The sequence below is a fragment of the Procambarus clarkii genome, chromosome 37 (assembly GCF_040958095.1).
Source record: "Procambarus clarkii isolate CNS0578487 chromosome 37, FALCON_Pclarkii_2.0, whole genome shotgun sequence".
Lineage (NCBI taxonomy): Eukaryota > Metazoa > Arthropoda > Malacostraca > Decapoda > Cambaridae > Procambarus > Procambarus clarkii.
In genome coordinates this window covers 39040111-39182812 of record NC_091186.1, presented here as the reverse complement: position 1 = coordinate 39182812, position 142702 = coordinate 39040111, and the positions used below count along the sequence as shown (strand labels likewise).

The following is a 142702-nucleotide window of genomic DNA, read 5'->3' as shown; positions in this document are numbered from 1 at the left end:
CCTGCACTCTGTCATGTCGTCTTGGAGTGGGTTCGCTTGGCCGTGGTCGAAAGACCTCATCCCTCAGGTGGGTTTCCCGCCTGTTTCCGGTCCCAAAACGGGACTGCGCAGACCTCTGGTTCATTCTGGACTTGTCCCATCTGAACCCGTGGGTTTATTGCCCCTTCTTCTGGATGACTACTCTGTTCCAGGTCCGTCTTCTGTTGGAGCAGAGCACTTGGATGGTGTCCCTGGACCTCAAGGACACATATTGGCACGTCCCGGTTCATCCAAGGTTCAGGGATTGGCTCTGTTTTGCTGTGGGGTGTCAAGGTTACTGCTTTCGTTGCCTTCCGTTCAGCTTGAATCTGGTGCCTTGCGTATTCACTCGCCTTACTCGGGTCGTGGTGGCTCGGCTGCATCTGTTAGGTGTTGGGGTTCTGGCCTACCTCGACGACTGGCTGGCTTGGGCTCTGAGTCAGTCACCAGGGATTTGGTTCTTTCCAAGCTCGCTGGGTTCGGGTTCTTGGTGAACTCAAGGAAGTCCTATCTGGTTCCCTCTCAGGTTCGGTCTTGACTGGGTCTTGTGTGGGACGCTTGTTATGCTTCCTTGTCTCTTCCTCTGGTGACTCTGCTTCACTTGTGTTCCCGCCTTCATCTGTTCCTGAGGGACTTCCGGATCATGCAGCAGTTGCTCAAGAGTTTGTGCAGGAGCCTGAACTTTGCCATGATGGTCTACCCGCCAAGTCAGGTGTGGCTTTGTAGGCTGTTCTGGTTTCTTCGTGGACGTCTCTTTTTGCCTCTCTCGTGACCGCTGGGTTCGGCCTCTGGGGACTTTGTATCAGTTGTTGCGACGCCGGCTTCCTCTTCGGGGTTTTCGGGGCTCAGTGCCTTGGCGCCTACCAGAGCCCTCGCTAAATGTGTTCATGAACGCGTCTCTTGGCTGGGGCTTTGTGACCAGTGCTCACCAGGTTGGCCAGGGGCGGTGGAGTCTGTTCTTCTGTTGAGCCCACAGCACAGTGCGGAAGTTCACGGCGGTGTGGATGTCGCTCCGGAGGGTTTGGGTCGCTCGCGGATCAATGACCAGGCTCCATTCGGACTGTTCCCCAGTTGTTCATTGTCTGAACTGTGGGGGTTCCTTGCAGTCCTTGGCTCTTTGGTGCTGGTCACTTCGGGTGACTCGTCTGCTGAGTTCTTGGGGTTTGGCTCTCCTGGCAGTTTACGTTTGGGGGGGTGTCTAATGTCTTGGCGAACGGCCTGTCGTGGTTCATTTCCCTGTCCATAGAATGGACAGTCGACGCCAGCTCGTTCAGTTGGCTCTGCCAGACGTTTGGGCCTCCGGAAGTGGATCTCTTTGCGTCAGCGTGGTCGAGGCATCTCCCAGTATCCATGGTGCCCTTCCCTGACTGCGAGGCCGTCAGGGTCAATGCCTTCCGGCTGGAATGGGCATGGTGGGGTTACATGTACTTCTTTTCCCCGATTCAGCTGTTGCTCCAGGTCCTGGCTCGCTTGGAGACTTACTAGGGGAGAGTTGTCCTTCTGGCTTCTTGGTGGCCGGCCCAGCCTTGGTTCAGGCACTGCTTGCTCGGTGTCCAAACCCGAGGGTCTTCCCATGGCTCTGCCTCTTTCAGCAGATCAGTCCATCCGCGTTTGGTGTTTTTGACTCAAGTCTATCATCACTTGTATGGTGCGCAGGTGGCTTTGTTGTTGGTTTACCACCTGCGTGCTTTGTCTCGGAGACAGTATGAAGTTTCCTGGCAGTCCTTCCATTTTTTCCTATCATTGCATAGGTGTTTTTCGATCTCTAATAGGGTTGTCTTGTCCTTCCATTCGTGGTTGTTATAAGGACTGTCATCTTATGCCAAATTTTCTTTTTATGGACCGTCATTTTATGCCGAATACTGTCAGCTCGTACCGAGCAGCACTGGCGGAGCTGTTTCAGCTTGCTTTCGATGTTGATGTTACTTCTGCCCCGTTCCGCAAGCTGTCTTGTGCATTGTTTCTCCTCCGGCCTGCTCATGCGTCTCCTGAGCCCGTCTGGTCTTTGGACCGGGTGCTCTCGTTTCTCTCTTCTCCTTGGCTTGTTGTGGCCCCTTCCATTTAGGATTGTTTTTCCAAGGCACTTTTCCTGTTGGCATTGGCCTCGGGGGGGTTGGGTCGGGGAGCTTCATGCTCTTCTCTGGTACAGGGGTTTCTACTCTTTTGGTGCTGGTGGTCGTTTTGTTCGGTTGCAACATCTCCTTTTCTGGGGAAGAATTAGACAGCTGCATTCCGGAGGAGGCCTTGGGTCGTTGGTGCTTGGCACCACGGCTTCGGTGACCAGGGATGCGCTTTGGGTTGATCCGGTTTTTCTTCTTCCCTGTTGCCGAGCTCAGGTCTCTCAGGTCGTTCGTAGGGTTATTAAATCTAGCCAGCCTGCAGTCTATTCCTGTGTCCACAACGTTCGTAAGTTTGCTGCTTTGGCTGCCATCATTGGCAACATGTCTTTGGTTGACATTCTGGCCAGGGGTTTTTGGAGGTCGAACAGGGTCCTGGCAGCTCGCTACCTGATGAATGTCCCAGGGCTTGGTCGGGCCTGCGTTGCATTGGGTCGGCGGTTGCAGCCAGTTGTCTCGACTTCGCATTGAGGAGTGAGAACGGACCACCTCTCGCGTAAGTCCCTGTTTTTTCCATATCTTTGGGTAGTTAGCTCTGGGGAGTGGACGGGGCACCCCCCCCCCAGAAAACCAGCATTGCATGTAATGAAACGCATTTTTCTGGGTGAGTCCCGGAGGCTCCCCGGCATTTCTCCCACCCTCGGTCGGCGGTGTTTTTTGCGTTTTTTGACATCCAGTGTAAGAACTGAATGTTGGATTGCCGGCGCAAGGGTCTGGGGCTTCCCCTTTCCCCTCCCGGGGGGGGGGGGGGGGGAGTTGCGCAGACAGCAGGGCGGCAACATGATGACGTCAAGCCCGTTTGTAATTTTCGTTTCTGGAGTTCTGTCCATTCATTTGACTTTTGGTAGCAATAGTTTCACCAGAATAGGGGTTTGTTTTGGAGCACCTACCTTTCTAGGTGCCTGTCCCGGTCGATGACAGATATAGAATCCTCCCAACTGCATGGGGGTTTCTATAGGCCATTGCTCCTCATGCCTCTCTGAGGAGGCCAGGTTCTGGCTCGTGGTCCCCAGTAGGCAAGAACTCCAAGCACATTGACTGATGCCATAAAGTTATACACATCCATTCAGCCTAGACAGCTCTGGGGAGCCTCTGGGACTCAACCAGAAAATGGCGTTTCATTACATACAACGCTGGTGTTTTGTTGTAAATACATCTTACCTTGAGGTTACCTTGAGGTGCTTCCGGGGCTTAGCGTCCCCGTGGCCCGGTCGTCGACCAGGCCTCCTGGTTGCTGGACTGATCAACCAGGCTGTTGGACGCAGCTGCTCGCAGCCTGATGTATGAGTCACAGCCTGATTGATCAGGTATCCTTTGGAGGTGCTTATCCAGTTCTCTCTTGAACACTGTGAGGGGTCAGCCAGTTATGTCCCTTATGTATAGTGGAAGCGTGTTGAACAGTCTTGGGCCTCTGATGTTGATAGAGTTCTCTCTCAGAGTACCTGTTGCACCTCTGCTTTTCAACGGGGGTATTCTGCACATCCTGCCATGTCTTCTGGTCTCATGTGGTGTTATTTCTGTGTGCAGGTTTGGGACCAGCCCCTCAATTATTTTCCACGTGTAAATTATTATGTATCTCTCCCGCCTGCGCTCAAGTGAGTACAGATTTAGGCTCTTTAGTCGGTCCCAGTAATTTAGATGTTTTACTGAGTGGATTCTAGCAGTAAAGGATCTCTGCACGCTCTCCAGGTCAGCAATTTCTCCAGCTTTGAAAGGGGCTGTCATTGTGCAGCAGTACTCCGCTCTAGAGAGCACAAGTGTTTTTAAAAGTATCATCATCGGTATAGCATCTCTAGTGTGAAAAGTTCTTGTTATCCAACCTGTCATCTAGCTAAATCCTGTTATCCAACCTGTCATCTAGCTAAATCAAATATTCTTTTCCACAGGATAACAAGCCAGAGGAATGTTCAGTGTGTTATAATGATTATGATGACAATCAGTTACGGCCTCGCAATCTGCCATGTGGCCACACATTCTGCTCCCAGTGTATTGACAATGCTATTAAGAATAGTCAGCTGTCCTGCCCCAGCTGCCGTGCCGAGCACGCTGCCACAGCTGCTACTCAGTTCCCAATTTGCTATGCTGTGGAGGCTTTTGTTAGGAAACTCAAAAATATCCAGCTAACAACTGAGGAAGCAGTGCTAGCAAAACCTTATGAAGGTCCCTCCAGAGGCATCAGTAAGAAGTTACGTTCCCTGGTGCAGGAGCAGAAGAGCATCATCAGCAGCCTCATTACTAGCTGTGAAGAGGTACTGTCCCAGCTGGGGGAGTATCGGGGGCAGCTGGGGGACTGGAAGACTCAGCACCTCCAGCTCCAGGACAGACTCTATGCTCTGGTAGAGCAGAACAAGTCAGCAATGAAGCTCTTGGAACTGGAGGATACCAGTGTGGTGGATATGACAACACAAGGAGAGGAAGGGAAAACTCAGCTGCAGGCCATGTTGGGGAGCCTCGACACAGTCAACACCCCACAGGAGGTTGACACAACCATAGGCACAGCTGATGAGTGCAGCATGAAGATAGAAGATTGGCTCAAGAAGTGCCAGGAACTCTTCCCAAATGTCAAAACTGTCCACACCTCAGTGAAGGTACGCTGCTGAAGGTCACATTGTTCTCACCCAACTGAGTGTAGTATTGCCTTTATATAAAATCTTGATATGGAGACACATCAAGATGAGAGTTGACTTTATATATAGGAAACTTTCTGGGGGGAGCCCCATTGGTTCTCTGGAGCTATCCAGGCTGATATGGCTATATTAGCTTTCTGGAATTAGTCATGGTGCATGGAGTTCTTGCCTACCAGGGACCACGAGCCAGAACCTGGCCCCCTTAGAGAGGCACGAGGAGCAATGGCCTATAGAAATCCCCATGTGGTTGGGAGCATTCTATGTCTGCCATCGACCTGGTCTGGCACCCAGAAAGGTAAGCATCCCAAAACAAACCCCTATTCTGGTGAAAATATTGCTACCGAAAGCTGAACTCCCCAAACAAAAATTAGCAAACGAGCATGACGTCATCACATTGCCACTCCGCTGTCTGCGCAACCCCTCCCCTTTCCCGGTAGGAGGAGGGGGAGGGGAGAAGCCCCAGACCCCTCACGCTGGTGATCCACCCTTTAGTTCTTGGCTGAAGTGATAATGGTGAGGTCTTGTGCCTCTGACTCCTGAATTTGTCTCAGTTTCTGTGCCTTGAGGCATGGTCTGTCTTTACGGGTGGTGTGTGAGCCAGGAGTAATATTCTTCGGTGCTCGGGCTGCATGCTCCTAGGGTCACCTTCCTTAGGTGCTCTGTAAGTACTGCCCTTGGGGCTTGGGGCCACCTTCCACAAGTCTCTTTAGGATCTTCCTCTGCTGAGTCTTTTACTGCTCGGTACTTGGTCACCCTTGGAGTCAACTGGGGTTTTTGTTGCCCTTGTTTGTCTCTGGGTAGGAGGTAGTTTTCATCACTGGTAGCACGGGGGTACTGCACTGATAGTTATCACCTATTATAACGGCTGGCTCTGTTCCGCCTGGGTATGTTGTCCTCTTGCAGGTTTTTTCTTTTGTTTTTGTTTTCCTGCCTGGTGGGTTGGTGGGTCTGCCTTTGGTTGGTTGCCCCTATCTATATTTAGGGTATATATACATATCTGTGTTCTTTGTGGTATCCCCTTGCTAGGCCCCCTGTGAGTGGACATGTCCTGAGGGTTCAGCTTTTAGAAGTTTGCTTGGTAGTTTTGGGCATCGGTTTACAGTACACTGTCTGGGCTTCCCTTAGCTGGTTACCAAGGTAACAAGGCCCTGGGAAACCCCACGCGGGCTCCGAGGTCCGATGGATGCAACCCTTGAGTCCCCTCTCCGTTTGTGTGAGGTTGATAGTTGCTCTGTCCCCTTGTTTCAGGGTGACAAGCTCCAGTTGTGCCTCCACCATGTTGCCTGTTGGGTCGGTGATACTTTTGACCCGGAGTCATGTGACGTTTGTTGTTGGTACATTTTCCAGTTCACCCATGCCACTGATCATGATATGAGGGTGCAGGCAGCAGCTGTTTTGCATGCTAGGTTTAGGCTGCTGCAATGCAATAGGTTAGTTGCTTCCCCGGATGCCCCGAGACTGGTCTGTTTTGGTTTTAGTGACCCGGACTTGGGGGTGGGAGTCACTTCGACTTTGGTTCCGTCCCCCCTCCTTGTCCTTCCCCCCTTCTGTGGAGTGTCCGGTCCCTTGCTTCCAGCTCCAAAACGTCTCAGGGTTTCGGAGTCAGGGCAGGGTCTAATTGGTGTTGAGACTCGGGCCGTTTTGGGGAAGTCCCCTTCCGGGGTGGCGGCGGATCCATTTGAGCCTGGTCTTCTGGCCTAAGCTTGTGGGTCTGACCAGTGGGCCCCTTTCGATCCTGTTCTTTCGGTAGCTCCTGCCGAAAGAACAAACTCCCTCTTAGAAGCGGGGAGTTTGCAGAACGGCTCGGCTCCAGGTCCTCGGAGTGAGGTTCCTGAGTGGGGTGGGGGTTGACTTGGGAGCCTTGGGCCCCTTTGGACTCCGCCTGAGTTTTTGTACCCTCGGAGCAGGGCTTGGTGTTGCAAGGAGTGGGGTTCTCCTTCTCTCCTTCCTCGTACGAATTGGATTTGGTGTCTACCCCCTCCCCGGATTACGTTGTGTGTTCCTGTGGGTTTTCTGGGGAGGGAAGGGGGGAGCCCCTTCGGCTCCCCGGAGCTATCCAGGCTGATATGGATATTCCTTCCTAACTTTGGCATCAATCAATGTGGGTGGAGTTCTAGGCCTACCAGGGACCATGAGCCAGAACCTGGCCCTCCCAGGGAGGCACGAAGAGCAATGGCCTATATAAATGCACATGTGATTTGGAGCATTTTATATTTGCCATCGACCGGGACAGGCACCCAGAAAGGTAAGCGCCCCAAAACAAACCCCTGTTCTGGTTAAAAACAAAAAAAATAGACAAACGAGTGGACAGAACTCCCAAAATGAAAACGAGCTAACAAGCATGACGTCACACGAGCCGCCCCGCATGTCTGCGCAGCTCTCTCCTCCTCGGGAGGGGGAATGGTGAGCCCCAGACCCCTATGCCCGCGATCCACTCCTTCAGTTCTTTGGCTGATGGGATACAGCATGGTCGTGTGGCTACAGCTCTGGCCTGTTGTTGTGCTGTCCTCTGTTTCAGTAATGCTCTTATGGTGGGGTGCAAGCTGGGAGTAATATTCACAGGTACTCGGGCTGCATGTGCTTAGGGTCACCTTCTGAGTGCCCTGTAAGTACTGCCCTTGGGGCTTGGGGTTCTCTTCCACAAGTCACCTTTGTCCTACCTCTGTTGGTGTTTTGCTGCTTGGCAATTAACCTCCCCGAGTGTTTGGGGGGTTTCCACCCTTGTTTGTTTTGAGGTAAGGGGTAGTTTTTGCGCTGGTAGGGGTGAGGGGTACTGCACAGCTAGTTTTCACCTATAACAGCGGCCGGCTCTGTTTCCTCTGGGTACGATGTCCTCTTGCGAGTTTTTCTTTTCTTTTTGCCTGGTGGGTGGGGGGGGAGTGTGCCTTGGTGTGCCCCCTCCTTTATATTAGGGTTGTTTTTGTTTTGTGTTACTCCCCCTGCTTTGCCCTCGTGAGTGGACATGTCCCGGGGGTTCATCATTTAGCAGTGTTGATCGGTAGCTTAGATGCCGGTTAGTAGTACCCTGCCTGGGGATTACCCTTAGCAGACCTAGTCTAGGGGGCCCCTAGGAAACCCCCGCTGGGGCACTCGGGGTCCAATGGATGAGACTCCTGAGTCCCCTCTCGCTTTGTGTGAGTTTGAGGTTTGCTCTGTCCACTTCTCTCAGGGCAACACCCATTTTTTTTCCTCCGTCATGTTGCCTGTTGGGTCGGTGAGACATTTGGCCCTGAGTCCTACAAGCTTTGTTGCTTGTTTGTGACTCAATTCATCCCATCTGCTGATGACATTATTCAAGTGCAGGTGGCTCACGCGTTGCAGGATAGGTTAGGTTGTTGCAACGCGCTAGGTTGGTTGCTTCCCCGGATACTCCGAGGCTGCCCCATTTTGCTTATAGGGACCCGGACTTTGGGGGTGTTGGTCGCGTTGGCCTTGGTTCAGTCCGTGCCCCCTCGTTCTTCCCCTGCTGTAGTTCATTCGCCCCCCCCCCTCATCCGTTTACGGCTCCTAAGTGTCTGGAGTCTTCGGGGTCAGGACAGGATTTAGAGGTTTCTGAGACTCTGGTGGTTTCGGGGGGTTGCCTCTTCTTGGGTTGCTATTTAGGCATTCGAGTTTGTTTCTCCAGCCGTAGCTCCGGGGTCTGACCAGTGGGCTCGCTCTCTTCCAGCTATTTCAGCCTCACCAAGTTTTTCTTGTGAGGCCGGGGGTTTGGAGGACAACTCGCCCCCTCAGGGCCTGATGTGGAGGAGATTCAAGGGGTTGGGGAAGAGCTGATTTGAGGGCCTTGGGCCTCGTTGGACCCCGCCTGGGTTTTCCGACCCACTGGGCTGGGCTTACTGTTACAGGTATTTGTGGTTTTCCTTTCTCCCCCTCTGCTTACGAGTTGGATTTGGGTTCGGCTCCTCCCCGGGGTTCGGTTCCGTGTCCCTGTGAATCCTTCGGTTCCATCCTTCCGGAGGTTTTCGGCTTCCCACGCCTCGCCTACTGAGGTGTGGGGGGGCATTTCAGCTTACCTCCTGCGTGACCCGGAAAATGACTATATAATGGATCCGTCTTCCTTCAGGTCTGGTTCTTCGTCTCCATACAGGGTTCGATGTGAGGTTCCGGATTCGTCCTGGCTTGCGGACTGCCCTTTGTTCTCGCTGGATGCTTGGGACTCCTTCTGTCATACCCACAGGCTTGGGTGGCACAAGGCATTGACTGTGGTCCTGGTTTACTTGAGGGCGATTTTGAGCACCTTAATGAGTGCCTTTTCGCTCCTGCTCTTCCATGGGATGTCCTGGTCTTTGGACAGAGTGCTCTCCTATCTATCATCTCGGTTTCTTGTGGCCCCTTCGGTTCAGGATTGTTTTTCTAAGGCTCTTTTTCCTTTTGGCATTGGCATCTGGGGGTCGGGCTATGGAGCTCAATGCTCTTCTCCAGCACAGGGGTTTCTGCTCTTATGTTCGTGGTGATAAGTTTGTTCGTATTCAACCGTCTCCTTTTTTTCTGGCGAAGAATGAGACTGCTGGTTTCCGAAAGGGGTCCTTGGGTTGTTGATGCTTGGTTGATCAGGCCAGGGGGTGCATCATCTGTTGTGTCCAGTTGCGGCCCTCTGCCGTTATTTGCATGCCACAGCTTCTGTGTCCGGGGATGCGTTTTGGGTTCATCCGGTTTCCCCTCTTCCCTGTTTTCGGGTACAGGTCTCACAGGTCATCCACAGGGTTATTAAGTCTAGCTAGTCTGCAGTTTATTCCTGTGTCCATGACATTCGTAAATTTGCTGCTCTTGGTGCCGTCTTTGGTAACATGTCCTGGACTGACATTAGGACACTGGGTTATTGGCGGTTGAACAGGGTCCTGGCTGCATGCTACCTCGTTAACGTTCCTGGGCCTAGTTGGGCCTGTGTCGCTTTGGGTCGGTGGCTGCAGCCTGTCTCAACTTCGAGTTGAGATGTGGAACACTGACCGCCTCCAAGCAACAGCCTAGTGGACCATGCTCTTACAAGTCAAATAGTTCTCCTCTCCAAGCACGCCGGGCTCCTCCCCAAGCACGCCGGGCTCCTCCCCAAGCACGCCGGGCTCCTCCCCAAGCACGCCGGGCTCCTCCCCAAGCACGCCGGGCTTGGGGAGTAGAACTATTCCCAGAACCCAATCAAGCAGGTATCCCGGGTAAGTCCCCTTCTTTCTTTTTAGTCTCTGGTGAAGTAGCTCCGGGGAGCCGTAGGGGCTACCCCTCAGAACACCAGCGTTGAATGTAATGAAACACCATTTTCTGGGTAAGTCCCGGAGGCTCCCCGGCAACCCTCCCTTTCTCCGGTCGGCAGTTTTTGCGTATTTTAACATCCAGCCTCAGAACTTTAGGGTGGATCGCCGATGTGGGTGTCTGGGGCTTCCCCTTCCCCCCTCTTGGGGAGGGGGGATCTGTGCAGACATGCAATGTGGCTCGTGTGACGTCATGCTTGTTTGTTCGTTTTCATTTGGGGGGAAGGGGTTCTGTCCACTCGCTTGTCTAATTTCGTTGTTTTTAACCAGAATAGGGGTTTGTTTTGAGGTGCTTGCCTCTCTGGGTGCCTGTCCCAGTCGATGGCAGATATAGATTGCTCCAAATCACATGTGCATTTCTATACGCCATTGGTCTTTGTGCCTCTCTGAGGAGGGCCATGTTCTGGCTCGTGGATCCTGGTAGGCAAGAACTCCATGCACATTGATGCCAGAAAGCTAATATATCCATATCAGCTTGGATATCTGTGGGGAGCCTCCGGGACTCGCCCAGAAAATGGTGTTTCATTACATTCAACGCTGTTTTTTTGCTCTAGTACCTGAAACATTGTTATTAATAAAGTCAACTGTCATCTTGGTGTTTCTCTACACTGTGGTCAGTGTAGAGAAACACCATTACTTATATTTTCCAGTTACTTTACTCAGAGCCAGATATTTCATTATAGTCCAGTTACTTTACTCAGAGCCTGATGCTTCATTATAGTCCAGTTACTTTACTCAGAGCCTGATGCTTAATTATAGTCCAGTTACTTTACTCAGAGCCTGATGCTTCATTATAGTTCAGTTACTTTACTCAGAGCCTGATGCTTCATTATAGTCCAGTTACTTTACTCAGAGCCTGATGCTTCATTATAGTCCAGTTACTTTACTCAGAGCCTGATGCTTCATTATAGTCCAGTTACTTTACTCAGAGCCTGATGTTTCATTATAGTCCAGTTACTTTACTCAGAGCCTGATGCTTCATTATAGTCCAGGTTCCACATTAATGTTTGTGTTGGTAATGACAGGTGCAGGAGACCATCAGGGAGGCCCTGGAGATGATGACCACAGAGACAGGTGCCACAGCTGACCCCGTACACCTGGGAGACTCAGACTCCAGCATCATGAATAAAGTTCAGGAAATCACTGGAGAGATCCCCCAAAAGCAATTAACAGTAAGTGTTTTATTTTCTCTCATAGGACATATCACAAGATATTGAGTTGCGTTTTGAGGAGAAGAAGCCTGTTCTTAGGTTTATGAAGGTTCCCCAAGGTCAACTACTGACTTTCTTTAACATACAATACACAATAGTTGCCTAACTCCTGGTAAACATTTACTGGTAGGTGAACAGAGGAAACAGGTGAAAAGAAACATGTGAACCATTTCTGGCTTGCATGGTGACTGAACCCGTGATCCTCTATTGAACCCGGGATCCTGGCCCCCTCACAGAGGCACAGAGAGCGGGTGACACTCCACCAACCTAACGGGAAAGCATCCAGGAAGACAGTGAACCAAAACAGACCACTGCTGGGTTCGAAGAGACTGAAGCCTTGAAACTGCCAACAAACTCCCAAACAATGCCAGCACCAACCTCCAGCCAGTAGAGGGGGGCTGGAGGAACAGGTCCAGCACCAACCCCACTGCCAATAGAGGGGGGCTGGAGCTACAGGTCCAGCACCAGCCCCTTTGCCAGTAGAGGGGGGGCTGGAGCTACAGGTCCAGCACCAAACCCCCTGCCAGTAGAGGGGGGCTAGAGCTACAGGTCCAGCATCAACGCCCCTGCCAGAAGAGGGGGGCTGGAGGTACAGGTCCAGCACCAACCCCCCCTGCCAATAGAGGGGGGCTGGAGCTACAGGTCCAGCACCAACCCCCTGCCAGTAGAGGAGGGAGCTGAAGGTTCAGGTCTGTCACCAACCCCCCTGCCAGTAGAGGGGGGCTGGAGCTACAGGTCCAGCATCAACCCCCTGCCGGTAGAGGGGAGCTGGAGCTACAGGTCCAGCACCATCCCCCTGCCAGTAGAGGGGGGCTGGAGCTACAGGTCGAGCACCAACACCCTGCCAGTAGAGGGGGAGCTAGAGCTACAGGTCCAGCATCAACCCCCCTGCCAGTAGAGGGGGGGGGGTTGAACCACAGGTCCAGCACGAACCCCCTGCCAGTAGAGGGGGGCTGGATTTACAGGTCCAGCACCAACACCCTGCCAGTAGAAGACGGCTGGAGCTACAGGTCAGGCACCAACCCCGTGCCAGTAGAGGGGAGTGGAGCTACAGGTCCAGCACCAACCCCTTGCCAGTAGAGGGGGGCTGGAGCTACAAGTCCAGCACCAAACCACTGCCAGTAGAGGGAGGCTGGAGTTACAGGTCCACCACGATCCCCCTGCCAGTACATGGGAGCTGGAGCTACATGTCCAGCACCAACCTCCCTGCCAGTAGAAGGGGGCTGAATCTACTGGTCCAGCATCAACCCCCTGCCAGAAGGGAGCTGGAGCTACAGGTCTATCACCAACCCCCTGCCAGTAGAGGGGGGGGGGGTTGGAGTTACAAGTCCAGCACCAACCCCCTGCTAGCAAAGGGGGGGAGGCTGAAACTACAGCTCCAGCACCAACCCCCTGCCAGTAGAGGGGGGGGGGGGCTGGAGCTACAGGTCCAGCAGCAACCCCCCCCCCCTTCCATTAGGAGGGGGCGGGGGGTTGGAGCTACAGGTCCAGCAACAACCCACTGCCAGTAGAGGGGGGCCTTGAGCTACAGGTCCAGCACCAACCCCCTGCCAGTAGAGAGGAGGCTGGAGCTACAGGTCCAGCACCAACCCCATGCCAGTAGAGGTGTGCTGGAGCTACAGGCCCAGAACCACACCCCTGCCAGTAGAGCTGGGCTGGAGCTACAGGTCCAGCACCAACCCGCTGCCTGTAAAGGTGGGCTGGAGCTACAGGTCCAGCACCAACACCCTGCCAGTAGAGGGGGGCTGGAGCTACAGGTCCAGCACCAACACCCCTGCCAGTAGAGGGGGGGGGCTGGAGCTACAGGTCCAGATTCAACCCCCTGCCAGTAGAGGTGGGCTGGAACTACAGGTCCAGATTCAACCCCCTGCCAGTAGAGGTGGGCTGGAGCTACAGGTCCAGCACCAACCCCCTGCCAGTAGAGGTGGGCTGGAGCTACAGGTCCAGCACCAACCCCCCTGCCAATAGAGGTGGGCTGGAGCTACAGGTCCAGCACCAATCCCCTGCCAATAGAGGTGGGCTGGAGCTACAGGTCCAGCACCAATCCCCTGCCAGTAGACGGGGGGCTGGAGCTACAGGTCCAGCACCAATCCCCTGCCAATAGAGGTGGGCTGGAGCTACAGGTCCAGCACCAATCCCCTGCCAGTAGACGGGGGGTTGGAGCTACAGGTCCAGCACCAACCCCCCTGCCAGTAGAAGGGAGATGGAGCTACAGGTCCAGCACCAACCCCTGCTAGTAGAGGGGGGCTGGAGCTACAGGTCCAGCACCAATCCCCTGCCAGTAGACGGGGGGCTGGAGCTACAGGTCCAGCACCAACCCCCTGCCAATAGAGGTGGGCTGGAGCTACAGGTCCAGCACCAATCCCCTGCCAGTAGAGGGGGGGGCTGGAGCTACAGGTCCAGCACCAACCCCCCTGCCAGTAGAAGGGAGATGGAGCTACAGGTCCAGCACCAACCCCTGCTAGTAGAGGGGGGCTGGAGCTACAGGTCCAGCACCAACCCCCTGCCAGTAGAGGTGGGCTGGAGCTACAGGTCCAGCACCAACCCCCTGCCAATAGAGGTGGGCTGGAGCTACAGGTCCAGCACCAATCCCCTGCCAGTAGACAGGGGGCTGGAGCTACAGGTCCAGCACCAATCCCCTGCCAGTAGAGGTGGGCTGGAGCTACAGGTCCAGCACCAACCCCCTGCCAGTAGAGGTGGGCTGGAGCTACAGGTCCAGCACCAACCCCCTGCCAATAGAGGTCGGCTGGAGCTACAGGTCCAGCACCAATCCCCTGCCAGTAGACGGGGGGCTGGAGCTACAGGTCCAGCACCAATCCCCTGCCAGTAGAGGTGGGCTGGAGCTACAGGTCCAGCACCAATCCCCTGCCAGTAGACGGGGGGCTGGAGCTACAGGTCCAGCACCAATCCCCTGCCAGTAGAGGGGGGGGCTGGAGCTACAGGTCCAGCACCAACCCCCCTGCCAGTAGAAGGGAGATAGAGCTACAGGTCCAGCACCAACCCCTGCTAGTAGAGGGGGGCTGGAGCTACAGGTCCAGCACCAGGGGGGTGGAGCTACCGGTCCAGCATCAACCACCCTGCCAGTAGAAGGGGGGGCTGAAGCTACAGGTCCAGCACCAACTCCCTGCCAGTAGAGGTGGGCTGGAGCTACAGGTCCAGCACCAACCCCCTGCCAGTAGAGGGGGGCTGGAGCTACAATTCCATCACCAACCCTCTGCCAGTAGAGGGGGGCTGGAGCTACAATTCCATCACCAAACCTCTGCCAGTAGAGGGGAGCTGGAGCTACAGGTCCAGCACCAACTCCCTGCCAGTAGAGGGGGGTTGGAACTACAGGTCCAGCACCAACCCCCTGCCAGTAGAGTGGGGCTGAAGCTACTGGTCCAGCACCAACGCCCCCTGCCAGTAGAGGGGGGCCAGGAGCTACAGGTCCAGCACCAACCCCCCTGCCAGAAGATGGGGGCTGGAGCTACAGGTCCAGCACCAACCTTCTGCCAGTAGAGGGGGGGGCTGGAGCTACAGGTCCAGCACCAACCCCCTGCCAGTAGAGTGGGGCTGAAGCTACTGGTCCAGCACCAACCCCCTGCCAGTAGAGGGGGGCCAGGAGCTACAGGTCCAGCACCAACCCCCCTGCCAGTATAGGGGGGGCCAGGAGCTACAGGTCCAGCACCAACCCCCTGCCAGTAGAGGGGAGCTGGCGCTAATGGTCCAGCACCTACCCACTGCCAGTAGAGGGGGGCTGGAGCTACAGGTCCAACATCAACCCGCCTGCAAGTACAGGGGGGCTGAGCTACAGATCCAGCGCCAACCTCCTGCCTGTAGAGGGGGGGGGGGTTGGCTGGAGCTACAGGTCCAGCACCAACCCCCTGCCAGTAGAGGAAGGGCTGGAGCTACAGGTCCAGCACCAACCCCCCTGCTCGTAGAGGTTGGCTGGAGCTACAGGTCCAGCACGAACCTGCTGTCAGTAGAGGGAGGGCTGTAGCTACAGGTCCAGCACCAACCCCCTGCCAGTAGAGGGGGACTGTAACTACAGATCGAGCACCAACCCCCTGCCAGTAGAGAGGGGCTGTAGCTACAGGTCCAGCACCAACTCAATGCTAGTAGAGGGAGGTTGGAGCTACAGGTCCAGCACCAACCCCTGGCCAGTAGAGGTGGGCTGGAACTACAGGTCCAGCCCCAACCCCCTGTCAGTAGAGGGGGGCTGGAGCTACAGGTCCAGCACGAACCCCCTGCCAGTAGAGGAAGGGGTGGATCTACAGGTCCGGCACCATTCCCCCCCCCCCTCCCGTCTGTTGAGGTGGGAAAGGCTGGAGCTACAGGTCCAGCACCAACCACCAGCCAGTAGAGGCGGCTTGAGCTACAGGTCCAGCACCAAGCGCCAGCCAGTAGAGGGGGCTGGAGCTACAGGTCCAGCAGCAACCCCCTGCCAGTAAAGGGGGGGCTGGAGTTACAGGTGAAGCACCAACCCCCTGCCAGTAATGGGGGGCTGGAGCTACAGGTCCAGCACCAACTCCCTGCCAGTAGAGGGGGGCTGGAACTACAGGTCCAACACCAACCCCCGCTAGTAGAGGGGGGCTGGAGCTATAGGTCCAGCACCAACCCACTGTGAGTAGAGGGGAGGCTGGAGCTACAGGCTCCGCACTAACCCCCAACCCCTGCCAGTAGAGGCGGGGTGGGTTGGAGCTAAAGACCCAGGACTAACCCCTTGCCAGTAGAGGGGGGCTGGGGCTACAGGTCTAGCACCAACACCCTGCCATTAGAAGGGGGCTGGAGCTCCAGGTTCAGCATAATGGGACTGACACTGACCACAGGTGATAATGGGGCTGAAACTGTCCCCGTGTAATAATGGGGCTGACACTGTCCACAGGTGATAATGGGGCTGACACTGTCCACAGGTGATAATGGGGCTGACACTGACCACAGGTGATAATGGAGCTGACACTGTCCACAGGTGATAATGGGGCTGACACTGTCCACAGGTGATAATGGGGCTGACACTGTCCACATGTGATAATGGGGCTGACACTGACCACAGGTGATAATGGGGCTGACACTGTCCACAGGTGATAATGGGGCTGACACTGTCCACAGGTGATAATGGGGCTGACACTGTCCACAGGTGATAATGGGGTTGACACTGTCCACAGGTGATAATGGGGCTGACACTGTCCACAGGTGGTAATGGGGCTGACAGTGTCCACAGGTGGTAATGGGGCTGACAATGTCCACAGGTGATAATGGGGCTGACACTGACCACAGGTGATAATGGGGCTGATACTGACCACTGGTGATAATGGGGCTGACAATGATCACAGGTGATAATGGGGCTGACAGTGATCACAGGTGATAATGGGGCTGACACTGTCCACAGGTGATAATGGGGCTGATACTGACCACTGGTGATAATGGGGCTGACAATGATCACAGGTGATAATGGGGCTGACAATGATCACAGGTGATAATGGGGCTGACACTGATCACAGGTGATAATGGGGCTGATACTGACCACAGGTGATAATGGGGCTGACACTGTCCACAGGTGATAATGGGGCTGACACTGACCACAGGTGATAATGGGGCTGACACTGTCCAAAGGTGATAATGGGGCTGACACTGACCACAGGTGATAATGGGGCTGACACTGTCCACAGGTTGAGGACCTCCGCAGGATGAGGGAGCCCGTCAAGAGGCTGGTGGAGGCTGGCCGGGTGTTGGCCGTCCAGGAAGACCAAGATGGCCGCCGCTCCGCCAGGATAACTCTACAAGACGGACAGCTGTACCTCCACCCACTCCTGCATCAGCCCACGCCCGCCCACGCCCACACCCTCCAGGTGACTTTATTACACACACTAGTCTTACTGAGTTATGACTAATATGATAACATTATGTTATAGAGTTATCAGCTTGATTTATTTCATTTCCTGCAGGAGAGTGAGGTTGTGGGCGTGCTGGAGCCCTCCTGCACCCTGGTGTTCCTTGACCTCGGGTGGGCGGGGTCAACAAGAGGGCGGGTCACCATCCGGCTGGCCCCTGACACTCCGCTGGCCAGACAGTTTTTGTTGTTGTGTACGGGCCAGCGGGGCCCCAGCTACCTCAACACAAAACTGTTGCAGGTGTGCAACAAGGGTGGGCCGGAGGAGTGGGTGGAGGGCGGAGACTACGAGAGTAATGATGGTGAGGGAGGAGCCCGACTGCTGCCTCACCTCCGGGGGCAGTACCGGTGGTCAGGCCAGGCAGGAGCTGTGTGGGCCAGGTGGGGGTCGTGGGATCCCAGGAGTGCCCAGTTCGCCATCATCACCAGGGACGAGCCGGATGGTGGCCAGTTGCCACATGTCTTCGGTAATGTGGTGAGCGGCCTGGATGTGGTGAGGGCAGCAGTCAACCACAGTGACATTACGGAGGTGACTGTGGTGGACTGTGGTGTTGTGCTGCCACTCTAGTTCACTGTACCACCACCATCACTACTGTGGTGTTGTGCTGCCACTCTACTTCACTGTACCACCACCATCACTACTGTGGTGTTGTGCTACCACTCTAGTTCACTGTACCACCACCATCACTACTGTGGTGTTGTGCTGCCACTCTACTTCACTGTACCACCACCATCACTACTGTGGTGTTGTGCTGCCACTCTAGTTCACTGTACCACCACCATCACTACTGTGGTGTTGTGCTGCCACTCTACTTCACTGTACCACCACCATCACTACTGTGGTGTTGTGCTGCCACTCTAGTTCACTGTACCACCACCATCACTACTGTGGTGTTGGGCTGCCACTCTACTTCACTGTACCACCACCATCACTACTGTGGTGTTGTGCTGCCACTCTAGTTCACTGTACCACCACCATCACTACTGTGGTGTTATGCTGCCACTCTAGTTCACTGTACCACCGTAATCACTTCTGTGGTGTTGTGCTGCCACTCTAGTTCACTGTACCACCACCATCACTACTGTGGTGTTGTGCTGCCACTCTAGTTCACTGTACCAACACCATCACTACTGTGGTGTTGTGCTGCCACTCTAGTTCACTGTACCAACACCATCACTCCTGTGGTGTTGTGCTTCCACTCTAGTTCACTGTACTACCACCATCACTACTGTGGTGTTGTGCTGCCACTCGAGTCCACTGTACCACCACCATCACTACTGTGGTGTTGTGCTGCCACTCTAGTTCACTGTACCACCACCATCACTACTGTGGTGTTGTGCTGCCACTCTAGTTCACTGTACCACCACCATCACTACTGTGGTGTTATGCTGCCACTCTAGTTCACTGTACCACCACCATCACTACTGTGGTGTTATGCTGCCACTCTAGTTCACTGTACCACCGTAATCACTTCTGTGGTGTTGTGCTGCCACTCTAGTTCACTGTACCACCACCATCACTACTGTGGTGTTGTGCTGCCACTCTAGTTCACTGTACCAACACCATCACTACTGTGGTGTTGTGCTGCCACTCTAGTTCACTGTACCATCACCATCACTACTGTGGTGTTGTGCTGCCACTCTAGTTCACTGTACCACCACCATCACTACTGTGGTGTTGTGCTGTCACTCTACTTCACTGTACCACCACCATCACTACTGTGGTGTTGTGCTGCCACTCTAGTTCACTGTACCACCACCATCACTACTGTGGTGTTGTGCTGCCACTCTACTTCACTGTACCACCACCATCACTACTGTGGTGTTGTGCTGCCACTCTAGTTCACTGTACCACCACCATCACTACTGTGGTATTGTGCTGCCACTCTACTTCACTGTACCACCACCATCACTACTGTGGTGTTGTGCTGCCACTCTAGTTCACTGTACCACCACCATCACTACTGTGGTGTTGTGCTGCCACTCTACTTCACTGTACCACCACCATCACTACTGTGGTGTTGAGCTGCCACTCTAGTTCACTGTACCAACACCATCACTACTGTGGTGTTGTGCTGCCACTCTAGTTCACTGTACCATCACCATCACTACTGTGGTGTTGTGCTGCCACTCTAGTTCACTGTACCACCACCATCACTACTGTGGTGTTGTGCTGCCACTCTAGTTCACTGTACCAACACCATCACTACTGTGGTGTTGTGCTGCCACTCGAGTCCACTGTACCACCACCATCACTACTGTGGTGTTGTGCTGCCACTCTAGTCCACTGTACCACCACCATCACTACTGTGGTGTTGTGCTGCCACTCTAATTCACTGTACCATCACCATCACTACTGTGGTGTTGTGCTGCCACTCTAGTTCACTGTACCACCACCATCACTACTGTGGTGTTGTGCTGCCACTCTAGTTCACTGTACCAACACCATCACTACTGTGGTGTTGTGCTGCCACTCGAGTCCACTGTACCACCACCATCACTACTGTGGTGTTGTGCTGCCACTCTAGTTCACTGTACCACCACTATCACTACTGTGGTGTTGTGCTGCCACTCTAGTTCACTGTACCATCACCATCACTACTGTGGTGTTGTGCTGCCACTCTAGTTCACTGTACCACCACCATCACTACTGTGGTGTTGTGCTGCCACTCTAGTTCACTGTACCATCAAAATCACTACTGTGGTGTTGTGCTGCCACTATTTCACTGTACCACCACTATCACTACTGTGGTGTTGTGCTGCCACTCTAGTTCACTGTACCACCACCATCACTACTGTGGTGTTGTGCTGCCACTCTAGTTCACTGTACCACCACCATCACTACTGTGGTGTTGTGCTATCACTCTAGTTCTCTGTGTACCATCACTGTCACCATCACTACTGTGGTGGTGTGCTGCCACTCGAGTTCACTGTATTATCACCATCACTCCTCTGGTGTTGTGCTGCCACTCGATAATTCACTGTACCATCACTACTGTGGTCTTGTGCTGCCACTCTAGTTCACTATACCATCACTACTGTGGTGTTGTGCTGCCACTCTAGTTCACTGTACCATCACTACTGTGGTGTTATGCTGACACTTTCATTCACTGTACCACCACCATCACTACTGTGGTGTTGTGCTGCCACTCTAGTTCACTGTACCACCACTACTGTGGTGTTGTGCTGCCACTCTAGTTCACTGTACCACCATCATCACTACTGTGGTGTTGTGCTGCCACTATTTCACTGTACCACCACCATCACTACTGTGGTGTTGTGCTGCCACTCTAGTTCACTGTACCATCACCATCACTACTGTGGTGTTGTGCTGCCACTCTAGTTCACTGTACCACCACCATCACTACTGTGGTGTTGTGCTGCCACTCTAGTTCACTGTACCATCACCATCACTACTGTGGTGTTGTGCTGTCACTCTAGTTCACTGTACCACCACCATCACTACTGTGGTGTTGTGCTGCCACTCTAGTTCACTGTACCATCACCATCACTACTGTGGTGTTGTGCTGCCACTCTAGTTCACTGTACCATCACTATCACTACTGTGGTGGTGTGCTGCCACTCTAGTTCACTGTACCATCACTACTGTGGTGTTGTGCTGCCACTCTAGTTCACTGTATTATCACCATCACTACTGTGGTGTTGTGCTGCCACTCTAGTTCACTGTACCACCACTGTCACTACTGTGATGTTGTGCTGCCACTCTAGTTCACTGTACCATCACTACTGTGGTCTTGTGCTGCCACTCTAGTTCACTGTACCATCACTACTGTGGTGTTGTGCTGCCACTCTAGTTCACTGTACCATCACTACTGTGGTGTTGTGCTGCCACTCTAGTTCACTGTACCATCACTACTGTGGTATTATGCTGACACTCTCATTCACTGTACCACCACCATCACTACTGTGGTGTTGTGCTGCCACTCTAGTTCACTGTACCACTACTCTGGTGTTGTGGTGCCACTCTAGTTCACTGTACCACCACCATCACTACTGTGGTGTTGTGCTGCCACTCTAGTTCACTGTACCACTACTCTGGTGTTGTGGTGCCACTCTAGTTCACTGTACCATCACCATCACTACTGTGGTGTTGTGCTGACACTCTAGTTCACTGTACCACCACCATCACTACTGTGGTGTTGTGCTGCCACTCTAGTTCACTGTACCATCACCATCACTACTGTGGTGCTGTGCTGCCACTCTAGTTCACTGTACCACCACCATCACTACTGTGGTGTTGTGCTGCCACTCTAGTTCTCTGTACCATCACCATCACCACTGTGGTGTTGTGCTGCCACTCTAGTTCACTGTACCACCACCATCACTACTGTGGTGTTGTGCTGCCACTCTAGTTCACTGTACCATCACCATCACTACTGTGGTGTTGTGCTGCCACTCTAGTTCACTGTACCATCACCATCACTACTGTGGTGGTGTGCTGCCACTCTAGTTCACTGTACCATCACTACTGTGGTGTTGTGCTGCCACTCTAGTTCACTGTATTATCACCATCACTACTGTGGTGGTGTGCTGCCACTCTAGTTCACTGTACCACCACTGTCACTACTGTGATGTTGTGCTGCCACTCTAGTTCACTGTACCATCACTACTGTGGTGTTGTGCTGCCACTCTAGTTCACTGTACCATCACTACTGTGGTGTTGTGCTGCCACTCTAGTTCACTGTACCATCACTACTGTGGTGTTATGCTGACACTCATTCACTGTACCATCACTACTGTGGTGTTGTGCTGCCACTCTAGTTCACTGTACCATCACTACTGTGGTGTTGTGCTGCCACTCTAGTTCACTGTACCACCACCATCACTACTGTGGTGTTGTGCTGCCACTCTAATTCACTGTACCATCACTACTGTGGTGTTGTGCTGCCACTCTAATTCACTGTACCATCACTACTGTGGTGTTATGCTGACACTCTCATTCACTGTACCACCACAATCACTACTGTGGTGTTGTGCTGCCACTCTAGTTCACTGTACCACTACTCTGGTGTTGTGCTGCCACTCAAGTTCACTGTACCACCACCATCACTACTGTGGTGTTGTGCTGCCACTCTAATTCACTGTACCATCACTACTGTAGTTTTGTGCTGCCACTCTAGTTCACTGTACCACCACCATCACCATCACTCCTGCATCACCATGGACTGCGCGCTTTGATGCCAATGCAATTTAAGGACAGACTTTTATCACTATATCATCATAACTTCACTATCTTTGGTACTTAACACCTTGATATCATATACCTGATAAACACGGCTGTATCACCATCAATGCTATATCTTCCCAGCACTGTAACCTATCATTGCTGTATCACTATAGCTTCACTATCACCACTATATATCACCATCACCTCAGGTCCCACACTTGGGGTCATATACTGACCATTTTGAGTAACAAATTGTTGGTGTCACCATATGACAGCTGTTGTCACTGTTATATCACCAACAGCTCACTATCACATAACACTATCATTGCTACACTAACATCATTTCACTTTCACTGCATTATCACCTCACTGATATTTTTCCTCCTTACATTTACTGATATATCACTATCATTGCTACAGCACCACTACCTCGCCATCACTGTTATATCACCATCACCTCACCATCACTTTCATATCACTATCACCTCAGTATCACTGCTATATCACCACTATACTATCACTGCTATATTGCCTCACTATCACAGCTATATTACCATCATCTCACTATCACTGTCATATCATCACCTCAGTATCACTATCACACTATCTTTATTATATTATCATTGCTATATCACCATCACCTCACAATCACTCAGGTGTGTTGTGGTATTACCATACTGGACCATGGTGTGTTGTGATATTACCATACTGGTCCATGGTGTGTTGTGATATTACCATACTGGACCATGGTGTGTTGTGATATTACCATACTGGACCATGGTGTGTTGTGATATCACCATACTGGTCCATGGTGTGTTGTGATATTACCATACTGGACCATGGTGTGTTGTAATATTACCATACTGGACCATGGTGTGTTGTGATATTACCATACTGGTCCATGGCATGTTGTGATATTACCATACTAGACCATGGTGTGTTGTGATATTACCATACTGGTCCATGGTGTGTTGTGATATTACCATACTGGTCCATGGTGTGTTGTGATATTACCATACTGGTCCATGGTGTGTTGTGATATTACCATACTCGTCCATGGTGTGTTGTGATATTACCATACTAGTCCATGTTGTGTTGTGATATTACCATACTGGTCCGTGGTGTGTTGTGATATTACCATACTGGTCCATGGCATGTCAAACGCCTCGTCAGCTTGGTCGACGTCATACCTATATTTATATATATATATATATATATATATATATATATATATATATATATATATATATATATATATATATATATATATATATATATATATATATATATATTTATATATATATATATATTTATATATATATATATATATATATATTTATATATATATATATATATATTTATATATATATATATATTTTTATATATATATATTTATATATATATATATATATATATATATATGTCGTACCTAGTAGCCAGAACGCACTTCTCAGCCTACTATTCAAGGCCCAATTTGCCTAATAAGCCAAGTTTTCCTGAATTAATATATTTTCTCTAATTTTTTTCTTATCAAATGATAAAGCAACCCATTTCATTGCGTATGAGGTCAATTTTTTTTTATTTGAGTTAAAATTAACGTAGATATATGACCGAACCTAACCAACCCTACCTAACCTAACCTAACCTATCTTTATAGGTTAGGTTAGGTTAGGTAGCCGAAAAAGTTAGGTTAGGTTAGGTTAGGTAGGTTAGGTAGTCGAAAAACAACTAATTCATGAAAACTTGGCTTATTAGGCAAATTGGGCCTTGCATAGTAGGCATAGAAGTGCGTTCTGGCTACTAGGTACGACATATATATATATATTTATATATATATATATATATATATTTATATATATATATATATATATATATATATATATATAAATATATATATATATATTTATATATATATATATATATATATATATATTTATATATATATATATATATATATTTATATATATATATATATATATATATATATATATATATATATATATATATATATATATATATATATATATTTATATATATATATTTATATATATATATTTATATATATATATTTATATATATATATTTTTATATATATATATATATATATATATATATATATATATATATAATATTTATTTATTTGGAGTTCATAACCTCATATCATAACAGGTTGGGATTATTTCTTAGTTCTTACTCACTCAACTTGGGAGTGTCAACAAGAATCACTGCTGTCGTTGCTGAGCAGCAATATGAGCCCAGAGGTCCACTTTGGATAGTCGTTGTCCCTGTGAGGCTTTGGGCACCCCCAGCTCCACTGGTTCCTCCCCTCAACTGTGAAGGAAAGAAAGCTCTGCTTCTGGCACTTCACTGATGCCAGTAACACCCAGAGAGTCACCTGGTGAGGCCTCACATCAACCATACGTGCACCAACCATACCAGATTGAAGAAATGCAATTTATTTATATACAAGTAGGTACATTTGGTTTATAAGAATACATAGCAATGATGTTTTTACATTCTTGTAAATCCTTGTAAATTAGAACAGAAAGCCACTTAAGAGATAAAGAAGACTTCAAAATATTAATTCATGTGAAATCGTAATAAAAATCTCCTCCAGTATTGGACCTATTATTATAAATGAAGGTTCATGCACAGTGGACGACAAAAAAATTAGTGTAATCCTAAAAAATCAGTACGAGGGCATGTTTAGCAATCCTCACCAATACTAATTTGATTCACAGCGAGTAATCACATTAACAACCTGTGTGTTTGGTAGTCCACCACACACACCCCAGACAATCAGGCCGCAACATGGAAAAGGATTGCAACCTGGAGTTCTGCTGGACACACGAGGGTTTCCTGAGGCTTCTACTGAAACCTGACCAGGATTTTCACACAATCCCAACATACACTCTGGGGGGATTTTCACACAGTCCCACATGCTCTCTGGGGGATTTTCACACAATCCTCCCATGCACTCTGGCTGTCATCTAGGAATGTTCTACCTCTGATGCTCCTCTTATAATACACAGAGAGTAATGACACTAACATACTAACATTAACATTAAACATCGAAAAGACTTACTACATCTTATTTGGAAGCAAATCATCAAATGCAATTCAGCTACAGATAGACAACATTAACATCAGTAATAAAAATGATGGCAAGTTTCTTGGCCTATTCCTAGACAAGAGACTCAACTTCAGCACCCACATTCAACACATAACTAAGAAAGTCTCTAAGACAGTTGGTATACTCTCCAAAATCAGATATTATGTTCCTAACTCTGCTCTCCTCTCACTATATTATGCACTAATCTACCCCTATCTTAATTATGGTATCTGTGCATGGGGGTCTACCACTGCAAACCACCTTAAGCCCATCATCACACAGCAAAAATCTGCTATCAGAATAATAACTAACTCTGCTTTCAGACAACACTCAGCTCCCTTGTTTAAATCCCTAAACTTGCTAAATATTAACTCCCTCCACACATTCTCTTGTGTCAACTACATTTACAAAACCCTGTTCTTAAATGCAAACCATGCTCTGAAACTCTCCCTGGACAGATGTAATAGGACCCATTATCACCACACCAGAAATAAATATCTCTTTGATATCCCCAGGGTCAAACTTAATCTGTGTAAACACTCTATGCAAATTAAGGGACCTAGTCTATGGAACTCACTCCCTAGTGAATTGAAAAACTGTAAAACTGTAAAACTTTTGCCTTATTTAAAAGCAAAACCAAAAAGTACCTAACTTCATCTTCTTAGTTTCCTACACTGAGCTTTAAATTTGCTCTGTACCTAGTGTTACCTAATCTCCTAATTTTTATGTAATATCAAACAACCTTATCATTGTGTTCATTGCTGTCTTCTTTTATGTGCTAGCCATATGCTGTATTGTGACTACCAATTTTTGTCAACTACCATTCAAGCTGTCATTGCAATCAATCTTATATTGTTTCTGCTGTATTGTGCCTACCAATTTGTTGTCAACTACCATTCAAGCTGTCATTGCAATCAATCTTAGCTACCTATGTGCTTTAATATACTGTACCTACAATTTTCTCTCATCTTCTTTTTTTTCATTTCATGTAATCTGTTATCATTTTTTTGTCTATAAATTTTGCAAGTATTTACCTCCTTAAAATTTTCTTAGATTAAGGACCTGCCCGAAACGCTGCGCGTGCTAGTGGCTTTACAAGACTGTAATTACCATATTTGTATCCTCACATTCCTTATGTACATTCTTGTATATGCATAAATAAATAAAATAAATAAATAAATAAATAAGCGTAATTACCCCCCCACCCCATGCACTTTGCCAGAGTGCATGGGGGGGGGGGAGGATTGTGTGAAAATCCTGGTCCGGCTTCAGTGGAAGCCTCAGGAAACCTTCGTGTGTTCAGCAGAACTCCAGATTGCAGTTCTTTTCCATGTAGTGTCCTGATTGTCTGGGGTGTGTGCGTGGGAATACCCACCACATAGGTTCGAATCCTCATCATGGCTCCTAAGGATTTTCTCATTAATTTCATTATTCCCATCCTGACTTGTATCTATATGTATTCGAGATAGAGTGACGGGCTTTATAATAATAATAATAATAATTTTTATTTAGGTAAGGTACATACATAAAGAGATTTTACAAAGTTTGTTGGCTTTATAGATAGAGCTAGTACATACAATGCCTAAAGCCACTATTACGCAAAGCGTTTCGGGCAGGAAAAACATTAATGACTAAAGCTTAAAACTAATGGGTGAAAAGAATAAAATGTGTTGAACACAAATAAAAATAGAGGTAAAAGAGGGGGAACATTATTGAAAAAGCAGCACAAATACAATTACAAATTATTACAGAAAATTACATTCAAACAGCGTTGATTTGAAAAAAAAAAAAAAAAAAAATACATGGGTTGACAACAGAGGGGTAAGGTAGGTTACAGGGAATTTATTAGGTATAGCTTCGTTTTTAACTTATACTGGTTGAGAGAGGTACAGTCTTTAACATGGTTGGGAAGGTCATTCCACATTCTGGGCCCCTTGATATGTAGAGCATTTCTGGTTTGATTAAGTCGTACTCTAGGAATATCAAAACTGTATTTATTTCTGGTGTGGTGCTCATGGGTTCTGTTACAACCTTCTATGAAGCTTTTGAGATCAGGATTGGCATTATAGTTTAGCGTTTTATATATGTATAATACACATGAGAGAATGTGCAGTGACTTAATGTCTAACATATTCAGAGATTTGAGTAGGGGTACCGAGTGATGTCTGGGGCCAGAATTGGATATTGTCCTAATAGCAGCTTTGTGTTGAGTAATTAGAGGACGTAAGTGATTTTGGGTAGTAGAGCCCCAAGCACAAATACCATAGTTGAAATATGGATAGATAAGGGAGTAATAGAGAGTCACCAGGGGTACATAATATCTGATCTTAGAAAGAATGCCCACAGTTTTTGAAACTTTTTTTGATATGTTTAGAATGTGTCCCTGGAAATTCAGCTTGTGGTCAATGAGAATGCCAAGGAATTTGCCATCTAATTTGTTACAAATTTGGGTATTGTTTATTTTGAGATTTATTTGATTAGAGGATTTATTGCCAAACAGAATATAGAAAGTTTTGTCAATGTTAAGGGTGAGTTTGTTGGCAGTTAGCCACAGATGGACTTTATTTAGCTCAGTATTTACTGTGGCATTTAGAGCAAGGGGATCAGGACTGGAGTAAATGAAGGTTGTGTCGTCAGCAAATAGAATTGGTTTGAGGTGTTGGGAGGCATTTGGAAGGTCATTAATGTAGATGAGAAAGAGGAGAGGGCCAAGTATGCTGCCCTGGGGAACACCAATGTTGATGGGTAGGGTGGGAGAAATTGTGCTATTCACAGAAACACATTGGAGCCTGTCAGTAAGGTAGGATTTGAGGTATTGTAGGGAGTGTCCTCTGACTCCATAATGATGTAATTTAAGAAGAAGGTTTTGGTGGTTGACAGTATCGAAAGCTTTACGCAGGTCCACAAATAACCCAACAGGGAACTCATTTTTATCAAGAGCTGTATGAATCGAGTTAAGCATACTAATAAGTGCATCGTTAGTGCTTTTTTTGGGTCTGAAGCCATATTGGCAAGGGCTAAGTATATTGAGTTTGGCTAGATATGAGTAAAGCTGCTTATAGATTAGTTTTTCAAAAATTTTTGACAAGTTTGGCAGGATTGATATAGGTCTGTAGTCAAACACTTTAATTACTCTTGGTTCACTTTCACACCTGCAGAGGTAGGAAATAAACTCCTAAGTCAAAAACTAGAACATTCAATACAAATAAATGACGATGGCAAATATTGATATTAACTGAGTCTGGACCCACAACCCCTCAGTGTACTCTTCTTGAACTCTCCTCAACACTCCCGTTACACCATGTTACAAACATGTTGTTAATTGTCTTATATCACATGTGACTGTCTCCTCTGTAACTGAGGTGAACCTTTGGTCAAAACTGTACATATATCTAATGTGCTCATGTGTTCAATATCTTCACCATATGACATTCACCTCCTGGCCAAAACTGTACATACAACTAATGTCCCCATGGGCTCAATATCTTCACTACATAACCTTCACTTCCTGGGCAAAAATAGTTACCAATAAATCAATATATGGTCAAACACTCCACATAATGGACAACAATAAATGGGTACACTAACTTGCACATATATGTCTAATATTGGAAAGTCCCTTGATGATTGTTCATCAATAACATTCCCTGAGGTAATTAAGATCAGCCATTCTCGACACCAAGACAAAAGAATATTACATGCATGGAAAGGTAAGAGCAGTTGGTCATAGGAGACACTGCTAACGACCCGTTGTTGAGTGCCTTAAACACTCCACTGGGATGTTGGGACAATGTTTACACTGATGCATCTGGCAGCGTGGCGCCTCCCTTGCTGGCTGAGACCCAGTAACAGTCTGGGCTTCACACTCTCCTCCAAATATATCAACCCAGCCTCTTGTTTATACACTGCTTTTGTAACTGTGTGCACCTGTGTACTGCTGTGTAACTATGTGCACCTGTGTACTGCTGTGTAACTATGTGCACCTGTGTACTGCTGTGTAACTATGTGCACCTGTGTACTGCTGTGTAACTATGTGCACCTGTGTACTGCTGTGTAACTATGTGCACCTGTGTACTGCTGTGTAACTATGTGCACCTGTGTACTATTTATTTATTTATTTATTATTTATTTATGCATATACAAGAATGTACATAAGGAATGTGAGGATACAAATATGGTAATTACAGTCTTGTAAAGCCACTAGCACGCGCAGCGTTTTGGGCAGGTCCTTAATCTAAGAAAATTTTAAGGAGGTAAATACTTGCAAAATTTATAGACAAAAAAATGATAACAGATTACATGAAATGAAAAAAAAAAGATGAGAGAAAATTGTAGGTACAGTATATTAAAGCACATAGGTAGCTAAGATTGATTGCAATGACAGCTTGAATGGTAGTTGACAACAAATTGGTAGGCACAATACAGCAGAAACAATATAAGATTGATTGCAATGACAGCTTGAATGGTAGTTGACAAAAATTGGTAGTCACAATACAGCATATGGCTAGCACATAAAAGAAGACAGCAATGAACACAATGATAAGGCTGTTTGATATTACATAAAAATTAGGAGATTGGGTAACACTAGGTACAGAGCAAATTTAAAGCTCAGTGTAGGAAACTAAGAAGATGAAGTTAGGTACTTTTTGGTTTTGCTTTTAAATAAGGCAAAAGTTTTACAGTTTTTCAATTCACTAGGGAGTGAGTTCCATAGACTAGGTCCCTTAATTTGCATAGAGTGTTTACACAGATTAAGTTTGACCCTGGGGATATCAAAGAGATATTTATTTCTGGTGTGGTGATAATGGGTCCTATTACATCTGTCCAGGGAGAGTTTCAGAGCATGGTTTGCATTTAAGAACAGGATTTTGTAAATGTAGTTGACACAAGAGAATGTGTGGAGGGAGTTAATATTTAGCAAGTTTAGGGATTTAAACAAGGAAGCTGAGTGTTGTCTGAAAGCAGAGTTAGTTATTATTCTGATAGCAGATTTTTGCTGTGTGATGATGGGCTTAAAGTGGTTTGCAGTGGTAGACCCCCATGCACAGATACCATAATTAAGATAGGGGTAGATTAGTGCATAATATAGTGAGAGGAGAGCAGAGTTAGGAACATAATATCTGATTTTGGAGAGTATACCAACAGTCTTAGAGACTTTCTCAGTTATGTGTTGAATGTGGGTGCTGAAGTTGAGTCTCTTGTCTAGGAATAGGCCAAGAAACTTGCCATCATTTTTATTACTGATGTTAATGTTGTCTATCTGTAGCTGAATTGCATTTGATGATTTGCTTCCAAATAAGATGTAGTAAGTCTTTTCGATGTTTAATGTTAGTTTGTTCGTTGACATCCATAAGTGGACTGTTTTTAATTCATTATTCACAACATTATTTAGTGTATGTGGGTTGAGGGTTACTGCTGTGTAACTATGTGCACCTGTGTACTGCTGTGTAACTATGTGCACCTGTGTACTGCTGTGTAACTATATGCACCTGTGTACTGCTGTGTAACTATGTGCACCTGTGTACTGCTGTGTAACTATGTGCACCTGTGTACTGCTGTGTAACTATGTGCACCTGTGTACTGCTGTGGGAGTGGACGGGGTTAGAGGGAAAGACCCGGCTTAAAAAAGGTGAAACGTATAAGAGTCAATATCTTCACTAGTTTATAATCACATCTCCACCGTTCTAGTTCTCTTCACACAATGGGACTTTCCACCTGCAGAGTTCAGTATGGTCATCCCGTGCAATTGGTGTTTGCTGGAGATGAATTTATAATAATCTGACCCAATTAACACTCCTATATCTTTGATACGGTCAGATTTGTTTTATGAGTAAGCTAATTTGACTCGCTGCTGTTTTAAATGTTTAATTGTGATCCCTAGACCTGGTACATGTAGGTCCAATGGGATTGTGTCCACGACTATAGAGAATACAGGTCTGAGGTAACCACCCAAGGGAATGTAGGGTTTGACTACGTTATAGGGTTTAGGTCCACTGTTGGATAATAACCCAAGTATATTCAGGGTGACCTGCATCACTATTTTGAATTCCATTTGTTCTGCCGCCCTCTGTGTAACAAAGGTTTTCTTGGAACCCTCATCAAACACCCCCCTGACTAGTACTTTTCTTTTCCCCTGAGGCAGAGTTAACATGGCTGTTGGTAGGGTTGCAGCTGTGTTGGTTTGGGTCAGCATAGCCCCTGTACTGCCTTCCACTTGACAGTCATTGTCTGCTGCAGTAGTTTTGGGTTTAACTCCGGGTGACAGTGGAATTGGTCTCCTACCGTCCCCCCCCCCTCCCCCACCCTCACTTTCTAGCCTGCTCTTGACATGAGAGAGGCTTCGTGGGCTGTTGTTAGAGTGTGATGCTCCATGGGACAGCATTTCCTCTGTTCTTTTGAAGCCTTATGCCCCCCCCCCAACCCTTTTCAGCTCGTTGTCGTCATGAGAGGGGCTTGTTGGGCAGCTGCCGGGGTGTAATGCTCCATGGGACAGTCCTCTGCCGTCTTCACTAATTGTGCTGGATGCTATTTCCTCTTCCTTATGTTTCGTTTGCCTTTCCCTTCTTCTCCTTTCTAATTGTCTTTTCCTGTCGACTTTTTGCAATTCTTGATTATTCTTTCGAACATCTTTTGTTTTGACGCCCGGATGTTTGGGGAGGCGCACTCTCACCTGAAGAACTGTGGTACCCGACCTTGCGAGGGAGGGGACACTTTTATTGTCAATCCTCGCCTTTGTTGCTGAACCTGATCTCATTGTACTGACAGTTTTTAAGGTGATGATTGTGGGGCGTATACTCATGATGCACCTCTGGGGGGCCCCATCTTGTCAGGTGTCCTATCCTCTAATTGTGGCTTCATGGTGCAAATGGGGACTTATTCATGAAGGAAATTATTACCTGTTCATTGCAATGCCGCTGAATGATCTTCTAATAATTTCCCAATCTCGTGGGGTGGGCGACTATGCCCCTGAGTCAGACTGTGTTGGAAGATTGGGCTCTGTAGCCCGAGTTACATTTGGCCCAGACCAAGACACTCCTTTCACCTTCCCGACTACCCCCTTCTGGTCCTCTCCCACCTCTGTAGTAGAGTTGAGCCCCAAGACCCCAGTGATGACCGCCTTTTCCTCTGGAGTGGTTCCTTCTCTTTGTGACAACTGGGCCTTCACCCCCCCCCCCCTTACTGGCGGCGCTTGGTGCTAAACCCACAGCCGCACTCGCATGATTCCTTCCTGTGTTAATATGTTCCACACCTTGTCTGGTCCTGCTTCGTTGACAAAATACTTTGATCTGAACCATCTGGAATCTTCACGGCCTGATGATTTCTTCCACCATAAACATCTCGTTGATTCAGTGGATATTGGTGTACTGGTACACCAGTTCACCAGCAGCGACACATGTACTGGTACACGTGCCATTGCTGCTCCTTCTCAGGAAGCAGCTGCCCGCTTAGCCGCATTGTCCAGCATTGGGGAGACAGTGCTAGTATTGGCATTGCTATCTGCCTGCACCATGTTGTGACTGGTGTTAGGGCGGATACTGCCATGAGGATATTAATCATATCTTTGAAGCCCAAGGCCTTTCTGAACTCTAGGTTGATATACAATACAATACAATACAATACAATATGATATTTATACAATATGATAATACAATATGTTCACTCGACCCCCTCAACCCCCTCGTAGCCATCAGCCTCTTCGCGCCATGAAGATCACTTTTGATAGAAGGACCCCTTCCACCTTTTATAATTCTTACTGGTGCCAGATGCTCCGTTCAGGAGTACATTCATTCTCCTAGACTTTACAACAGGGGCTGGAACTTTGGGCACGGTGCCCTCAAATGCACAAGTGCAGTGTTACAAGGCTCAGATGACAATTCATTTTGAGATGCTGCATCATCTTTCAGCCACTGACACTGCTATTGAATTCTATAGATTCTTCTCAACCATTGGCACATTCCTTGTTAATGATATTCCATCCTCCCAAACTAATGTTAAGGACTACCTTACAGGTAACTATCCAGAATCTTTGTACCTAACTCCTGCTAATTACACTGATGTTAATGAGATAATCCTTTCTCTTAAAACAAAGTCAAGTGCCCTTACTTATATACCAACTTTAATTTACAAAAAAGCCTCCAGATTTCTAGCTCCTGCCATTGCATTGCTTTACAACAAATCACTTGAACTCCAAACCTTTCTGGATATTCTACAAGAAGCAAGAGTTATCCCCAGTCCGTAAATGTGGGGATCTCACTGATTTCAACAATTTCAGACCTATATCAATTCTGCCAACCCTGCCAAAAATATTTGAGAAGCTAATCTACAAGCAGTTTTACTCTTATCTAGCCAAACACAATATACTTAGCTCGTGCCAATATGGCTTCAGATCCAAGAAAAGCACTAACGATACACTTATTAGTATGATTAACTTGGTACATGCAGCTCTTGATAGAAATGAGTTCCCTGTTGGGTTATTTGTTGACCTACGTAAGGTTTTTGACACTGTCAACCACCAAAACCTTCTTCTTAACTTACATCATTATGGAGTCTGAGGTCACTCCCTCCAATACCTTCTGTCTTACCTTACTGACAGGCTCCAGTATGTTTCTATGAATAATTCAATTTCTCCCACCGTACCCATCAACATTGGTGTTCCACAAGGCAGCATACTTGGCCCTCTTCTCTTTCTCATCTACATTAATGACCTTCCAAATACCTCTCAACACCTCAAACCAATTTTATTTGCTGATGACACAACCTTCATTTTCTCCAGTCCTGACCTTCTTGCTCTGAATGGTACAGTGAATACTGAACTAAATAAAGTCCATCTTTGGCTAACTGCTAAAAAACTCACCCTTAATATTGAAAAACCTTCTATATTTTGTTTGGTAATAAATCATCAGATCAAATTAATCTTAGAATAAACAATATCCAAATTAGTAACAAAGTAGATGGTATATTCCTTGGTATTTTCATCGATAACAGCCTGAATTTCCAGGGATACATATTAAATATTGCAAAAAAAAAAGTTTCCAAAACTGTTGGCATTCTTTCTAAGATCAGATATATAGAACCTCGCCCTGCCCTGGTGACGCTCTATTACTTTCATCTATCCTTATCTCAACTATGGTATTTGTGCCTGGGGTTCTACTACCCAAAATCATCTACGTCCTATAATTACTCAACACAAAGCTGCTATTAGAACAATATCTAACTCTGGCCCCAGACAGCACTCAGTACCCTTACTTAAATCATTGATATCTTGGATATTAAGTCACTGCATATCCTCTCATGTGTTCTCTATGTATTTAAAACTCTGAACTGTAGTGTCAATCCTGACCTTAAAAGCTTCTTGAAGGTTGTAACAGAACCCATGGGCACCACACCAGAAACAAATACCTATTTGATATCCCAAGAGTACGACTTTTTTTTTTTTTTTTTTTTTGAGATATATACAAGAGTTGATACATTCTTGTACAGCCACTAGTACGAGTAGCGTTTCGGGCAGGTCCCTGGAATACGATCCCCTGCCGCGAAGAATCGTTTTTTCATCCAAGTACACATTTTACTGTTGCGTTAAACAGAGGCTACAGTTAAGGAATTGTGCCCAGTAAATACTCCCCGGCCAGGATACGAACCCATGACAGCGCTCGCGGAACGCCAGGCGAGTGTCTTACCACTACACCACGGAGACTGTCACTTAGTCAAACTAGAAATGCTCTGCAAATCAAGGGACCCAGAATGTGGAATGACCTTCCCAATCATGTCAAAGGCTGTAGCTCTCTCAACTAGTTTAAGATGAAAACTAAGTACTACCTAATTAACTCCATGTAACCTACCTTACCCCTAAATGTCAACACATGTCTTACTATTTTTAAACAATGCTGTTTGTTGACCAACTTGTACAGTATATTGCCTATTTTCTACCATGTTCCCCCATTTTTAATTTTTATTTTTTTTAACACAATTTATACTTTAAGCTCAGTTACTATTAAGTTTTAATCTAGGTGTTCCCCCCCCCCCCCCAACCTCACCTTGCCCGAAACGCTGTGCGTACTAGTGGCTTTAGGTATTGTATGTACTACCTCTATCTATAAATCCAACATTATGTTTGTAAGTCAACTATGAATGTACTTTTTCCTGAATAAAAATTTGATTTTGAATTTTGATCTTCCTCCATGCGCGTTTCAGTATTTACTGACTCAGAATAAATGTATCTGGGAGTCATCGACAGTCCCTGTGGACTGGCTCGAGGCAGTAGTTCTTCCTATTCGGAAAAAGGGGTCTTAAAGGACATCCCCTAAAGACTTCCGTCCCATTGCCCCTGACAAGTTGCATCTGTAACGGTTCTATTGTTACGTAAAGTATGGTGACAAATAAACACAGACACTAAGATACTATATATATATTTGGTCGAATCTACAGAAGTACACAGGTGATACTTTGGTGTGAGTTGAGCGCACTGAGCGTCGGTTCAGTATCTCGCAAGTGTCTGCTCTAGACCACACTTGAAAGTAGATTCTGGTTAATGTTTGCTATTCTGCTGCTTATATGCTCGGGCAACACCTCACCGTGTTGCCCGGGCAACGCCTCACCTCATTCATCTCCAAAGGTTGACAGGAATATTAACAATGCATTTGGAGCGAGTATATTATTGGGATAATCTACTCGCTACAGAACTCCCCCTCCCAGGGGATGAAAGGAAGAATACTTGATCAAGGAACTTAGCTGGTCGGTGAATTGTACGCCCTGCTCGCGTTACATAACCATCAAAGTTAACTTCCTCCTCTTCGCTGATGTCATCTAACTGGGGTCGTAGGGTGGGAGGTCGCACAGGATCGTCCGTCGTCGTAGGATCAGGTTGTGGTGCGGCTGGTAACTGGGGTTGTAGGGTGGGAGGTCGTACAGGATCGTCCGTTGTCGTAGGTGGCGGTGCTGCTGGTAACTGTGGTCGAAAAAGTGAACTGCGTAGTCGGCGGATGTGTCTCTGGATTTAGCAGTGTCGCAGACGTTGAGACGAAGCCTGGAGCAGAGCAGAGAGCTGAGTGAGGCCGGAGTCGTGGAGCTCTATGTGGGAGAGCGTGGCGGCTCGATTGAGAATTGTGAGTGTCTGAACTCAGGGAGCGAGAGCGTGGCGGCTCGATGCGGTCGTAGTCTGCTGTCTGCTCTGTGTCGAAGCTGTAGCGTCTTGGGTTGTTGGTGGAGCATTTAGATCCGGGGCGGATGGGCTCGGGCACCAGGACAATAGGAGGTAATGTAGGCACGTAGTTAGGACGAGGGAATCACTGCTAGAGCTGAATTGTCCTGGAGGCGACGAAGAGTCGGAAACGCAAGCTGTAAGTTCTGTACTGCGCAAAGTGCTTGAGTCGGCAGAGTATCAGAATGCAGTGAACGTGTAGATGAATCTGACGAAAGAGCAGCTTTCGTGGGCGCCCCTGTAGAACAAGCAGTGCCCTGGCAGCGACGTAGAGTCGGCAGGACAGGCTGTAGATCCCACATTATGTAGTTACTGATGAAGCTGCCAGATGAGTGAGTAGTGATCGTGGAGCAGCAAGCCGTAGTAGATGAAAATGCAGAGATGATCGCGATGCAAATCATAGCTGTGGCAAGGGTGTTGGCAACGTTCCACGACAGGTGGCTGCGGTCCACAGCAAGCAGCAGCAGTGGAGGTCCAGTGAGAGTTCATGTTGTAGTCCATCGTGGCTGGGTATCGTCGAAACTCTCTGGGGTCACCAATGTAACGGTTCTATTGTTACGTAAAGTATGGTGACAAATAAACACAGACACTAAGATACTATATATATATTTGGTCGAATCTACAGAAGTACACAGGTGATACTTTGGTGTGAGTTGAGCGCACTGAGCGTTGGTACAGTATCTCGCAAGTGTCTGCTCTAGACCACACTTGAAAGTAGACTCTGGTTAATGTTTGCTATTCTGCTGCTTATATGCTCGGGCAACACCTCACCGTGTTGCCCGGGCAACGCCTCACCTCATTCATCTCCAAAGGTTGACAGGAATATTAACAATGCATTTGGAGTGAGTATATTATTGGGATAATCTACTCGCTACACATCTGCAAACTCTTTGAACGTGTGGTCAATGTCCGTCTGATGTGGTTCTTAGAACACCATCACCACCTCTCCCATTCTCAGTTTGGCTTTCGCAAGTGTTGCAGCACGACTGATGTCTTGGTGAACTTGGAGGTTTATATTCGTACTTCTTTTGCTGCGAAGACCTCCATTGTTGAAGTCTTTTTTTTTACCTGGAGAAGGATATGACATCACCTGGAGATACCATATTCTGTCTCAACTCCTTTCTTTTTGGCTACTACAACAACAAAGGAAGATTGACAGCGAGAAAGCAGTTGAACAAAAAACATGAAGTTCTTCCGTGAAGATGCTGATCTCTGGACGCAGGCAACACATATAGGCGGTCAGGAAAACAATAGAGTAGCCTACATTGTCGGCAGACTTAGACCCATCTATGAAGACGGAAATGGAGCAGGGGTGTGAAGAAAACTGTGCAAGGAAAAGACGTTTCAGAGCTATATAAATATTGGCAACAAAAACCGAGAGAGAACCTTGCAAGTGAGACAACCGTACAGAAAGAGGGAAGGTAGTGAATGGGAACAGGGATCACAGAAGAGGTAAAAGTCAAAGTACGACATAAGCGAGAGTGAGGGAGTTGTAAGGACCACGCAACGTAACGAAGACAGTAGCAATCACGGCGATCCTGTAGAGACAGGACGCCAGTTTCAACATAAAGGCTGAGGGTAGGAGTCTAATGATAGGCACCAGAGCTGAGGCATAACCTAGTATAGTGCAGAGTATCAAGATGGCGAAGAGTTGAGGGAGGGGCAGACGAGTAAGCAGGACAACCATAATCGAGTTCAGATAGCACGAGAGAGGAATGTAGAAAGAGGAGCATGCGCCTATCCGCTCCCCAAGATGTATGAGACAAGACCTTAAGTAAGGTAGGGGCCTTAGAGCATTCAACTCGGAGGTAAGAGAAAATAATACCATAAAGCGACAAAGGGGGACGAAGAATGACATTCTTCTGAGTAAAAGTCATAGCAAATGTTTTAGTTGTAGAGAACTTGAAGCCATGATTGGTGGTCCAAGACGACACAGTATCAATTGAAAGTTGAAGCCGTCATTGAATGAAAGGCGAGTCATTACCTCGACAGCAGAGGGTAAGATCTCCGACATAGAGTGCTGAGATGATCCCAGAGGGATGGGAGGAAAGAAGACCATTGAGGGCAACCAGAAAAATAGTAGTGCTCAGAGCACTACCTCGGGGCACCTCTTCGTATTGCCGAAAAGAGGCAGAGAGAAGGGTACCAAGCCTCACTCTAAAGGATCGACTAGAGAGAAAGCTTCAGAGGAAGAGAGGGAGATTACCACGAAGGCCAAAGGAACGGAGTTGGGACAGAATATGGTATCTCCAGGTGGTGTCATATGCCTTCTCCAGGTAAAAAAAGACAGCAACAATGGAGGTCTTTGCAGCAAAAGCAGTACGAATATAGACCTCAGAGTTCACCAAGATATCAGTCGTGCTGCGGCACTTGTAAAAGCCAAATTGAGAACAGGAGAGGTGGTGATGGTTTTCTTAGAACCACATTAGACGGACATTGACCATACGTTCAAGGAATTTGCAAATGCAACTTGTGAGGGGCAATGGGGCGGAAATCTTTAGGGGGGATGTCATTTGAGACCCCTGTTTCCGAATAGGAAGAACTACTGCCTCGAACCAGTCCTCAGGAACAGACGACGACTCCCAGATACGGTTATTCAGATTCAGTAAATACTGAAACGTGCATGGAGGGAGATGATGCAGCATCTCATAATGAATGTCATCTGAGCCTTGTGACACTGCACATGTGCATTTGAGGGCACCTTGCCCAAAGTTCCAGCCCCTGTTGTAAAGTCCAGGAGAGGGAATGTACTTCAGAATCGAGCATCTGGCACCAGCAGGAATTATAGAAGGCAGAAGGGTCCTACTATTAAAAGTGATATTCACAACTCGAAGAGGCTGATGACGACGACCACGAGGGGGTCAAGTGAACGTATTAACCTGGAGGACAGGATGGCCTTGGGCTTCAAGTATATGTTTAATATCCTCGTGGCAGTCTTTCAAGTCCCAAACACCAGTTGCAACATGGCACGGGCTGCAGGCGAAGAGTCACAATAACGTGGCTGAAAAATGTTGATCAAACCACACACTAGAAAGTGAAGGGACGGCGACGTTTCGGTCCGTCCTGGACCATTCTCAGGTCGACAGTCGGGCTGATGTTAGGTGCCAATACTGACATTTAACTGGGCATTTTTGGAGAGCCTAACAGGGGCCTCCCCAGTGCTGGACAATGCGGCTAAGCGGGCAGCTGCTTCCTGAGAAGGAACAACAACGACTCGTGTACCAGTACAGTTGGGGTTAAAAGTAACATCCACTGAATCAACGAGGTGTTTATGGTGGAAGAAATCATCAGGCCTTGAAGGTTCCAGATGGTTGAGATCAAAGTATTTAGTCCACGTAGCAGGACCAGACAAGGTGTGAAACATATTAGCACTGGCAGGAATCATGTGAGTGCAGCTGTAGGTAGGGGAAGGGGGGGGGGGGTTGGAACCAACTGCCCCTAGTAAGAACTGGGGATAGTAAGAGGCCCAGTTGTCACAATGAGAAAAGGAGCCACTCCAGGTGATGAGGTGGTCATCTCTGGGGTCTTGGGGCTCAACCCTTGGGTGGCAGCTAGGGGACTGGAGGGGGGTAGTCAGGAGGGTCAAAGGAGTAACTTGGTCTGGGCCCAATGTAGCGGGGGCTACAGAGTCCAGTCTTCCAACACAGTCCGTCTTGTCTCGGGGGGCTTGGACGCCCACCTTACGAGCCTGAGAAGTTATAAGAGGAGCGTTCAGTGGCATAAAAAAGAGCAGATAATAATTTCCTTCACGAATAAGCCCTATGCCCAACACGGAGCCACAATTAGAGGATAGAGCACCCCGACAAAATGGGACTCCCCCCAGGGGTGCATCATGAGTACATGCTTTGCAGTCGTCACCTAAGAATCATCAGTCCGTTGAGATCGGGTTCAGCAATGAAGGAGAGGATTGACAATAAAAGCGTCCCCTCCCTCGCAAGGTCGGGTACCACAGTTCTTCATGTGAGAGTGTGCCTCCCCAAACATCCGGGCATCAAAACAAAAGATGTTCAAAAGAATGATCAAGACTGGCAAAAAGTCGGCGAGAAATGAAAATCAGAAAATAGAAGAGGGGGAAGGCAAAACGAAAAATAAGGAAGAGGAAATAGCATCCAGCATAATTAGTGAAGATAGCAGAGGACTGTCCCATGGAGCATCACACCCTGGCTGCTGCCCACCAAGCTCCCCTCACGACAACAAAAGTCTGGAAAGTGAGGAGGGGGGGGGGGGGTGGAGATAACCAATTCCACCGTCACCCGGAGTTAAACCCAAAACTACTGCAGCAGACAACTACTGTCAAGTGGAAGGCAGTACAGGGGCTATGCTGACCCAAACCAACACTGCTGCAACCCTACCAACAGCCATGTTAACTCTGCCTCAGGGGAAAAGGAAACTACTAGTCAGGGGCTGTTTCATAAGGGTTCCAAGAAAACCTTAGTCACACAAAGGGCGGCAGAACAAATGGAATTCAAACCAGTGATGCAGGTCACCCTGAATATACTTGGGTTTTTATCCAACTTTGGACCTAAACCCTACAACGTAGTCAAACCCTACATTCCCTTGGGTGGTTACCTCAGACCTGTATTCTCTATAGTCGTGGACACAATCCCATCTGACCTACATGTACCAGGTCTAGGGATCACAATTAAACATTTAAAACAGCAGTGAGTCAAATTAGCTGACCCATAAAACAAATCTGACCGTATCAAAGATATAGGAGTGTTAATTGGGTCAGATTATTATAAATTCATCTCTAGCAAACACCAATTGCATGGGATGACCATACTGAACTCTGCAGGTGGAAAGTCTCATTGTGTGAAGAGAACTAGAATGGTGGCGATGTGATTATAGACTAGTGAAGATATTGACTCTTATACGTTTCACCTTTTTTAAGCCGGGTCTTTCCCTCTAACCCCGTCCACTCCCACAGCAGTACACAGGTGTACACAGTTACAAAAGCAGTGTGTAAACAAGAGGCTGGGTCGATATATTTGGAGGACAGTGTGAAGCCCAGACTGTTACTGGGTCTCAGCCAGCAAGGGAGGCGCCACGCTGCCAGATGCATCAGTGTAAACATTGCCCCAACATCCCATTGGAGTGTTTAAGGCACTCAACAACGGGTCGTTAGCAGTGTCTCCTATGACCAACTGCTCATACCTTTCCATGCATGTAATATTCTTTTGTCTTGGTGTCGAGAATGGCTGATCTTAATTACCTCAGGGAATGTTATTGATGAACAATCATCAACGGACTTACCAATATTAGACATATATGTGCAAGTTAGTGTACCCATTTATTGTTGAACATTATGTGAAGTGTTTGACCATATGTTGATTTATTGGTAACTATTTTTGGCCAGGAAGTGAAGGTTATGTGGTGAAGATATTGAGCACATAAGCACATTAGTTGTATGTACAGTTTTGACCAAAGGTTCACCTCAGTTACAGAGGAGACAGTCACGTGTGATAAGATAATTAACAACATGTTTGTGATATGGTGTAACAGGAGTGTTGAGGAGAGTTCAAGAAGAGTACACTGAGGGGTTGTGGGTCCAGCCTCAGTTAATATCAATATTGGTCATCATCATTTATTTGTATTAAATGTTCTTAAAGAAATATTTTGGAGTGTTCTTTTTCTCTTGAGTGGCTTTCTGTTCTAATTTACAAGGATTTACAAGAATGTAAAAACATCATTGCTATGTATTCTTATAACCCAAATGTACCTACTTGTATATAAATAAATTGCATTTCTTCAATCTGGTATGGTTGGTGCACGTATGGTTGATGTGAGGCCTCACCAGGTGACTCTCTGGGTGTTACTGGCATCAGTGAAGTGCCAGAAGCAGAGCTTTCTTTCCTTCACAGTTGAGGGGAGGAACCAGTGGAGCTGGGGGTGCCCAAAGCCTCACAGGGACAACGACTATCCAAAGTGGACCTCTGGGCTCATATTGCTGCTCAGCAACGACACCAGTGATTCTTGTTGACACTCCCAAGTTGGGTGAGAAAGAACTAAGAAATTATCCCCACCTGTTATGATATGAGGTTATGAACTCCCAATATATATTATATATTATATATTATATATTATATATATATATATATATATATATATATATATATATATACATATATATATATATATATATATATATATATATATATATATATATATATATATATATACATACATACATATATATATATATACATACATATACATATACATATACACACACACACAGCATCAATGGAAAACATAGCCTGGCAAAATATCAATAAGTGTCTAGGGGAGTGAAAGGCTAACAAAAAATATTCCAGTTTACTGGGTATTAACATAAATGAACATAACAAAAATAATACAATCTATAAACTCACACTCAATGATTTATCCAGCTTCTCAAAGCTGGGCATGATCATCAACAGGTCTCAAAACTGCATACAATCAGCACTAGCTGACGCCAGGCTCTATCGTGGCGCAGTGGGACACTAGCGCCTATTAAGCTGCTAATGCCAATACAGGGTGGTGGTGGTGTCAGAACCATTAACAAATGAGGCATGAGGAATCAATATCATATACAGCACAATGGCATCACTTAAGATCCTCAGGTACCCACCTCACTAAGATATATAACAGCACCTATCACCTGGTATAAAGGATACACAATGGTAGAATTGATCCATGGTATACATTACTACAACATGACAAATATCCTAACAGTCAAATGACACAAATAAGGTCACAAGACCCGGGCCGTAGCGACAACACATGCGCTCGACTGAGAACTCTTGTTGGCAAAGGATTTTTCAGTAACATAAAATATACTCGTAGTTTTTATATTGCCTTTACACGATCTGTTCTTGATTATTATGCCTTGCATCTTCTTAATTTTTCTCCTAAACAATTACAAGGCCTAGATGTAGTACAGAATGATGCCATGCGCATCATCCTGGGTTGTCCTAGAACTGTCAGAATTGTTAACATGAGAAAGGAACTAAACTTCCCTTCAATTTACGAAAGAATAGTTCTACTTAATACTATGTTTTGCGCCAAAACTTTGAAAAATAATGGTCCCCCAGCTCTATTCAAATTAAATTGAGATCCATTCTAAACAATTCTGACTGTTCCCTCAATCCGCCGCAAAAAGCTCCCTACAGTGTGTGGCTCAGTTGTTGTGCCTATAATCTTCAGAAACTGAATGTGTCTCTTAACCCTGATAAAACTGTTCACAATATTCCCCCTTGGAAAGATGTGGAGGTCTCTCGGCATTATACCCCCCATCAGTATAAAACAAATGTATAACACTGACATTTTGAGATGTATAACATTAGAAGCTATTGACAGTCATCTTCAAATTCTCAAACCCACTGAATCCTATGCCTTTACTGATGGCTCTGCGCAGTTAGGCACTGGTAGAACAGGTTGTGCATGTGCAGTATATAAATGGAATGAAATGATCATGTCTAGTACATAGAGATTGAACAACTGGGCAAGCACGACACAGACCGAGCTACTGGGCATTTATCTAGCCACTGAATACCTTAAGCTCAATGGTGGTGGAGTTATTTTCTGTGACTCTAAAAGTGCTCTGCAGTCCTTAAATAACCCATCACAATGTATGTTGGAAGTAGCTTGTAATATTAAACGGAATGTAATTTTTGCCAATGATAATAACTCTTGTATAAAATTTGTGTGGATCCCATCCCATGTTGGAGTTGGAAAACATGACTTTGTAGATCGATTGGCCAATGAGGCTTGCAGGAAAGAAAACATTGATTATGACTTTGGACTAACTAATACAATTATTAGAAACATACAAATTAAAGAAATTAATTCAGATTTAGAAGAACTAAGAAATGCCCAGAGACCTGAAAGCTGCAGTATTAAAAGTTATGACAAGTTTTGTAATAATAGGTATTTGTATGGTCAGCACAGTAACCGAACCAGGCAGTGTGATGTAGTCATTGCGCGAATTCGCCTTAGCTATAGACACATCTGGCAGGTTAGTGATGCTGAGCCACTACCAGAATGCTCAGATTGTAAATTCTGTGATAAACCTTTAATGCATTCACTAGAACACTATATTGTTGAATGTGAAACCGTAAAGGACTTCAGGCCTCCTGGCCTCTTGTACCACCAACTGTGTAACTATTTTATTGACTCAGGTGTTCTGGACGACATCCTAACAATTTATCCAAAATTTGCTTGTCCATTTTAAAGAATGAAGAACAATTTTATTTATATTACTTCTAAGCTGCATCACTTATGAACCATCCCTGCTCTTGTGTGGCAGTGCACAATAGAAAGTTGTTTTCACATATCCATACATTAAAACATTGATTGTAACCATGATATATATGTGCTTCAGCCTACAGTTTAGACCTATTGTGTTGTGTATGACCCTCTGTCCTGCGTGACAGTGAATACCAGCATTATCCTCACTTTAATAAGACTTTATCAAAATCCTCAGATTAGGCAAAATTGTAATTATTTTTGTCAATAAAGATGTTAATAATAATAATCGACTGAGAAAATCAAAGAGTGACCGCCCAGAGCCATGCTGGCCGGGAGCGACACTGTGTCCACCTCTATGAGTCAGCTGACTCCTCTCTTTCAAATATCTCAAGCTCATATACAGACATATCTCGATCAAGAACTTCTAATTCATATATCAACAAAATAAAGACCATAATACACAACCTTACATAATAATGCATATCAATAATAATTCAGTGCATTAAAGATTATATAATGATATAAAAATATGTGAACAAAGAATTCATATTGGCAAGACATGGTAACACTGGCGGGAGAGGGGAGGAGGGGTTAAGGGAGGATTTCAAGAAGTCTGTCCGCCAGCCATTATGCATAAGTATACATGAATACAATATAAAGTGTATATATATAAAACATGTGTATCAAAACCATGTTTATGTGGTATACATCTCCCAGTGCTAAAATATAATTTAATGTTAGAGGACAATATAATGAACAATAATGAAAGGGAAATTACACAGTATACATGACAGTAATACATCCGAGACCTAAATTTATACATTCTCCATCACAGTTCACATAATATTTCCTATACAGCATTATGTAGCATTCCATAATATAAGCATATACAGATGTTTTTCAAGCTACATCACATTAGGCTACTGCTATTCACTACACTTCTAATATATATCCACAAATACATGGCAAGGACTTATGGTACAGATATATAATATACATAGATATATGTGGCATACATTGGCAATACACATTTAATACTAGTGTGTTGTCGAAAAAAGAATAACTACATAAATTAATATTCGTGATACTAGGCTAATCAGCCAAGACATCACTATACAGTTTGAGAACATCATACACCAGCTACAGTATGATCATACTGGTGTATGTGTGGTCATAACACCACGTCACACCCATATGGTAATATCACAACACACCATGGACCAGTATGGTAATATCACAACAGACCATGGACCAGTATGGTAATATCAGGCGAGGATGGATATATAGCAGTGATGGCGAGGTAGTGGTGCTGTAGCAGTGATAGTGATATATCAGTGAATGTAAGGAGGAAAAATATCAGTGTGAGGTGATAATGCGGTGAAAGAGAAATGATGTTGGTGTAACAGTGACAGTGTTATGTGATAGTGAGCTGTTGGTGATATAACAGTGACAACAGCTGTCATATGGTGACACCGACAATTTGTTACTCAACATGGTCAGTATATGACCCCAAGTGTGGGGCCTGAAGTGATGGTGATATATAGAGGTGATAGTGAAGCTATAGTGATACAGCAATGATAGGTTACAGTACTGAGAAGATATAGCATTGATGGTGATACAGCCGTGATTGTCAGGTACAGGTATATGATACCAAAGTATAAATACCAAAGTGTTAAATACCAACGATAGTGAAGTTATGATGATACAGTGATAAAGGCGTGTCCTTAAATTACATTGGCATCAAAACACGCAGTCCATGGTGATGCAGGAGTGATGGTGGTACAGTGAACTAGAGTGGCAGCACAACACCACAGAAGTGATGGTACAGTGAAGTAGAGTGGCAGCACAACACCACAGTAGTGATGGTGGTGGTACAGTGAACTAGAGTGCCAGCACAACACCACAGTAGTGATGGTGGTGGTACAGTGAACTAGAGTGGCAGCACAACACCACAGTAGTGATGGTGGTGGTACAGTGAACTAGAGTGCCAGCACCACACCACAGTAGTGATGGTGGTGGTACAGTGAACTAGAGTGCCAGCACCACACCACAATAGTGATGGTGGTGGTACAGTGAACTAGAGTGGCAGTACAACACCACAGTAGTGATAGTCGTGGTAGAGTGAACTAGAGTGGCAGCACAACACCACAGAAGTGATGGTACAGTGAACTAGAGTGGCAGCACAACACCACAGAAGTGATGGTACAGTGAACTAGAGTGGCAGCACAACACCACAGAAGTGATGGTACAGTGAACTAGAGTGGCAGCACAACACCACAGTAGTGATGGTACAGTGAACTAGAGTGGCAGCACAACACCACAGTAGTGATGGTGATGGTACAGTGAACTAGTGGCAGCACAACACAGTAGTGATGGTGGTGGCACAGTGAACTAGAGTGGCAGCACAACACCACAGTAGTGATAGTGATGGTATAGTGAACTAGAGAGGCAGCACAACACACAGTAGTGATGGTGGCGGTACAGTGAACTAGAGTAGCAGCACAACACCACAGTAGTGATGGTGATGGTACAGTGAACTAGAGTAGCAGCACAACACCACAGTAGTGATGGTGATGGTACAGTGAACTAGAGTGGCAGCACAACACCACAGTAGTGATGGTACAGTGAACTAGAGTGGCAGCACAACACCACAGTAGTGATGGTACAGTGAACTAGAGTGGCAGCACAACACCACAGTAGTGATGGTGATGGTACAGTGAACTAGAGTGGCAGCACAACACCACAGTAGTGATAGTGGTGGTACAGTGAACTAGAGTGGCAGCACAACACCACAGTAGTGATGGTGATGGTACAGTGAACTATAGTGGCAACACAACACCACAGTAGTGATGGTGATGGTACAGTGAACTATAGTGCCAACACAACACCACAGTTGTGGTGGTACAGTGAACTAGAGTGGCAGCACAACACCACAGTGATGATGGTGGTGGTACAGTGAACTAGAGCGGCAGCACAACACCACAGTCCACCACAGTCACCTCCCTAATATCACTGTGGTTGACTGCTGCCCTCACCACATCCAGGCCGCTCACCACATCACCGAAGACATATGACCACTGGACACCATCCTGGCGGTCCCTGGTGGTGATGACGAACTGGGCACACCTGGGAGCCCTCGGCCCACCCAAGGCCCCCACGGCTCCTGCCCGGGCTGACTCCCGGTACTGCCCCTGGAGGTCAGGCAGCAGTGGGGCTCCTCCCTCACCATCATTACTCTTGTAGTCTCCACCCACCACACACTCCCCCAGCTGACCCTTGTTCCACACCTGCAACAGTTTAGTGTTGCGGTAGGTGTGGCCCCGCTGGCCCGTACACAACAACACAAACTGTCTGGCCAGCGGAGTGTCAGGGGTCAGCCGGATGGTGACCCGCCCTCTTGTTGACCCCGCCCACCCGAGGTCAAGGAACGCCAGGGTGCAGGAGGGCTCCAGCACGCCCACAACCTCACTCTCCTGCAGAAAATGAAATAAATCATGCTGATAACTGTATAACAAAATGTTATCATATTCGTTATCATAACTCAGTAAGTCAGTAATGTCAGTAAGACTAGTGGGTGTAATAAAGTAACCTGGAGGGTGTGGGCGTGGGCGGGCGTGGGCTGACGCAGGAGTGGGTGGAGGTACAGCTGTCCGTCTTGTAGAGTTATCCTGGCGGAGCGGCGGCCATCTTGGTCTTCCTGGACGGCCAACACCCGGCCAGCCTCCACCAGCCTCTTGACGGCCAACACCCGGCCAGCCTCCACCAGCCTCTTGACGGGCTCACTCATCCTGCGGAGGTCCTCAACCTGTGGACAGTGTCAGCCCCATTATCACCTGTGGTCAGTGTCAGCCCCATTATTACCTGTGGACAGTGTCAGCCCCATTATCACCTGTGGTCAGTTTCAGCCCCATTATCACCTGTGGTCAGTGTCAGCCCCATTATCATCTGTGGTCAGTGTCAGCCCCATTATCACCTGTGGTCAGTGTCAGCCCCATTATCACCTGTGGTCAGTGTCAGCTCCATTATCACCTGTAATCAGTGTCAGCCCCATTATCACCTGTAATCAGTGTCAGCCCCATTATCACCTGTGGTTAGTATCAGCCCCATTATCACCTGTGGACAGTGTCAGCCCCATTATCACCTGTGGTCAGTGTCAGCCCCATTATCACCTGTGGTCAGTGTCAGCCCCATTATCACCTGTGGTCAGTGTCAGCCCCATTATCACCAGTGGTTAGTGTCAGCCCCATTATCACCTGTGGACAGTCAACCCCATTATCACCTGTGGACAGTGTCAGCCCCATTATCACCTGTGGTCAGTGTCAACCCCATTATAGACTGTGGTCAGTGTCAGCCACATTATCACCTGTGGTCAGTGTCAGCTCCATTATCACCTGTGGTCAGTGTCAGCCCCATTATCACCTGTGGTCAGTGTCAGCCCCATTATCCCCTGTGGTCAGTGTCAGCCCCATTATCACCTGTGGTCAGTGTCAGCTCCATTATCACCTGTGGTCAGTGTCAGCCCCATTATCACCTGTGGTCAGTGTCAGCCCCATTATCACCTGTGGCCAGTGTCAGCCCCATTATCACCTGTGGTCAGTGTAAGCCCCATTATCACCAGTGGTTAGTGTCAGCCCCATTATCACCTGTGGACAGTCAGCCCCATTATCACCTGTGGTCAAAGTCAGCCCCATTATCCCCTGTGGTCAGTGTCAGCCCCCTTATCACCTGTGGTCAGTGTCAGCCCCATTATCATCTGTGGTCAGTGTCAGCCCCTTTATCACATGTGGTCAGTGTCAGCCCCTTTATCACCTGTGGTTAGTATCAGCCCCATTATCATCTGTGGACAGTGTCAGAACCATTATCACCTGTGGTCAGTGTCAGCCCCTTTATCACCTGTGGTCAGTGACAGCCCCATTATCACATGTGGACAGTGTCAGCCCCATTATCACCTGTGATCAGTGCCAGCTCCATTATCACCTGTGGTCAGTGACAGCCCCATTATCATCTGTGGTCAGTGTCAGAACCATTATCGCCTGTGGTCAGTGTCAGCCCCATTATCACCTGTGGTCAGTGTCAGCCCCATTATCACCTGTGGTCAGTGACAGCCCCATTATCACATGTGGACAGTGTCAGCCCCATTATCACCTGTGATCAGTGCCAGCTCCATTATCACCTGTGGTCAGTGACAGCCCCATTATCACCTGTGGACAGTGTCAGCCATTATCACCTGTGGTCAGTGACAGCCCCATTATCACTTGTGGACAGTGTCAGCCCCATTATCACCTGTGGTCAGTGTCAGCCCCATTATCATGGACCTGTACCTCCAGCCCCTTCTACTGGCAGGGGGCTGGTGCTGGACCTGTAGCTCCAGCCCCCTCTACTGGCAGGGGGTTGGTGCCAGACCTGTAGCTCCAGCCCCCTCTACTGACAGGGGGTTGGTGCTGGACCTGTAGCTCCAGCCCACCTCTTCTGGCAGGGGGTTGGTGCTGGACCTGTAGTTCCAGCCCCCCCCTCTACTGGCAGGGGGGTTGGTGATGGACCTGTAGCTCCAACCCCCCCCCCCCTCTACTGGCAGGGGGTTGGTGCTGGACCTATAGCTTCTGCCCCCCCCCCTCTACTGGCAGGGGGTTGGTGCTGGACCTATAGCTTCAGCCCCCCCTCTACTGGCAGGGGGTTGGTGCTGGACCTATAGCTTCAGCCTCCCCCCCCCCTCTACTGGCAGGGGGTTGGTGCTGGACCTATAGCTTCAGCCCCCCCCCCTCTACTGGCAGGGGGTCGGTGCTGGACCTATAGCTTCAGCCCCCCCCCTCTACTGGCAGGGGGTTGGTGCTGGACCTATAGCTTCAGCCCCCCCCCCTCTACTGGCAGGGGGTCGGTGCTGGACTTCTAGCACCAGACCCTCCTCTATTGGCAGGGGGTTGGTGCTGGACCTATAGCTTGGTGCTGGACCTGTAGCTCCAGCCCCCCTCTACTGGCAGGGGGTTGGTGCTGGACCTGTAGCTCCAGCCCCTTCTACGGGCAGGGGGTTGGTGCTGGATCTGTAGCTCCAGCCCCCTCTACTGGCAGGGGGATGATGCCAGACCTTTAGCTCCAGCCCCCTCTACTGACAGGGGGTTGGTGCTGGACCTGTAGCTCCAGCCACCCTCTTCTGGCAGGGGGTTGGTGCTGGACCTGTAGCTCCAGTCCCCCCTCAACTGGCAGGGGGTTGGTGCTGGACCTGTAGCTCCAGCCCCCCTCTACTGGTAGGGGGATGGTGCTGGACCTGTAACTCCAGCCCCCCCTCAACTGGCAGAGGGTTGGTGCTGAGCCTCTAGCTCCAGCACCCCCCCCCTATGCTGCAGGGGGTTTGTGCTGCACCTGTAGCTCCAGCCCCCATCTACTGGCAGGGGGGTTGGTGCTGGACCTGTAGCTCCAACCCCCCCTCTATTGGCAGGGGGTTGGTGCGGGACCTATAGCTCCAGCCCCCCTCTACTGGCAGGGGGATGGTGCTGGACCTGTAGCTCCAGCCCCCCTCTACTGGCAGGGGGTTGGTGTTGGACCTGTAGCTCCAGTCCCCCTCTACTGGCAGGGGGTTGGTGCTGGACCTGTAGCTCCAGCCCCTTTCTACTGGCATGGGGTTGGTGCTGGACCTGTAGGTCCAGCCCCCATCTACTGGCAAGGGGATGATGCTGGACCTGTAGCTCCAGCCCCTTCTAAGGGCAGGGGGTTGGTGCTGGATCTGTAGCTCCAGCCACCTCTACTGGCAGGGGGTTGGTGCCAGACCTCTAGCTCCAGCCCCCTCTACTGACAGGGGGTTGGTGCTGAACCTGTAGCTCCAGCCCCCCTCCCCCCCCTTACTGGCAGGGAATTGGTGCTGGACTTGTAGCTCCAGCCCCCCTCCCCCCCTTTACTGGCAGGGGGCTTGTGCTGGACCTGTAGCTCCAGCCCCCCCCCCTCTAAAGGCAAAGGGGTTGGTACTGGACCTCTAGCTCCAGCCCCCTCTACTGGCAGGGGGTTGGTGCTGGACCTGTAGCTCCAGCCCCCCTCTACTGGCAGGGGGTTGGTGCTGGACCTGTAGCTCCAGCCCCTTCTACGGGCAGGGGGTTGGTGCTGGATCTGTAGGTCCAGCCCCCTCTACTGGCAGGGGGATGGTGCCAGACCTCTAGCTCCAGCCCCCTCTACTGACAGGGGGTTGGTGCGGAACCTGTAGCTCCAGCCCCCATCTACTGGCAGGGGGTTGGTGCTGGACCTGTAGCTCCAACCCCCCCTCTATTGGCAGAGGGTTGGTGCTGGACCTGTAGCTCCAGCCCCCCTCTACTGGCAAAGGGTTGGTGCTGAACCTCTAGCTCCAGCACCCCCCCCCCTAAGCTGCAGGGGGTTAGTGCTGGACCTGTAGCTCCAGCCCCCATCTACTGGCAGGGGGTTGGTGCTGGACCTGTAGCTCCAACCCCCCCTCTATTGGCAGAGGGTTGGTGCTGGACCTGTAGCTCCAGCCCCCTCTCTATAGGCAGGGGGTTGGTACGGGACCTATAGCTCCAGCCCCCCCCCTCTACTGGCAGGGGGATGGTGCTGGACCTGTAATCCAGCCCCCCTCAACTGGCAGAGGGTTGGTGCTGAACCTCTAGCTCCAGCACCCCCCCCCTATCCTGCAGGGGGTTTGTGCTGGACCTGTAGCTCCAGCCCCCATCTACTGGCAGGGGGTTGGTGCTGGACCTGTAGCTCCAACCCCCCCTCTATTGGCAGGGGGTTGGTGCGGGACCTATAGCTCCAGCCCCTTTCTACTGGCAGGGGGATGGTGCTGGACCTGTAATCCAGCCCCCCCCTCTATAGGCAGGGGGTTGGTGCTGGACCTGTAACTCCAGCTCCCCCCCCCCCCCCGCCTCCTCTACTGGCAGACGGTCGGTGCTGGGCCTGTAGCTCCAGTCCCACCTCTACAGGCAGGGGGTTGGTGCGGGACCTATAGCTCCAGCCCCTCCTCTACTGGCAGGGGGTTGGTGCTGGACCTGTAAATCCAGCCCCACCTCTATAGGCAGGGGGTTGGTGCGGGAACTATCACTCCAGCCCCCCCTCTACTGGCAGAGGGTTGGTGCTGGACCTGTAAATCCAGCCCCCCCTCAACTGGCAGAGGGTTGGTGCTGAACCTCCAGCTCCAGCACCCGCCCCTATGCTGCAGGGGGTTTGTGCTGGACCTGTAGCTCCAGCCCCCATCTACTGGCAGGGGGGTTGGTGCTGGACCTGTAGCTCCAACCCCCCCTCTATTGGCAGGGGGTTGGTGCGGGACCTATAGCTCCAGCCCCCCTCTACTGGCAGGGGGATGGTGCTGGACCTGTAGCTCCAGCCCCCCTCTACTGGCAGGGGGTTGGTGTTGGACCTGTAGCTCCAGTCCCCCTCTACTGGCAGGGGGTTGGTGCTGGACCTGTAGCTCCAGCCCCTTTCTACTGGCATGGGGTTGGTGCTGGACCTGTAGGTCCAGCCCCCATCTACTGGCAAGGGGATGATGCTGGACCTGTAGCTCCAGCCCCCCTCTACTGGCAGGGGGTTGGTGCTGGACCTGTAGCTCCAGCCCCTTCTAAGGGCAGGGGGTTGGTGCTGGATCTGTAGCTCCAGCCACCTCTACTGGCAGGGGGTTGGTGCCAGACCTCTAGCTCCAGCCCCCTCTACTGACAGGGGGTTGGTGCTGAACCTGTAGCTCCAGCCCCCCTCCCCCCCCCTTACTGGCAGGGAATTGGTGCTGGACTTGTAGCTCCAGCCCCCCTCCCCCCTTTACTGGCAGGGGGCTTGTGCTGGACCTGTAGCTCCAGCCCCCCCCTCTAAAGGCAAAGGGGTTGGTACTGGACCTCTAGCTCCAGCCCCCTCTACTGGCAGGGGGTTGGTGCTGGACCTGTAGCTCCATCCCCTTCTACGGGCAGGGGGTTGGTGCTGGATCTGTAGCTCCAGCCCCCTCTACTGGCAGGGGGATGGTGCCAGACCTCTAGCTCCAGCCCCCTCTACTGACAGGGGGTTGGTGCTGGACCTGTAGCTCCAGCCACCCTCTACTGGCAGGAGGTTGGTGCTGGACCTGTAGCTCCAGCCCCCCCTCTACTGGCAGTGGGTTGGTGCTGGACCTGTAGCTCCAGCCCCCCTCTACTGGCAGGGGGATGGTGCTGGACCTGTAGCTCCAACCCCCCCTCTATTGGCAGGGGGTTGGTGCTGGGACCTATAGCTCCAGCCCCTTTCTACTGGCAGGGGGATGGTGCTGGACCTGTAGCTCCAGCCCCCCTCAACTGGCAGAGGGTTGGTGCTGAACCTCTAGCTCCAGCACCCCCCCCCCTATCCTGCAGGGGGTTTGTGCTGGACCTGTAGCTCCAGCCCCCATCTACTGGCAGGGGGTTGGTGCTGGACCTGTAGCTCCAACCCCCCCTCTATTGGCAGGGGGTTGGTGCGGGACCTATAGCTCCAGCCCCTTTCTACTGGCAGGGGGATGGTGCTGGACCTGTTGCTCCAGCCTCCCTCTACTGGCAGGGGGTTTGTGCTGGACCTGTAGCTCCAGCCCCCCCTCTATAGGCAGGGGGTTGGTGCGGGACCTATAGCTCCAGCCCCCCTCTACTGGCAGGGGGATGGTGCTGGACCTGTAATCCAGCCCCCTCTCTATAGGTTGGGGGTTGGTGCTGGACCTGTAACTCCAGCCTCCCCCCCCCCCCCCCCCCGCCACCTCTACTGGCAGACGGTCGGTGCTGGGCCTGTAGCTCCAGTCCCACCTCTACAGGCAGGGGGTTGGTGCGGGACCTATAGCTCCAGCCCCTCCTCTACTGGCAGGGGGTTGGTGCTGGATATGTAGCTGCAGCCCCCTCTACTGGCAGGGGGTTGGTGCCAGACCTCTAGCTCCAGCCCCCATCTACTGACTGGGGGTTGGTGCTGGACCTGTAGCTCCAGCCCCCCTCTACTGGCAGGAGGTTGGTGCTGGACCTGTAGCTCCAGCCCCCCCCCTCTACTGGCAGGGGGTTGGTGCTGAACCTGTAGCTTCAGCCCCCCTCTACTGGCAGGGGGTTCGTGCTGGACCTGTAGCTCCAGCCCCCCCCCTCTATAGGCAGGGGGTTGGTGCGGGACCTATAGCTCCAGCTCCCCTCTACTGGCAGGGGGATGGAGCTGGACCTGTAACTCCAGCCCCACCTCTATAGGCAGGGGGTTGGTGCGGGACCTATCGCTCCAGCCCCCCTCTACTGGCAGGGGGTTGGTGCTGGACCTGTAGCTCCAGCCCCTTCTACGGGCAGGGGGTTGGTGCTGGATCTGTAGCTCCAGCCCCCTCTACTGGCAGGGGGTTGGTGCCAGACCTCTAGCTCCAGCCCCCTCTACTGACAGGGGGTTGGTGCTGGACCTGTAGCTCCAGCCCCCCTCCCCCCCCTTTACTGGCAGGGGGTTGGTGCTGGACTTGTAGCTCCAGCCCCCCTCCCCCCCTTTACTAACAGGGGGCTTGTGCTGGACCTGTAGCTCCAGCCCCCTCTACTGGCAGGGGGGGTTGGTACTTGACCTGTAGCTCAAGGCCCCCCCCTTAACTGGCAGGGGGTTGGTGCTGGACCTGTAGCTCAATCACCCCTCTACTGGCAGGGTGTTGGTGCTGGACCTGTAGCTCCAGCCCCCGTCTACTGGCAGGGGCCATTGGTGTTGGACCTGTAGCTCCAGCCCCCGTCTACTACAAGGCAATGGTGCTAGACCTGTAGCTCCAGCCGCCCTCTACTGGCAGGGGGTTTGTGCTGGACCTGTAGCTCCCGCCCCACTCTACTGGCAGGGGGTTGGTGCTGGACCTGTAGCTACAGCCCCCCTCTACTGGCAGGGGTTAGTGCTAGACCTGTATCTCCAGCCCACCTCTACTGGCAAGGGGTTGGTGCAGAAACTGTAGCTCCAGCCCCCCTTCCTACTGGCATGGGTTTGATGCTGGATCTGGTGCCCTATCGCCCCTCTACTGGCAGAGGGGTGGTGCTGGACCTGAAGCTCCAGCCCCCTCTACTGGCAAGGGGTTGGTGCTGGACCTGTAGCTCCAGCCCCTCTCTACTGGCTGGGGTTTGGTGCTGGACCTGTAGCTCCAGCCCCACTCTACTGGCAGGTGATTGGTGCTGGACCTGTAGATCCAGCCTCCCCTCTACTGGCAGGGGATTGGTGCTGGACCTGTAGCTCCAGCCCCTCTCTACTGGCAGGTGACTGGTGCTGGACCTGTAGCTCCAGCCGCTCTCTACTGGCAGAGGGTTGGTGCTGGACCTGTAGCTCCAGCCCCCCCTCTACTAGCAGAGGATTGTTGCTGGACCTGTAGCTCCAGCCCCCCTCTACTGGCAGAGGGTTGGTGTTGGACCTGTAGCTCCAGCCCCATCTACTGGCAGGGGGTTGGTGCTGGACATGTAGCTCTAGCACCCCTCTAGTGGCAGGGGCATGGTGCTGGACATGGAGCTCCAGCCCCCCCTCTACTGGCAGGGGTTGGTGCTGGACTTGTAGCTCCAGCCCCATCTACTGGCAAGGGGTTGGTATCAGACATGTAGTTCCAGCCCCCCTCTACTGGCAGGGGGTTGGTGCTGGACCTGTAGCTCCAGCCCCCCTCTACTGGCAGGGGGTTGGTGCTGGACCTGTAGCTGCAGCCCCCCCCCACTACTGGCAGGTGATTGGTGCTAGACTTGTAGCTCCAGCCCCTCTCTACTGGCAGGGGCTTGGTGCTGGAACTGTAGCTGCAGCCACCTTTCTACTGGCAGGGGGTTGGTGCTGGACATGTAGCTCCAGCCCCCCTCTACTGGCAGGGGGTTGGTGCTGGACCTTTAGCTGAAGCCCCTCTCTACTGGCAGGAGGTTGGTGCTGGTCCTGTAGCTCCAGCCTCCCCTCTACTGGCAGAGGATTGGTGCTTGACCTGTAGCTCCAGCCCCCCTCTACTAGCATGTGATTGGTGCTGGACCGATAGCTCCAGCCCACCTCAACTGGCAGGGGGGTTGGTGCTAGAGTTGTAGCTTCCCCCTTCCCCCTCTATTGGCAGGGGGTTGATGCTGGACCTGTAGCTCCATCTCCCCCCCTCTACTGGCAGGAGGTTGGTGCTGGACCTGTAGCTCCAGCCCCCCTCTACGGGCAGGGCTTTGTGCAGGACCGGTAGCTCCAGCCCCCTCTACTGGCAGGGGGTTGGTGCTGGACCTGTAGCTACAGCCCCCCCTCTACTGGCAGGGGTTGGAGCTGGACCTGTAGCTCCAGCCCCCCTCTACTGGCAGAGGGGGATGGTGCTGGACATGTAGCTCCAGCCCCCCCTCTACTGGCAGGGGTTCGTGCTGGACCTGTAGCTCCAGCCCCAATCTACTGGCAGGAGGTTGGTGCTGGACTTGTAGCTCCAGACCCCCTCCCCCCTCTACTAGCATGGGGGTTGGTGCAGGACCTGTAGCTCCAGCACCCCTCTACTGGGAGGGGGTTGGTTCTGGACCTGTAGCTACAGCCCCCCTCTACTGGCAGGGATTGGTGCTGGACCTGTAGATCTAGCCCTCCTCTACTGGCAGGGGGTTGGTGCTGGACCTGTAGCTCCAGCCCCACTCTACTGGCAGGGGGATGGTGCTGGACCTGTAGCTCCAGCCCCCTTCTACTGGCAGGGAGTTGGTGTTGGACCTGTAGCTGCAGCACCCCCCCCCCCCACAACTGGCAGGGGTTGTTGCTGGACCTGTAGGAGCAGCCCCCCCTTCTACTACCAGGGGGTTGGTGCTGGACCTGTAGCTGCAGCCCCTTCTTCACTGGCAGGGGGTTGGTGCTGAACCTGAAGATGCAGCCACCCCCCTACACGCAGGGGGTTGGTGCTGGACCTGTAGTTCCAGACCCCATCTACTGGCAGGGGGTTGGTGCTGAACCTGTAGCTCCAGCCAACCTATACTGGCAGGGGGTTGGTGCTGGACCTGTACCTCCAGCTCCGCTCTACTGGCAGGGGGGTTGGTGCTGGATGTGTAGCTATAGCCCCACTCTACTGGCAGAGGGTTGGTGCTGGGCCTGTAGCTCCTGCCAACCTCTACTGGCAGGGGTTAGTCCTAGACCTGTAGCTCCAGCCCCCCTCTACTGGCAGGAGGTTGGTGCTGGACCTGTAGCTCCAGCCCACCTCTATTGGCAGGGGGTTGGTGCAGAACCTGTAGCTCCTGCCCCCCTTCTACTGGCAGGGGGGGTTGTTGCTGGACCTGTAGCTCCAGCCCCCCTCCCTACTGGAATGGGTTTGGTGCTGGATCTGGTGCCCTATCGCCCCTCTACTGGCAGAGGAGTGGTGCTGGACCTGAAGCTCCAGCCCCCTCTACTGGCAAGGGGTTGGTGCTGGACCTGTAGCTCCAGCCCCTCTCTACTGGCTGGGGTTTGGTGCTGGACCTGTAGCTACAACCCCACTCTACTGGCAGGTGATTGGTGCTGGACCTGTAGCTCCAGCCTCCCCCCCCCCTTTAATGGCAGGGGGTTCGTGCTGGACCTGTAGCTCCAACCCCTTCTACTGGCAGGGGGGTTGGTGCTGGACCTGTAGCTCCAGCCCCAGTCTGCTGGCAGGAGGTTGGTGCTGGACTTGTAGCTCCAGCCCCCCCTCCCCCATCTACTAGCAAGGGGGTTGGTGTAGGACCTGTAGCTCCAGCCCCCTTCTACGGGCAGGGGGTTGGTGCTGGATCTGTAGCTCCAGCCCCCTATACTGGCTTTACGATGGTGCCAGACCTCTAGCTCCAGCCCCCTCTACTGACAGGGGGTTGGTGCTGGACATGTAGCTCCAGCCACCCTCTACTGGCAGGGGGTTGGTGCTGGACCTGTAGCTCCAGCCCCCCTCTACTGGCAGGGGGTTGGTGCTGGACCTGTAGCTCCAGCCCCCCTCTACTGGCAGGGGATTGGTGCTGGACCTGTAGCTCCAGCCCCCCTCTACTGGCAGGGGATTGGTGCTGGACCTGTAGCTCCAGCCACCCTCTACTGGCAGGTGATTGGTGCTGGACCTGTAGCTCCAGCCCCCCTCTACTGGCAGGGGATTGGTGCTGGACCTGTAGCTCCAGCCACCCTCTACTGGCAGGTGATTGGTGCTGGACCTGGAGCTCCAGCCCCTCTCTACTGGCAGAGGGTTGGTGCTGGACCTGTAGCTCCAGCCCCCCCTCTACTGGCAGAGAATTGGTGCTGGACCTGTAGCTCCAGCCCCCCTCTACTGGCAGGGGCATGGTGGTGGACATGTAGCTCCAGCCCCCCCTCTACTGGCAGGGGTTGGTGCTGGATCTGTAGCTGCAGGCCCCCTCTCTACTAACAGGGGGGTTGGTGCTGAACCTGTAGCTTAAGCCCCCTCTACTGGCAGGGGGTTGGTGCTGAACCTGTAGCCTAAGCCCCCTCTGCTGGCAGGGGGTTGGTGCTCGACCTGTAGCTCCAGCCTCCCCCCCCCCCTTTAATGGCAGGGGGTTCGTGCTGGACCTGTAGCTCCAACCCCTTCTACTGGCAGGGGGGTTGGTGCTGGACCTGTAGCTCCAGCCCCAGTCTGCTGGCAGGAGGTTGGTGCTGGACTTGTAGCTCCAGCCCCCCCCTCCCCCATCTACTAGCAAGGGGGTTGGTGTAGGACCTGTAGCTCCAGCCCCAGTCTACTGGCAGGAGGTTGGTGCTGGACTTGTAGTTCCAGCCCCCCCCCTCCCCCATCTACTAGCAAGGGGGTTGGTGTAGGACCTGTAGCATTAGAACCCCTCTACTGGCAGGAGGTTGGAGCTGGACCTGTAGCTACAGCCCCCCTCTACTGGCTGAGGTTGGTGCTGGACATGTAGCTTCAGCCCAACTCTACTGGCAGGGGGTTGGTGCTGGACCTGTAGCTCCAGCCCCCCTCTACTGGCAGGAGGATGGTACTGGCCCTGTAGCTACAGCCCCCCCGCTACTGGCAGGGGTTGGTGCTGGACCTGTAGCTCCAGCCCCACTCTACTGGCAGGGGGGGATGATGCTGGACATGTAGCTCCAGCCCCCATCTACTGGCAGGGGGTTGGTGCTGGACCTGTACCTCCAGCCAACCTCTACTGGCAGGGGGTTGGTGCTGGACCTGTAGCTCCAGACCCAATCTACTGGCAGGGGGTTGGTGCTGGACCTATAGTTCCAGACCCAATCTACTGGCAGGGGGTTGGTGCTGGACCTGTACCTCCAGCCAACCTCTACTGGCAGGGGGTTGGTGCTGGACCTATAGTTCCAGACCCAATCTACTGGCAGGGGGTTGGTGCTGGACCTGTACCTCCAGCTCAGCTCTACTGGCAGGGGGATTGGTGCTGGATGTGTAGCTATAGCCCCACTCTACTGGCAGGGGGATGGTGCTGGACCTGTATCTCCAGCCAACCTCTACTGGCAGGGGGTTGGTGCTGGACCTATAGCTCCTGCCCCACTCTACTGGCAGGGGGTTGGTGCTGGACCTGTAGATACTGCCCCCCCTCTACTGGCAGTGGTTAGTGCTAGACCTGTAGCTCCAGCCCACCTCTACTGGCAGGGGGGTTGGTGCAGGACCTGTACCTCCAGCCCCCTTCTACTGGCCGGGGGGGTTGTTGCTGGACCTGTAGCTCCAGCCCCTCTCTACTGGATGGGAGTTGGTGCTGGACCTGTAGCTCCAGCCCCCCTCTACTGGCAGGGGGTTGCTGCTGGACCTGTAGCTCCACCCCCCTCTCTACTGACATAGGTAGGTGCTGGACCTGTAGCTCCAACCCCCTTTACTGGCAGGGGGTTGGTGCTAGACCTGAAGCTCCAGCCAACTTCTACTGGCAGGGGGTTGGTGCGGGACCTATAGCTCCAGCCCCCCTCTACTGGCAGGGGGATGGTGCTGGACCTGTAACTCCAGCCCCCCCACTATAGGCAGAAGGTTGGTGCTGGACCTGTAGCTCCAGCCCCCCCCTCTATAGGCAGGGGGTTGGTGCGGGACCTATAGCTCCAGCTCCCCTCTACTGGCAGGGGGATGGTGCTGGACCTGTAACTCCAGCCACCCTCTACTGGCAGGTGATTGGTGCTGGACCTGTAGCTCCAGCCCCTCTCTACTGGCAGAGGGTTGGTGCTGGACCTGTAGCTCCAGCCCCCCCCCTCTACTGGCAGGGAATTGGTGCTGGACCTGTAGCTCCAGCCCCCCTCTACTGGCAGGGGCATGGTGGTGGACATGTAGCTCCAGCCCCCCCCCTCTACTGGCAGGGGTTGGTGCTGGACCTGTAGCTCCAACCCCACTCTACTGGCAGGAGGTTGGTGCTGGACCTGTAGCTGCAGCCCCCCTCTCTACTGACAGGGGGGTCGGTGCTGAACCTGTAGCTTAAGCCCTCTCTACTGGCAGGGGGTTGGGGCTGAACCTGTAGCTTAAGCCCCCTCTACTGGCAGGGGGTTGGTGCTCGACCTGTAGCTCCAGCCCCCCCTCTACTGGCAGAGAATTGGTGCTGGACCTGTAGCTCCAGCCCCCCTCTACTGGCAGGGGCATGGTGGTGGACATGTAGCTCCAGCCCCCCCTCTACTGGCAGGGGTTGGTGCTGGACCTGTAGCTCCAACCCCACTCTACTGGCAGGTGGTTGGTGCTGGACCTGTAGCTGCAGCCCCCCTCTCTACTGACAGGGGGGTTGGTGCTGAACCTGTAGCTTAAGCCCCCTCTACTGGCAGGGGGTTGGTGCTGAACCTGTAGCTTAAGCCCCCTCTACTGGCAGGGGGTTGGTGCTCGACCTGTAGCTCCAGCCTCCCCCCCCCTTTAATGGCAGGGGGTTGGTGCTGGACCTGTAGCTCCAACCCCTTCTACTGGCAGGGGGGTTGGTGCTGGACCTGTAGCTCCAGCCCCAGTCTACTGGCAGGAGGTTGGTGCTGGACTTGTAGCTCCAGCCCCCCCTCCCCCATCTACTAGCAAGGGGGTTGGTGTAGGACCTGTAGCTCCAGCTCCAGTCTACTGGCAGGAGGTTGGTGCTGGACTTGTAGCTCCAGCCCCCCTCCCCCATCTACTAGCAAGGGGGTTGGTGTAGGACCTGTAGCATTAGAACCCCTCTACTGGCAGGAGGTTGGAGCTGGACCTGTAGCTACAGCCCCCCTCTACTGGCTGAGGTTGGTTCTGGACATGTAGCTTCAGCCCAACTCTATTGGCAGGGGGTTGGTGCTGGACCTGTAGCTCCAGCCCCTTTCTACTAGCAAAGAGTTGGTGCTGGACCTGTAGCTCCGGCCCCCCCCCTCTATAGGCAGGGGGTTGGTGCGGGACCTATAGCTCCAGCTCCCCTCTACTGGCAGGGGGATGGTGCTGGACCTGTAACTCCAGCCCCACCTCTATAGGCAGGGGGTTGGTGCGGGACCTATCGCTCCAGCCCCCCCTCTACTGGCAGGGTGCTGGTGCTGGACCTGTAGCTCCAGCCCCTTTCTACTGGCATATGGGGTTGGTGCTGGACCTGTAGGTCCAGCCCCCATCTACTGGCAAGGGGATGGTGCTGGACCTGTAGCTCCAGCCCCCCTCTACTGGCAGGGGGTTGGTGCTGGACCTGTAGCTCCAGCCCCTTCTACGGGCAGGGGGGTTGGTGCTGGATCTGTAGCTGCAGCCCCCTCTACTGGCAGGGGGTTGGTGCCAGACCTCTAGCTCCAGCCCCGTCTACTGACAGGGGGTTGGTGCTGGACCTGTAGCTCCAGCCCCCCTCCCCCCCCCCCCTTACTGGCAGGGGGCTTGTGCTGGACCTGTAGCTCCAGCCCCCCCCCCCCTCTACAGGAAAAGGGGTTGGTACTGGACCTCTAGCTCCAGCCCCCTCTACTGGCAGGGGGTTGGTGCTGGACCTGTAGCTCCAGCCCCCCTCTACTGGCAGGGGGTTGGTGCTGGACCTGTAGCTCCAGCCCCTTCTACGGGCAGGGGGTTGGTGCTGGATCTGTACCTCCAGCCCCCTCTACTGGCAGGGGGATGGTGCCAGACCTCTAGCTCCAGCCCCCTCTACTGACAGGGGGTTGGTGCTGGACCTGTAGCTCCAACCCCCCCTCTATTGGCAGGGGGTTGGTGCGGGACCTATAGCTCCAACTCCCCTCTACTGGCAGGGGGATGGTGCTGGACCTGTAACTCCAGCCCTACCTCTATAGGCAGGGGGGTTGGTGCGGGACCTATCGCTCCAGCCCCCCCTCTACTGGCAGGGTGTTGGTGCTGGACCTGTAGCTCCAGCCCCTTTCTACTGGCACGGGGTTAGTGCTGGACCTGTAGGTCCAGCCCCCATCTACTGGCAAGGGGATGGTGCTGGACCTGTAGCTCCAGCCCCCCTCTACTGGCAGGGGGTTGGTGCTGGACCTGTAGCTCCAGCCCCTTCTACGGGCAGGGGGTTGGTGCTGGATCTGTAGCTCCAGCCCCCTCTACTGGCAGGGGGTTGGTGCCAGACCTCTAGCTCCAGCCCCCTCTACTGACAGGGGGTTGGTGCTGGACCTGTAGCTCCAGCCCCCTCCCCCCCCCCTTACTGGCATGGGGTTGGTGCTGGACTAGTAGCTCCAGCGTCCCTCCCCCCCATTACTGGCAGGGGGCTTGTGCTGGACCTGTAGCTCCAGCCCCCCCTCTACAGGCAAAGGGGTTGGTACTGGACCTCTAGCTCCAGCCCCCTCTACTGGCAGGGGGTTGGTGCTGGACCTGTAGCTCCAGCCCCCCTCTACTGGCAGGGGGGTTGGTGCTGGACCTGTAGCTCCAGCCCCTTCTACGGGCAGGGGGTTGGTGCTGGATCTGTAGCTCCAGCCCCCTATACTGGCTTTACGATGGTGCCAGACCTCTAGCTCCAGCCCCCTCTACTGACAGGGGGTTGGTGCTGGACATGTAGCTCCAGCCACCCTCTACTGGCAGGGGGTTGGTGCTGGACCTGTAGCTCCAGCCCCCCCTCTACTGGCAGGGGGTTGGTGCTGGACCTGTAGCTCCAGCCCCCCTCTACTGGAAGGGGGATGGTGCTCAACCTCTAGCTCCAGCAACCCCCCCCCCCTATTCTGCAGTGGGTTTGTGCTGGACCTGTAGCTCCAGCCCCCATCTACTGGCAGGGGGTTGGTGCTGGACCTGTAGCTCCAACCCCCCCTCTATTGGCAGGGGGTTGGTGCGGGACCTATAGCTCCAGCCCCCCTCTACTGGCAGGGGGATGGTGCTGGACCTGTAGCTCCAGCCCCCCTCTACTGGCAGGGGGTTGGTGTTGGACCTGTAGCTCCAGTCCCCATCTCCTGGCAGGGGGTTGGTGCTGGACCTGTAGCTCCAGCCCCCCCTCTATAGGCAGGGGGTTGGTGCGGGACCTATAGCTCCAGCCCCCCTCTACTGGCAGGGGGATGGTGCTGGACCTGTAATCCAGCCCCCTCTCTATAGGCTGGGGGTTGGTGCTGGACCTGTAACTCCAGCCTTTTCCCCCCCCGCCTCCTCTACTGGCAGACGGTCGGTGCTGGGCCTGTAGCTCCAACCCCCCTCTACTGGCAGGGGGTTGGTGCGGGACCTATAGCTCCCGCCCCTCCTCTACTGGCAGGGGGTTGGTGCTGGACATGTAGCTGCAGCCCCCTCTACTGGCAGGGGGTTGGTGCCAGACCTCTATCTCCAGCCCCCCTCTACTGACTGGGGGTTGGTGCTGGACCTGTAGCTCCAGCCCCCCCTCTACTGGCAGGGGGTTGGTGCTGGACCTGTAGCTCCAGCCCCCCCTCTACTGGCAGGGGGTTGGTGTGGGACCTATAGCTCCAGCTCCCCTCTACTGGCAGGGGGATGGTGCTGGACCTGTAACTCCAGCCCCTCTCTACTGGCAGGTGATTGGTGCTGGACCTGTAGCTCCGGCCCCTCTCTACTGGCAGAGGGTTGGTGCTGGACCTGTAGCTCCAGCCCCTCCTCTACTAGCAGAGGATTGGTGCTGGACCTGTAGCTCCAGCCCCCCTCTACTGGCAGAGGGTTGGTGTTGGACCTGTAGCTAAAGCCCCATCTATTCGCAGGGGGTTTATGCTGGACATGTAGCTCTAGCACCCCTCTACTGGCAGGGGCATGGTGCTGGACATGGAGCTCCAGCCCCCCCTCTACTGGCAGGGGTTGGTGCTAGACTTGTAGCTCCAGCCCCCTCTACTGGCAAGGGGTTGGTACCAGACATGTAGTTCCAGCCCACCTCTACTGGCAGGGGGTTGGTGCTGGACCTGTAGCTCCAGCCCCCCTCTACTGGCAGGGGGTTGGTACTGGACCTGTAGCTCCAGCCCCCCACTACTGGCAGGGGATTGGTGCTAGACCTTTATCTCCAGCCCCTCTCTACTGGCAGGGGCTTGTTGCTGGACCTGTAGCTGCAGCCACCTCTCTACTGGCAGGAGGTTGGTGCTGGTCCTGTAGCTCCAGCCTCCCCTCTACTGGCAGGGGATTGGTGCTGGACCAGTAGCACCAGCCTCCCCTCTACTGGCAGGGGGTTGGTGCTGGACCTGTAGCTCCAGCCCCCCTCTACTGGCATGTGATTGGTGCTGGACCGATAGCTCCAGCCCGCCTCAACTGGCAGGGGGGTTGGTGCTAGACTTGTAGCTTTCCCCTTCCCCCTCTATTGGCAGGGGGTTGATGCTGGACCTGTAGCTCCATCTCCCCCCCCCCTCTACTGGCAGGAGGTTGGTGCTGGACCTGTAGCTCCAGCCCCCCTCTACTGGCAGAGGGTTGGTGTTGGACCTGTAGCTAAAGCCCCATCTACTGGCAGGGGTTTGTGCAGGACCGGTATCTTCAGCCCCCTCTACAGGCAGGGGATTGGTGCTGGACCTGTAGCTACAGCCCCCCCCTCTACTGGCAGGGGTTGGTGCTGGACCTGTAGCTCCAGCCCCACTCTACTGGCAGAGGGGGATGGTGCTGGACATGTAGCTCCAGCCCCCCCTCTACTGACAGGGGTTGGTGCTGGACCTGTAGCTCCAGCCCCAATCTTCTGGCAGGAGGTTGGTGCTGGACTTGTAGCTCCAGACCCCCTCCCCCCTCTACTAGCATGGGGGTTGGTGCAGGACCTGTAGCTCCAGCACCCCTCTACTGGCAGGGGGTTGGTGCTGGACCTGTAGCTCCAGCCCCACTCTACTGGCAGGGGGATGGTGCTGGACCTGTAGCTCCAGCCCCCTTCTACTGGCAGGGAGTTGGTGTTGGACCTGTAGCTGCAGCACCCCCCCCCCCCCACAACTGGCAGGGGTTGTTGCTGGACCTGTAGGAGCAGCCCCCCCCCCTTCTACTACCAGGGGGTTGGTGCTGGACCTGTAGCTGCAGCCCCTTCTTCACTGGCAGGGGTTTGGTGCTGAACCTGAAGCTGCAGCCACCCCCCTACACGCAGGGGGTTTGTGCTGGACCTGTAGTTCAAGACCCCATCTACTGGCAGGGGGTTGGTGCTGAACCTGTAGCTGCAGCCAACCTATACTGGCAGGGGGTTGGTGCTGGACCTGAACCTCCAGCTCCGCTCTACTGGCAGGGGGGTTGGTGCTGGATGTGTAGCTATAGCCCCACTCTACTGGCAGAGGGTTGGTGCTGGACCTGTAGCTCCTGCCAACCTCTACTGGCAGGGGTTGGTGCTGGACCTGTAGCTACAGCCCCCCTCTACTGGCAGGGGTTAGTGCTAGACCTGTAGCTCCAGCCCCCCTCTACTGGCAGGAGGTTGGTGCTGGACCTGTAGCTCCAGCCCACCTCTATTGGCAGGGGGTTGGTGCAGAACCTGTAGCTCCTGCCCCCCTTCTACTGGCAGGGGGGGATGTTGCTGGACCTGTAGCTCCAGCCCCCCCTCCCTACTGGCATGGGATTGGTGCTGAATCTGGTGCCCTATCGCCCCTCTACTGGCAGAGGAGTGGTGCTGGACCTGAAGCTCCAGCCCCCTCTACTGGCAAGGGGTTGGTGCTGGACCTGTAGCTCCAGCCCCTCTCTACTGGCTGGGGTTTGGCGCTGGACCTGTAGCTCCAGCCCCACTCTACTGGCAGGTGATTGGTACTGGACCTGTAGCTCCAGCCCCCCTCTACTGGCAGGGGATTGGTGCTGGACCTGTAGCTCCAGCCCCCCTCTACTGGCAGGTAATTGGTGCTGGACCTGTAGCTCCAGCCCCTCTCTACTGGCAGAGGGTTGGTGCTGGACCTGTAGCTCCAGCCCCCCCTCTACTGGCAGAGAATTGGTGCTGGACCTGTAGCTCCAGCCCCCCTCTACTGGCAGAGGGTTGGTGCTGGACATGTAGCTCTAGCACCCCTCTACTGGCAGGGGCATGGTGGTGGACATGTAGCTCCAGCCCCCCCCCCTCTACTGGCAGGGGTTGGTGCTGGACCTGTAGCTCCAACCCCACTCTACTGGCAGGTGGTTGGTGCAGGACCTGTAGCTGCAGCCCCTTCTCTACTGGCAGGGGGTTGGTGCTGAACATGTAGCTTAAGCCCCCTCTACTGGCAGGGGGTTGGTGCTCGACCTGTAGCTCCAGCCTCCCCCCCCCCCTTTACTGGCAGGGGGTTCGTGCTGGACCTGTAGCTCCAGCCCCTTCTACTGGCAGGGGGGTTGGTGCTGGACCTGTAGCTCCAGCCCCAGTCTACTGGCAGGAGGTTGGTGCTGGACTTGTAGCTCCAGCCCCCCCTCCCCCATCTACTAGCAAGGGGGTTGGTGTAGGACCTGTAGCATTAGAACCCCTCTACTGGCAGGAGGTTGGAGCTGGACCTGTAGCTACAGCCCCCCCTCTACTGGCTGGGGTTGGTGCTGGACCTGTAGCTTCAGCCCAACTCTACTGGCAGGGGGTTGGTGCTGGACATGTAGCTCCATCCCCCCTTTACTGGTAGAGGGTTGGTGCTGGACCTGTAGCTCCAGCCCCCCTCTACTGGCAGGAGGATGGTACTGGTCCTGTAGCTACAGCCCCCCCCCCTCTACTGGCAGGGGTTGGTGCTGGACCTGTAGCTCCAGCCAACCTCTACTGGCAGGCGGTTGGTGCTGGACCTGTAGCACCAGACCCAATCTACTGGCAGGGGGTTGGTGCTGGACCTATAGTTCCAGACCCATTCTACTGGCAGGGGGTTGGTGTTGGACCTGTACCTCCAGCCAACCTCTACTGGCAGGGGGTTGGTGCGGACCTATAGTTCCAGACCCAATCTACTGGCAGGGGGTTGGTGCTGGACCTGTACCTCCAGCTCCGCTCTACTGGCAGGGGGATGGTGCTGGACCTGTATCTCCAGCCAACCTCTACTGGCAGGGGGTTGGTGCTGGACCTATAGCTCCTGCGCCACTCTACTAGCAGGGGGTTGGTGCTGGACCTGTAGATACTGCCCCCCCCCCTCTACTGGCAGTGGTTAGTGCTAGACCTGTAGCTCCAGCCCACCTCTACTGGCAGGGGGGTTGGTGCAGGACCTGTACCTCCAGCCCCCTTCTACTGGCCGGGGGGGGGGGGGTTGTTGCTGGACCTGTACCTCCAGCCCCTCTCTACTGGCTGGGAGTTGGTGCTGGACCTGTAGCTCCAGCCCCCCTCTACTGGCAGGGGGTTGGTGCTAGACATGAAGTTCCAGCCCCCCTCTACTCGCAGGGGGTTAGTACTGGACCTGTAGCTCCAGCCCCCCCTCTACTGGCAGGGGGTTGGTGCTGGACCTGTTGCTCCACCCCCCTCTCTACTGACATGGGTAGGTGCTGGACCTGTAGCTCCAACCCCCTTTACTGGCAGGGGGTTGGTGCTAGACCTGAAGCTCCAGCCAACCTCTACTGGCAGGGGGTTGGTGCGGGACCTATAGCTCCAGCCCCCCTCTATTCGCAGGGGGATGGTGCTGGACCTGTAGCTCCAGCCGCTTTCTACTGGCAAGGAGTTGGTGCTGGACCTGTAGCTCCAGCTCCCCTCTACTGGCAGCGGGTTGGTGCTGGACCTGCAGCTCTAGCCCCCCTCTACTGGCAGGGGGTTGGTGCTGGACCTGTAGCTCCAGCCCTCCTCTACTGGCAGGGGGTTGGTGCTGGACCTGCAGCTCCAGCCCCCCCCCCTCGACTGGCAGGAGGTTGGTGCTGGACTTGTAGCTCCAGGCCCCTTCTACTGGCAGGGGGTTGGTGCTGGACCTGTAGCTCTAGCCCCCCTCTACTGGCAGGGGGTTGGTGCTGGACCAGTAGCTTCAGCCCCCCCTCTACTGGCAGGAGGTTGGTGCTGGACCTGTAGCTCCAGCCCCCTTCTACTGGCAGGGGGTTGGTGCTGGACCTGTTGCTCCTGCCCCCCCCCCCCGACTGGCAGGGGGTTGGTGCTGGATCTGGAGCTTCAGCCCCCCTCTACTGGCAGGGGGATGGTGCTGGACATGTAACTCCAGCTCCCCTCTACTGGCAGGGGGTTGGTGCGGGACCTGTAGCTCTAGCCCTCCTCTACTGGCAGGGGGTTGGTGCTGGACCTGTAGCTTCAGCCCCCCTCTACTGGCAGGGGGTTGGTTTTAGACGTGAAGCTCCAGCCCACCTCTACTGGCAGGGGGTTGGTGCTAGACCTGTAGGTCCAGCCCCCCTCTACTGGCAGGAAGTTGGTGCTGAACCTGTAGCTCCAGCCCCCCTCTACTGGCAGGGGGTTGGTGCTCGACCTGTAGCTCCAGCCCACCTCTACTGGCAGGGGGTTGGTGCTGGACCTGTAGCTCTAGCCCCCCTCTTCTGGCAGGGGGTTGGTGCTGGACCTGTAGCTCTAGTCCCCTCTACTGGCAGGGGTTTGGTGCTGGACCTGTAGCTCCAGTCCCTCTCCACTGGCAGGTGATTGGTGCTGGACCTGTAGCTCCAGCCCCTCTCTACTGGCAGAGGGTTGGTGCTGGACCTGTAGCTCCAGCCCCCCCTCTACTAGCAGAGGATTGGTGCTGGACCTTTAGCTCCAGCCCCCCTCTACTGGCAGAGGGTTGGTGTTGGACCTGTAGCTCCAGCCCCATCTACTGGCAGGGGGTTGGTGCTGGACATGTAGCTCCAGCACCCCTCTACTGGCAGGGGGTTGGTGCTGGACCTGTAGCTACAGCCCCCCTCTACTGGCAGGGATTGGTGCTGGACCTATAGATCTAGCCTTCCTCTACTGGCAGGGGGTTGGTGCTGGACCTGTAGCTCCAGCCCCACTCTACTGGCAGGGGGATGGTGCTGGACCTGTAGCTCCAGCCCCCTTCTACTGGCAGGGAGCTGGTGTTGGACCTGTAGCTGCAGCACCCCCCCCCCCACAACTGGCAGGGGTTGTTGCTGGACCTGTAGGAGCAGCCCCCCCCCTTCTACTACCAGGGGGTTGGTGCTGGACCTGTACCTGCAGCCCCTTCTTCACTGGCAGGGGGTTGGTGCTGAACCTGAAGCTGCAGCCACCCCCCTACACGCAGGGGGTTTGTGCTGGACCTGTAGTTCAAGACCCCATCTACTGGCAGGGGGTTGGTGCTGAACCTGTAGCTGCAGCCAACCTATAATGGCAGGGGGTTGGTGCTGGACCTGAACCTCCAGCTCCGCTCTACTGGCAGGGGGGTTGGTGCTGGATGTGTAGCTATAGCCCCACTCTACTGGCAGAGGGTTGGTGCTGGACCTGTAGCTCCTGCCAACCTCTACTGGCAGGGGGTTGGTGCTGGACCTGTAGCTACAGCCCCCCTCTACTGGCAGGGGTTAGTGCTAGACCTGTAGCTCCAGCCCCCCTCTACTGGCAGGAGGTTGGTGCTGGACCTGTAGCTCCAGCCCACCTCTATTGGCAGGGGGTTGGTGCAGAACCTGTAGCTCCTGCCCCCCTTCTACTGGCAGGGGGGGATGTTGCTGGACCTGTAGCTCCAGCCCCCCATCCCTACTGGCATGGGATTGGTGCTGGATCTGGTGCCCTATCGCCCCTCTACTGGCAGAGGAGTGGTGCTGGACCTGAAGCTCCAGCCCCCTCTACTGGCAAGGGGTTGGTGCTGGATCTGTAGCTCCAGCCCCTCTCTACTGGCTGGGGTTTGGCGCTGGACCTGTAGCTCCAGCCCCACTCTACTGGCAGGTGATTGGTACTGGACCTGTAGCTCCAGCCCCCCTCTACTGGCAGGGGATTGGTGCTGGACCTGTAGCTCCAGCCCCCCTCTACTGGCAGGTAATTGGTGCTGGACCTGTAGCTCCAGCCCCTCTCTACTGGCAGAGGGTTGGTGCTGGACCTGTAGCTCCAGCCCCCCCTCTACTGGCAGAGAATTGGTGCTGGACCTGTAGCTCCAGCCCCCCTCTACTGGCAGAGGGTTGGTGCTGGACATGTAGCTCTAGCACCCCTCTACTGGCAGGGGCATGGTGGTGGACATGTAGCTCCAGCCCCCCCTCTACTGGCAGGGGTTGGTGCTGGACCTGTAGCTCCAACCCCACTCTACTGGCAGGTGGTTGGTGCAGGACCTGTAGCTGCAGCCCCTTCTCTACTGGCAGGGGGTTGGTGCTGAACATGTAGCTTAAGCCCCCTCTACTGGCAGGGGGTTGGTGCTCGACCTGTAGCTCCAGCCTCCCCCCCCCCTTTACTGGCAGGGGGTTCGTGCTGGACCTGTAGCTCCAGCCCCTTCTACTGGCAGGGGGGTTGGTGCTGGACCTGTAGCTCCAGCCCCAGTCTACTGGCAGGAGGTTGGTGCTGGACTTGTAGCTCCAGCCCCCCCTCCCCCATCTACTAGCAAGGGGGTTGGTGTAGGACCTGTAGCATTAGAACCCCTCTACTGGCAGGAGGTTGGAGCTGGACCTGTAGCTACAGCCCCCCCTCTACTGGCTGGGGTTGGTGCTGGACCTGTAGCTTCAGCCCAACTCTACTGGCAGGGGGTTGGTGCTGGACATGTAGCTCCAGCCCCCCTCTACTGGTAGAGGGTTGGTGCTGGACCTGTAGCTCCAGCCCCCCTCTACTGGCAGGAGGATGGTACTGGTCCTGTAGCTACAGCCCCCCCCTCTACTGGCAGGGGTTGGTGCTGGACCTGTAGCTCCAGCCAACCTCTACTGGCAGGCGGTTGGTGCTGGACCTGTAGCACCAGACCCAATCTACTGGCAGGGGTTTGGTGCTGGACCTATAGTTCCAGACCCATTCTACTGGCAGGGGGTTGGTGCTGGACCTGTACCTCCAGCCAACCTCTACTGGCAGGGGGTTGGTGCGGACCTATAGTTCCAGACCCAATCTACTGGCAGGGGGTTGGTGCTGGACCTGTACCTCCAGCTCCGCTCTACTGGCAGGGGGATGGTGCTGGACCTGTATCTCCAGCCAACCTCTACTGGCAGGGGGTTGGTGCTGGACCTATAGCTCCTGCGCCACTCTACTAGCAGGGGGTTGGTGCTGGACCTGTAGATACTGCCCCCCCCCCTCTACTGGCAGTGGTTAGTGCTAGACCTGTAGCTCCAGCCCACCTCTACTGGCAGGGGGGTTGGTGCAGGACCTGTACCTCCAGCCCCCTTCTACTGGCCGGGGGGGGGGGTTGTTGCTGGACCTGTACCTCCAGCCCCTCTCTACTGGCTGGGAGTTGGTGCTGGACCTGTAGCTCCAGCCCCCCTCTACTGGCAGGGGGTTGGTGCTAGACATGAAGTTCCAGCCCCCCTCTACTCGCAGGGGGTTAGTACTGGACCTGTAGCTCCAGCCCCTCTCTACTGGCAGAGGGTTGGTGCTGGACCTGTAGCTCCAGCCCCCCCTCTACTAGCAGAGGATTGGTGCTGGACCTTTAGCTCCAGCCCCCCTCTACTGGCAGAGGGTTGGTGTTGGACCTGTAGCTCCAGCCCCATCTACTGGCAGGGGGTTGGTGCTGGACATGTAGCTCCAGCACCCCTCTACTGGCAGGGGGTTGGTGCTGGACCTGTAGCTACAGCCCCCCTCTACTGGCAGGGATTGGTGCTGGACCTATAGATCTAGCCTTCCTCTACTGGCAGGGGGTTGGTGCTGGACCTGTAGCTCCAGCCCCACTCTACTGGCAGGGGGATGGTGCTGGACCTGTAGCTCCAGCCCCCTTCTACTGGCAGGGAGCTGGTGTTGGACCTGTAGCTGCAGCACCCCCCCCCCCCCACAACTGGCAGGGGTTGTTGCTGGACCTGTAGGAGCAGCCCCCCCCTTCTACTACCAGGGGGTTGGTGCTGGACCTGTACCTGCAGCCCCTTCTTCACTGGCAGGGGGTTGGTGCTGAACCTGAAGCTGCAGCCACCCCCCTACACGCAGGGGGTTTGTGCTGGACCTGTAGTTCAAGACCCCATCTACTGGCAGGGGGTTGGTGCTGAACCTGTAGCTGCAGCCAACCTATACTGGCAGGGGGTTGGTGCTGGACCTGAACCTCCAGCTCCGCTCTACTGGCAGGGGGGTTGGTGCTGGATGTGTAGCTATAGCCCCACTCTACTGGCAGAGGGTTGGTGCTGGACCTGTAGCTCCTGCCAACCTCTACTGGCAGGGGGTTGGTGCTGGACCTGTAGCTACAGCCCCCCTCTACTGGCAGGGGTTAGTGCTAGACCTGTAGCTCCAGCCCCCCTCTACTGGCAGGAGGTTGGTGCTGGACCTGTAGCTCCAGCCCACCTCTATTGGCAGGGGGTTGGTGCAGAACCTGTAGCTCCTGCCCCCCTTCTACTGGCAGGGGGGGATGTTGCTGGACCTGTAGCTCCAGCCCCCCCTCCCTACTGGCATGGGATTGGTGCTGGATCTGGTGCCCTATCGCCCCTCTACTGGCAGAGGAGTGGTGCTGGACCTGAAGCTCCAGCCCCCTCTACTGGCAAGGGGTTGGTGCTGGATCTGTAGCTCCAGCCCCTCTCTACTGGCTGGGGTTTGGCGCTGGACCTGTAGCTCCAGCCCCACTCTACTGGCAGGTGATTGGTACTGGACCTGTAGCTCCAGCCCCCCTCTACTGGCAGGGGATTGGTGCTGGACCTGTAGCTCCAGCCCCCCTCTACTGGCAGGTAATTGGTGCTGGACCTGTAGCTCCAGCCCCTCTCTACTGGCAGAGGGTTGGTGCTGGACCTGTAGCTCCAGCCCCCCCTCTACTGGCAGAGAATTGGTGCTGGACCTGTAGCTCCAGCCCCCCTCTACTGGCAGAGGGTTGGTGCTGGACATGTAGCTCTAGCACCCCTCTACTGGCAGGGGCATGGTGGTGGACATGTAGCTCCAGCCCCCCCTCTACTGGCAGGGGTTGGTGCTGGACCTGTAGCTCCAACCCCACTCTACTGGCAGGTGGTTGGTGCAGGACCTGTAGCTGCAGCCCCTTCTCTACTGGCAGGGGGTTGGTGCTGAACATGTAGCTTAAGCCCCCTCTACTGGCAGGGGGTTGGTGCTCGACCTGTAGCTCCAGCCTCCCCCCCCCCTTTACTGGCAGGGGGTTCGTGCTGGACCTGTAGCTCCAGCCCCTTCTACTGGCAGGGGGGTTGGTGCTGGACCTGTAGCTCCAGCCCCAGTCTACTGGCAGGAGGTTGGTGCTGGACTTGTAGCTCCAGCCCCCCCTCCCCCATCTACTAGCAAGGGGGTTGGTGTAGGACCTGTAGCATTAGAACCCCTCTACTGGCAGGAGGTTGGAGCTGGACCTGTAGCTACAGCCCCCCCTCTACTGGCTGGGGTTGGTGCTGGACCTGTAGCTTCAGCCCAACTCTACTGGCAGGGGGTTGGTGCTGGACATGTAGCTCCAGCCCCCCTCTACTGGTAGAGGGTTGGTGCTGGACCTGTAGCTCCAGCCCCCCTCTACTGGCAGGAGGATGGTACTGGTCCTGTAGCTACAGCCCCCCCCTCTACTGGCAGGGGTTGGTGCTGGACCTGTAGCTCCAGCCAACCTCTACTGGCAGGCGGTTGGTGCTGGACCTGTAGCACCAGACCCAATCTACTGGCAGGGGTTTGGTGCTGGACCTATAGTTCCAGACCCATTCTACTGGCAGGGGGTTGGTGCTGGACCTGTACCTCCAGCCAACCTCTACTGGCAGGGGGTTGGTGCGGACCTATAGTTCCAGACCCAATCTACTGGCAGGGGGTTGGTGCTGGACCTGTACCTCCAGCTCCGCTCTACTGGCAGGGGGATGGTGCTGGACCTGTATCTCCAGCCAACCTCTACTGGCAGGGGGTTGGTGCTGGACCTATAGCTCCTGCGCCACTCTACTAGCAGGGGGTTGGTGCTGGACCTGTAGATACTGCCCCCCCCCCTCTACTGGCAGTGGTTAGTGCTAGACCTGTAGCTCCAGCCCACCTCTACTGGCAGGGGGGTTGGTGCAGGACCTGTACCTCCAGCCCCCTTCTACTGGCCGGGGGGGGGGGTTGTTGCTGGACCTGTACCTCCAGCCCCTCTCTACTGGCTGGGAGTTGGTGCTGGACCTGTAGCTCCAGCCCCCCTCTACTGGCAGGGGGTTGGTGCTAGACATGAAGTTCCAGCCCCCCTCTACTCGCAGGGGGTTAGTACTGGACCTGTAGCTCCAGCCCCTCTCTACTGGCAGAGGGTTGGTGCTGGACCTGTAGCTCCAGCCCCCCCTCTACTAGCAGAGGATTGGTGCTGGACCTTTAGCTCCAGCCCCCCTCTACTGGCAGAGGGTTGGTGTTGGACCTGTAGCTCCAGCCCCATCTACTGGCAGGGGGTTGGTGCTGGACATGTAGCTCCAGCACCCCTCTACTGGCAGGGGGTTGGTGCTGGACCTGTAGCTACAGCCCCCCTCTACTGGCAGGGATTGGTGCTGGACCTATAGATCTAGCCTTCCTCTACTGGCAGGGGGTTGGTGCTGGACCTGTAGTTCCAGCCCCACTCTACTGGCAGGGGGATGGTGCTGGACCTGTAGCTCCAGCCCCCTTCTACTGGCAGGGAGCTGGTGTTGGACCTGTAGCTGCAGCACCCCCCCCCCCACAACTGGCAGGGGTTGTTGCTGGACCTGTAGGAGCAGCCCCCCCCTTCTACTACCAGGGGGTTGGTGCTGGACCTGTACCTGCAGCCCCTTCTTCACTGGCAGGGGGTTGGTGCTGAACCTGAAGCTGCAGCCACCCCCCTACACGCAGGGGGTTTGTGCTGGACCTGTAGTTCAAGACCCCATCTACTGGCAGGGGGTTGGTGCTGAACCTGTAGCTGCAGCCAACCTATACTGGCAGGGGGTTGGTGCTGGACCTGAACCTCCAGCTCCGCTCTACTGGCAGGGGGGTTGGTGCTGGATGTGTAGCTATAGCCCCACTCTACTGGCAGAGGGTTGGTGCTGGACCTGTAGCTCCTGCCAACCTCTACTGGCAGGGGGTTGGTGCTGGACCTGTAGCTACAGCCCCCCTCTACTGGCAGGGGTTAGTGCTAGACCTGTAGCTCCAGCCCCCCTCTACTGGCAGGAGGTTGGTGCTGGACCTGTAGCTCCAGCCCACCTCTATTGGCAGGGGGTTGGTGCAGAACCTGTAGCTCCTGCCCCCCTTCTACTGGCAGGGGGGGATGTTGCTGGACCTGTAGCTCCAGCCCCCCCTCCCTACTGGCATGGGATTGGTGCTGGATCTGGTGCCCTATCGCCCCTCTACTGGCAGAGGAGTGGTGCTGGACCTGAAGCTCCAGCCCCCTCTACTGGCAAGGGGTTGGTGCTGGATCTGTAGCTCCAGCCCCTCTCTACTGGCTGGGGTTTGGCGCTGGACCTGTAGCTCCAGCCCCACTCTACTGGCAGGTGATTGGTACTGGACCTGTAGCTCCAGCCCCCCTCTACTGGCAGGGGATTGGTGCTGGACCTGTAGCTCCAGCCCCCCTCTACTGGCAGGTAATTGGTGCTGGACCTGTAGCTCCAGCCCCTCTCTACTGGCAGAGGGTTGGTGCTGGACCTGTAGCTCCAGCCCCCCCTCTACTGGCAGAGAATTGGTGCTGGACCTGTAGCTCCAGCCCCCCTCTACTGGCAGAGGGTTGGTGCTGGACATGTAGCTCTAGCACCCCTCTACTGGCAGGGGCATGGTGGTGGACATGTAGCTCCAGCCCCCCCTCTACTGGCAGGGGTTGGTGCTGGACCTGTAGCTCCAACCCCACTCTACTGGCAGGTGGTTGGTGCAGGACCTGTAGCTGCAGCCCCTTCTCTACTGGCAGGGGGTTGGTGCTGAACATGTAGCTTAAGCCCCCTCTACTGGCAGGGGGTTGGTGCTCGACCTGTAGCTCCAGCCTCCCCCCCCCCTTTACTGGCAGGGGGTTCGTGCTGGACCTGTAGCTCCAGCCCCTTCTACTGGCAGGGGGGTTGGTGCTGGACCTGTAGCTCCAGCCCCAGTCTACTGGCAGGAGGTTGGTGCTGGACTTGTAGCTCCAGCCCCCACTCCCCCATCTACTAGCAAGGGGGTTGGTGTAGGACCTGTAGCATTAGAACCCCTCTACTGGCAGGAGGTTGGAGCTGGACCTGTAGCTACAGCCCCCCCTCTACTGGCTGGGGTTGGTGCTGGACCTGTAGCTTCAGCCCAACTCTACTGGCAGGGGGTTGGTGCTGGACATGTAGCTCCAGCCCCCCTCTACTGGTAGAGGGTTGGTGCTGGACCTGTAGCTCCAGCCCCCCTCTACTGGCAGGAGGATGGTACTGGTCCTGTAGCTACAGCCCCCCCCTCTACTGGCAGGGGTTGGTGCTGGACCTGTAGCTCCAGCCAACCTCTACTGGCAGGCGGTTGGTGCTGGACCTGTAGCACCAGACCCAATCTACTGGCAGGGGTTTGGTGCTGGACCTATAGTTCCAGACCCATTCTACTGGCAGGGGGTTGGTGCTGGACCTGTACCTCCAGCCAACCTCTACTGGCAGGGGGTTGGTGCGGACCTATAGTTCCAGACCCAATCTACTGGCAGGGGGTTGGTGCTGGACCTGTACCTCCAGCTCCGCTCTACTGGCAGGGGGATGGTGCTGGACCTGTATCTCCAGCCAACCTCTACTGGCAGGGGGTTGGTGCTGGACCTATAGCTCCTGCGCCACTCTACTAGCAGGGGGTTGGTGCTGGACCTGTAGATACTGCCCCCCCCCCTCTACTGGCAGTGGTTAGTGCTAGACCTGTAGCTCCAGCCCACCTCTACTGGCAGGGGGGTTGGTGCAGGACCTGTACCTCCAGCCCCCTTCTACTGGCCGGGGGGGGGGGGGTTGTTGCTGGACCTGTACCTCCAGCCCCTCTCTACTGGCTGGGAGTTGGTGCTGGACCTGTAGCTCCAGCCCCCCTCTACTGGCAGGGGGTTGGTGCTAGACATGAAGTTCCAGCCCCCCTCTACTCGCAGGGGGTTTGTACTGGACCTGTAGCTCCAGCCCCCCCTCTACTGGCAGGGGGTTGGTGCTGGACCTGTTGCTCCACCCCCCTCTCTACTGACATGGGTAGGTGCTGGACCTGTAGCTCCAACCCCCTTTACTGGCAGGGGGTTGGTGCTAGACCTGAAGCTCCAGCCAACCTCTACTGGCAGGGGGTTGGTGCGGGACCTATAGCTCCAGCCCCCCTCTATTCGCAGGGGGATGGTGCTGGACCTGTAGCTCCAGCCGCTTTCTACTGGCAAGGAGTTGGTGCTGGACCTGTAGCTCCAGCTCCCCTCTACTGGCAGCGGGTTGGTGCTGGACCTGCAGCTCTAGCCCCCCTCTACTGGCAGGGGGTTGGTGCTGGACCTGTAGCTCCAGCCCTCCTCTACTGGCAGGGGGTTGGTGCTGGACCTGCAGCTCCAGCCCCCCCCCTCTCGACTGGCAGGAGGTTGGTGCTGGACCTGTAGCTCCAGCCCCCTTCTACTGGCAGGGGGTTGGTGCTGGACCTGTAGCTCTAGCCCCCCTCTACTGGCAGGGGGTTGGTGCTGGACCAGTAGCTTCAGCCCCCCCTCTACTGGCAGGAGGTTGGTGCTGGACCTGTAGCTCCAGCCCCCTTCTACTGGCAGGGGGTTGGTGCTGGACCTGTTGCTCCTGCCCCCCAACCCGACTGGCAGGGGGTTGGTGCTGGATCTGGAGCTTCAGCCCCCCTCTACTGGCAGGGGGATGGTGCTGGACATGTAACTCCAGCTCCCCTCTACTGGCAGGGGGTTGGTGCGGGACCTGTAGCTCTAGCCCTCCTCTACTGGCAGGGGGTTGGTGCTGGACCTGTAGCTCCAGCCCCCCTCTACTGGCAGGGGGTTGGTGGTAGACGTGAAGCTCCAGCCCACCTCTACTGGCAGGGGGTTGGTGCTGGACCTGTAAGTCCAGCCCCCCTCTACTGGCAGGAAGTTGGTGCTGAACCTGTAGCTCCAGCCCCCCTCTACTGGCAGGGGGTTGGTGCTCGACCTGTAGCTCCAGCCCACCTCTACTGGCAGGGGGTTGGTGCTGGACCTGTAGCTCTAGCCCCCCTCTTCTGGCAGGGGGTTGGTGCTGGACCTGTAGCTCTAGTCCCCTCTACTGGCAGGGGTTTGGTGCTGGACCTGTAGCTCCAGTCCCTCTCCACTGGCAGGTGATTGGTGCTGGACCTGTAGCTCCAGCCCCTCTCTACTGGCAGAGGGTTGGTGCTGGACCTGTAGCTCTAGCCCCCCCTCTACTAGCAGAGGATTGGTGCTGGACCTTTAGCTCCAGCCCCCCTCTACTGGCAGAGGGTTGGTGTTGGACCTGTAGCTCCAGCCCCATCTACTAGCAGGGGGTTGGTGCTGGACATGTAGCTCTAGCACCCCTCTACTGGCAGGGGCATGGTGCTGGACATGGAGCTCCAGCCCCCCCTCTACTGGCAGGGGTTGGTGCTGGACCTGTAGATCTAGCCTTCCTCTACTGGCAGGGGGTTGGTGCTGGACCTGTAGCTCCAGCCCCACTCTACTGGCAGGGGGATGGTGCTGGACCTGTAGCTCCAGCCCCCTTCTACTGGCAGGGAGTTGGTGTTGGACCTGTAGCTGCAGCACCCCCCCCCCCCCACAACTGGCAGGGGTTGTTGCTGGAACTTTAGGAGCAGCCCCCCCCCCTTCTACTACCAGGGGGTTGGTGCTGGACCTGTAGCTGCAGCCCCTTCTTCACTGGCAGGGGGTTGGTGCTGAACCTGAAGCTGCAGCCACCCCCCTACACGCAGGGGGTTTGTGCTGGACCTGTAGTTCAAGACCCCATCTACTGGCAGGGGGTTGGTGCTGAACCTGTAGCTGCAGCCAACCTATACTGGCAGGGGGTTGGTGCTGGACCTGAACCTCCAGCTCCGCTCTACTGGCAGGGGGGTTTGTGCTGGATGTGTAGCTATAGCCCCACTCTACTGGCAGAGGGTTGGTGCTGGACCTGTAGCTCCTGCCTACCTCTACTGGCAGGGGGTTGGTGCTGGACCTATAGCTTCAGCCCCACTCTACTGGCAGGGGGTTGGTGCTGGACCTGTAGCTACAGCCCCCCTCTACTGGCAGGGGTTAGTGCTAGACCTGTAGCTCCAGCCCCCCTCTACTGGCAGGAGGTTGGTGCTGGACCTGTAGCTCCAGCCCACCTCAATTGGCAGGGGGTTGGTGCAGAACCTGTAGCTCCTGCCCCCCTTCTACTGGCAGGGGGGGTTGTTGCTGGACCTGTAGCTCCAGCCCCCCCTCCCTACTGGCATGGGTTTGGTGCTGGATCTGGTGCCCTATCGCCCCTCTACTGGCAGAGGAGTGGTGCTGGACCTGAAGCTCCAGCCCCCTCTACTGGCAAGGGGTTGGTGCTGGACCTGTAGCTCCAGCCCCTCTCTACTGGCTGGGGTTTGGCGCTGGACCTGTAGCTCCAGCCCCACTCTACTGGCAGGTGATTGGTACTGGACCTGTAGCTCCAGCCCCCCTCTACTGGCAGGGGGTTGGTGCTGGACCAGTAGCTTCAGCCCCCCATCTACTGGCAGGAGGTTGGTGCTGGACCTGTAGCTCCAGCCCCCTTCTACTGGCAGGGGGTTGGTGCTGGACCTGTTGCTCCTGCCCCCCCCCCCGACTGGCAGGGGGTTGGTGCTGGATCTGGAGCTTCAGCCCCCTCTACTGGCAGGGGGATGGTGCTGGACATGTAACTCCAGCTCCCCTCTACTGGCAGGGGGTTGGTGCGGGACCTGTAGCTCTAGCCCTCCTCTACTGGCAGGGGGTTGGTGCTGGACCTGTAGCTCCAGCCCCCCTCTACTGGCAGGGGGTTGGTGGTAGACGTGAAGCTCCAGCCCACCTCTACTGGCAGGGGGTTGGTGCTGGACCTGTAGGTCCAGCCCCCCTCTACTGGCAGGAAGTTTGTGCTGAACCTGTAGCTCCAGCCCCCCTCTACTGGCAGGGGGTTGGTGCTCGACCTGTAGCTCCAGCCCACCTCTACTGGCAGGGGGTTGGTGCTGGACCTGTAGCTCTAGCCCCCCTCTACTGGCAGAGGGTTGGTGCTGGACCTGTAGCTCTAGTCCCCTCTACTGGCAGGGGTTTGGTGCTGGACCTGTAGCTCCAGTCCCTCTCTACTGGCAGGTGATTGGTGCTGGACCTGTAGCTCCAGCCCCTCTCTACTGGCAGAGGGTTGGTGCTGGACCTGTAGCTCCAGCCCCCCCTCTACTAGCAGAGGATTGGTGCTGGACCTGTAGCTCCAGCCCCCCTCTACTGGCAGAGGGTTGGTGTTGGACCTGTAGCTCCAGCCCCATCTACTGGCAGGGGGTTGGTGCTGGACATGTAGCTCTAGCACCCCTCTACTGACAGGGGCATGGTGCTGGACATGGAGCTCCAGCCCCCCCTCTACTGGCAGGGGTTGGTGCTAGACTTGTAGCTCCAGCCCCCTCTACTGGCAAGGGGTTGGTACCAGACATGTAGTTCCAGCCCACCTCTACTGGCAGGGGGTTGGTGCTGGACCTGTAGCTCCAGCCCCCCTCTACTGGCAGGGGGTTGGTACTGGACCTGTAGCTGCAGCCCCCCCACTACTGGCAGGGGATTGGTGCTAGACCTGTATCTCCAGCCCCTCTCTACTGGCAGGGGCTTGGTGCTGGACCTGTAGCTGCAGCCACCTCTCTACTGGCAGGAGGTTGGTGCTGGTCCTGTAGCTCCAGCCTCCCCTCTACTGGCAGAGGATTGGTGCTGGACCAGTAGCTCCAGCCTCCCTCTACTGGCATGTGATTGGTGCTGGACCGATAGCTCCAGCCCGCCTCAACTGGCAGGGGGGTTGGTGCTAGACTTGTAGCTTTCCCCTTCCCCCTCTATTGGCAGGGGGTTGATGCTGGACCTGTAGCTCCATCTCCCCCCCCCCTCTACTGGCAGGAGGTTGGTGCTGGACCTGTAGCTCCAGCCCCCCTCTACTGGCAGGGGTTTGTGCAGGACCGGTAGCTCCAGCCCCCTCTACAGGCAGGGGATTGGTGCTGGACCTGTAGCTACAGCCCCCCCTCTACTGGCAGGGGTTGGTGCTGGACTTGTAGCTCCAGACCCCCTCTACTGGCAGAGGGGGATGGTGCTGGACATGTAGCTCCAGCCCCCCCCTCTACTGGCAGGGGTTGGTGCTGGACCTGTAGCTCCAGCCCCAATCTACTGGCAGGAGGTTGGTGCTGGACTTGTAGCTCCAGACCCCCTCCCCCCTCTACTAGCATGGGGGTTGGTGCAGGACCTGTAGCTCCAGCACCCCTCTACTGGCAGGGGGTTGGTGCTGGACCTGTAGCTACAGCCCCCCTCTACTGGCAGGGATTGGTGCTGGACCTGTAGATCTAGCTCTCCTCTACTGGCAGGGGGTTGGTGCTGGACCTGTAGCTCCAGCCCCACTCTACTGGCAGGGGGATGGTGCTGGACCTGTAGCTCCAGCCCCCTTCTACTGGCAGGGAGTTGGTGTTGGACCTGTAGCTGCAGCACCCCCCCCCCACAACTGGCAGGGGTTGTTGCTGGACCTGTAGGAGCAGCCCCCCCTTCTACTACCAGGGGGTTGGTGCTGGACCTGTAGCTGCAGCCCCTTCTTCACTGGCAGGGGGTTGGTTCTGAACCTGAAGCTGCAGCCACCCACCTACACGCAGGGGGCTGGTGCTGGACCTGTAGTTCCAGACCCCATCTACTGGCAGGGGGGTGGTGCTGAACCTGTAGCTCCAGCCAACCTATACTGGCAGGGGGTTGGTGCTGGACCTGAACCTCCAGCTCCGCTCTACTAGCAGGGGGGTTGGTGCTGCATGTGTAGCTATAGCCCCACTCTACTGGCAGAGGGTTGGTGCTGGACCTGTAGCTCCTGCCAACCTCTACTGGCAGGGGGTTGGTGCTGGACCTATAGCTTCAGCCCCACTCTACTGGCAGGGGGTTGGTGCTGGACCTGTAGCTACAGCCCCCCTCTACTGGCAGGGGTTAGTGCTAGACCTGTAGCTCCAGCCCCCCTCTACTGGCAGGAGGTTGGTGCTGGACCTGTAGCTCCAGCCCCCCTCTATTGGCAGGGGGTTGGTGCAGAACCTGTAGCTCCTGCCCCCCTTCTACTGGCAGGGGGGGATTGTTGCTGGACCTGTAGCTCCAGCCCCCCCTCCCTACTGGCATGGGTTTGGTGCTGGAACTGGTGCCCTATCGCCCCTCTACTGGCAAGGGGTTGGTGCTGGACCTGTAGCTCCAGCCCCTCTCTACTGGCTGGGGTTTGGCGCTGGACCTGTAGCTCCAGCCCCACTCTACTGGCAGGTGATTGGTGCTGGACCTGTAGCTCCAGCCCCCCTCTACTGGCAGGGGATTGGTGCTGGACCTGTAGCTCCAGCCCCCCTCTACTGGCAGGTGATTGGTGCTGGACCTGTAGCTCCAGCCCCTCTCTACTGGCAGAGGGTTGGTGATGGACCTGTAGCTCCAGCCCCCCCTCTACTGGCAGAGAATTGGTGCTGGACCTGTAGCTCCAGCCCCCCTCTACTGGCAGAGGGTTGGTGCTGGACATGTAGCTCTAGCACCCCTCTACTGGCAGGGGCATGGTGGTGGACATGTAGCTCCAGCCCCCCCTCTACTGGCAGGGGTTGGTGCTGGACCTGTAGCTCCAACCCCACTCTACTGGCAGGTGGTTGGTGCTGGACCTGTAGCTGCAGCCCCTTCTCTACTGGCAGGGGGTTGGTGCTGAACCTGTAGCTTAAGCCCCCTCTACTGGCAGGGGGTTGGTGCTCGACCTGTAGCTCCAGCCTCCCCCCCTCCTTTACTGGCAGGGGGTTCGTGCTGGACCTGTAGCTCCAGCCCCTTCTACTGGCAGGGGGGTTGGTGCTGGACCTGTAGCTCCAGCCCCAGTGTACTGGCAGGAGGTTGGTGCTGAACTTGTAGCTCCAGCCCCCCCTCCCCCATCTACTACCAAGGGGGTTGGTGTAGGACCTGTAGCATTAGAACCCCTCTACTGGCAGGAGGTTGGAGCTGGACCTGTAGCTACAGCCCCCCTCTACTGGCTGGGGTTGGTGCTGGACCTGTAGCTTCAGCCCAACTCTACTGGCAGGGGGTTGGTGCTGGACATGTAGCTCCAGCCCCCCTCTACTGGTAGAGGGTTGGTGCTGGACCTATAGCTCCAGCCCCCCTCTACTGGCAGGAGGATGGTACTGTCCCTGTAGCTACAGCCCCCCCCCCTCTACTGGCAGGGGTTGGTGCTGGACCTGTAGCTCCAGCCAACCTCTACTGGCAGGGGGTTGGTGCTGGACCTGTAGCTCCAGACCCAATCTACTGGCAGGGGGTTGGTGCTGGACCTATAGTTCCAGACCCAATCTACTGGCAGGGGGTTGGTGCTGGACCTGTACCTCCAGCCAACCTCTACTGGCAGGGGGTTGGTGCGGACCTATAGTTCCAGACCCAATCTACTGGCAGGGGGTTGGTGCTGGACCTGTACCTCCAGCCAACCTCTACTGGCAGGGGGTTGGTGCGGACCTATAGTTCCAGACCCAATCTACTGGCAGGGGGTTGGTGCTGGACCTGTACCTCCAGCTCCGCTCTACTGGCAGGGGGATGGTGCTGGACCTGTATCTGCAGCCAACCTCTACTGGCAGGGGGTTGGTGCTGGACCTGTAGCTCCAGCTCCACTCTACTGGCAGGGGGATGGTGCTGGACCTGTAGCTCCAGCCCCCTTCTACTGGCAGGGAGTTGGTGTTGGACCTGTAGCTGCAGCACCCCCCCCCCCACAACTGGCAGGGGTTGTTGCTGGACCATTAGGAGCAGCCCCCCCCCCTTCTACTACCAGGGGGTTGGTGCTGGACCTGTAGCTGCAGCCCCTTCTTCACTGGCAGGGGGTTGGTGCTGAACCTGAAGCTGCAGCCACCCCCCTACACGCAGGGGGTTTGTGCTGGACCTGTAGTTCAAGACCCCATCTACTGGCAGGGGGTTGGTGCTGAACCTGTAGCTGCAGCCAACCTATACTGGCAGGGGGTTGGTGCTGGACCTGAACCTCCAGCTCCGCTCTACTGGCAGGGGGGTTGGTGCTGGACCTGTAGCTCCTGCCAACCTCTACTGGCAGGGGGTTGGTGCTGGACCTATAGCTTCAGCCCCACTCTACAGGCAGGGGGTTGGTGCTGGACCTGTAGCTACAGCCCCCCTCTACTGGCAGGGGATTGGTGCTGGACCTGTAGCTCCAGCCCCCCTCTACTGGCAGGTGATTGGTGCTGGACCTGTAGCTCCAGCCCCTCTCTACTGGCAGAGGGTTGGTGCTGGACCTGTAGCTCCAGCCCCCCCTCTACTGGCAGAGAATTGGTGCTGGACCTGTAGCTCCAGCCCCCCTCTACTGGCAGAGGGTTGTTGCTGGTCATGTAGCTCTAGCACCCCTCTACTGGCAGGGGCATGGTGGTGGACATGTAGCTCCAGCCCCCCCTCTACTGGCAGGGGTTGGTGCTGGACCTGTAGCTCCAACCCCACTCTACTGGCAGGTGGTTGGTGCTGGACCTGTAGCTGCAGCCCCTTCTCTACTGGCAGGGGGTTGGTGCTGAACCTGTAGCTTAAGCTCCCTCTACTGGCAGGGGGTTGGTGCTCGACCTGTAGCTCCAGCTTCCCCCCCTCTTTACTGGCAGGGGGTTCGTGCTGGACCTGTAGCTCCAGCCCCTTCTACTGGCAGGGGGGTTGGTGCTGGACCTGTAGCTCCAGCCCCAGTCCACTGGCAGGAGGTTGGTGCTGGACTTGTAGCTCCAGCCCCCCCTCCCCCATCTACTAGCAAGGGGGTTGGTGTAAAACCTGTAGCATTAGAACCCCTCTACTGGCAGGAGGTTGGAGCTGGACCTGTAGCTACAGCCCCCCCTCTACTGGCTGGGGTTGGTGCTGGACCTGTAGCTTCAGCCCAACTCTACTGGCAGAGGGTTGGTGCTGGACATGTAGCTCCAGCCCCCCTCTACTGGTAGAGGGTTGGTGCTGGACCTGTAGCTCCAGCCCCCCTCTACTGGCAGGAGGATGGTACTGGTTCTGTAGCTACAGCCCCCCCCTCTACTGGCAGGGGTTGGTGCTGGACCTGTAGCTCCAGCCAACCTCTACTGGCAGGCGGTTGGTGCTGGACCTGTAGCTCCAGACCCAATCTACTGGCAGGGGGTTGGTGCTGGACCTATAGTTCCAGACCGATTCTACTAGCAGGGGGTTGGTGCTGGACCTGTACCTCCAGCCAACCTCTACTGGCAGGGGGTTGGTGCGGACCTATAGTTCCAGACCCAATCTACTGGCAGGGGGTTGGTGCTGGACCTGTACCTCCAGCTCCGCTCTACTGGCAGGGGGATGGTGCTGGACCTGTATCTCCAGCCAACCTCTACTGGCAGGGGGTTGGTGCTGGACCTATAGCTCCTGCGCCACTCTACTAGCAGGGGGTTGGTGCTGGACCTGTAGATACTGCCCCCGCCCCCTCTACTGGCAGTGGTTAGTGCTAGACCTGTAGCTCCAGCCCACCTCTACTGGCAGGGGGGTTGGTGCAGGACCTGTACCTCCAGCCCCTCTCTACTGGCTGGGAGTTGGTGCTGGACCTGTAGCTCCAGCCCCCCTCTACTGGCAGGGGGTTGGTGCTAGACATGAAGTTCCAGCCCCCCTCTACTCGCAGGGGGTTAGTACTGGACCTGTAGCTCCAGCCCCCCCTCTACTGGCAGGGGGTTGGTGCTGGACCTGTTGCTCCACCCCCCTCTCTACTGACATGGGTAGGTGCTGGATTTGTAGCTCCAACCCCCTTTACTGGCAGAAGGTTGGTGCTAGACCTGAAGCTCCAGCCAACCTCTACTGGCAGGGGGTTGGTGCGGGACCTATAGCTCCAGCCCCCCTCTATTCGCAGGGGGATGGTGCTGGACCTGTAGCTCCAGCCGCTTTCTACTGGCAAGGAGTTGGTGCTGGACCTGTAGCTCCAGCTCCCCTCTACTGGCAGCGGGTTGGTGCTGGACCTGTAGCTCTAGCCCCCCTCTACTGGCAGGGGGTTGGTGCTGGACCTGTAGCTCCAGCCCTCATCTACTGGCAGGGGGTTGGTGCTGGACCTGCAGCTCCAGCCCCCCCCCCTCGACTGGCAGGAGGTTGGTGCTGGACCTGTAGCTCCATCCCCCTTCTACTGGCAGGGGGTTGGTGCTGGGCCTGTAGCTCTAGCCCCCCTCTACTGGCAGGGGGTTGGTGCTGGACCAGTAGCTTCAGCCCCCCCTCTACTGGCAGGAGGTTGGTGCTGGACCTGTAGCTCCAGCCCCCTTCTACTGGCAGGGGGTTGGTGCTGGACATGTTGCTCCTGCCCCCCCCCCCGACTGGCAGGGGGTTGGTGCTGGATCTGGAGCTTCAGCCCCCCTCTACAGGCAGGGGGATGGTGCTGGACATGTAACTCCAGCTCCCCTCTACTGGCAGGGGGTTGGTGCGGGACCTGTAGCTCTAGCCCTCCTCTACTGGCAGGGGGTTGGTGCTGGACCTGTAGCTCCAGCCCCCCTCTACTGGCAGGGGGTTGGTCGCAGACGTGAAGCTCCAGCCCACCTCTACTGGCAGGGGGTTGGTGCTGGACCTGTAGGTCCAGCCCCTCTCTACTGGCAGGAAGTTGGTGCTGAACCTGTAGCTCCAGCCCCCCTCTACTGGCAGGGGGTTGGTGCTCGACCTGTAGCTACAGCCCACCTCTACTGGCAGGGGGTTCGTGCTGGACCTGTAGCTCTAGCCCCCCTCTACTGGCAGGGGGTTGGTGCTGGACCTGTAGCTCTAGTCCCCTCTACTGGCAGGGGTTTGGTGCTGGACCTGTAGCTCCAGTCCCTCTCTACTGGCAGGTGATTGGTGCTGGACCTGTAGCTCCAGCCCCTCTCTACTGGCAGAGGGTTGGTGCTGGACCTGTAGCTCCAGCCCCCCTCTACTGGCAGGGGATTGGTGCTGGACCTGTAGCTCCAGCCCCCCTCTACTGGCAGGTGATTGGTGCTGGACCTGTAGCTCCAGCCCCTCTCTACTGGCAGAGGGTTGGTGCTGGACCTGTAGCTCCAGCCCCCCTCTACTGGCAGGGGGTTGGTGCTAGACATGAAGTTCCAGCCCCCCTCTACTCGCAGGGGGTTAGTACTGGACCTGTAGCTCCAGCCCCCCCTCTACTGGCAGGGGGTTGGTGCTGGACCTGTTGCTCCACCCCCCTCTCTACTGACATGGGTAGGTGCTGGATTTGTAGCTCCAACCCCCTTTACTGGCAGGGGGTTGGTGCTAGACCTGAAGCTCCAGCCAACCTCTACTGGCAGGGGGTTGGTGCGGGACCTATAGCTCCAGCCCCCCTCTATTCGCAGGGGGATGGTGCTGGACCTGTAGCTCCAGCCGCTTTCTACTGGCAAGGAGTTGGTGCTGGACCTGTAGCTCCAGCTCCCCTCTACTGGCAGCGGGTTGGTGCTTGACCTGTAGCTCTAGCCCCCCTCTACTGGCAGGGTGTTGGTGCTGGACCTGTAGCTCCAGCCCTCATCTACTGGCAGGGAGTTGGTGCTGGACCTGCAGCTCCAGCCCCCCCCCCCCTCGACTGGCAGGAGGTTGGTGCTGGACCTGTAGCTCCAGCCCCCTTCTACTGGCAGGGGGTTGGTGCTGGACCTGTAGCTCTAGCCCCCCTCTACTGGCAGGGGGTTGGTGCTGGACCAGTAGCTTCAGCCCCCCCTCTACTGGCAGGAGGTTGGTGCTGGACCTGTAGCTCCAGCCCCCTTCTACTGGCAGGGGGTTGGTGCTGGACCTGTTGCTCCTGCCCCCCCCCCGACTGGCAGGGGGTTGGTGCTGGATCTGGAGCTTCAGCCCCCCTCTACAGGCAGGGGGATGGTGCTGGACATGTAACTCCAGCTCCCCTCTACTGGCAGGGGGTTGGTGCGGGACCTGTAGCTCTAGCCCTCCTCTACTGGCAGGGGGTTGGTGCTGGACCTGTAGCTCCAGCCCCGCTCTACTGGCAGGGGGTTGGTCGTAGACGTGAAGCTCCAGCCCACCTCTACTGGCAGGGGGTTGGTGCTGGACCTGTAGGTCCAGCCCCCCCTCTACTGGCAGGAAGTTGGTGCTGAACCTGTAGCTCCAGCCCCCCTCTACTGGCAGGGGGTTGGTGCTCGACCTGTAGCTCCAGCCCACCTCTACTGGCAGGGGGTTCGTGCTGGACCTGTAGCTCTAGGCCCCCTCTACTGGCAGGGGTTTGGTGCTGGACCTGTAGCTCCAGTCCCTCTCTACTGGCAGGTGATTGGTGCTGGACCTGTAGCTCCAGCCCCTCTCTACTGGCAGAGGGTTGGTGCTGGACCTGTAGCTCCAGCCCCCCCTCTACTAGCAGAGGATTGGTGCTGGACCTGTAGCTCCAGCCCCCCTCTACTGGCAGAGGGTTGGTGTTGGACCTGTAGCTCCAGCCCCATCTACTGGCAGGGGGTTGGTGCTGGACATGTAGCTCTAGCACCCCTCTACTGGCAGGGGCATGGTGCTGGACATGGAGCTCCAGCCCCCCCTCTACTGGCAGGGGTTGGTGCAAGACTTGTAGCTCCAGCCCCCTCTACTGGCAAGGGGTTGGTACCAGACATGTAGTTCCAGCCCACCTCTACTGGCAGGGGGTTGGTGCTGGACCTGTAGCTCCAGCCCCCCTCTACTGGCAGGGGGTTGATACTGGACCTGTAGCTGCAGCCCCCCCACTACTGGCAGGGGATTGGTGCTAGACCTGTATCTTCAGCCCCTCTCTACTGGCAGGGGCTTGGTGCTGGACCTGTAGCTGCAGCCACCTCTCTACTGTCAGGAGGTTGGTGCTGGTCCTGTAGCTCCAGCCTCCCCTCTACTGGCAGGGGATTGGTGCTGGACCAGTAGCTCCAGCCTCCCTCTACTGGCATGTGATTGGTGCTGGACCGATAGCTCCAGCCCGCCTCAACTGGCAGGGGGGTTGGTGCTAGACTTGTAGCTTTCCCCTTCCCCCTCTATTGGCAGGGGGTTGATGCTGGACCTGTAGCTCCATCTCCCCCCCCCCTCTACTGGCAGGAGGTTGGTGCTGGACCTGTAGCTCCAGCCCCCCTCTACTGGCAGAGGGGGATGGTGCTGGACATGTAGCTCCAGCCCCCCCTCTACTGGCAGGGGTTGGTGCTGGACCTGTAGCTCCAGCCCCAATCTACTGGCAGGAGGTTGGTGCTGGACTTGTAGCTCCAGACCCCCTCCCCCCTCTACTAGCATGGGGTTGGTGCAGGACCTGTAGCTACAGCCCCACTCTACTGGCAGGGGGATGGTGCTGGATCTGTAGCTCCAGCCCCCTTCTACTGGCAGGGAGATGGAGTTGGACCTGTAGCTGCAGCACCCCCCCCCCACAACTGGCAGGGGTTGTTGCTGGACCTGTAAGAGCAGCCCCCCCTTCTACTACCAGGGGGTTGGTGCTGGACCTGTAGCTGCAGCCCCTTCTTCGCTGGCAGGGGGTTGGTGCTGAACCTAAAGCTGCAGCCACCCCCCTACACGCAGGGGGTTGGTGCTGGACCTGTAGTTCCAGACCCCATCTACTGGCAGGGGGTTGGTGCTGGACCTGAACCTCCAGCTCCGCTCTACTGGCAGGGGGGTTGGTGCTGGATGTGTAGCTATAGCCCCACTCTACTGGCAGGGGGTTGGTGCTGGACCTATAGCTTCAGCCCCACTCTACTGGCAGGGAGTTGGTGCTGGACCTGTAGCTACAGCCCCCCTCTACTGGCAGGGGTTAGTGCTAGACCTGTAGCTCCAGCCCCCCTCTACTGGCAGGAGGTTGGTGCTGGACCTGTAGCTCCAGCCCCCCTCTATTGGCAGGGGGTTGGTGCAGAACCTATAGCTCCTGCCCCCCTTCTACTGGCAGGGGGGGATTGTTGCTGGACCTGTAGCTCCAGCCCCCCCTCCCTACTGGCATGGGTTTGGTGCTGGAACTGGTGCCCTATCGCCCCTCTACTGGCAAGGGGTTGGTGCTGGACCTGTAGCTCCAGCCCTTCTCTACTGGCTGGGGTTTGGCGCTGGACCTGTAGCTCCAGCCCCACTCTACTGGCAGGTGATTGGTGCTGGACCTGTAGCTCCAGCCCCCCTCTACTGGCAGGGGATTGGTGCTGGACCTGTAGCTCCAGCCCCCCTCTACTGGCAGGTGATTGGTGCTGGACCTGTAGCTCCAGCCCCTCTCTACTGGCAGAGGGTTGGTGCTGGACCTGTAGCTCCAGCCCCCCCTCTACTGGCAGAGAATTGGTGCTGGACCTGTAGCTCCAGCCCCCCTCTACTGGCAGAGGGTTGGTGCTGGACATGTAGCTCTAGCACCCCTCTACTGGCAGGGGCATGGTGGTGGACATGTAGCTCCAGCCCCCCCTCTACTGGCAGGGGTTGGTGCTGGACCTGTAGCTCCAACCCCACTCTACTGGCAGGTGGTTGGTGCTGGACCTGTAGCTGCAGCCCCTTCTCTACTGGCAGGGGGTTGGTGTTGAACCTGTAGCTTAAGCCCCCTCTACTGGCAGGGGGTTGGTGCTCGACCTGTAGCTCCAGCCTCCCCCCCCCCTTTACTGGCAGGGGGTTCGTGCTGGACCTGTAGCTCCAGCCCCTTCTACTGGCAGGGGGGTTGGTGCTGGACCTGTAGCTCCAGCCCCAGTCTACTGGCAGGAGGTTGGTGCTGGACTTGTAGCTCCAGCCCCCCCTCCCCCATCTACTACCAAGGGGGTTGGTGTAGGACCTGTAGCATTAGAACCCCTCTACTGGCAGGAGGTTGGAGCTGGACCTGTAGCTACTGCCCCCCCTCTACTGGCTGGGGTTGGTGCTGGACCTGTAGCTTCAGCCCAACTCTACTGGCAGAGGTTTGGTGCTGGACATGTAGCTCCAACCCCCCTCTACTGGTAGAGGGTTGGTGCTGGACTTGTAGCTCCAGCCCCCCTCTACTGGCAGGAGGATGGTACTGGCCCTGTAGCTACAGCCCCCCCCTCTACTGGCAGGGGTTGGTGCTGGACCTGTAGCTCCAGCCAACCTCTACTGGCAGGGGGTTGGTGCTGGACCTGTAGCTCCAGACCCAATCTACTGGCAGGGGGTTGGTGCTGGACCTATAGTTCCAGACCCAATCTACTGGCAGGGGGTTGGTGCTGGACCTGTACCTCCAGCCAACCTCTACTGGCAGGGGGTTGGTGCGGACCTATAGTTCCAGACCCAATCTACTGGCAGGGGGTTGGTGCTGGACCTGTACCTCCAGCTCCGCTCTACTGGCAGGGGGATGGTACTGGACCTGTATCTGCAGCCAACCTCTACTGGCAGGGGGTTGGTGTTGGACCTATAGCTCCTGCCCCACTCTACTGGCAGAGGGTTGGTGCTGGACCTGTAGATACTGCCCCCCCCCCTCTACTGGCAGTGGTTAGTGCTAGACCTGTAGCTCCAGCCCACCTCTACTGGCAGGGGGGTTGGTGCAGGACCTGTACCTCCAGCCCCCTTCTACTGGCCGGGGGGGTTGTTGCTAGACCTGTACCTCCAGCCCCTCTCTACTGGCTGGGAGTTGGTGCTGGACCTATAGCTCCAGCCCCCCTCTACTGGCAGGGGGTTGGTGCTATACATGAAGTTCCAGCCCCCCTCTACTCGCAGGGGGTTAGTACTGGACCTGTAGCTCCAACCCCCTTTACTGGCAGGGGGTTGGTGCTAGACCTGAAGCTCCAGCCAACCTCTTCTGGCAGGGGGTTGGTGCGGGACCTATAGCTCCAGCCCCCCTCTACTTGCAGGGGGATGGTGGTGGACCTGTAACTCCAGCCCCCCCACTATAGGCAGAAGGTTAGTGCTGGACCTGTAGCTCCAGCCGCTTTCTACTGGCAAGGAGTTGGTGCTGGACCTGTAGCTCCAGCTCCCCTCTACTGGCAGCGGGTTGGTGCTGGACCTGTAGCTCTAGCCCCCCTCTACTGGCAGGGGGTTGGTGCTGTACCTGTAGCTCCATCCCTCCTCTACTGGCAGGGGGTTGCTGCTGGACCTGCAGCTCCAGCCCCCCCCCCTCGACTGGCAGGAGGTTGTTGCTGGACCTGTAGCTCCAGCCCCCTTCTACTGGCAGGGGGTTGGTGCTGGACCTGTAGCTCTAGCCCCCCTCTACTGGCAGGGGGTTGGTGCTGGACCAGTAGCTTTAGCCCCTCCTCTACTTGCAGAGGGTTGGTGCTGGACCTGTAACTCCAGTCCCCCTCTACTGGCAGGGGGTTGGTGCTAGACCTGAAGCTCCAGCCCCCCTTTACTGGCAGGGGGTTGGTGCTGAACCTTTAGATGCAGCCCCCCTCTACTGGCAGGGGGTTGGTGCTGAACCTTTAGATGCAGCCCCGCTCTACTGGCAGGGGGTTGGTGCTGGAACTTTAGATGGAGCCCCCCTCTACTGGCAGGGGGTTGGTGCTGGACCAGTAGCTCCAGCCTCCCCCCCCCCTCTACTGGCAGGAGGTTTGTTCTGGACTTGTAGCTACAGCCCCCCCCCCTCACCCTCTACTAGCAGGGAGGTTGGTGCAGGACCTGTAGCTCCAGCCCCACTCTACTGGCAGGGGGTTGGTTCTAGACCTGTAGCTCCAGCCCCCCTTCTACTGGCAGTGGGGTTGGTGCTGGATGTGTAGCTGTAGCACCTCTCTACTGGCAAGGGGTTGGTGTTGGACCTGTAGCTACAGCCCCCTTCTACTGGCAGGGGTTGGTGCTGGACCTGTAGCTCTAGCCCCACTCTACTGGCAGGGGGTTGGTGCTAGACCTGTAGCTCCAGCCCCACTCTACGGGCAGGGGGTTGGTGCTGGACCTATAGCTCCAGCCCCACTCTAATGGCAGGGAGTTGGTGCTGGACCTGTAGCTACAGGCCACCTCTACTGGCAGGGGGTTAGTGCTGGACCTGTAGCTCCAGGCCCCCTACTGACAGGGGGTTGGTGCTGGACCTGTAGCTCCAGCCCCCCCTCTGTTGGCAGGGGGTTGGTGCTGGACCTGTAGCTCCAGCCCCCCTACAGACAGGGGGTTGGTGCTGGACCTGTAGCTCCAGGCCCCCCTCTACTGGCAGGGGGTTGGTGCTACACATGAAGCCCCAGCCCCCCCTCTGTTGGCAGGGGGATGGTGCTGGACCTGTAGCTCCAGGCCCCCCTCTACTGGCAGGGGGTTGGTGCTACACATGAAGCCCCAGCCCCCCCTCTACTGGCAGGGGGATGGTGCTGGACCTGTAGCTCCAGGCCCCCCTCTACTGGCAGGGAGTTGGTGCTGGACCTGTAGCTCCAGCCCACCTCTACTGGCAGGGGGTTGGTGCTGGACTTGTAGCTCCAGCCCCCTTCTACTGGCAGGGGATTGGTGCTGGACCTCTAGCTACAGACCCCCTCTACTGGCAGGGGGTTGGTGCTGGACCAGTAGCTCCAGCCCCACTCTACTGGCAAGGGGTTGGTGCTGGACCTATAGCTCCAGCCCCCCTCTACTGGCAGGGGGTTGGTGCTGAACTTGAAGCTCCAGCCACCTCTACTGGCAGGGGGTTGGTGCTCGACCTTTAGCTCCAGCCCCACTCTACTGGCAGGGGGTTGGTGCTGGACCTGTAGCTCCAGCCCCACTCTACTGGCAGTGGGTTGGTGCTGGACCTGTATCTCCAGCCCCCCTCTATTGGCAGGGGGTTGGTGCTGGACCTGTACCTCCAGCTGCCCCTCTACTGGCAGGAGGTTGGTGCTGGACCTGTAGCTCCAGCCCACCTCTACTGGCAGGGGGTTCGTGCTGGACCTGTAGCTCCAGCCCCCCTCTACTGGCAGGAGGTTGGTGCTGGACCTGTAGCTCCAGCCCACCTCTATTGGCAAGGGGTTGGTGCTGGACCTGTAGCTCCAGCCCACCTTTACTGGCAGGAGGTTGGTGATGGACCTGTACCTCCAGCTGCCCCTCTACTTGCAGGGGGTTAGTGTTGGATCTGTAGTTACAGCCCCCCTCTACTGGCAGGGGGCTAGTGCTGGACCTGTAGCTCCAGACCCCCTCTACTGGCATGGGGTTGGTGCTGGACCTGTAGCTCCACCCCTCCTCTCATCTGGTAAGGGGGTTGGCGCTGGACCTGTACCTCCAGCCCCCTCTCTACTGGCAGGGGGTTAGTGCAGGACCTTTAGCTCCAGCCCCCCTCTACTGGCAGGGGTTGGTGCTAGACTTGTAGCTCTAGCCCACCTCTACTGGCAGGGGGTTGGTGCTGGACCTGTTGCCCCAGCTCCCCTCTACTGGCAGGGGGTTGGTGCTGCACCTGTAGCTCCAGCCCACCTCTACTGGCAGGGGGTTGATGCTGGACCTGTAGCTCCAGCCCACCTCTACTGTCAGGAGGTTGGTGCTGGACCTGTAGCTGCAGCTCCCTCTACTGGCAGGGGGTTGGTGCTGGACCTGTAGCTCCAGTCCCCCTCAACTGGCAAGGGTTTGGTGCTGGACCTGTAGGTCCAGCCCCCCTCTACTGGCAGGAAGTTGGTGCTGGACCTGTAGCTCCAGTCCCCTCTACTGGCAGGGGGTTGGTGCTGGACCTGTAGCTCCAGTCCCCCTCTGCTGGCAGGGGTTTGGTGCTGGACCTGTAGGTCCAGCCCCTCTCTACTGGCAGGGAGTTGGTGCTGGATCTGTAGCTCCAGTCCCTTCTACTGGCAGGGGGTTGGTACTGGACCTGTACCTCCAGCTGTCCCTCTAATGGCAGGGGGTTGGTGCTGGACCTGAAGCTCCAGCCCCCTCTACTGGCAAGGGGTTGGTGCTGGTCCTGTAGCTCCAGCCCATCTCTACTGGCAGGGGATGGTGCTGGACCTGTAGCTCTAGCCCAACTCTACTGGCAGGGGGTTGGTGCTGGACCTGTAGCTCCAGCCCCATCTACTGGTAGGGGGATGGTGCTGGACCTGTAGCTCCAGCCCCCTCTACTGTCAGGGGGTTGGTGCTGGATCTGTAGCTCCAGCCAACCTCTACTGGCAGGGTGGTGGTGCTGCACCTGTAGCTCCAGCCCCCCCCCCTCCACTCTACTGGGAGGGGGTTGGTGCTGGACCTGTAGCTCCAGCCCCCCTCTAGTGGCAGGGTGGTGGTGCTGCACCTGTAGCTCCAGCCCCCCCCCCAATCTACTGGGAGGGGGTTGGTGCTGGACCTGTAGCTCCAGCCCCCCCCCCTCTCTACTGGCAGGGTGGTGGTGCTGGACCTGTAGCTCCAGCCCCCCTCTATTGGCAAGGGATTGGTGCTGGACCTTTAGCTCCAGCCCCACTCTACTGGCAGGGGGTTGGTCCTGGACCTGTAGCTCCAGCCCAACTCTACTGGCAGGGGGTTGGTGCTGGACCTGTAGCTGCAGCCCCCCTCTACTGGCAGGGGGTTGGTGCGGGACCTGTTGCCCCAGCCCCCCTCTACTGGCAGGGGGGTTTGTGTTGGACCTGTATCTCCAGTCCCCCCTCTACTGGCAGGGGTTTGGTGCTGGACCTGTATTTCCAGCCCCCTCTCTACTGGCAGGGGGTTGGTGCTGGACATGTAGCTCCAGCCCTCCTCTACTGGCAGGGGGTTGGTGCTGGACCTGAAGCTCTAGCCCCCTTCTACTGGCAGGGGGGGGTTGGTGCTGGACCTGTAGCTCCAGCCCCCCTCTACTGGCAGTGGAGGTTGGTGCTGGACCTGTAGCTCTAGCCCCCCCTCTCTACTGGCAGTGGAGGTTGGTTCTGGACTTGTAGCTCCAGTTCCCCTCTATTGGCAAGGGGTTGGTGCTGGACCTGTGGCTCCAGTCCCCCTCTACTGGCAGGGGGTTGGTGCTGGACCTGTACCTCCAGCTGCCCCTCTACTGGCAGGGGTTTGGAGCTGGACCTGTAGCTCCAGCCCCCCTCTACTGGCAGGGGGGTGGTGTTGGACCTGTATCTCCAGTCCCCCCTCTACTGGCAGGGGGTTGGTGTTGGACAAGTAACTCCAGCCCTCCTCTACTGGCAGGGGGTTGGTGCTGGACCTGAAGCTCCAGCCCCCCCCCTACTGGCAGGGGGTTGGTGCTGGACCTGAAGCTTCAGCCCCCCTCTACTGGCAGGGGGTTGGTGCTGGACCTGAAGCTCCAGCCCCCCCTCTATTGGCAGGTGGTTGGTGATGGACCTGTAGCTTCAGCTCCCTTCTACTGGCAGGGAGTTGGTGATGGACCTGTAGCTTCAGCCTCCCCCTCTACTCTCAGGGGGTCAGTTCTGGACCTGTATCTCAAGCCCCTCCCCCCCCTCTACTGGCAGGGGGTGGGTGCTGGACCTGTAGCTCCAGCCCCCCTCTACTGGTAGGGGGGTTGGTGCTGGACCTGTAGCTCCAGCCCCCCTCTACTGGCAGGGGGTTGGTGCTGGACCTGTAGCTCTAGCCCCCCTCTACTGGCAGGGGGTTGGTGCTGGACCTGTAGCTCTAGCCCCCCTCTACTGGCAGGGGGTTGGTGCTGGACCTGTAGCTCCAGCCCCCCTCTACTGGCAGGGGGTTGGTGCTGGACCTGTAGCTCCAACACCCCCCCCCTCTATTGGCAGGGGGTTCTAGTTGGACCTGTAGCTCCAGCCCCCTTTCTGCTGGCAGGGGGGGTTGGTGCTGGACCTGCAGCTCCAGCCCCCCCCCTCTACTGGCAGGTGGGGGGTTGGTGCTGGACCTGCAGCTCCAGCCTCCCCCTCTACTGGCAGGGGGGGGTTGGTGCTGGACCTGCACCTCCAGCCCCCTCTCTACTGGCAGGAGATTGGTGCTGGACCTGTAGCTCAAGCCCCCTATCCTGGCAGGGGGTTTGTTCTGGACCTGTAGCTGCAGCCCACTTTTACTGGCAGGGGGGGTTGGTGCTGGACCTGTAGCTCCAGCCCCCCCTCCCTACTGGCATGGGTTTGGTGCTGGAACTGGTGCCCTATCGCCCCTCTACTGGCAAGGGGTTGGTGCTGGACCTGTAGCTCCAGCCCTTCTCTACTGGCTGGGGTTTGGCGCTGGACCTGTAGCTCCAGCCCCACTCTACTGGCAGGTGATTGGTGCTGGACCTGTAGCTCCAGCCCCCCTCTACTGGCAGGGGATTGGTGCTGGACCTGTAGCTCCAGCCCCCCTCTACTGGCAGGTGATTGGTGCTGGACCTGTAGCTCCAGCCCCTCTCTACTGGCAGAGGGTTGGTGCTGGACCTGTAGCTCCAGCCCCCCCTCTACTGGCAGAGAATTGGTGCTGGACCTGTAGCTCCAGCCCCCATCTACTGGCAGAGGGTTGGTGCTGGACATGTAGCTCTAGCACCCCTCTACTGGCAGGGGCATGGTGGTGGACATGTAGCTCCAGCCCCCCTCTACTGGCAGGGGTTGGTGCTGGACCTGTAGCTCCAACCCCACTCTACTGGCAGGTGGTTGGTGCTGGACCTGTAGCTGCAGCCCCTTCTCTACTGGCAGGGGGTTGGTGCTGAACCTGTAGCTTAAGCCCCCTCTACTGGCAGGGGGTTGGTGCTCGACCTGTAGCTCCAGCCTCCCCCCCCCTTTACTGGCAGGGGGTTCGTGCTGGACCTGTAGCTCCAGCCCCTTCTACTGGCAGGGGGGTTGGTGCTGGACCTGTAGCTCCAGCCCCAGTCTACTGGCAGGAGGTTGGTGCTGGACTTGTAGCTCCAGCCCCCCCTCCCCCATCTACTACCAAGGGGGTTGGTGTAGGACCTGTAGCATTAGAACCCCTCTACTGGCAGGAGGTTGGAGCTGGACCTGTAGCTACTGCCCCCCCTCTACTGGCTGGGGTTGGTGCTGGACCTGTAGCTTCAGCCCAACTCTACTGGCAGAGGTTTGGTGCTGGACATGTAGCTCCAACCCCCCTCTACTGGTAGAGGGTTGGTGCTGGACTTGTAGCTCCAGCCCCCCTCTACTGGCAGGAGGATGGTACTGGCCCTGTAGCTACAGCCCCCCCCTCTACTGGCAGGGGTTGGTGCTGGACCTGTAGCTCCAGCCAACCTCTACTGGCAGGGGGTTGGTGCTGGATCTGTAGCTCCAGACCCAATCTACTGGCAGAGGGTTGGTGCTGGACCTATAGTTTCAGACCCAATCTACTGGCAGGGGGTTGGTGCTGGACCTGTTCCTCCAGCCAACCTCTACTGGCAGGGGGTTGGTGCGGACCTATAGTTCCAGACCCAATCTACTGGCAGGGGGTTGGTGCTGGACCTGTACCTCCAGCTCCGCTCTACTGGCAGGGGGATGGTGCTGGACCTGTATCTGCAGCCAACCTCTACTGGCAGGGGGTTGGTGTTGGACCTATAGCTCCTGCCCCACTCTACTGGCAGAGGGTTGGTGCTGGACCTGTAGATACTGCCCCCCCCCTCTACTGGCAGTGGTTAGTGCTAGACCTGTAGCTCCAGCCCACCTCTACTGGCAGGGGGGTTGGTGCAGGACCTGTACCTCCAGCCCCCTTCTACTGGCCGGGGGGGTTGTTGCTGGACCTGTACCTCCAGCCCCTCTCTACTGGCTGGGAGTTGGTGCTGGACCTGTAGCTCCAGCCCCCCTCTACTGGCAGGGGGTTGGTGCTATACATGAAGTTCCAGCCCCCCTCTACTCGCAGGGGGTTAGTACTGGACCTGTAGCTCCAACCCCCTTTACTGGCAGGGGGTTGGTGCTAGACCTGAAGCTCCAGCCAACCTCTTCTGGCAGGGGGTTGGTGCGGGACCTATAGCTCCAGCCCCCCTCTACTTGCAGGGGGATGGTGCTGGACCTGTAACTCCAGCCCCCCCACTATAGGCAGAAGGTTAGTGCTGGACCTGTAGCTCCAGCCGCTTTCTACTGGCAAGGAGTTGGTGCTGGACCTGTAGCTCCAGCTCCCCTCTACTGGCAGCGGGTTGGTGCTGGACCTGTAGCTCTAGCCCCCCTCTACTGGCAGGGGGTTGGTGCTGTACCTGTAGCGCCAGCCCTCCTCTACTGGCAGGGGGTTGCTGCTGGACCTGCAGCTCCAGCCCCCCCCCCTCGACTGGCAGGAGGTTGGTGCTGGACCTGTAGCTCCAGCCCCCTTCTACTGGCAGGGGGTTGGTGCTGGACCTGTAGCTCTAGCCCCCCTCTACTGGCAGGGGGTTGGTGCTGGACCAGTAGCTTTAGCCCCTCCTCTACTTGCAGAGGGTTGGTGCTGGACCTGTAGCTCCAGCCCGCTTCTACTGGCAGGGGGGTTGGTGCTGGACCTGTAACTCCAGTCCCCCTCTACTGGCAGGGGGTTGGTGCTAGACCTGAAGCTCCAGCCCCCCTTTACTGGCAGGGGGTTGGTGCTAAACCTTTAGATGCAGCCCCCCTCTACTGGCAGGGGGTTGGTGCTGAACCTTTAGATGCAGCCCCGCTCTACTGGCAGGGGGTTGGTGCTGGAACTTTAGATGGAGCCCCCCTCTACTGGCAGGGGGTTGGTGCTGGACCAGTAGCTCCAGCCTCCCCCCCCCCTCTACTGGCAGGAGGTTTGTTCTGGACTTGTAGCTACAGCCCCCCCCCTCACCCTCTACTAGCAGGGAGGTTGGTGCAGGACCTGTAGCTCCAGCCCCACTCTACTGGCAGGGGGTTGGTTCTAGACCTGTAGCTCCAGCCCCCCTTCTACTGGCAGTGGGGTTGGTGCTGGATGTGTAGCTGTAGCACCTCTCTACTGGCAAGGGGTTGGTGTTGGACCTGTAGCTACAGCCCCCTTCTACTGGCAGGGGTTGGTGCTGGACCTGTAGCTCTAGCCCCACTCTACTGGCAGGGGGTTGGTGCTAGACCTGTAGCTCCAGCCCCACTCTACGGGCAGGGGGTTGGTGCTGGACCTATAGCTCCAGCCCCACTCTAATGGCAGGGAGTTGGTGCTGGACCTGTAGCTACAGGCCACCTCTACTGGCAGGGGGTTAGTGCTGGACCTGTAGCTCCAGGCCCCCTACTGACAGGGGGTTGGTGCTGGACCTGTAGCTCCAGCCCCCCCTCTGTTGGCAGAGGGTTGGTGCTGGACCTGTAGCTCCAGCCCCCCTACAGACAGGGGGTTGGTGCTGGACCTGTAGCTCCAGGCCCCCCTCTACTGGCAGGGGGTTGGTGCTACACATGAAGCCCCAGCCCCCCCTCTGTTGGCAGGGGGATGGTGCTGGACCTGTAGCTCCAGGCCCCCCTCTACTGGCAGGGGGTTGGTGCTACACATGAAGCCCCAGCCCCCCCTCTACTGGCAGGGGGATGGTGCTGGACCTGTAACTCCAGGCCCCCCTCTACTGGCAGGGAGTTGGTGCTGGACCTGTAGCTCCAGCCCACCTCTACTGGCAGGGGGTTGGTGCTGGACTTGTAGCTCCAGCCCCCTTCTACTGGCAGGGGATTGGTGCTGGACCTCTAGCTACAGACCCCCTCTACTGGCAGGGGGTTGGTGCTGGACCAGTAGCTCCAGCCCCACTCTACTGGCAAGGGGTTGGTGCTGGACCTATAGCTCCAGCCCCCCTCTACTGGCAGGGGGTTGGTGCTGAACTTGAAGCTCCAGCCACCTCTACTGGCAGGGGGTTGGTGCTCGACCTTTAGCTCCAGCCCCACTCTACTGGCAGGGGGTTGGTGCTGGACCTGTAGCTCCAGCCCCACTCTACTGGCAGTGGGTTGGTGCTGGACCTGTATCTCCAGCCCCCCTCTACTGGCAGGGGGTTGGTGCTGGACCTGTACCTCCAGCTGCCCCTCTACTGGCAGGGGGTTGGTGCTGGACCTGTAGCTCCAGCCCACCTCTACTGGCAGGGGATTCGTGCTGGACCTGTAGCTCCAGCCCCCCTCTACTGGCAGGAGGTTGGTGCTGGACCTGTAGCTCCAGCCCACCTCTATTGGCAAGGGGTTGGTGCTGGACCTGTAGCTCCAGCCCACCTTTACTGGCAGGGGGTTGGTGCTGGACCTGTACCTCCAGCTGCCCCTCTACTGGCAGGGGGTTGGTGCTGGACCTGTACCTCCAGCCCACCTCTACTGGCAGGGGGTTCGTGCTGGACCTGTAGCTCCAGCCCCCCTCTACTGGCAGGAGGTTGGTGCTGGACCTGTAGCTCCAGCCCACCTCTATTGGCAAGGGGTTGGTGCTGGACCTGTAGCTCCAGCCCACCTTTACTGGCAGGAGGTTGGTGATGGACCTGTACCTCCAGCTGCCCCTCTACTTGCAGGGGGTTAGTGATGGACCTGTAGTTCCAGCCCCCCTCTACTGGCAGGGGGCTAGTGCTGGACCTGTAGCTCCAGACCCCCTCTACTGGCATGGGGTTGGTGCTGGACCTGTAGCTCCACCCCTCCTCTCAACTGGTAAGGGGGTTGGCGCTGGACCTGTACCTCCAGCCCCCTCTCTACTGGCAGGGGGTTAGTGCAGGACCTTTAGCTCCAGCCCCCCTCTACTGGCAGGGGTTGGTGCTAGACTTGTAGCTCTAGCCCACCTCTACTGGCAGGGGGTTGGTGCTGGACCTGTTGCCCCAGCTCCCCTCTACTGGCAGGGGGTTGGTGCTGCACCTGTAGCTCCAGCCCACCTCTACTGGCAGGGGGTTGATGCTGGACCTGTAGCTCCAGCCCACCTCTACTGTCAGGAGGTTGGTGCTGGACCTGTAGCTGCAGCTCCCTCTACTGGCAGGGGGTTGGTGCTGGACCTGTAGCTCCAGTCCCCCTCAACTGGCAGGGGTTTGGTGCTGGACCTGTAGGTCCAGCCCCCCTCTACTGGCAGGAAGTTGGTGCTGGACCTGTAGCTCCAGTCCCCTCTACTGGCAGGGGGTTGGTGCTGGACCTGTAGCTCCAGTCCCCCTCTGCTGGCAGGGGTTTGGTGCTGGACCTGTAGGTCCAGCCCCTCTCTACTGGCAGGGAGTTGGTGCTGGATCTGTAGCTCCAGTCCCTTCTACTGGCAGGGGGTTGGTACTGGACCTGTACCTCCAGCTGTCCCTCTAATGGCAGGGGGTTGGTGCTGGACCTGAAGCTCCAGCCCCCTCTACTGGCAAGGGGTTGGTGCTGGTCCTGTAGCTCCAGCCCATCTCTACTGGCAGGGGGTTGGTGCTGGACCTGTAGCTCCAGCCCCCCTCTACTGGCAGGGTGGTGGTGCTGCACCTGTAGCTCCAGCCCCCTCCCCACTCTACTGGGAGGGGGTTGGTGCTGGACCTGTAGCTCCACCCCCCCCCCTCTACTGGCAGGGTGTTTGTGCTGGACCTGTAGCTGCAGCCCCCCTGTACTGGCAAGGGGTTGGTGCTGGTCCTGTAGCTCCAGCCCCTCTCTACTGGCAGAGGGTTGGTGCTGGACCTGTAGCTCCAGCCCCCCTCTACTGGCAAGGGGTTGGTGCTAGACGTGAAGCTCCAGCCCCCTCTACTCGCATGGGGTTAGTGCTGGACCTGTAGCTCCAGCCCCCTCTACTGGCAGGGGGTTGGTGCTGGACCTGTAGCTCCAGTCCCCCTCTACTGGCAGGGGGTTGGTGCAGTACCTGTAGCTACACCCCCCTCTCCCTCTAATGGCAAGGGGTTGGTACTGGACCTGTACCTCCAGCTGCCCCTCTACTGGCAGGGGGTTGGTGCTCGACCTGTAGCTCCAGCCCCATTCTACTGGCAGGGGGTTGGTGCTGGACCTGTAGCTACAGCCCCCCCTCTACTGGCAGGGGATGGTGCTGGACCTGTAGCTCTAGCCCAACTCTACTGGCAGGGGGTTGGTGCTGGACCTGTAGCTCCAGCCCCATCTACTGGTAGGGGGATGGTGCTGGACCTGTAGCTCCAGCCCCCTCTACTGGCAGGGGGTTGGTGCTGGATGTGTAGCTCCAGCCAACCTCTACTGGCAGGGTGGTGGTGCTGCACCTGTAGCTCCAGCCCCCCCCCCCTCCACTCTACTGGGAGGGGGTTGGTGCTGGACCTGTAGCTCCAGCCCCCCTCTAGTGGCAGGGTGGTGGTGCTGCACCTGTAGCTCCAGCCCCCCCCCCCAATCTACTGGGAGGGGGTTGGTGCTGGACCTGTAGCTCCAGCCCCCCCCTCTCTACTGGCAGGGTGGTGGTGCTGGACCTGTAGCTCCAGCCCCCCTCTATTGGCAAGGGATTGGTGCTGGACCTTTAGCTCCAGCCCCACTCTACTGGCAGGGGGTTGGTCCTGGACCTGTAGCTCCAGCCCAACTCTACTGGCAGGGGGTTGGTGCTGGACCTGTAGCTGCAGCCCCCCTCTACTGGCAGGGGGTTGGTGCGGGACCTGTTGCCCCAGCCCCCCTCTACTGGCAGGGGGGTTTGTGTTGGACCTGTATCTCCAGTCCCCCCTCTACTGGCAGGGGTTTGGTGCTGGACCTGTATCTCCAGCCCCCTCTCTACTGGCAGGGGGTTGGTGCTGGACATGTAGCTCCAGCCCTCCTCTACTGGCAGGGGGTTGGTGCTGGACCTGAAGCTCTAGCCCCCTTCTACTGGCAGGGGGGGGGTTGGTGCTGGACCTGTAGCTCCAGCCCCCCTCTACTGGCAGTGGAGGTTGGTGCTGGACCTGTAGCTCTAGCCCCCCCTCTCTACTGGCAGTGGAGGTTGGTTCTGGACTTGTAGCTCCAGTTCCCCTCTATTGGCAAGGGGTTGGTGCTGGACCTGTGGCTCCAGTCCCCCTCTACTGGCAGGGGGTTGGTGCTGGACCTGTACCTCCAGCTGCCCCTCTACTGGCAGGGGTTTGGAGCTGGACCTGTAGCTCCAGCCCCCCTCTACTGGCAGGGGGGTGGTGTTGGACCTGTATCTCCAGTCCCCCCTCTACTGGCAGGGGGTTGGTGTTGGACAAGTAACTCCAGCCCTCCTCTACTGGCAGGGGGTTGGTGCTGGACCTGAAGCTCCAGCCCCCCCCCCCTACTGGCAGGGGGTTGGTGCTGGACCTGAAGCTTCAGCCCCCCTCTACTGGCAGGGGGTTGGTGCTGGACCTGAAGCTCCAGCCCCCCCTTTACTGGCAGGTGGTTGGTGATGGACCTGTAGCTTCAGCTCCCTTCTACTGGCAGGGAGTTGGTGATGGACCTGTAGCTTCAGCCTCCCCCTCTACTCTCAGGGGGTCAGTTCTGGACCTGTATCTCAAGCCCCTCCCCCCCCTCTACTGGCAGGGGGTGGGTGCTGGACCTGTAGCTCCAGCCCCCCTCTACTGGTAGGGGGGTTGGTGCTGGACCTGTAGCTCCAGCCCCCCTCTACTGGCAGGGGGTTGGTGCTGGACCTGTAGCTTTAGCCCCCCTCTACTGGCAGGGGGTTGGTGCTGGACCTGTAGCTCTAGCCCCCCTCTACTGGCAGGGGGTTGGTGCTGGACCTGTAGCTCCAGCCCCCCTCTACTGGCAGGGGGTTGGTGCTGGACCTGTAGCTCCAACACCCCCCCCCCTCTATTGGCAGGGGGTTCTAGTTGGACCTGTAGCTCCAGCCCCCCTTCTGCTGGCAGGGGGGGGTTGGTGCTGGACCTGCAGCTCCAGCCCCCCCCTCTGCTGGCAGGGGGGGGGGGGTTGGTGCTGGACCTATAGTTCCAACCCCCCCTCTACTGGCAGAAGGTTGGTGCTGGACCTGTAGCTCCAGCTTCCCCCCCCCCCCCCCACTTCTACTGGCAGGGGATTAGTCCTGGACCTTGTGATGGTGTCCCCTACAGTTTCTCCCATATGCCAGGTTTAAGAGTCATATCAGCTTACCTGTAGGTTCTCTGAGGCGCAGGGAATCTTTTGAGGTATGAGACTTCCAGAATGGTTGTTAATTTGGGGAGAAATTTGCATTTGTAAATTTGCAGAGAAGTGGAAAATTCGCACCCTGGGTACAACAAAATGGCGCCGCCTGGCTTGCAAATCCATCATTTTCTGTACGACGCCCTCTGATTCGGTGGCTGAGGTCACATGACTTCATTGACCCATCAGGGCCCGCCCCTGGGTCTGTGACGTCACCGAGAGATCTGGCCCGCCTGCAGAGCACCAGGCGCTCAGAGATACTCGGCGCTTCGTTGAGAGCGGACGTGCGCCGATTGAGCTCTCTAGTTCTGAGGTCTAGGAGCCTCCATAAGTGGATATACACAGCCTGACGAGTATATAGTGACTAACAAGGACTGCAGAACTTCAGGGAAGTGCGAGGAAGCCTAATCCAGCGGTGAAAGGGCGCCGAGGACCGTGTGCTAATAGTTTTGGAGAAGTTGAGAGAGTTACGACGGCTGGAGGAGTGAGTGACTCGCTGTCGGTGGAACTCCAAAGCATTCAGAGCTGTTGTGATTAGATCACGCCCACTAGGAACTCAGAAGGAAGAAAGTGCATCCTGATCCTTGAGTGTGGTCTCGGTGAAGGAATGCTTGAGGGAACGACGCATGCAGTGACGAATGGATGAGCCAACGCCCAGGAACATCACTCAGGGAATGAGCACGGAGATGCCGAGGATCTTCACACCTATGGACTGGTGATGCTTCTGGAACACTGGGAACAACGCGAGGAACGGAATACCCAACGGGTGACTGGAGCCTAGGCGTCTGAGAACGGGATATGTTAAGGTAGATCATATTTCCCTCCCATATTTCCCTTGATTGTTAGGCAAGATAGGCCTATTATTATGCTTAGGCATTTATTAGGGTGCATATAAGTCATAGGAGTAGATTAGGCTGTGGGACAGCACGTATATATTATTCTACTGAGTGGTGAAGACAGCGTGTGGCAGGCCCGTGGAGGAGTGAGGAGCGACGCTGACGGAGCCGCCCCAGTGAGGAGGGGCCAGTGATCCCTTTATTTCATCAGCTGATGCGAGCTGCTGGCGGCCACCAGAGGAGCCCTGCTGTCATCATTATTATTATTATTTCCATAAATTCATACATGTATCTTGTGTGTTGTAGTATACTTTGAGTAAACTTTTACTATTTTATCACTGCTTTTGGTATAACCTCCATCTCATTGAGCTTTGTGGTTAATAACATGATTATACTGTACTGTTACTGGAATGACAGAGAGAGACCCTGTGTTGGCAACAAGACATGAGATTTGAACACTGGTACTAGCATTCCCTAATGAGTGACCCTGAGATGGCAACATGACTGTACATTTGAATTCTAGTATTGGCAGCACACAGTAAGGTCCTAGGCTGCTGTAAATATATTATATTTGAACTAACGGCGTTCCTGGGACGCAGAGAGAATTACCCAGCTGGCGACCAGGAAGGAAGAGGTGGACGTGAGGCTACGGCCGGAAGTCCGGCAAATTCTCTGCACGCATAAGTGGGCAGGCCTGGTGGTGGAGTCATATACTGCAGGATTGAGTTTAGTAGTGTGGGCTGGGCCTTCTCCTCTCCTCCTTGGGTCCAAGGTCAAGTGATGACCGGTCTTGAGGCATGACTAGGAGAGCTCCCTGGGGTGAAATGTGATACCCTAGTGGAGGGAGTGAAGTCCCACGGCGTGAGGTTATAGGATCAGTAGCACGATCCCCCGCTGTTTAACTGTAACCTCATGTAACACAAGGCCAAGGTGAGCGGCGCGTGACAACCTGTAGCTCCAGCCTCTATCTACTGGCAGAGGGTTGGTGCTGGACCTGTAGCTCCAGCCCACCTCTACTGGCAGGGGAGGTTGGTGCTGGACCTGTAGCTCCAGCCCCCCTCTACTGGCAGGGGGTTGGTGCTGGACCTGTAGCTCCAGCCCACCTCTACTGGCAGGGGGGGTTGGTGCTGGACCTGTAGCTCCAGCCCCCCTCTACTGGCAGGGGGTTGGTGCTGGACCTGTAGCTCCAGCCCCCCTCTACTGGCAGGGGGTTGGTGCTGGACCTGTAGCTCCAGCCCCCCTCTACTGGCAGGGGGTTGGTGCTGGACCTGTAGCTCCAGCCCACCTCTACTGGCAGGGGGGGTTGGTGCTGGACCTGTAGCTCCAGCCCCCCTCTACTGGCAGGGGGTTGGTGCTGGACCTGTAGCTCCAGCCCCCCTCTACTGGCAGGGGGTTGGTGCTGGACCTGTAGCTCCAGCCCCCCTCTACTGGCAGAGGGTTGATGCTGGACCTCCAGCCCCCCCCTCTACTGGCAGGGGGTTGGTGCTGGACCTGTAGCTCCAGACCCCCCCCCTCTACTGGCAGTGGGGGTTGGTGTTGGACCTGTAGCTCCAGACCCCCCCTCTACTGGCAGGGGGTTGGTGCTGGACATTCAGCCCCCTTCTACTGGCAGGGGGGTTGGTGCTGGACCTGTAGCTCCAGCCCCCTCTATTGGCAGGAGGGTTGGTGCTGCACCTGTAGCTCCAGCCCCCCTCTACTGGCAGGGGGATGGTGCTGGACCTGTAGCTCCAGCCCACCTCTACTGGCAGAGGGTTGGTGTTGGACCTGTAGCTCCAGACCCCCCCTCTACTGGCAGGGGGTTGGTGCTGGACATTCAGCCCCCTTCTACTGGCAGGGGGATGGTGCTGGACCTGTAGCTCCAGCCCCTCTCTACTGGCAGAGGGTTGGTGCTGGACCTGTAGCTCCAGCCCCCTCTACTGGCAGGGGGGTTGGTGCTGAACCTGTAGCTCCAGCCCCCCTTTACTGGCAGGGGGGTTGGTGCTGGACCTGTAGCTCCAGCCCCCTTCTTCTGACAGGGGGTTGGTGCTGGACCTGTAGCTCCAGCCCCCCTCTACTGGCAAGGGATTGGTGCTGGACCTGTAGCTCCAGCCCCCTTCTTCTGACAGGGGGTTGGTGCTGGACCTGTAGCTCCAGCCCCCCTCTACTGGCAGGGGATTGGTGCTGGACCTGTAGCTCCAGCCCCCCTCTACTGACAGGGGGTTGGTGCTGGACCTGTAGCTCCAGCACCCCTCTACTGGCAGGGGGTTGGTGCTGGACCTGTAGCTCCAGCCCCCTTCTTCTGACAGGGGGTTGGTGCTGGACCTGTAGCTCCAGCCCCCCTCTACTGATAGGGAGATGGTGCTGGACCTGTAGCTCCAGCCCCCTCTACTGGCAGGGGGTTGGTGCCGAACCTGTAGCTCCCGCCCCCTCTACTGGCAGGGGGTTGGTGCTGGACCTGTAGCTCCAGCCCCCCTCTACTGGCAGGGGGTTGGTGCTGGACCTGTAGCTCCAGCCACCCTCTACTGGCAAGGGGTTGGTGCTGGACCTGTAGCTCCAGCCTCCCTCTACTGGCAGGGTGGTTGGTGCTGGACCTGTAGCTCCAGCCCCACTCTACTGGCAGGGTGGTTGGTGCTGGACCTGTAGCTCCAGCCCCCCTCTACTGGCAGGGGGTTGGTGCTGGACCTGTAGCTCCAGCCCACCTCTACTGGCAGGGGGGGTTGGTGCTGGACCTGTAGCTCCAGCCCCCCTCTACTGGCAGGGGGTTGGTGCTGGACCTGTAGCTCCAGCCCCCCTCTACTGGCAGGGGGTTGGTGCTGGACCTGTAGCTCCAGCCCCCCTCTACTGGCAGGGGGTTGGTGCTGGACCTGTAGCTCCAGCCCACCTCTACTGGCAGGGGGGGTTGGTGCTGGACCTGTAGCTCCAGCCCCCCTCTACTGGCAGGGGGTTGGTGCTGGACCTGTAGCTCCAGCCCCCCTCTACTGGCAGGGGGTTGGTGCTGGACCTGTAGCTCCAGCCCCCCTCTACTGGCAGAGGGTTGATGCTGGACCTCCAGCCCCCCCTCTACTGGCAGGGGGTTGGTGCTGGACCTGTAGCTCCAGACCCCCCCCCTCTACTGGCAGTGGGGGTTGGTGTTGGACCTGTAGCTCCAGACCCCCCCTCTACTGGCAGGGGGTTGGTGCTGGACATTCAGCCCCCTTCTACTGGCAGGGGGGTTGGTGCTGGACCTGTAGCTCCAGCCCCCTCTATTGGCAGGAGGGTTGGTGCTGCACCTGTAGCTCCAGCCCCCCTCTACTGGCAGGGGGATGGTGCTGGACCTGTAGCTCCAGCCCACCTCTACTGGCAGAGGGTTGGTGTTGGACCTGTAGCTCCAGACCCCCCTCTACTGGCAGGGGGTTGGTGCTGGACATTCAGCCCCCTTCTACTGGCAGGGGGATGGTGCTGGACCTGTAGCTCCAGCCCCTCTCTACTGGCAGAGGGTTGGTGCTGGACCTGTAGCTCCAGCCCCCTCTACTGGCAGGGGGGTTGGTGCTGAACCTGTAGCTCCAGCCCCCCTTTACTGGCAGGGGGGTTGGTGCTGGACCTGTAGCTCCAGCCCCCTTCTTCTGACAGGGGGTTGGTGCTGGACCTGTAGCTCCAGCCCCCCTCTACTGGCAGGGGATTGGTGCTGGACCTGTAGCTCCAGCCCCCTTCTTCTGACAGGGGGTTGGTGCTGGACCTGTAGCTCCAGCCCCCCTCTACTGGCAGGGGATTGGTGCTGGACCTGTAGCTCCAGCCCCCCTCTACTGACAGGGGGTTGGTGCTGGACCTGTAGCTCCAGCACCCCTCTACTGGCAGGGGGTTGGTGCTGGACCTGTAGCTCCAGCCCCCTTCTTCTGACAGGGGGTTGGTGCTGGACCTGTAGCTCCAGCCCCCCTCTACTGATAGGGAGATGGTGCTGGACCTGTAGCTCCAGCCCCCTCTACTGGCAGGGGGTTGGTGCCGAACCTGTAGCTCCCGCCCCCTCTACTGGCAGGGGGTTGGTGCTGGACCTGTAGCTCCAGCCCCCCTCTACTGGCAGGGGGTTGGTGCTGGACCTGTAGCTCCAGCCACCCTCTACTGGCAAGGGGTTGGTGCTGGACCTGTAGCTCCAGCCTCCCTCTACTGGCAGGGTGGTTGGTGCTGGACCTGTAGCTCCAGCCCCACTCTACTGGCAGGGTGGTTGGTGCTGGACCTGTAGCTCCAGCCCTCCTCTACTGGCAAGGGGTTGGTGCTGGACCTGTAGCTCCAGCCCCCCTCTACTGGCAGGGTGGTTGGTGCTGGCATTGTTTGGGAGTTTGTTGGCAGTTTCAAGGCTTCAGTCTCTTGGAACCCATCAGTGGTCTGTTTTGGTTCACTGTCTTCCTGGATGCTTTCCCGGTTGGTTGGTGGAGTGTCACCCGCTCTCTGCGCCTCTGTGAGGGGGGGGGGGGCCAGGATCCCGGGTTCAATAGAGGATCACAGGTTCAATTACCATGCAGGATGGAAATGATTCACATGTTTCTTTTCACCTGTTTCTGTTGTTCACCTACCAGTAAATGTTTACCAGAAGTTAGGCAACTATTGTGTATTGTATGTTAAGGAAAGTCAGTTGTTGACCTTGGGGAACCTCCATAAACCTAAGAACAGGCTTCCTCTCCTCAAAACGCAACTCAATATCTTGTGATATGACCTATGAGAGGAAATAAAAAACTTACTGTTAATTGCTTCTGGGGGATCTCTCCAGTGATTTGCTGAACTTTATCCATGATGCTGGAGGCTGAGTCTCCCAGGTGTACGGGGTCAGCTGTGGCACCTGTCTCTGTGGTCATCATCTCCAGGGCCTCCCTGATGGTCTCCTGCACCTGTCATTACAACACAAACATTAATGGTGGAGGCTGAGTCTCCCAGGTGTACGGGGTCAGCTGTGGCACCTGTCTCTGTGGTCGTCATCTCCAGGCCCTCCCTGATGGTCTCCTGCACCTGTCATTACCAACACAAACATTAATGGTGGAGGCTGAGTCTCCCAGGTGTACGGGGTCAGCTGTGGCACCTGTCTCTGTGGTCATCATCTCCAGGGCCTCCCTGATGGTCTCCTGCACCTGTCATTACCAACACAAACATTAATGGTGGAGGCTGAGTCTCCCAGGTGTACGGGGTCAGCTGTGGCACCTGTCTCTGTGGTCATCATCTCCAGGGCCTCCCTGATGGTCTCCTGCACCTGTCATTACTAACACAAACATTAATGTGGAACCTGGACTATAATGAAGCATCAGGCTCTGAGTAAAGTAACTGGACTATAATGAAGCATCAGGCTCTGAGTAAAGTAACTGGACTATAATGAAGCATCAGGCTCTGAGTAAAGTAACTGGACTATAATGAAGCATCAGGCTCTGAGTAAAGTAACTGGACTATAATGAAGCATCAGGCTCTGAGTAAAGTAACTGGACTATCATGAAGCATCAGGCTGTGAGTAAAGTAACTGGACTATAATGAAGCATCAGGCTGTGAGTAAAGTAACTGGACTATAATGAAGCATCAGGCACTGAGTAAAGTAACTGGACTATAATGAAGCATCAGGCTGTGAGTAAAGTAACTGCACTATAATGAAGCATCAGGCTCTGAGTAAAGTAACTGGACTATAATGAAGCATCAGGCTCTGAGTAAAGTAACTGCACTATAATGAAGCATCAGGCTCTGAGTAAAGTAACTGGACTATAATGAAGCATCAGGCTCTGAGTAAAGTAACTGGACTATAATGAAGCATCAGGCTCTGAGTAAATTAACTGGACTATAATGAAGCATCAGGCTCTGAGTAAAGCAACTGGACTATAATGAAGCATCAGGCTCTGAGTAAAGTAACTGGACTATAATGAAGCATCAGGCTCTGAGTAAAGTAACTGGACTATCATGAAGCATCAGGCTCTGAGTAAAGTACTGTAACTAGACAATATAAGTAATGTTTCTCTACACTGACCACAGTGTAGAGAAACACCAAGATGACAGTTGACTTTATTAATAAAAAAGTTTCCTATCTATAAAGTCTACTCTCATCTTGATGTGTCTCCATGTCAAAAGTGTTTATATAGAGGCAAAACTACACTCAGTTGGGTGATAACAATGTGACCTTCAGCAGCGTACCTTCACTGAGGTGTGGACAGTCTTGACATCTGGGAAGAGTTCCTGGCACTTCTGGAGCCAATCTTCTACCTTCATCTTGCACCCATCAGCTGTGTCTATGGTTGTGCCAACCTCCTGTGGGGTGTTGACTGTGTCAAGGTTCCCCAACATGGCCTGCAGCTGAGTCTTCCCTTCCTCTCCTTGTGGTGTCATATCCACCACACTGGTATCCTCCAGTTCCAAGAACTTCATTGCTGACTTGTTCTGCTCTACCAGAGCATAGAGTCTGTCCTGGAGCTGGAGGTGGTGAGTCTTCCAGTCCCCCAGCTGCCCCCGGTACTCCCCCAGCTGGGACAGTACCTCTTCACAGCTAGTAATGAGGCTGCTGATGATGCTCTTCTGCTCCTGCACCAGGGAACGTAACGTCTTACTGATGCCTCTGGCGGGACCTTCATAAGGTTTTGCTGGCACTACTTCCTCAGTTGTTAGCTGGATATTTTTGAGTTTCCTAACTAAAGCCTCCACAGCATAGCAAATTGGGAACTGAGTAGCAGCTGTGGCAGCGTGCTCGGCACGGCAGCTGGGGCAGGTCAGCTGACCATTCTTGATAGCATTGTCAATACACTGGGAGCAGAATGTGTGGCCGCATAGCAGTGTGCGAGGGCGTAGCTGATTGTCACCATAATCGTTAAAACACACTGAACATTCCTCTGGTTTGTTATCCTGTGGATAAAATATTTGGTAAATCTAGATGTATTTACAACAAAAAATAATATTACAGTACTGCACAATATTTACTGATAAAAATTACATAATAAATTCATAATTTCTTTGTACAGAGGAACCTCGGTATTTGCACTGCTCTCAATTCGCACTGTTAACCGGCCACTGAGGCCGAGGTGAGCAGATAACGGCGGAGAGCCGCAACCAGACCCAACACATGATGTACTCCCAGCCTGATCAACCAAGCATCAATGTTCCAAGGACCCCCTCCAGAAAGCCGCCGTCTCAATCTCCACCAGAAAAGAAATAGACGGCTGCAACTGAATAAACCGACCACCAAGACTGAAAGAGCAAAAACCCCTGCGCAGGAGATCATGAAGCTCACCAACCCAACCCCAGAGGCCAATGCCAACAGAAACAGAACCTTGGAAAACAATCTTGAACTGAAGGGGCCACCACAAACCGAGGAAAAGAGGGCAAAAGAGAGCACCCAGTCCAAGGACCAAGACGGTTCTGGCAGCGCATGAGCTGGCCAGAGGTGAAACTATGCATGAGAAAGCTTGCAGAATGGGGCAGAAAGGACATCCACCCTAAACACAAGCTGGAGCGGCTCCGCCAGCGCTGTAAGATAAGAGGCGACAGTAATAAGCATCAATTGATGGTCATGAAAAGGCAAGAAAGGACAAAACAACCCAAACAGAAATAGAAGACAGCCTACAAAGAGAGAGGAAATGGCGAAAAGAACACCAGGAAACTTCATATTGTTGCCGAGACGAAGCTCGCAGGTGAGACACCTTCAATGAACCCACCTGATCACCATACAAGTGGTGATACACCCACGCCAAAAAGACCAGACACGAAGAGCAAAGGAGTAGACCAAACCAGCCATGTGCCAGACCATCCCAATCTGCTGAAAGAGGCGGAGTCGCGGAAAATGCCCTGGGAACATAGGATTAACCCTTAAACCACGCAATACATACATACATATACGATGGTAGTAACTTTCCCAAAACTACTCAATTCATACATATATGATTGAGGGTCTAGCGAACAATTTGAAATGCCCCGTGAGGGATAGGAGCAGCTATAGTCAAGTCAACCCCGAATGTAAACAGACACCACCTGGGGAAAAAATCCAGCGCAGGCCACCATTGACTGCAGGCCTCAGTTGCCTGACAGAGACCATGGCGAGCGCATCACGTTCCACCAACCGACCCCGCTCAGCAAAGCGTACATAGCGGCCTTTGAATGAGGATGAAATTAATCAGAATTTTTTCCTGGATGGTGATGAACCTGATATTGACTACTCCGAGTGAACAGGCTGGTGCCACGAGGGCTAGGCCTAGCTCCTCACCCATGCCTCCCCGCCCACAACTGACCCCACTTCATGCCAATCCACATAGTTCATGTGTTACTTTGTCAGATTTTTATGTTTTGGTCGACAATTCGGAGAGAGGTGAATCATTTTCTGGTTTTAGTGATTTAGAATCAGAAAATAGTTTTGCTGCCGCTGGTGCCAGTGGAGTGTGTGGTGTTGCCAAGCAACATTTTGTTGCGTCAGCAGCATCTAGTCCAACCATGCGGCACCGCATGGCACCACATGGGGACACTGATGAACAAAGCCCCTCAACATCAGCTAATTTTCCATCATCGTCCCTTCCCACCCGTACTGTTTCTAGACGGGCTTTAGTTCCTGGTCCCTGGATTCCTCGCCGTGGTGCCACTGTTGCCTCTCGAAAGACACCAGGTGTATATGTGCAGTGATGGGACAGATTTTGTTCCAGAAATTACTGCCTTTGACAATTCAGATGTTGGGGTTACAGACCTTTTCCCTGATACAGGTGACGATATGTTTGAGATGGACTACTTTACTGCATATTTTGATGAGCCGCTCATGCAACATACTGTATTGTTCAGGAAATGAACAAATATGCAGCTGATCTCATTCGTGAGGAGTTATCCGATTTTTCACGATTACAACGATGGAAAGATACAACTTTAGGTGAAATGTATGTGTTTTTGGCACTGTGTATGTTGATGAAGCATTGTGTCAAACATGTACTCGACCATTATTGGTGCAAAGACCAGACTGTTCCAACACCATTGTTCGGGAAATATATGTCTCGAGACAGATTTGCGATACTCCTCATGTGTCTTCATTTTGCATGAAGACACATGAATGAACTTGTTGGAGAGTACAGTATCCACTCAATTTAACGGCCTATATGGGGCTGTACCCTGGTCGTTATTTCCGGAGTTCCGGTATTTCCGAAGTTAAGATGTCGGTAATTTTTCAAGTAACATTCAGGTAGGATATACTTTATACTGTATAACAAGTGGACCACACAACAAGTGAACTATATAAACCAAACACCTCCTTCCCTCCCCTCCCTCAATGACTTTCATCCCCTCCCTCAATGACTTTCATCCCCTCCCTCATTATCTTCCATCCCCTCCCTCACTGCGTTCCTCATAACATGAGAACAGCAGGCGATGGAGGAAGGAGCTACTAACGGGGTCGAGTGCGCTACAGTACTATAACGGGGTCAAGGCCTGGCTACCCGGACATTTGTCAGCGCCTGCTCGCAGATGCCAGCTGTGCATAATTCATAAATAAAACTATATTTGTTTAATTAACAAATAGGAAACTATAAAACATGTTATTGATTAATAATGTATAGTTATATACGAAAATTAACATATTTTGGCATAAATATTTTACAACTAAGATTACAAAATTTAATACAGTATGGGGTGAGAGGTTTGGCACCATCGCCTTGGTCAGCAATTCTGCCCTCCGCCTTCCTTACCACCACCACTCTCCCTGCCTCCCTCAACACCACCCCTCTCCCTACCTCCCTCAACACCACCCCTCTCCCTACCTCCCTCAACACCACCCCGTCTCCCTGCCTCCGTCAACACCACCACTCTCCCTGCCTCCCTCAACACCACCACTCTCCCTGCCTGCCTCAACACCACCACTCTCCCTGCCTCCCTCACCACCACCCCCAACTCTCCATGCCTCTCCCCCCTCAATGCCTCCCTCTATCAATCACTGCCTCCCATCCCTCTCGCAAGGCCTTGGAGGTCGGTGGCCTGTTGCCACGTGAGGGGCCGCCGATGCCAAAACAAACTCAATACCGACCTTCGGTAATTACGACCGCCAGACTGGTATATGAGGGTCCAGATACCGATCTCCCAAACCAGTCATTATTACCGGCAGATCAGTATAAAAGAGGCTGTTAAATTGAGTGGATACTGTACAGTGATTTCTATGTACCAGCTCACAAGATGGTGATTGACGAATCCCTTGTGCTTTTTAACCCTTAAACTACGCAAGGCTGCGTATAAAGTTTTGAGTAACTGACACAAAAGTGCGCAACACTGCAAGTGCAGTTTTGGAGTACTGTACTTTGCAAGATTTAAATGGCAGCGGATACACAGGGTTCACATCACCTTCCTCAGGGCTCTTGTAAACAGACGCCATTTAAAAAAAAATCATGGGCAACATTCCCGGGTGTGAGAGCCTCAGTACTGAGTGAGCCACAAAGGCTGGTGCACGCACCATGAGCTCACAGCATTGCTGTTCAGCTTGTGACCACAGCATCGCATAAAAATGCTAAAAATATATGTAACTGGTATTATTTAGAGATGATAGTATTGCAGAAGATCCCTGACTGTGATATAAATGACTAGGATTCTGATAACAGCAGGATTGTTGTGATAATTTGCGCTGTACTGTGTGAGGAGTAATGTTGAGGGTAGGAGGGCTGTAGCGTAGTCTGCCGAATCTATGTGGCCACCTATTGCTATTTGCACTTACTATATACCCTCTTAGTGGTTTGCTATGGTGAACAAATCATGTGATACTTATATATAATGTCTGTATTTAGTGAATTAAAGCACAAACAGTATGGTGGGAGGAGGCTGTGGGTGAGTGAGGTGAGGTGAGGGAGGGAGTGGCTGCCTGATGTGCCGGCCAGTCCTTGCTACCTTTTGACTCGGCATACCAACTTAGTGGTCCGTTATGCTGAACAAAAATGGCGATACAGTGGTACCTCGAATAACGAATTTAATCCATTCCGGCGCCGTGATCGTCATGTAAAACGTACGTCATACAAAACGAATGTCCCTTTTGACAATAATGGAAATCAAATTAATCCGTTCTACCACCGAAAAACATCAATATGATATTCGATGTTTTAAATAATGGAGCGGCCTACCTTACATTCACTGAACAAACCTTTATGGCATTTTTCTTTCTTCAAATGTGTTCAATATGTCTTTTTCATTTGTCTTATAGCAAAAGGTTCGTTCGGTGTACGGCAGGTAGGGTGCTCCATGTTTCTTAAGCTGCTAAGAGGTCCTCAGTAGATTTACACAAAAAAAAAATCTAAAAAATAATTTTGTCTTCTTAAAATGTTAATTTGTGTTTCCTGAGCACAGGAAAAATAAAAAATAAATCGTAGGTGACATATTTTGGCCACAATTGGCCGAGGAAGTCTGGCAAAATGTGGGCGTTGACAGAGTGGTCGTGAGTGGTGGTCAGCGTCACCTGAGCTGTCAGGCGAGAGTTGCCACAAAGATATTATTACCTAATTATTTCAATGTTTCTGATTGATTTTTTCTTCGTTTTTTTTTTTGCAGTAATATTATTCAATAGTGTGTAGTGTGATAGATTTATATAATAAAAAGGGGTGAATCATCGCTATACTCAACAGTATGGTGTGCATATTAGTGATTCAATTATGTTCATAAAACAATAAACAGTTTCACTGTTATTACACTTTAGACATAGGTTATATATAAGTATCTGCATGTTTTGTTCACCATAACAAACCACTAAGTTGGTATTATGAGTCGAAAAGCAACGAGGAGTGACCGCCACACACCAGCCAGTTATTCGTTGCCATTCCCTCAACAACGCCTCAATCACCCACTTTCTCCTACCACCATCCTGTTTTTTTATTTTATTCACTATATACAGACGTTATATATAAGTATCTACATGTTTTGTTCAACACAACTGTACAACTAAGCTGATATAGGTAGTTCAGGCACTAAGAGACGTCGCTACACAAAGTCAGCTGGCGGCTGCATCCCTCACTCATTCAAGGTCAGGCGCACTAAAATTTCTCTTCCAACAATACTGTTTGTAGTGTTATTACACTATATACACACATTATATATAAGTATCTACATTTGTGTTCACCATAGAGAACCACTGAGCTGGTATGGTGAATGCAGACAATAACAGGTGGCCACACAATCAGAAAACTATGCTATCTCCCTCCGTCCCTCAGCAGTACTCCTCTCACAGTGCTAATTATCACAACAATCCTGCTATTATCACAATCCTGGTCATTTTTATCACAGCCAGGGGTCATCTGAAATACTGTCATCACTAAATAATAGCAGTTACATATTTATTTTGACATTTTTAGGCGATGCTGTGGTCACAAGCTGAACAGCAATGCTGTTAGCTCATGCTCCGTGTGCCAGCCTTGGTTGCTCCAACAGTACTGTGGCTCTCACACCGGAGAATATTGCCCATGATTTTTTTTAAACATGGTGTCTGTTTACAAGAGCCCTGAGGAAGCTAATGTGAACCTGTGTAGCCGCGAGCCATTTGAATCGTGCCTGGCACCCTATGGCGTTTATATACACCATGCGCACCGTGGGACATGTTACTCATGGCGTATATACTGTATAGCCATGCCCAGTTTAAGGGTTACATAAAATAAGAAAAAAAAATTGAAAAACAAAACGTATGTCATAAAGGTTCGTTCTGTGGTTGCCAGGTAGGCTGCTCCATGTTTCTTTAATAAAACAAAAAAAAAATAAAAAATAAAAAAAAATTGAAAAACGGACAAATGCCATAAAGATTCGCTCAGTGTTTGTCGGGTAGGCTGCTCCATTATAGCAATCTTTCTTTGTTTAAAATTTGTTCCATTTGTTTTGTATTTTTCATTTACGTCTCAATAATGGAGCAGCCTACCCGACACACACTAAACAAACCTTTATGGCATTTGTCTGTTTTTCAAATTTTTTCAATGTATTTTTTATTTAAAAAACATGCCTAGCTGGTGACCACCGAACGAACCTTTTTGAAATTTGTTGTTTTTCAAAAAAAATAATTTCTTTTGTTCTACAAAAAACCAGCGTTGAATGTAATGAAACGCCATTTTCTGGGTGAGACCCGGAGGCTCCCAGGAACTTTATCAGGCTGATATGCTAATGTCAGACTTTGGCATCGGTCATGTGTATGGAGTTCTAGGGCCTACCGAGGACCATGGCCAGAACCTGGCCCCCTCAGAGAGGCAAGGGAAGCAATGGCCTATAGAAACCCCCGTGTGGTAGGAAGCATCCTATGTCTGCCATCGACCGGGTCAAGCATCCAGAAAGGTAAGCATTCCAAAACAAACCCCTATTCTGGTGAAAATTGCTACCGAAAGCCGAACTAGTGGATAGAACTCTTCAACAGAAAACAAAGAAACTAGTATGACATCATACGTCACCGCGCCGCTGTCTGCGCAGCTCCCCCTCCCCGGGAGGGGGAAGGGGGAGCCCCAGACCTCCCACGCCGGCTATCCACCCATCAGTTCTGAGGCTGGGTGTCAAAACACGGGAAAAACCGCCAACCGAAGGGTTGCCGGGGAGCCTCCGGGTCTCACCCAGAAAATGGCGTTTCATTACATTCAACGCTGGTTTTCTGGGGAGAGCCCCATCGGCTCCCCAGAGCTAACAAGCCACAGAGGAAAGTCAAAGGGACAGAACCGGGAGGCGGACACCACGCACCCCCCACAGAAGCAAGACAACCGGCAGCAAACGTCAACCCAAGGCGCCACAGCCCCGAAAAGTCCCGGGAACAACACGAGAACAACGAGCAGCAAGGCCCCCGCACAAACACCAAAAATCCATGCCCGAAAGACCGCAAGGCCATGTCGCCCAGACGGCAGCGAGAGAAGCGAAGCCACGAACGCCACAGGCATGAGGGAAGAACACAGGCAACTTAGCCGCAAGAACACAGCTGACCACCCGGGACACCATCACCCGCGAACCGGGAAGAACAGAACCGGATCAACGCAAAACGCGCTCCGGACCCAAACGCCGTGGCACGCGAACAACAGCGGAGGGCCGCCACTGAACACAAAACACGACACCCCACCCCCGCCCCAACCAACGAAGCACCAACAAACCCTGGACCCCTCCAGAACGCAGCAGCCCCACCACGCGCTAGAAAAGATGGAGACTGCTGCCACCGAAGAACCAAAACGCTAAAACCGAAGGAGCAAGAAAACTCAGCGACTCGACCCCCAGAGGCAAAGGCCAAAAGGAAAGAGCCAACGAAAAAACACACCGGAACTGAAGGGGGCACTACCAACCGAGGAGAAGACAGAGCACGCTGACCAGAGACCAAGATGGTGCAAGCAGCGCACAAACAGGCCGGAGGTGAAACGATGCACAAGACAGCTTACTAACGGTGCAGAAGCAACACCAAGACCGAAAGCAAGCTGAAGCGGCTCCGCCAGTGCCACACGAAAAGAGGCGACAGTATGTGGCAAGACGACGGACCCCAACCCCCACCAGAAAACCAAGCCGAGAGTAAACCAAGCTAACAAGAGTAACCACCTAAGAAGGGACAGGAAAAGGAAGGACCGCCTAAATAACCCATACTGCCGCCAAGAGAAGCAGGCAGGTGGGACACCTACCACGAAGCCACCTGACCACCAACCGGAGGCGAGACCGCGAGGCAGAACATAAGCAGCCCCGACAAGGCCCCTCCGAGCCCAGGAAAAGGCGGAGCCGGGGGAAGATCTCAGGCGCGACCACCGAAACCCAGGCGGTACAAGGAGATGGAACGTCTGCCGAACAGAAAAACTCCCCAAAGCATGCAAGCCCGCCAGGAGTTCAGAAATGACGGGTTCGACGCGAGACATCGTAAGACCCCCCTACAAAAAAAAAAAAAGGTAGGGCAAGCTAGGAAACCAAAGAAGGCGGAAGGGTCGCCGCCAGAACAGTTCCCGAACCAAGGGGTACGAACAACTGCAATAGACCGAGACAAAGAAGCACATCACAGGACACAGGCTGAAAAACGCCCAAGAAGCCCAGGAAAACACGCAGAACACCCCTGCTGCAGAGGAGGCAGGAAGAAAGAGCAGAAGCACAAAAACCCCAGGAAAGCAGGGGTGGAACCCCAGGGGTGGACAATCAGGCAGGGACAGAAAACCCCCACGCAATCCCCAGGCACAAAACAGCAGCAAAGTGCCACACCACAACCGGACGCAGGAACAAGGACACGCCACCGTGAAACACAGTACCAATGCACACGTGCAGCAGCAGCAACAGGCACCACCGCAACATGCAACATGTAAATAGCAACTCCCTTCTGCAAAGGCAGAGAAACGGAGCAGGCAGACCCCAGACAGGGCCGACGGAGACACGACAAAACCCAGCAGGCCCAGAAACCTGCACCAGGCGACCAACGGAGGAGAAACCCCGCTCGATACCTGCTGGATGGAGTACTGGGAGCTCTTTTACACCCCAAGCCTGGCCCAAGGCCCGGCTAGACCGGCCAGAGGGTGGCCCACCTGGCAGCTGCTAGAAGCTGCCCGCCGGCCCACATACCCCCACAACCAGGATGGGCCGGAACTGCTATATGAAAACAGGCTAGTGTGCCCTGGAAGTCCACGGACGAACCAGCAAGAAGGCTTATGCTCGCAAGTAGGTCGTGTAACAACCACAGACCTCTGATGGTAATACAGTGTTCCCCAATTGTGCCTATAGCACCACTGCACTCCACTGGTACTATCCCGCAAGTTCTACCAGATAGGCGGGACCCAAGAGCCAGAGCTCAAACCCTGCAAGCACAGCCAGGAGCCTTACCAGTTGAGTACAGAACCAACCCTACAACCCCCACACCTCACAACATGAAAAAAGGTGGGTCCCCTGAATGACTCTAGCATGGGTTGGACATGCACATGAGGGGGACAGGAAGGGTTGAAAAAGGGACAGTCACTGGTGTGTGAACGGTCTCAGTCGTACAAAAATATACCTAAATAAAGACAGTTATATAAACAACACCGCATCCAGCGCCCGGCCAAAAGACGCCAGACCGCAGAAACTCACCTGGCGAACGGTGGCACTACTTGACACGACTCAACCGTGCCCAGAAGAACCTGGGAGCACCGCCAGGTGAAGATGCCAGAGCTGGACCCTGCCGGACCCGCAGGAGAGCAGGGAGAGGAGGCGGCGGCGGCCCACACCCATGACACAGGGAAAACCACAGCGTCCTCCCCACAACTGGGAACAAGGACACCCCTGGAGCGAAGGGGCACATACCGCAGCCAGGGAGAAGAACTAGAGGCGAAGCACTGTAGCAAAAAGGGCGCAAAACACCAGCACTGAAACACCGCCCAGACCAAAACAAACTCCACGGCGCATGCGCATGACACACTGGCTGAACCGCACAACCCTCTCTGCGGGAAGGCGCCAACCAGGACTACTGCACTAGAAAAGTAGCCAAAAGAGAAAGCAGGAACAATAAAACCGGCCAAAGAAGCAAAGAGAGCCCAAAAAGGAACCCAACCGGGCGACAAGTAGACCAACAGGGCGACAAGTAGCCCAACAGGGCGACAAGTAGCCCAACAGGACGACAAGTAGCCCAACAGGGCGACAAGTAGCCAAACCGGCCCACAAGTAGCCCAACCGGGCCACAAGTAGCCCAAAACGGCGACAAGGACAAGGAGCCGACAAACGTTCCAATAATGCGGGAAGTAGCGAAAAACCTTCCCGAACCCTCGAGAACACAGAAGCCAACACTAGTCCCGAAGGCACACAAAGGCGCAGGCGCACCCAAGATCAGAAGTCACGTAGAACCCCATCGAACGGGGAAATATGACAAAAACACCGTCGCAAAAAAGGGTGGGAGGAAACATCCACCCACAGGACAGAACCAACCGACTCAAAGACCAAGGAACCGAGCCCGAGGAGGGGCTGACGCCCGGCGAGTGGGGAGGAAAAAACCCACTCCGCGTAACCACAAGCCCCGCCGAGAGGGGGGGGACAAAAACCCCCACGGGGTCCAACGGGGCCAAGGCCCCCCAAGTCAGCCCCTCCCCAGCCCCGGGAACCTACACGACAAGCCCCGGGGCTGAGCAGTTCCCCCCAAAGCCCCGGCCGTACCAGAAAACCGGGGCAGCCGTGAAAACACTAAGGAAGGGAGCCCACTGGCAGACTCATACAACACGGCTGGAGGAACAGGCTCAAATGCCCTCGTCACTACCCCAGAAGGGGAATTCCCCGAGACTGCCCGAGTCTCAACACCATCAAAAACCCCGCCCCAAACCTACAGACCGTAAGGAACCGGATGCAGGCAGGAAGGGTGATCCAGGGGAAAAGACAAGGGGGCGTGGATGGAACCGAAGCAACCAACACCCCCAAGTCCCAAAACGAACTAAAACGGGGCAGCCCCGGGGCTCCCGGGGAGGAAACCACGAGAACGTTGCCACCACCAAGGCTCAAGTGCAATGCCCCTGCTGCCCGCACCCGCTTAGTCAGCACAACTGGGTAACCGAGCCACAACGAGCAACCAAACTCGCAGGACTCCGGGTCGAAGGTGTCACCGACCCCACAGGCAGCAGATGGAGGCAAAACAGAGAGTCACCCAGAGACAAAGGGTGAGAGCAACCCTCAAACTCGCTGGAAGCGAGGGGGGGACTCTGGGGTCACATCCATCGGAGACGCGCGCCCCCAGGGGTTTCCCAGAGTCCCGAGCATTTACTATAAGAGGGCTCGCGCTCAGGTAATCCCAGGCAGGGTACTGCTAACCAGCACCCAAAGCTACCAAACAACTTTCTAAGAGCTGAACCCTCGGGACGTGTACACTCACGGGGACCTAGCAGGGGGAACCACCAGAAAATACTCAGAACACAAGGGACACAAGGGGCAAGAACGAAGGCAGACCCCCCCACCAGGTAGATAAACAAAAAGAAAAAGAAAACCCCGCAAGAGGGCAGCGTACCCAAGCGGAACAGAACCGGCTGCTATGATTGGTAAAGACAAGCTGCACAGTACCCTGCGCCCCACCAGTGCAAAAACTGCCCCTTACTCTAAGGCGAACAAGGGAGACAGAACACCCGAGCACACAAAGAGCGGCCGAAAACCAAGCAGTAAACGGCCAAGCAGGGGAAGGACCCAAGGAACTTGTGGAAGGCGGCCCCAAGCCCCAAGGGCAGTACTTACAGGGCACCTAGGGAAGGGAACCCTAGGCGCATGCAACCCGAATACTGGAGAATCACTCCCGGCTCACGCACCACCTAGAAAACAGACACCACACTCTAGGTAGTGCTGAAACAACCACTGGAGCCAGAGCACATAACTGGTGCCTATAGCATCAGCTGAAGAGCTGATGGGTGGATAGCCGGCGTGGGAGGTCTGGGGCTCCCCCTTCCCCCTCGGGGAGGGGGGAGCTGCGCAGACAGCAGTGACGTATGATGTCATACTAGTTTCCTTGTTTTCTGTTGAAGAGTTCTATCCACTAGTTCGGCTTTAGGTAACAATTTTCACCAGAATAGGGGTTTGTTTTGGAATGCTTACCTTTCTGGATGCTTGACCCGGTCGATGGCAGACATAGGATGCTTCCAACCACACGGGGGTTTCTATAGGCCATTGCTCCCCTTACCTCTCTGAGGGGGCCAGGTTCTGGCCGTGGTCCCCGGTAGGCCCTAGAACTCCATACACATGACTGATGCCAAAGTCTGACATTAGCATATCAGCCTGGTAAAGCTCCGGGGAGCCGACGGGGCTCCCCCCAGAAAAGTCATTGCTTTGCAACATCTCAGCAGTCACCCCTTTATATCCCAGCATCATTAGCATCTTTAAACAAAAACAACATAATTTATTTGCATCGTCGGAGGCATCCGAGAATGTGCAAGAAGCAGCGCGGCCCCACCATGTGGTGTCGTCGTTATTCAAACAAGCGGTCACAATGTGAGGTGAATTGTCGGCGATTGGGCCGTTCGTTACGCAAAATGAGGCGATCGTTATTCAAGGTACCACTGTACCTATATATAATGTGTATATATAGTGTAATAACACCAAAAGGAGTGTTAGGAGAAGCCATTTTGGTGAGGAAGGTGGCGACATCTGCATGAGTTGTCATGCTGTGTATGGGTAGCCACTATGCTCTTTGGGCATTATACCAGCTTAGATGAACAGTTATGGTGAACAAAACATGTAGATACTTATATGTAATGTGTGTGTATATAATGTAATAATATCACAAACAGTATACTTGAAGGAGGAATGTTAGTGCATCGATCTGGCCTTGAACCATTGAGGGAGGGAGGGAGGGAACATCAGTTGTGTGTGGCCACCTGTTACTGTCTGCAGTCACCATACAAGATTAGTGGTTCACTATGGTGAACACAAATATAGATACTAATATATAATGTGCATATACAGTATATTGAAATAACAGCAAAAGAAGTGTTGGGAGAAGCCAATTTGGTGAGGGAGGTGGCGTCATCTTCCTGACTTGTCATGCTGTGTAAGGGTGGCCACTATGCTCTTTGTGCACTATGCCAGCTTAGATGAGCAGTTATGGTGAACAAAACATGTAGATAATTATATATAATGTCTGTATGTAGTGAATAAAAGCAAAAACAGTATGGTGGGAGGAGGATGTTGGCGAGTAAGGAATTTTTGAGGGAGGGAGTGGTAGCGAGTGACTGGCTGGCCACTCCTCGTTGCTTTTTGACTCAATATTGTCACAATAATCTCTCATAAAAGGAGATTTAGGCCTGTTCCATCATCACCTATTCTACCACATCACTCCTGCATAATCAAGAATTTACAGAAAGAGCAACAACAACTACTTTTCAGACATCTAGAGAGTAGTCTACTCCCTACACTCCAATGCCCGTCACCCCATCGCACATGGTGGCTGGGAGTTCCCGCCACCGGCTGGGAACAAGCGCAATGGTAGTTTGTGTGAGCCGGCCTCCAATTATCGAAGACACCAGCGCCACCTACTTTGGTCCAGCTCCCATATAAATAGAACCAGCAACTACCAAGATTCAGAATACTCCTCTGTGCTCAACTGCCTGGATCTGCTAACATACGTCTTTGTGTGGTAGTAGATTTACGCAGCCTGGCCTATATTATTCCTGCACCATTTTATTGTTTGTACATTAATGTAACATTAATTTGTCTGTCTGTTTTTTGTATTTTGCTCACTGTAAATAAGCCAAATTTTTAAACTACTGTATTTTTATTTATGTAAATTGATTAAAGTAGTTTTTCATAGTACAGTATTTAAATTTTTCTCTGTTTTATCCTGCAGTTACCTGTGTGAAGTCAATAAGCAGTGTATTTTATTTTTACGTTTTTTGCTTTGTGACCAGCATTCCATTTGCCCTATAGAGACTGCGCTAACAACCATTTTCATGTCACAATATAAACTTAGTGGTTCGTTATGGTGAACAAAACATGCAGATACTTGTATATAATCTGTGAATATATAGTGTAATAACCGCAAAAGTATTGTTTTTGTTTTATGAACATAATAATTGAATCCATAATATGGACACAATAATTTTGAGTACAGCAGTGATTCACACATTTTATTATATAAATATATCACACTACTGAATAATATTTCTGCAAAAAACTAAGAAAAATCAGATACATTGAAATAATTAGGTAATTATATCTATGTGGAAACTCCCGCCTAACAGCTGGGGCGAAGCAGACCTCGTCTGGCGCCTGTTCTGTCAACGCCTTTTTTTTTTTTTTTTTTTTTTTTTTTTTTTTTTTTTTTTTTTTTTTTTTTTTTTGGACAGACTTCCCCGCCCTATTGCAGCCAAAATATGCCACTTACGATTTTTTAATATTTTTCCCGTGATCAGGGAACACAAATTAACAGGATTATAAGAGTTAAGTTTAATTAGTTTATTATGCACCCCATAAACATCTTGTGCGTGGTAGTGGAAAGGATTACAGAGGTACATAATGGGCTCAGGGATTGAACCTCACATTGAATTTAGCTAAGCAAGTTACAATCTTGATGAGCTAGTTACAAAATTCAGTATAAGTCGTCACATTATCATGGGTTTGAGATCAACCACAAGTACAGTTTGTAAATTAAGCAACTGACATGTGGAGAGCTAGTGTTACAATTGATATGTTTGTCCTGCACACCGCCCCCATCCAGTGGGCAGCGGTGGATAGGTTACAATCACTTAGTTACTACCTACATTTAGCAAACTGGAGATATTTAGCTAAAATTTCTGGTGGCAGATCATTTTGAATGAAATATTTACACATCGTTGGAACATTTGTTATTGAATTATCTCTGAATCCACGTATCTTTTCGCACTCCATCGCATAGTGACAGGGTGTGTGCAAATAATTTTGTTGACACTGTTTACATTTGGTCAGGTCTACATCAGCAGATAATGAGAATTCCGAGAGATACTTGTAATCGAGTCTAAGCCGAGCAGTAGTAACATCTAGAAGTCTACTGATTTTATTGGATGAACCGTAGATGTGTGGCTCCTCTTGCATGATAGTATGATGATAGATGGAATTACTGGTGTCGATTTCACTTTGCCTCAGATCTACAAGATATTGTTGAAGTTCTCGGTGTACTGCTGCTCTCAGATTGCTCATTGACAATCCAAGGTTACACTCAACGTCTCCTTTAAAGGCAAATTCATTGGCTAACTCATCAGCTTTATCATGCACCCCCTCCCCGCTCAGCTCGTTGTCGCCGTCTGGGGGCTTAGTGGGCGGCTGCCGGAGTGTGATGCTCCTTGGGACAGTCCTCTGTCCTTTTCTAGCTTTGTGCTCCTGCTGCCGTCCTCTCCAATTCTGCTGGGCATCTTTTCCTTTTCCTTCAGTTTCGTTTTTCTCCCCCCTCTTCTCCTATCTGCTTGCCGTTTCCTGCCGACCTTTTGCTCGTTCTGGTTCTTCCCTTGGACTTCTTCTACTTTGACGCCCGGGTGCTTGAGGAGGCATACTCTTGCACCCGTAGAACTGCAGTACCCGACGTCGAGAGCGAGGGGAACCTTTTATTGTCAATCCCCACTTCGTCACTGAACCCGATCTCGACGGACTGTCGGTTTCTTAAGGTGGCGTTTGTGGGGCGTATACTCACGACGCACCCCTAGGAGGCCCCGACAAGATCGGCGATAGCTTCTTGTTGGGTGTCCTGCCTCTAATTGTGGCTCCATGGTGGGTGTGGGGGCACATTCGTGAGTGAATTCGTAATTTCGTCAAGATGATAACCCCTGTTTCGGCTGCTTCTGGCTTACCTTTTCAGGCTCGTGGGGTGGGCGACCAAGCCCCCGAGTCGGTCCGTATTGGAAGACCGGGCTCTGTAGCCTCCGCTGCATTGGGCCCCGACCTTGCTCCTCCTTTGGCCTCTCTGACTCCTTCCCCTGGCTCCCCTCCCTCCTCTGTGGTTGGGTCGAGCCCCAAGCCCCCAGTGGTGACTACCTCGTCCCCTGGCGCGGCTCCTTCTCTAGTTGTAACTACTGCGCCTTTTAACCCCTCTCTCTCTGGGGGTTCTCACCGCCGTTCTCGTCACGGCCGCCCTCGCTCGATTCCTTCCAGTTCTGCTACCTATCAAGCCTTGTTTGGTCCCGCTTCGTGGGCCAAATATTTTGATCTCCTCCCTCTTGATTCTGCGCCTCCTGACGATTTCTCCCTTCATCGACATCTCATTGATTCCGTGGATGCCTCCATTACTTTTAACCCCACTCGTCTCGGTACGCGTGTCGTTGCTGCTCCTTCTCAGGATGCTGCTTCCCGCTTGGCTGCCTTATCCTGCCTTGGCGAGACCCCCGTTCGGGTCTCGAAGAACGTTCAGTTGAATGCCAGTGTTGGCACTATTTTGCTCCCGCCCCGTGTTGCGACCGGTGTTCGGGACCTACGCGACTGCCACGACGATATTCGACATATCCTCGCTGCCCAGGGCCATTCTATTCTCCAGGTGGACACGTTTACTCGTCCCCCTCGTGGTAGTCGCCGTCAACCCCTCCGGGTTGTGAAGATTACCTTTGATGGTAGGACCCTTCCACCCTCTGTCATTCTTGCTGGTGCCAGGTGCTCTGTCCAGGAGTACATTCCTTCTCCTCGGCTCTGCAACAAGTGCTGGAGGTTTGGGCATGGTGCCCTCCGCTGCTCCGGGACTGTCTCTCTCTGTCCTTTGTGTGGTGGCGAAGGTCACTCTAAGTCGGAGTGCGCTTCTCCCCAGGCTCGTTGCCTCAACTGCGGTGAGGCCCATCCTACCTTCTCCCGTGCGTGTGTCCATTACAAGCTTGAGGCAGCCGTCCTCAACTTGAAGCACCGGGAGCGTTTATCTTTTCCTGAGGCGAGGCGCCAGGTTCGCCGGCTCCCGCCTTATGCTAATATCTCTTATGCTCGCGTGTTGCGCTCTTCCTCTCCTCGTCCTTCCCGCCTTCCTCAGACTCGCAACCGTTTCCAGGCCTTGGACCCTGATGCGCCCACTGCCCCCTCCTCTGTCCCTTTGGGTTCTCTCCCGAAGGATCCTCCTCCTGGTCCTCTGTCTGGGGTTCCCCTTCCTTCTACCTGGTCTGTCGTGTCTTCTGTGTCTCCTTCCTCGTCCCCCTCCGATCCTCCTTCCCATCCTCTTCCTCCATCTATCGGCTCTCCCCGCCGCCTGTCGGTGCGGGCGGATGTCCATCGCTCTCCTAACGGCCGTCGTGTGTGCTCTCGTTCGGCTTCTCCTGTTGAGACACTGGAATCCGTTGCCCGGTACGTAGTTGCTGGGACACCGGTCTCTTTAAGTCAGAAGCGTAAGCCTGGCTCCTCTCCTTCCTCTTCCCCGGCGGGTAAGAAGGCTTCGCTTTCTTCCTCAGCTCCTCCTTCTGGCTCTGTTGCTCCTTCCACTCCCGTTTCAGTGCTTGCGCCCCCTGTTCCTGCTATGGAGGTTTCTTTGGCCCCTGCTTCCCTTTCGGTTGCTGCTCTTGCTGGGGTGCGCTCCTCTCTTTCTACTCCCCCTCTTCCTGCTGCTGTCCTTGACTGCTCCTCTCCGTTGTCTCCTCCTCCTCCTCCTCCTCCTCCTCCTCCTCCTCCGGACCCTGCCCGCCCACCTCTGATCTGTTCTCCCGTTTCCTTCCCTCCGTCTTTGCTCAGTTTACCCGTGCCCCCTAACCCTGATCCCGACCCTGATATTCTTTAACGTGCTCTGTTGGTCTTTCGCCTTTGTTTCTTCCTTGTTCTCTGTTTTTGTCCTTTCTCTTCTCGTCGTTGTCCATTCTTCAATGGAACGTTCGAGGTTATTACGCCAATTTCCTCGAACTCCAACTTCTGGTTTCGCGGTTTTCGCCCCTTTGTGTCTGTCTCCAGGAGCCGATGCTTGGTGCTCGTCCTGGTCGTTTTCGTGGCTATTCCTTTCTCTCCCCCCCCCCAGCCATTGCTGGGGCTTCTAATTCTTCTGCTCTCTTGATTCGGGCTGATGTTCCCTTTGTTCCTTTACTTTTTCCTTCGCCTCTCCATTGTTCTGCTGCTCGTATCTTTGTGGGGAAATGGTACACAGTTTGTTCCATTTATCTCCCCCCGAGTGTCCCGCTCTCTCTTCCTGATTTGAAACACCTCCTAGACTCCTTGCCGGAGCCTGTGCTCCTGCTGGGTGACTTCAATTGTCGTCATTCTCTTTGGGGTGACGTTCTGACGAATACCCGGGGTCGCCTCCTTGAGCCGTTTCTCCTCTCTTCTTCCCTGTCTCTTCTGAATTCTGGTGAGCCCACTCATTTGGACTCTCGAACTCGTACCCTTTCTTGTCTTGATCTTTCTCTCTGCTCTTCTTCTCTTTACTTAGATTTCACATGGCAGGTTCTTGATGACCTCCATGGAAGTGATCATTTCCCCATCCTTGTTTCCTTTTTCTCTTTTCGCCCTTCCCTCTCTTTCCCTAGGTGGCAGTTTGCTAAGGCGGACTGGACCCTATTTTCCCTCAGTGCTACTCTCTCTGACCTCTCCCTTCTGCCCCTCTCTCGCGCTCTCCTCCTTTTTCATGACACTGTCTTCGACGCTGCCCTCCGCTCTATTCCTCGCTCTTCCTCTCGGGGTCCACGGAAGTGCGTTCCCTGGTGGAATGCGGACTGTGCTCGGGCTGTCCGCTGTAAGCGTGCAGCCTGGAAGAAGCACCGCCGTAGGCAGACGACCGATTCTTTTCTTTTCTTTCGGAAAGCGAGTGCGGTGGCCCGTAGGGCCATCCGTACGGCTAAACGTGAATGTTGGGCATCTTATGTCTCGACAATTACGTCCGAAACCCCTCTGGCCCAGATCTGGAAGCGTATCCGCAAGATAGCGGGTAAGTTCGTTCCCGATGTTTCACCGGTCCTTCACCTCCATGATACTCTTGTGGCGGACCCGTTGCAGGTCGCTTCCGAACTGGGTTCCCACTTTTCTTCTGTTAGCTCTGGTCTTCATCTTCCCCAATCTTTCCTTCTTCGTAAACCTGTCCTTGAGTCTCGTCCTTTAGATTTCTGCACTCATCTTCAGCTTCCCTATAATGATCCCTTCTCTCTCTCTGAACTTCGTTCTGCCCTGGCCCTCTGCGGTTCTACGGCGGCGGGCTCCGATGGTATTCATTATGAGATGCTTCGCCATCTCCCTCCGAGCACGTCTCAGTATTTACTGAGTCTGTATAATCGGATCTGGGAGTCGTCGTCAGTCCCTGAGGACTGGCTCGATGCCGTTGTCCTCCCTGTTCGCAAACCGGGGTCTCTGGGTACTTCCCCTAAGGACTTTCGCCCTATTGCTCTCACAAGTTGTGTCTGCAAACTCTTTGAACGTATGGTTAACGTTCGTCTGATGTGGTTCCTGGAACACCATCACCTCCTCTCCCCTTCTCAATTTGGTTTCCGCAAGTGCCGCAGCACGACAGATGTCCTGGTGAACTTGGAGGTCTATATACGTACTGCTTTTGCTGCGAAGACCTCCGTTGTTGCCATCCTTTTTGACCTAGAAAAGGCTTACGACACCACTTGGCGTTATCATATCCTATCTCAACTTCATTCTTTTGGCCTTCGTGGTCATCTCCCTCTCTTTCTCCGCAGCTTCCTCTCTCGTCGTTCCTTTCGGGTGCGCCTTGGTACCGCTCTCTCTCCCTCTTTTCAGCAATACGAAGGTGTGCCCCAGGGTAGTGTTCTGAGCACTACTCTTTTTCTGGTTGCCCTCAATGGTCTTCTTTCCTCTCTTCCTTCTGGTGTCTTCTCCGCTCTCTATGTCGATGATCTTACCCTTTGTTGTCAGGGTGATGATTCGCCTCTCCTTCAACGCCGGCTTCAACTTGCGATTGATGCCGTGTCGTCTTGGGCCACAGGTCATGGCTTCAAGTTTTCTACTTCTAAGACTTGTGCCATGACTTTTACGCGGAAACGGGTTGTTCTTCGTCCCTCTTTGTCACTTTATGGTCATCCCCTTGAATACAAAGATTCCGCGAAGCTTTTGGGGTTATTCCTTGACACTCGTTTGTCTTGGTCTCCCCATATCTCTTACCTCCGTGTTGAGTGCTCTAAGTCCCTTACCCTCCTTCGGGTCTTGTCCCATACTTCTTGGGGGGCAGATAGGCGCACTCTCCTTGCTTTACATTCCTCTCTCGTCCTGTCTAAGCTCGATTATGGTTGCCCTGCTTACTCGTCTGCTTCTCCTTCTACTCTTCGCCGTCTTGATGCTTTGCACCATGCTGGGTTGCGCCTCAGTTCTGGTGCCTTTCGTTCGACTCCCGTCCTTAGCTTGTATGTTGACACTGGCTTCCTGTCTCTCCAGGACCGCCGTGATCGCTACTGTCTTCGCTATCTTGCGCGGTCCTTGCAACATCCTTCCTCTCGTCTCTGTCGTGCTTTAACTTTTACCCCTCCTGCGGTTCCTGTTCCTCTTCACCACCTCCCTCTTTCTGTCCGGTTATCTCGCCTGCAGGATTCTCTTTCCATTCGTATTTCTGATGTTTCTCCTCGTGTTGTTCCTTCTTTGCCCCCGTGGAGGGTCCCTCTTCCGCGGTTTTGTACATCCTTGACTCGTATCACTAAAGCTTTTACCCCTCCTACAGTTCTAAAACGCCTTTTCCTCGAGCACTTTTCTTCTCACTCCCGCTCCGTTTCTGTCTTCACCGATGGGTCTAAGTCAGCGGACGGTGTTGGCTACTCTGTTGTTTTTCCTGATCGCACTTATATGTGTCGCTTGCCTCCGGAGACTAGCATCTTTACAGCGGAACTTTATGCTATTCTCTATGCTCTTCGTCTCCTGCTTTCTCGTTGTCAGTCTTCCTTTGTGGTTGTTGTTGACTCTCGTAGTGCCCTCATGGCTCTCGGGTGCTTTAATCCAGTTCATCCGGTAGTTGTCGAGATCCAGCATTGGCTGTTTCTCGTTCACAGTAAATTTAAGTCGGTTGAGTTTTGTTGGGTTCCCAGCCATATTGGCGTGTCTTTAAATGAGCGTGCGGATGCTGCCGCTAAGGAAGCTGTCCGCTCTTGTCCCATCTCTCGTAAAGGCATTCCGTATTCCGACTTTTACCCGGTTATCCATTCCTCAGTCCTTACCCGTTGGCAGGCTTCTTGGTTGTCTGTTACTGGTAACAAGCTACGTACTCTTAAATGTTGTGTTTCCTCGTGGCCATCCTCCTTCCACCGTAACCGGCGGTGGGAAACAGCTCTAGCGAGGTTGCGTATTGGCCATACTCGCTTAACCCATGGTCACTTGATGGAGCGCCGCCCTGCTCCTTATTGTCCTAGTTGCATTGTCCCTCTTACGGTCGTGCATGTCCTTCTTGAATGTCCTGACTTCCAGGACGAGCGTGTGTCTTGCTTTCCGACCGCCCCTCGCGGTCACCTGTCCCTCGATAGAATTCTTGGTGACTCTGATACTTTTGATATCGTTCGCCTTATGCGTTTTTGTTCTCGTATTGGCATCCTTGGTGATATTTAGCGCCCTCTGATTATTTTGCGTATTTGATGGTGCTACATAGCCTTCCCGGTTTGGTGCCTTCTTTTGATAATTACTTACTTACTTTATCATGCATTCGGAGGCCAACATGAGATGAAGACCACATGAAACAGACTCTGTTACCATCATTAATAAGTTTTTTGTATTTGTGTCTAGCTTCAGACACGAGCATGTTACAGTTACGTCTTAAAGAGTTGAGAGCAATTAAGGATAAGGAGTCACTTACAATTGATATATCAAGTTTGGAGACTTGTACACATTTCATTGCAAGGAGCAAGGCAAATAGTTCGGTCTGAAGGGTAGAGGCCTAGTTGTTTATACAGACTCCCCACACAAAATATAAGTCATCGCCCATTGTCAGGACAACTGCACTTCCAGCTGTACTCGTGGTGCGATGTATGAAACCATCAGTGTATATGATTTGAGAGAGAGAATGCTCTGTGGACAGAGCATCAATATGGCTTAAGGCGTTGAGCTTTGCTTGCTCAAGACGAAGATTGGGCTGATCTCAAATTTGCTTCTGGAGTGGAATGGGTCTAATCTCCCACGTGCTGGAATGTGCCGTTGTTGTCTCTCTTGGTACAAATAATAAATCTGATACATTCTGAGTTGAGTTCCAGTTTTAGTTATCCATTTGGAACAATGCTGACCTTCAATAAAGAAATTCTGGAGGGCTTCTGTGCAAGGGTTAGGATGAGTTAGCCTAAGCATTTTTTATACAAATTTAACAGTTAATTTCAGTAACACGATCAACAACGCTCAGAATATTAAGTTTCTTTCTCATGTTAAGTATCTTTGTGGTACGAGGGCACCCAAGGATTATCCTCAATGCTTCGTTCTGCAATTTTTCAAGCCCTCCAAGCTTACTTTCAGGCATCAAAGCAAGCAGAGGTGCAGCATAATCCACTAAAGATCTGATGTATGCAATGTACATTATTTTGACAATTCTGACATTGGCACCATAGCCTGAGTGATAACCTGCAACAGCCTTGAGAGCTTGGAGCCTCTCTTTATACTGAAGATAGAGTCTGAATACAACAGGACCATACAGTGGCACCTCAATGCCAAGGTATTTGAATCTGTTTACATAGTCAAGCTGGGAGCTATCAGACAGTTGCATCTTGTGAACAGCTCCTCCCTGCCTGGGTGGGCGATACTAAATCGGTTTATAAGAAAAAAAATGGATTTTTTTTACACACCTGTGGGTTTCAAAGGCCAAATAGTTCTTAGCAGCTTGGAGAATAACCCTTAAACCGCTAACTGTTATACATAAAATATACGTATAAATATATTTTAAGCCTAAATCTTAAAATTGCATATAGCACACATTTTGCCTCAAATATATACATGGTAATCACTCATTTGCTGTTGCTAAAAGTTTAGTGTCTCCTCTATGGCTGCCCTAAACATTCAGATACTGGATGGTGATGTTGCCAAGCAATGGTCATCATTTTTCTTACAAAGGCCCTAGAAGGAAAGTGAAGGGCTCTGGATTCTTTTTTCAAGATGGGGGATGATTACTGGAGGTCTGAAGAAGGAGATGTGAGCTCTATGTGTGTGTAGGACTATTTTAACTATTTTAAATATGCAAATCATATATATATATATGATTTGCGCCATTTTGTGACAGTTACTCAAAACATATATGTATGATTTGCGCTGTTTAAGGGTTAAAGGACGTCTTGCCTTCAAGCAGTATATTCCCTCCAAACGCCACAGATTTGGACTGAAATTTTTTGTACTCTGTGACTGTGAAACAGGAATTGTGTTACACATGATAATGTATTCACTTAGTTGTGCTTGCGGGGGCTGAGCTTTGCTCTTTTGGCCCACCTCTCAACTGTCAATCAACTGTTACTAACTAATTTTTTTTCCCCACACACACCCCAGGAAGAAGCTCCATAACAGCTGTCTAACACCCAGGTACCTATTTTCTGCTAGGTAACAGGGGGCATTCAGGGTGAAAGAAACTTTGCCCATTTGTTTCTGCCTGGACTGGGAATCGAATCCAGGCCACAGAATTATGAGTCCTGCGCGCAGTCTGCTCAGCTACCAGACCCCCAGTGTATACGGATATATGTACAGTATATGTATATGGGTACAAATGTAGACATTCCTGCTAATGACCAACATGGCTTCTCGGGTAGTGTTGTGTAGGTACTGCTTGCACCATAACTGAACAAGGGGGCACATATTATACACAGATAACTATTATACCTGTTCCTTGCTAACTAGGTTCTTGCTTGATAATAGAACTGTTGTGTGTGGCACAGTGAAGACAAAACTAAGGGAAATGCCAGTGTTTGACACTGCTATGCAGGTTGGTGATTGCGAGCTAAGAAAATTGGTGCAATACTTTCAGTGTGGTGGGAGGACGGACGTGAAGTTAACATGTTGACCACCGTTCACGATGGAACAATGGTGAACAGTGGTAAGGTGAACAAAACCACAAAACAACCATTATACAAACCAGACTGTGTTTTGGACTATAACATCAACATGCGTTTGGTGGATAAATGTGATATGATGGTAGGGGGACAGTGGAATGTGTACGTAAAACAGGGAAGTGGACCAAGATGATGTTTTTCCACCTTGTTGACGTAACAATGTTGAACAGTTACAATATGTATCTTGTCAAAAGAGGTGGTAAACGAAATTTCCGTGCGTTCAGTTTTACTGTAGTGACACAATTCTAGAAAAGTTTGGCAAACCAATTCCTGGCATACAAAGGCCCATTGTGAACCCAGTATTGCACCATGCTCCTACACCCAGGCTTGCTCTCAAGGATGCCTTTCTGACACACAATATAAGGTATTTACCACCAACTGGAAAGTGTGTAGTAGGCCAATGTGAGTGCATTGTATGTAAGACCACAGAAAAGAGGGAACAGAAACGTAAATTGGTCTTGGTGCACAGCGTGTAAGGTCCCTTTGTGCTATGTCAAATATTTTGACGAGTATCAGTCTCAAGGACTTTTAAGTGTCCAATACTGGTGCAAAAACATGTAAATATTGAGTGAGTGTATATAGTGAAAACAATTCATAATTTTTTTTATATTTCCTGAAAAACAAAACATTTTTGTGCACATACATGTGACTCTAATTTGTGACAATAATAAATTTATAACAGTTGTATTATAATAAAACAACAAGTGACCACATATTGTACCACATCAGTGAAAAAAATGGTTATAAAATACGCCATAGATACTGTAAATAATGCCGCAAAAATAAATTTGCAGCAACTCGGTCTCCTTCAATGCCATGCCTGACTTTCCCGGGACGCACCACCCTCCAGCGATGACGATCTGTGACATCGTCGGCCAAATTCCTGGCTCATTTACGCCATTGGTAAGTACAATTAATTTTATTTTATATTTTTCTCGTGTTCAGGGAACACAAATAAACACATTTATAAGAAAACAAAAATTAGTAATTATTTTTTTGTTGTGCCTGGCGGGGTTGCAGGCCAAAAAGCCCTTAGTGGTTTGAGGGTTAAGTAGCGAATGCATACAAGCGATTAACGATCAGCATTTATATAACAAACCATTGTCCTATGGAGTTGATTTCACTTCCCGACACATTTTTTTTAAAATATGAAATGTTTTGTGGCTATTAATGATATTATTGTAAATATGCATTCTGCTAGTTAATATCATTAATTCAATTTGTGACAATTTGAACAAAGAAGTGCGAGTGTGTACAGGAGGCTGATATGCCAGCAAACTCCGTGCAGTCTCCGTGTTGTAGTGGTAAGACACTCGCCTGGCGTTCCGCGAGCGCTATGTCATGGGTTCGTATCCTGGCCGGGGAGGATTTACTGGGCGCAATTCCTTAACTGTAGCCTCTGTTTAACGCAACAGTAAAATGTGTACTTGGATGAAAAAACGATTCTTCGCGGCAGGGGATCGTATTCCAGGGACCATAGGATTAAGGACTTGCCCGAAACGCTACGCGTACTAGTGGCTGTACAAGAATGTAACAACTCTTGTATATATCTCAAAAAAAAAAAAAACAAAAAAAAAAAAAACAAAAACAAAAAAAAAAAAACTCTCCAGGCAACAATATATCCTGGATAAGTTACTCCCAAACATTGTCACTTGGACCATCGACTTCCTATGATATCACCTGCCACATATTTGCAGTAGACCCTTGGTTTACAAATTTAAGTCATTCCAAGAGATGGTTTGTACACCAAAAATTTGTAAACTGAAATGAATTTTCCCATAAGAAAACATTAGCTACAGCTTTATCTGGATGAATTTTTTCAGCAAAACTTTGCATATTGCACACATTTTCTTAATGATGAAGGGACATCCTCTACTGCCTCTATTTAACTATTTTTTTAGGTTGAACTTTACCACTGATTTTACCCATTGCATGATATATAATAACAACTTTTATGTTCAGAAACCAAAAAAGCAGACAAACAATGAAATTCTTCACAAAGAATTAAATTGCAGTCATCACTAGACGGGATACACTGGTAAACTGAGAGTGCCTTGCCCCGCGCCCAACAGAACCCACGTGCCCGTCGACACATACATGCATCAACAAACTCGAAATCCGAGGCAAACCTTGTATACCAAGTCAAATTTTACAGAAAAATTGACCTTATTTAGCAAAAAAAATCGTAAAGAGGGGCATTCGTAAACTGAACTTCCACTATATTTCTTATTTAATTATGAAATTATATTATTTCAGAGTAAAAATAAGTTTTCGTGTTCTGCATTCAGCACTAACTTAATAAGTTGTAAATGCTAGTAGAGTGGTGCCTCAGTTTAAGAGTTTAATCCGTTCCTGGAGACAGCTCGTATTCCAAAAACTCGTATTCCGAAGCTAATTTCCCCATAAGAAATAATGGGAAATAAATTAATCCATTCCTGACTACCCCAAAAAAACCACTTCAAACAAAATTTTATACCTAATTCATCTAAATAAACCTACAAAACTATGTTCAAGTTATTACAATCCATGGCTCACAAGTGGCATTCTCAACTCAATCAACAAGAAACATGAATATGAAAAGAAAGTTAGGATTGGCCTAGTTTCAAAGGAAGTAGCTAAAAGGTACTCATCAATGCTTACCAGTATCATAAGAAAGGCAAAACTTGCATATTATGTGAATAGATTCAATGAAGCAAAAGGCAACATGAAAAGCACTTGGAAAACTATCTCTAGTATCCTAGGAACTAAACAACACTCACATAACCAAATAAAACTCTACAAGGATGGGGGTATACCGTCAACTGACTTAGAAATGGCAAATGAATTTAATAGTTTCTTTTCATCGGTTGGTGCTAATCTTGCCAGTAAAATCCCACAGACTCAGACACATATTAACACATATCTCTCAGGCAGCTATCCAAACTCTCTTCTCCTTTCACCAATCAGCCCGGCAGATGTTGTGTCCATCATACATTCTCTAAAAACCAAGGCAGGGAACACCAGTGAAATTCCGTCCATTGTGTACAAGAGACCCTCCCATGCCCTTGCCCCACCCATAGCACTACTGTTCAACAAATCTATAGAGTATCACACCTTCCCTGATATCCTCAAAAAAGCAAGAGTAACGCCAGTCCATAAAGGAGGCAATCCGGCGGACATAAACAATTATAGACCAATATCAAATCTACCCATTCTATCAAAAATATTTGAAAAAATTATTTACAAACAGCTCTATTCCTACCTCGTAAAATTCGACATACTCAGCCCCTGCCAGTTTGGCTTCCGGTCCCAAAAGAGCACCAATGATGCAATCATTAGTCTCCTTGACATTATCTACTCAGCCCTTGACAAAAATGAGTTTCCGATTGGACTCTTCATTGACCTAAGAAAAGCCTTTGATACTGTTAATCACAACTACCTCTTACTTAAACTCCAGCATTATGGAATCCGAGGCCTTGCCCTTGACTACATCCGATCCTATCTTAGTGACAGACACCAATATGTAACCATCAATGATACAACTCCTTCCACTCTACCAATTACCGTTGGAGTGCCACAGGGCAGCATCTTAGGACCTCTTCTATTTCTTATATATATAAACGATCTGCCTAATGTCTCTAATATTCTCAAACCTATATTGTTTGCTGACGATACTACCCTTATCTACTCAAACCTCAACCCACATACACTAAATAATGTTGTGAATAATGAATTAAAAAAAGTCCACTTATGGATGTCAACGAACAAACTAACATTAAACATCGAAAAGACTTACTACATCTTATTTGGAAGCAAATCATCAAATGCAATTCAGCTACAGATAGACAACATTAACATCAGTAATAAAAATGATGGCAAGTTTCTTGGCCTATTCCTAGACAAGAGACTCAACTTCAGCACCCACATTCAACACATAACTAAGAAAGTCTCTAAGACAGTTGGTATACTCTCCAAAATCAGATATTATGTTCCTAACTCTGCTCTCCTCTCACTATATTATGCACTAATCTACCCCTATCTTAATTATGGTATCTGTGCATGGGGGTCTACCACTGCAAACCACCTTAAGCCCATCATCACACAGCAAAAATCTGCTATCAGAATAATAACTAACTCTGCTTTCAGACAACACTCAGCTCCCTTGTTTAAATCCCTAAACTTGCTCAATATTAACTCCCTTCACACATTCTCTTGTGTCAACTACATTTACAAAACCCTGTTCTTAAATGCAAACCATGCTCTGAAACTCTCCCTGGACAGATGTAATAGGACCCATTATCACCACACCAGAAATAAATATCTCTTTGATATCCCCAGGGTCAAACTTAATCTGTGTAAACACTCTATGCAAATTAAGGGGCCTAGTCTATGGAACTCACTCCCTAGTGAATTGAAAAACTGTAAAACTTTTGCCTTATTTAAAAGAAAAACCAAAAAGTACCTTACTTCATCTATTTAGTTTCCTACACTGAGCTTTAAATTTGCTCTGTACCTAGTGTTACCCAATCTCCTAATTTTTATGTAATATCAAACAACCTTATCATTGTGTTCATTGCTGTCTTCTTTTATGTGCTAGCCATATGCTGTATTGTGACTACCAATTTTTGTCAACTACCATTCAAGCTGTCATTGCAATCAATCTTATATTGTTTCTGCTGTATTGTGCCTACCAATTTGTTGTCAACTACCATTTTAGCTGTCATTGCAATCAATCATAGCTACCTATGTGCTTTAATATACTGTACCTATAATTTTCTCTCATCTTCTTTTTTTTCATTCCATGTAATCTGTTATCATTGTTTTGTCTATAAATTTTGCAAGTATTTACCTCCTTAAAATTTTCTTAGATTAAGGACCTGCCCGAAACGCTGCGCGTGCTAGTGGCTTTACAAGACTGCAATTACCATATTTGTATCCTCACATTCCTTATGTACATTCTTGTATATGCATAAATAAATAAATAAATAAATAAATTACTTACCCTTGTTGATGAATGCTGTAGGCGTATGGAAGATGGTGAGGAGGGGGGAGGAGGAGAGGAGTTACTGTTTGGAAGGGGAGTCCCCTTCCATTATCACATCAGGCAGTGAGGACCTTTCTGGTGTGCACTCCCTTGCACGTTTTGCCTGAGTACCACTAGGTCCTGGTTGTGGCTCACTGCTCGATTTTCTCACAACAAATCTGTCCGTGGAAGCTTGTTTTCCCCTTCTTCGCAAGCTGTCTCTGTAGTAAGGCATCACATTGTCATTGAAAAGATTAAGGCAATGGCCTACTACAGCTTTCTCTGGGTGAGTCTTTTCAATAAAAGTTTGCATCTCTTCCCACATCTGATACACCTTCTTAATTTCTGCAGAAGGGACATTCGCTACTGCCTCATCCTCCTCCACTGGTGAAACATTCTCAGCTGGGTTTTCTTGCAGTTCCCTTTGAAGGGCTTGGAGTTCTTCGGTGGTCAGTTCTTCGTTGTGTTCTTCCTCCACATCATCACCATCCAATTCCAAGCCCATTTGCCGGCCCAGAGTAACAATTTCCTCAACAATAAGTGCATCATTTACAGGCTCAAATCCCTCAAAGTCTAGTTCTATCACACATTCAGGCCACAATTTTCTCCAGCCAGAGATCAAGGTTCTTTGAGTCACTTCTTGCCAGGCTTTGTCAATAAGTTTTAAAGAACTACAAATGTTAAAATGGTCTTTCCAGAACACTTTGAGAGTGAGGTTTGTGGCTTCAGTCACTTCAAAACATTTCCGGAAAAGTGCCCTTTCATACAGTTTCTTAAAATTCGCTATGATTTTCTGGTCCATAGGCTGAATTAGAGGAGTGGTGTTAGGAGGAAGGAACTTTATTGTGAGAAATTTACTGTATCTGTGCATCAATTCATCTCCCAATCCTGGAGGATGAGCAGGAGCATTGTCGAGAAGCAGGGCCTTGAGTGGCAAATGTTTCTCCTGCAGATATTTTTCTATGGCAGGGCACACCACTTCATTCACCCACTCCGAAAAAAAACCCTTGTCACTCATGCCTTTTTATTAGCCTTCCACATCACACACATTTGGGTGTTCTGCACTTTATACTGTTTGAAAACCCTTGGATTTTCAGAATGATACACTAGCAAGGGTTTAATTTTCAAATCCCCACTCGCATTTGAACACAGCACACGCGTAAACCTATCTTTCATAGGCTTGTGTCCGGGCAAGGATTTTTCCTCCTTGGTAATGTATGTCCTCTTGGGCAATCTTTTCCAGAACAGTCCTGTTTTTACAATTAAACACTTGTTGCGGTAGGTATGCCTCAGCCTCTGTAAACTCTTTAAATTCTTCAATAAATCGTTCAGCGGCTGGTTTGTACGAGCTGGCTGCCTCCCCATGCCACGCAACACTATGGATACCACTTCTTTTCCTAAATTTTTCAAACCATCTCCTGCTTGCCTTAAACTCTTTCTTAT

At 53.3% G+C, this 142702-nt stretch overlaps 2 protein-coding genes across 2 annotated transcripts; one reads left to right on the top strand and one right to left on the bottom strand.

The window, feature by feature from the left end:
• The first annotated feature begins 2915 nt into the window (after positions 1-2915).
• Positions 2916-23451, top strand: LOC138371912 (uncharacterized). The gene is made up of 5 exons (XM_069336962.1): positions 2916-2936; positions 4022-4723; positions 11031-11177; positions 16865-17044; positions 17141-23451. Exons 1-5 carry the CDS (start codon positions 2916-2918, stop codon positions 17651-17653), a joined length of 1563 nt encoding a protein of 520 aa, XP_069193063.1. The 3' UTR covers positions 17654-23451.
• Positions 23452-42883: 19432 nt separating this feature from the next.
• Positions 42884-110852, bottom strand: LOC138372111 (peptidyl-prolyl cis-trans isomerase-like). Its single transcript, XM_069337400.1, has 3 exons — positions 110710-110852; positions 48401-48616; positions 42884-48284 (listed from the first exon to the last, which is right to left on the bottom strand). Exons 1-3 carry the CDS (start codon positions 110824-110826, stop codon positions 47772-47774), a joined length of 846 nt encoding a protein of 281 aa, XP_069193501.1. The 5' UTR covers positions 110827-110852; the 3' UTR covers positions 42884-47771.
• Between the last annotated feature and the right edge of the window lie 31850 nt (positions 110853-142702).

Coding starts and splice junctions, on each gene's coding strand:
- LOC138372111 (XM_069337400.1), bottom strand. CDS start 110,826: ATGATGACCACAGAGACAGGTGCCACAGCTGACCCCGTACACCTGGGA. Junction 48,617..110,709: donor TCCCCCAGAAGCAATTAACA/GTAAGTTTTTTA, acceptor CACTGTCCACAG/GTTGAGGACCTCCGCAGGAT. Junction 48,285..48,400: donor CCCACGCCCACACCCTCCAG/GTTACTTTATTA, acceptor CATTTTCTGCAG/GAGAGTGAGGTTGTGGGCGT.
- LOC138371912 (XM_069336962.1), top strand. CDS start 2,916: ATGATGACGTCAAGCCCGTTT. Junction 2,937..4,021: donor TGATGACGTCAAGCCCGTTT/GTAATTTTCGTT, acceptor TCTTTTCCACAG/GATAACAAGCCAGAGGAATG. Junction 17,045..17,140: donor CCCACGCCCACACCCTCCAG/GTGACTTTATTA, acceptor CATTTCCTGCAG/GAGAGTGAGGTTGTGGGCGT.